Here is a 119,961-nt window from a genome sequence, read left to right on the forward strand (position 1 = left end):
CTACAATATTTTTATTTTATTTTTTATGTGGTGCTGAGAATCGAACCCAGTGCCCTGTGCATGCTAGGTGAGCATTCTACCACTGAGCCACAACCCCAGCCCTAACCTAGTGCATTTCATCTTTATCATTGTACTCACTAAATTGAAATAAGGCAAAATGTTTTATTAACTAGCTCTCTTTCTTCATTTGCTTTTTTTTTGTTTTAGTTATACATGACAGTAGAATGTATTTTGACTTATTAAACTTACTTGGAGTATAAGTTCCCATTCTTGTGGTTGTACATGTTGTGGAGTTACACTGGTCATGTATTCACATATAAACATAAGAAAGTTATGTCTGATTCATTCTACTGTCTTTCCTATTCCCATCCTACCTCCCTTCCCTTCATTTCCCTTTATCTAATCCAGTGAACTTCTATTTTCTCCGTCTATCCCTCACCCTTATTGTGTGTTGGCATCCACATATCAGAGAGAAACATTGGCCTTTGTTTTTTTCAGATTGGCTTCTTTCACTTAGCATAGAACTAGTCTCCAGTTTCATCCATTTACTGGCAATTCATTTGCTTTTTTTTAAAAAAAAATAATTTTTAATTTCTTTTAATTAGTTATACATAACAGTTGAATGCATTTATTCACTTTGGTATATCATACATAAATGTGGTATAATTTCTCATTTTTCTGATTGTACATGTTGTTAGAAGCACATTGGTCATGCAGTCATATCTGTACATAAGGTAATAATGTCTATTTCATTCCACTATTCTTCCTATCCCCAAATCCCCTCCCCTTCCTTCACTCTCTTCTATCTAAAGTTACTCTATTCATCCCTAGCTCCACACCCCCCACCCCTTATTGTGAATTAGCATCCGCATGTCAGAGAAAACATTCAGCCTTTGATTTTGGGGGGATTGGCTTATTTCACTTAGCATGATGTTCTCCACCTCCATCTATTTAACAGCATCATTTGCTTTTTTTAAAAGCATTAAAAATGACAATTTTAATGATGCCAAATATCTATTTACATTTGCATAAAAATCTAGTCATATTTGCTTTAAATCAACAAGAAATATATATCAGATTATTTCTCTGAATGAAAACTGGTTTCAGTTAAATTTATAAATGTATAGTTGATTTCATAGAAAAAGTCCATTATTTTTAATGCTACATGCAATAAAATGAGTATGTTTTCAACTGCATAAGAACCACTGTGTAAAATATGGGTATATATCTCCTTACTATAAAATGTATAAGAGATTTAAAGGCAGCATCAAAATGTTAAAACAGTTTGTCTCTAAAAGATATACTGATCTGTTTTATTCTATTTAATCTTAAAGGAATCAAGAGTTGATAGAATTAATTCACCTTCTTATTAAAGTTTTAAATAGAATGTGAAGTTAATACTGACAGAAAATGCTAAAATCTAACTTTATAGTTGGTCTTAGATGATTCATTAAGAAATCTTGATTTATAGATGAGCAAAAAGTCTCTAAGAGACCTGAACATTTTTAAAGCTTCTCAGTTGTTTAGAGACAAAATAAAGGCTTCAATTTAGCTCTGTGGATTGATTATTATAACCAAACTTTTTCTTAAAAAATATATAGGGTGGAAAATTGAACGCAAATATAAAGAAGAAACAATTTAATTAGTGGTCAATTATTTTGAGTTCTCAAACCATCTTCTGTTTATAGTAAGGGTAATTTTCTGATGTTGCTTTTTTTGCTTTTCTCATCCTGACTAAATTTGATAAGGGAATTACTAGATAGTCAAAGATGTCTACCAGCATTGTCAACAGAAAGGAGCCAGCTACAGAAGAGAAGCTAAATTGTAGCTGAAACCTCTTGAGAAGAGGTTCCTTTCTTTTCAGTGAGGTCTTTGTGCTGGTGCTGGGGCAGACATTATCCAGGGAAATCCTTGCCTCCAGAAATGATCAGCAATAGTACCTTTGTTACTTCATTTGTCTTTCTTGGCCTCATCTGGATGGTCCAATGGGGTTGAAATCCAAATGTAGTTTATATCAGTCTTTAAAAGGCATTTCTCTACTTTATTAATTTAATAGAATTCCTTCTAAACTCCCACTAGATTTATTTTCCATAAGCAAAACATCCAGGCTTTTATGCCTACATTCTGAGAAAGAACAAATGAACCCTATGCATACCCTTTTCATTTTTACTATTGTCATGTCACTTTGTAGAGAGATATCAGACTCAATGTGTAAAACATTTTTACTTTTGTTGACTTTTCATCAGTCTTTGAATCCTGGAGCAAGAATCAGTTATTAGATAAAATGCAACAGCTCAATATAGACTCCTCTGTTCCAGATGATTATGCAAAAGCAGGGACTGAGCTGTGAGAGTGTTCTTGGGTAGATAAGAAAATGTTTACCAGTTCACTAAAATAGGATTATATTCTGGGCATCCTTTTGGATAAACATTTTTTCCCCTCTTATCCACCAAAAAGAAAAGACCTGTGTTCAGATAATATGGATTTATTATCTGGAATCAGGAGTGGCCTTAGAGAACTATTAATCCTATTCTACAATCACTGCCAGAAAAAAAGAAGATGGCTGGGGCTTGGGGCTCAGTGGTAGTGCTTGTCTAGTTTATGTGAGACTCTGGGTTTAACTCTCAGCACCGCATATAAATAAATGAATAAAATAAAAGGTCCATCAATAACCAAAAATAAAAAAAAGAGAAAATGGCTGCAGATCAATTATTCCAAAATCAAGGTCTTTATTTTTGGTAGCTATCTCTCCTGGCTTATAGTTGATAGTTATGTTTTTTTTACTTTCCTCAAACTGAGAGCAACCTAGAATGCTCCTTTCTCTTGCAAAGGATAGAAGATTTAAATCCAGAGAATACCTCTGGGTCAAGATGGCTAAGTGAGCAATCATGTTTACTCCCCCAAATGCCATATTCACCTTCTCTATGCATAAACACAACTGATTAGAATAGGTTCTAGGAATTTGAGAAGTTATTTTCTTTATGAATATGAATAGTAATAAGATATTGTATTATTCTAATACATTGCCTTTTAAAAAAATTTGTTATGCACATATGTGTTTTATGATAACTTTGCTTAAGCAGAATAATCATCACCCCAACCACTCTAGGTAATAGAAGTACTTGGGAAAAAAAATGGAGTGAGAATTTTTGAAGGAAAACAAGCCTATAGGTGTAATATATTACAGAAGAGAAATTTATAGTTAAAGTGGCTCAGTGGTAGAGTGCTCGCCTAGAACACGTAAGGCACTGGGTTCAATCCTCAGCACCACATGAAAATAAAATAAAGGTATTGTTTCCATCTACAACTAAAAAATAAATATTTTTTAAAATCCTATGGAAAGAAGCTTTGAAAAGAAAATAGAATTGCCAATAGAGCTACAAAAACAGTATGTGAGAGACACACATTTTACTATAATATCTGCAACTGTATTTATGACTCCTGAGATAAGGCAATAAGACTTTATAATTTTTGTTTTCTCAATCAGTAAAATTATAATGATGATATTACTGTGTTTATTGGACAAAATACTAGGAAAATAACTATGATGGCTATTTAAGAGTTTCGTTTAAGGCTTATCAATAATAAATACAGGACTGAGGATGTGGCTCAAGCGGTAGCGCACTCGCCTGGCATGCGCGTGCAGGTTCGATCCTCAGCACCACATACAAAGATGTTGTGTCCGCTGAAAACTAAAAAAAAAAAAAAAAAAAAAAAAAAAAATATATATATATATATATATATATATATATATATAAATTCTCTCTCTCTCTCTCTCTCCCTCTTAAAAATAATAATAAATACAATTCAAACTTAAATTCTCATAGATGTATAAGAGGGTATCTTTGGGGTTTTTCTTATTCAAGATGTTGAACACATGGGAGCACTATTAAATCTTTTCCCATCTTCATTTAGAAAGGGAGTGTGAAAAGCTTTGAAAAAGTTTGGCACAAACGAAGATCTGTGTAGAAACCAAACAGCTGGCTTCATAACTACTGAATAAGACTTGTCGTGCTAGCTTAATGAACCTGGTAATTTAAAGTTGTTTTCTCAACTTTCATCTGTGAGATAAAATGGGCTAATTGGTGAATTCAGAGTGCAATAATAAAAAAATTGTTTTGTCTCCTTGCAAGATACCTATTTGAAAAGCTTAATTCTGCAGTTCATTAGGAAGAAGAGGCTTTATCCCAATGTAGTAAGAGTAAAGTCAAGTCTAATTTATGCCTGATCTTCAAATATTGGCACTTAAAAGTAAAAAAAAAATTCAGTGACTAAATCTTCCATCGATTAGTAACAATGCCTGAGGTAATAATTATTTTATTTAGGCATTTTCAATTATATTTAACCATATATTTCTGAGAAGATGTTCTTGGTTGTCTGCTGGGCACATTTTTGCAATCTATTAAATACAAAAAGACATCTATAGCCTAATAAAAATTAATAATAAAACTTACTCTCATTGGGGGTGCAATATTTACCAATTTTAGTTTTAATATTCTTGAATATTTCTAGTCTTGGAGCTATACAAATATGAGTGCCATGAATATTTTTGTCTCTTGGTGCCCATGTGCATGTATTTTTATTAGGCATATAGATTGAGCATTCCTAATCCAAAAATCCAAAGTCCACAATGACCTAAAATACAAACTTTTTGAGCCCTGACATGATACCGTAAGCCCTGAATGATTCCACATTTGTCCTTATGCGGTGGGTCACAATCAAAATGTGGACAAACTAGAAACATAAATTTACTTCTTTAGGTTATAGGTATAAGAACTGAAACCCAGGGAATTTCATACTTAGACTTGGGTCCCTCATTGTGTTTATGAAAGTATTCCAAAATCCAAAAAGATCTGAAGTCTGAAATACTTCTAGTCCCACACATTTTAGATAAGGGATACTCAACCTGAACATCTAGGAATTACAATTTCCAAGTCATACCGTGAGCATATCTTTAGCTCCAGATGATAACATGAACCATTTTCCAAAGTGGTCATTCCAGGTTTTCCTCCCTTACTCCTCATCCTGAAACTTGTGTCAGCTGTTTGGCAATTATGTGTTGTTGTCCTAAGTTGGTCTTAACTGGCACTTCTGATGTGACTAAGAAGTTTGAGCACCTTTTCATGTATTTATTAACTAGTTAGACAGCCTATTTTGTAAAGTGTTTATTAAAGTTTTTTGCCCATTTAAAAATCTGAGTTATCTGTCATTGTAGAAGTTCTTTTCAATTAATACATGAGTTCCTATGTAAGATATTATCATTTTTTCCTAAGATATGGTTTACATTTCTCACTCTTAATGATACAGTTTAATGAAAAAAAGTCCTTTCATACTATATATCAACCTTTTCTTAATTATTTGATCTCTTGATACTCGTTTTCCAAATATGTTCCCTTTTTGTTTTTTTCCAACCTAATAAATAGTAACTTTAACTAATGGCTCGAATCAGAAACTTAGGAGTCATCTTTTGGTTCTTCCCATTTTATAGTTCTGCTTCGTCCACTATACATGGCTCACCAGCTATTACCCGGACACCTCTCCAATCTCATCTCATACAACCAACTCCTCTCATGGAGTCTGTTTAAGAAATACTTGCCTACTCAGGGTCTGAAAAACTAATATGTTGGTAGGTTTTCCCCTTGGTTCTTTGATACGGTTATTTCACTGTCTTTTAGCTTTCATTATTTCTATTGAAGGGCCGATAACAAACCTGTTATTGCTCCATCAAGGGTGATACATCTTTCTCATCTGTCTCTGTTTCTTCAAGATTTTCTATCTATCTTTGTTCTTCCACAGTCTCACCATGATATGCTTATGTGTGATTTTATTTAAATTTTATCTGCTTGGTTTTTATAGTGGCTCTTGAATCTTTCATCAGTTTTAGATAATACTTGGCCATAATCTATTCAAATATTATTTATGGTCTATTTTACCTCTCTCTTTCTGGGATTTTCACTTCATCTATGATCAATATTTTCAGAGTCCTATGTCTCTTACATTTTAAAACTATTTTCCATATTTTAAAAATTTCATGATTTAGTCTGGATATTTTATGGTATATTCTTTCTTTTCTCTATTCCTTTATTAATTGACTCTATTCTGCATTCAATTCAGTTTCATTTTTTTAAAAAAAACAATTTCTATACGATCTTCTATTTTTCAAACATACTGATTTTTATTTTATAACTTGTGTCTGAAACTGTAGTATCTGAATATACTGTATACCTAATCATTTTTTTTACATTTTTCTCAGTCTTTTGTCTTCAGGGGGTATCTGATGATTTTTAATTGAATGCCAGATATTGTGAATTGAAAATTAGAACAATAATTTAAGACATCTCAATAATTTGAGATGCTTTTTCAGCATGAAATTAAAATAATCATAGACTGTCTTAGTCTTTGTGAGAATTGATGTATTTCCTGTATGTTCCTGGCTTATCTGGTTATTCCTAGTCTATTTTTTAATAGTTTTAACTACAAGACAATAGTGTTTTCTTGGGCCCCTACTTTGATGAGTCCTGAACTAATTTCTTTTTTTCTTCCAAACTCTATGAGACAGCTAAAAGCCCGAGTCAGGTTCTCAGCCTTTTGGCTGTCACTTGCAAATTGGCAAAGGCATGAAAATGGATATGCTGCACAAAATAACAAACTCATTTCTCAGCAATTCCATTCTAGTTAGGATCTTGGCTCCTGCAGTCTTGGCTGCCTTGATAGATCTTGGATACCTTCAGTCTGATTTTTTTTGTTGTTTTTTACATTCTATCCAAATTTTTTAGTTATTCTCATTAGGAGAGTTGGTGTAATATAAACTCTATAGACTGCTATAATTGGAAGTGAAAATATCTTGTTATTCATTTGTTCAAGAAGTAATTTTTGTACTTACAGTATATAAGGTACTATTGTTCTAGGCAATGTTAGTATAGTGTTTACATGCTGTAGAAGGTATTCTTTTAATGGCACTCACATTCTAGAACAGGTGAGTAAAACATAAGCAAATAAGGTGATTTCAAGTTGTGATAAAGACTCTGAAGGAAATAAACAGTGGAAGAGCAGGTTATGGGGAGAAGGCTACTTTACACCAAGTAATCAGGAGAGTCTTCTCCAAGGAGGTGACATTTGAACTGAGATATGAAAGATGTGAAAGGCTATGAAAAGAAGACCAAATTAAAAGTATGAAGGCCCTGAGGTGGAAAAGAGGCCACTGTGGCTAGAACTTGGTGAGAGAGAAGGAGTTGGTTGTATGAGATAAGATTGGAGAAGTGTCCAGTAATAGCTGGTGAGCTGTGTGTAGTGGGAGAAGCAGAACAATAAAATGAGAGAAATGACCAAAAAAAATGACTCCTAAGTTTCTGATTTGAGCTATTAGTTACTAATTTATTAGGCTGGAGAAAACCAAAAGAGGAACATATTTGGAGAACAAGTATCAAGAAATTAATTTTTACCTGGGCGGGGTGGCGTAAACCTGTAATCTGAGCTACTTGGGCAACATAGCAAGAACTGGCCTCAGATAAAACCAACAATCTATTTTTGATATGTTAAGTTTGAGATGGCTGTTAGACACCCAAGAAGGGTTAAGGTTGGAGATGTAACATTGGGGTTCACTGGCAGAAAGATCATAACTAAAGCAGTGCAAATGGGTAAGTTCACCTAAAGAACTATTTTTTCCTTTTTCTTTTGGTACTAGAGATTGAACCCACTAAGCCACATCCCAGGCTCCTTTTATTTAAAACTTTTTATTTTGAGACTGGGTCTTGCTAAGTTGCTTAAAGCTTCTGTAAGTTGTTGAGGCTGGCTTTGAACTTGCAATCTTCCTGCCTCAGACTTCCAAGCCGATGGGTTTACAGGTGTGCGGCACACCTAAGGAAATTATATTGAAAAAAAAGAGAGGAGAACATACATCCGGCCCTGGGAGATGGCCGTATTTAGGATTAATATGAGGGTAGGAGCAGCACAGGCAAAGGGAGAAAACCAAAAGATTTCATTGCCATGTAGGCTAAAAGTAGGAAGTGTTTCATGAAGAAGGGGAAAAAGGTAAAATATGGAGTAAGAAATACTCATTGAATTTGACATACAGAAAATAATGGTGACTTTGAAAAAACAGGCATCTTAAAGTGGTGGGTTTAGAAGCCAGAATAGAATATGCCAAAGAGCCAATGGGGACAGTGCTAGCAAGCTAAGAACTGAAATTAATATATATAGATCACTATATATATCGCTATATATCACTTGATAAACACCTAAGCAGGCTAAATTCCAAAACCAAATTTAAATATATAGTGTCCTCATAAGAAGTAACAATTATCAGATTCCCCCCCCCCCAAAAAAAAAAGAGAAAACTGAAAACTAGAATAGTATGCAGAGGGGCTCCTGGGAGCTTAGGTCATAATTGACACACAGGAACAGAGTAGGTGACCTTGGACTATGCAAAGAAGGAAATGGGAGCCAAGATTCATGCATAAAACTCTGGTACTCTTTGATAAGCTGCATCTTTGAGAGAGAAAATTGAAAACTCAAGATATTATCCCAAGGAGAAAGCATAAGAGCTGTCTCTGTTTGTGTTGTTGTGGTTGCTTTGCTTTCTGTTGGAGTAGACCTGGCCTGGGTGTAATCTGATAAACTAAAAGCACAAGTCTGTGCAGTTATTGTTTTCAGAGTCTGATTTATAACACCCGAGTGGCACAGTTATCCTAAACCAATAAATAAGCTTGAGAACCTATCCCAGGTGACTGATAATCCTGAACTGTGTGGCAGAAGCAAATACTCCTGGGGTTTTCTGTTCAGACTTTTGATTTAGAAGGTTTAAGAGGAAGGTCAGATAAAGTCGTATTTAGACTGAGTTTTCTGCTTAGATCTTGACAAAAAGATTAACTCCAAGATGTACTAATAGCAGAAAGAAACTTAAACCTAGAACAAAGGAATATAATGTAAGAAGCACTAGTGAAAAGGAAATTAATAGTAGTAAGTATGAAAAAGAGAAACATGTACAGCAGTTATTTAAAGTGGAAGAGAATAGGGCAGGGTTGTAGTTCATTGGTAACAGTACATGTTCAAAGCCCATGGTTTCATTCCCAGAAACCTGCCAAAATAATTCTAATAATAGTATAATAGAATAAATAAAATAAAACAACAACTCTAATAAATTATAAAACTTAGGGAACATGGGCAATCTTCTAGAAATACACAAATTTCCCAAATTATCTCAAGAAGTATGAAACTTAAATAAGTGAAGAATTTTTTAATCCATCTTTTAAAAAATCTTTTTTTGTGAGGTCTGATAATTTTTTGAAAAATAGATTTTTCCTGTCTTATACAACTTATTCCAGAGACTGAAAAAATGAAGTGTTCACAATTCATTTTATGAAACTGTTATAACATCAATACTAACAGAGAAGAAATATTTTTAAATTATTAACTGATACCACTTATGAACATAATTAAAAATTACCAAGAAAATATACATGCAAACCAAATCTTATAATTTATTAAAAACAATTATAACCAAGTTCGGTTTATCCTAAAGATGAAAAAATGGTCTAGCATTTTAAAATACATTTATATGTATTACATTAGCAGATCAAAGTGGAGAGCAATTTCAATCATCTTAACAGATGGGAGAAGAAGCATTTTAAAAAAAATGAATCACCCATTCATGAAAAAAGTCTTAGAAAATTATGAATAGAAGGGGGCTTCTTTAATCTGATTCTTTTTTTAAACCTCCCAAATCCTAGAGCAAACATTGTTTTAAATAATAAAACATAGAAACATTCCTTTTAAAATCAGCAACAAAAAAGAATGTTCCTATTGCTACTTTAATTCAATTATAGTCAGCAAGAAAAGACAAAAAAAGAATTAAAAATAAAGAAAAATTATTTATTCAGACTGGACATGATTGTCTACATAAGGTAATTCCAAAAAAAAAATTTAGATAAACTGTTAGAATTATTTAATGTTCAGCAAGTTCAGATATCACCTAATACTTGATGCACAGATTTCTGTGTAATCTGCCTCCTACAGCTGAGAGGATAATAAGGGGGCCTGAAGGTAAGGAACTCTCTATAGGAGTATGAGGGCACTCTAATAAGATCAGGGTCTGACTTTCTCAGTTTCAGAGAGAACAGTCTCTCAGATGAAGATCTGAGAGCCTTGACCATTGGAAAAATAGGTGTCAGGCTCCTTATGAGCAGATAATAAGGTTAGATAGTTGCATTTTTTATCCTGCCACATTTCAGGAGAGAGTGTTTAAGGCATTATGAAATGTGACCAACTACACCCTCTGTGAGGTAATATGCATTTGTGCTTGTGGACATGATTAATTGTGACTTCACTGGTAACACTGGTTAGGACTAGTTTGTTTGGGTTAAGATGCAGCATATTAGCTGAATACCCTCAGTAGGACAAATGGTTTTCCAGCAGTAGGACTGTTATCATATGAGGCTCTTCAAAAGGCTTAATGTTGTAAAGTTTCCTTTGAAATAAATCCAGGTTACTGAGGCACTTCTTGTTTGTATTTGAAGATAAGAGCATAAGACAGGAGCTATTCAAAACTATTCACAAAATTAAAAAGTTAGTCTTTGGCTTAGTTCAGACTGATAAAATAAAAATATCATAAGCCAGGTGGCTTAAGTATCAGAAATTTATTTCTCACTGTTTTGGAGGATGGGAAGTCTGAGAGCAGTGTGGGAGCATGGTTGGGTTCTGGTGAGGCCCCTCTTCCTGGTTTGCAGATGGCTGTCTTCTTGCAGTGTCCTCACAAAGTGGGGAGAAAAAGAAGGGAAGAAAGCTCTCTAGTGTCTCTTATAATAGCACTAATCTCATTATGAGGGCCGTACCCCAAGACTTAGTTACCTCTCAAAAGCCCCATCTCCAAATACCATAACATTGGGGATTAGAATTTCAGCATATGAATTTGGGGAAACACAAAACATTCAGGCCATAGCAGTACTGCAAGACTGAATCCCAGTTGTGTCATTTATGAAGATCAGACGTGTAAATTTTTCTCCACCAGTGGTATTCTGCCAAGAGCATTGGAACTGGGTAGAGACAAACTTGGAATATGAACTGTTATCTCTATTTATGCATATATTATTAACTGTTTTCCAGGGTTTCCCCACCTCTGTGGATGATATAACCCATGCAATATTAGTTTCTCATTTCTGTTTCTCCCCACTCTCCATCCCTAGATGGACAATGGAATAGTGATGAATTTTAATTTTGCTCTTAGAAAAGAGAAGGTGACTAATATTAATCATAGAATATCCATGCAAAGCTTTTATTTTGATGAAAGAGAAACCTAATAGTTCATAATCCAATCCAGATGCAGGATAATGCAATTGTGGTAAAGATGTTCTATTGTACCTCACTCAGTTGGACTTCAAGAATCAATCTTAGCTCCTAGAGCAGAGTGGGTAGGAGAAAACAGAGTATGTACATTGAATCCCTTGTACATTAAAACTGGGTGGTCCTAGATCAGATAAAGTAGCAATTTCCCAGGAACTGAAATCCTTTTGGAACAAAGCTCGACACTCTCTTGGGAAAGAATATCAGTTCAAATGCCTGATGGCATTCCCAGTAACCATCTTTAGTAAAAGGCTAATTCTTTAAATTAAGGTTGTTGTTCAGCTTAAAACTGGAAAGTACATGTTGGTTCTTAGGAGAACATCCTGATTTAAACCACCCCATTTTCCTTTGTTTAAAACACAGACTATCCATATTTGCCACTTATATCAATAATTCCCATTGTCTACTGCAAAAGGCAAATAAAATAGAAAAAGATAAAAACAATGAAATGTTTATACACCAAAAGAGGTGGCAGAACTGTGCTAATAGCTAATTCTCACCCAAGGACTCCTTAAAATGATCATGGTACTTTAGAGGTACTCCAAAATTTCTCTATTCAGTCTTTCAAAATGAAAATCATTTAATCAGATTTTTTCTGATTATAAATACAATCAATATTCATTGTAAAAAATTTAACTGCTCTAAAAATATAATTCCTTCTCTTAAATTCATTTCCTCTGACTCAGCCAATATTCTTGCCTTACTTTTCTGAGCAAAATGAGGTGATTCCTTTCTTTTTTTCAGCTCTACTCTATCAATACAGAATTAGTAGGTTTTGTTTTATCTGTTGGTTTGCTATATACAGAAAAACATCCCTATTAACTGAAGCATGTAAACTCAATGGACAGGAAGGCTTCCATCAAGTTCTAAAAGCTTCAGATCTTGGTGCCTGCTGGCAAGAAAAACCACGGATAGGCTAAGTTTATGGAGGGGAAATAAGCTGTTAGGAAAACCAAAACATCTATGAATTCTTTTTCTCTGGCATTGTGGTAAGACAGGACATTATATTTTTTCATCTGTATTTCTGCAGCATGATTGGTTTGTGCCACTAATCACTACCTTCATGCTTAGTACTGCACTATTAATTGTAAATCTCTTCTATTTGAGAAAGAATTTTATTACATCATTATTTCAGTGTGCATCTGTTATTTTTCTTAACATATTGTTTTAGTCAGCTTTTTAACTGCTGTGACTTAAAGACCCGACAAGAACCATTTTAGAGGAGGAAAAGTTTATTTAGAGGGCTCACGATTTCAAAGGTTTCAGTTCATAGGCAGCGGGCTCCTTTCCTCAGGGCTTGAGTTAAGGCTGAACATCATGGCAGAATAATGTGGCAGAGGGAAGCACTGCGCATGATGATCAGGAAGTAGAGAGAGACTTCCACTCTCCAGATACAAAATATATACCCCCAAAGCACACCCGCAATAACCCACCTCCTCCAGCCACACCCTACTTGCCTTCAGTTTCCACTCAGTTCCCACACAGGATTAATTCACTGGTTGGATTAAGGCTCTCATAACCCAATCATTTCTCCTCTAAACCTTCTTGCATTGTCTCACACATGAGCTTTTTTAGTTTGCTATAGAGCTATATTTTAGTCATTTATAACGCTCATAAAATGACTATCTGTGTGGCTGGCTCTTCGTGAGTATTACCTGCATGATTTGAAATAGAAAGTACATGAAATAGATCCTTACTAAAAAATCCAGAAGTGATGGAAAATATTATTGTTTTGAATACTTTCTATATCCCCTTGTTCAAGCCTGGTATTCTACCCCTAGAGCTTCACTAGTTTTGGTAGGAACTCATCTTCTTTCCAAACCTCAATACTTTGGCCATGGATGCTACCCATAAGAGTTGAGGGATTAGGAGTTGAATATAGGAGGATTGCTGCCTAGAATTAGGGCCAGATTTAATAGGCTATGGTGAAGATGGCTATGACTTTGGAACACAAGATGGAATAATAAAAGGAGTGTTGGCTTTAAATTCAGGCCTGGGCTCAAATTCAAGTTCTACACATGTTATCATTGATTTTATCATTTTTATTTTTTCATATTTCAAACAGAAATCGTACATACCTCACAGTGACATTGTGAGTATTAAATAAGAGGGGCTTTTATGGTTTCCAAGGCATAGTAGATGCTCCATAAATGATAATTATCATTATGGCCTCTAAGTTAGAGTAGCATCTGACTCCGTCAAAGGAGGTTAGCAGTTAAGTGAAATATCACAAGCCATAAAATATTCCTACATGGATAACCAGTTTCTTATGTTGAATTAGCTGGAATTTTTTGAGTACCAATTTTTTCAACATTTGGCAGTTAATTTGCTTTCTAAGAAAAACTCTTTAAAAGATTGGGAAATGCCTCCTTAGCCAAAGACAACAGCAATACTGTCCTTGTAGAGGGTACAAGGAAGACTTCAAGATAATGCCTTGCAGTGCTGGGATGTATACAGTCCAAAGGCCAAGTGTTCATGAATTCAACTCCTAAACTTATAGAATCTTGCCTTACATTTCAACTCAACTCCTAAAATTATAGAATCTTGCCTTAAATGTTCTTAGTGATATGGAATTTTACTATTCTTTTTAGAAACCTCCATTATAACATCCCAGAAAGATCATCTGACTTGTGGTTGAAGAAACAGTTTCTTATTTCACAAACCAGACCTTCCTGCTGTAAGGTATAACCACAAGTCAGACCTCTGTTAATTAAATCCAAATCTTCCTGCAGTGTCATCTTTCCTTTGGTTCTAGTACTGCCCACAAGAGCAATGTAGAATGTGACTCTGTGTCAGGTCATCTATTCTAACTTCCCCTAACTTCTCCAGAAAAAAAAATCCTACTGTTTTTAATTATGTAGCTATGCTGCTTTCAAGGTATATTTGTTGAATATTAGCTTGAACTTAAAACTTATGAGCTATTAAACAAATATGTGAAAATTCAGAATCCTAGGAGAAAACTGAACTGTTTCCATCCAATTGGGACAGATTGCTTGTAACAATCAGGGCAGGGAGATAATGGAAAATGAATCATACTGAAAGGCACATATGCCCTATGTAAAAACATTCAATATAATATGACAATTGAAATCATAAATTTTGGAGCAATGATTACTGTAACATTTATCTGGTTCTTAGCAATGTCTTATACACACATTATTCATAAACAACAACTGGTCCCATCTTAATGTCAGGTAATCTGGCAATTTGGTTTTTGATTCTGGAAAAGTATTAAATAAGAAGAGGTCTTTTGCAACAATGTGATTAAGATGGACAGGGTTTTAAAGCCTGTTTGGGCATAGAGGCAACTGAGAGACCAGGGAGGATGCTGGAAAATTTTATAGGGAAAAAAAGGAAAAAAAAATTTATAGGAAAAAAACAGCCTACAGCTGGTTCTGTATCAAGACTCTTAGATGTCTTGGGCTACAGAAAGTGTTAAAGAATCAGTAAACCATTTCTGCTTCTTAAATTTTGAAGTTTTACACCCTAAAACTCTAGTCTAGAGTCTGACACAAAAATGTGTCTGTTGCCTACTCAGAGAAGATATCTGGGTCTCTTAGCCAAATCTAAATACAATCTTAGCACATGTAACATAAGTTCACTATTTTAAAGAGACCATTGTAGCCAAAATACATTTTTTAAAAACACACATAAAACCTGTATCAGTGAGAAACATAGAAGTAGCCTTGTTTTTCAATAACCACTAAGTTTTCCCCTTAACCACTATTATATGAGAAAAGAGATCGCAGAATCTCAAAATGTGTTTTCTCATAGATCATCCTTAATTCTATCAGGGTTTATATCCCAAAATGGTATGTTTTCTGTCTCTTCAATAAGTTTTGTGAGCATTTAAGTTTTCTTCTACCTGCCCAGTTGACTTTGGCCTCTTTTTCATAACCTGAGATGTTTTCTGGGTAGGAGTGGGGGGGGGGGTGGGCAGTAAGAGTCATCTATTCTTTATAAATCTTTTCTGTGATTTTCATATCTCTCATGAACAAACATATATGTTCTAATCTCCAAGTGATTGGAGCTATTCCATCTACCTAACCTGTCCTCATCTCTTCACTTCATTATCAGAAAACAAATTGTGACATTTGACTCTCTGATAGGTAGTAAAAGCACCGTGATGGAGAGGTGAGCCCAGAGTGCAGATCTCTCCTGACAGGGACAGGGTCACAACATTTCACTATTTAGAGTTCTTTTAGTGAAGAGGTTTTTTGCTTCCCCCTGAGGAACAAGCTCTGATTGGTCTTCCTGAAGCAAAAAATGGAAATTAAAGGTGCTCTTGTCTAAGTAGGGATGAGAATGGAAGCAGTCTGCCGCATACCTCTCTGGGATCCATCTGTCTCTGAAGTACAAATGGAAGTTTTATGGGACTAGGGGGTGAAATTGGAGTTCTTTAAGGGAAAAGTGTATGGGGAATCCCTTGATTTGATTCTATTAATTGAAGGCTACTACTTGGCATGCAGTCCAAATCCAGCTCAAAACTTCTTCCTTATTGACAACATATTCAAATATCAGTATTTTGATACTTAAAATTTTTATTTTCCATGGCCTTCTCCCCAAAAGAAAACCCACAAGAAATTTGTTATTCTCCAAGAACTGTCATCTTAACCACACTGATATCAGGCCCTATCTGTGGCTCTTCCTCTTCTCATGTTTTAAAAGGTACCCTCTTTCAAACTTGTACAGTTTCTGTCACCACCAGTTTGAGGAGCTCTGAGTTCTCACCTCCTCTACTATTGTTCAAGCCAGGCTGAGAGGAAGATAGGAGGGCAGGAATGCTAGGCCCTGACTTCCAGTTCCAGACTGGGGTAGCTGTGAGGAAAGTCAATCTTTCCAAATCCCAGCAGCAGGTGGGCACCACATTCTCCCTAAGCACTCCCTTCTGGGGATTACCATGGCACCATCTTCACCAGAAGCACAGCCTGCAGTCCTGAGGAGAGAGACCAAGGTTCTCCCCACCCCCTACTCCCACCCACTACTCAGAATTGGGATTCTGAGCCAGTACAGATAGTGGGAGGTCCTGCAGAGAGGAAAAGGATCTGAAGAAGGGGTGTCATGTACCTAGGGTCCTTTTCTGGTAGAAGCCAGAGACTGATTCTTCACCCACTTTTTCCTTCTACCCTGACAACTGGGAAGCAAAAATTACAAATTACTGTTTATCTTCTTGTCTAGAGCACATCAAGGACTGACACCCATCTCTCAATGTGGAAGCCAGAGGTTGTCTAAGGATGATTTCAGCACTAGGTTGACAGAGTCTTAAAACTAGGGAAGGGAGAAGGCAAGCAAATGACATCAGTAAAGAATTAGGCAAGGTGGAACCTTGCATTTGATCATAATTATCTAGCATGTGTGCCTGAAATTTGTAGAACTAAATGTTTTATCTAAGTATAATCAATTTGTATATATTAAAAATTGATACTTATCAGATGCATCAATATAAGTGTATTGATGCTCTATGATTGTTAGAATGTAGTAATTTCAATTCTGTTAGTCATTTAGCATAATGAAAATTACATTTCTGTAATATATAAGTAACCTTAACTAATTTAGGCATAGTAAAAAAATAAGAATGCTTGGGCTGTGGATGTGGCTCAAACGGTAACGTGCTCGCCTGGCATGCGCAGGGTGCTGGGTTCCATCCTCATAATAAAAATAAAAAAATAACGATGTTGTGTCCACCGAAAACTAAAAAATAAATATTAAAAAACTCACTCTCTCTCTCTCCCTTTAAAAAAAAAGAAGAATGTTTGATTCATTCACAGTCTCCAAGAAGCCAGTCACAGTGGTGTATGCCTGTAATCTCAGTGACTGAGGAGGCTGAGGCAGAAGAATCAAGTGTTCAAGGCCAGCATTAGCAACTTAGTGAGCCTCTCAAAATAAAAAATAAAAAGGGCAGGAGATGTAGCTCAGTGGTAAAGCATCCCTGGGTTCAATAACTAGAGACCCCTCTCCTCTACAAAAAAGTCTCAAAGATTCTGAACAAGGTTTTCTCTGTTTCTCAGTTCCTTTGCTATCTAAGTTTACTCTTTATATGTTGTAGTTTCAAAGAGTTAAATCTCATGTAAGTTTTCAGACTGCAGACTTTAAGCTCCAGTCTTTTCCCAGTTTAGTTTTGCAGCTGGACTCTGGGTCTCAGCATCCTCATCTGTAATGTGAAGTAGTCAAGTGAAATGATCACTAAGGTCCCTTCAGGCATGAATTTTGCATTGACTAATTCATTGTAGAACACGATGAAAATAATGGTTCTTTTGTAGTTCTCTTGGGGCTGTTATTATTGCTGAGAATCATGCTGGACAGATGCAGGCATCACATGGAATGTGCAGAGAAGTGTAACTGAATAGTGGCCGTGTTTTGAGGTAGTGGCGGTTCAGTTCTTCAGAGTGAGAAAATGGCTTTTCGAGACATTTTATTAAGGAGAAACACGCCTGAAAAATGCAAAACGGATGCATCCTGTAAATTTTTAAGTACGTGTGCTCTGCATACTTACAGTGCAAACTAGTTAGGAAGGGCAGTCCTGGCCTAGGCCTATTGCGGGCCTGGGGTCAAAGGAGCCAGAATCTTTGGCTTAGAAAGGAAGGCTGCAGCGAGGCTGCTGGAGCTCACCTGAACAGCGCCATGGCCGAGCACCTGTTCCCCCCAAGGACCACCTGACTTCGAAGGGGCCTTGGGAACAGCGACTGCTCTAAACCAGTGCAGAGAGCAAGTGAAATCATAGCTCAGGTGGCTCCAAAAAGGGAACAAGGTAGTGAAGTGACTTGCTCTCTCAGCTTTCATCATTTCTTGGGCGGTCTAGCTCCTGCTGGGGAAGTGGCAGCAGTACAGATAGTGTATTGAGGGTGGGTGTGAGCGCGGTGGCTGGGACCCTCAGTCCCGCGCGTTCTGACCTAGTGCGTGCGGACTTCCCCACCGCACCCCGCCGCCTCCCGGAACTCGCGTGCCGCCCGCAGAGGGCGTACGGGGGAGCGCGCGCCCCTCGGCTGCCACCTGCGGGGCCGGCCGGGAGCGGGGCGCGAACCGGTGACGAGCGCGCGGCGGGTGCGGCTGCGGCGGCGGCGGCGGCGGCAGTAGCAGGAGGAGGGGCCGGGAGCGCGACCGAAGGACGCCCCGTCCTCCAAACGCTGCCACTTGACTGAGCCCGGCGTTTGTGGGAAGGCGGCGCCACTGCCCGGCCACAGACTGCACTTTGCCCCTGCTCGGCCTCAGCGTCCGCCCGCCCTGACGCCAGCCAGCAAGCCCCCTCCCAAGAGCTGCGCCCTCCCGGGAGCTCGGGCACTGACCCCGGCATGCAGCCCTCCGAGCGCCGGATGCCTCCAGGGCCCCCAGGGCGGTGCACACCTGCGATGGCCGCGCAGCTGCCCTGGTGATGTGTGGTGTAAGTGAACATCTGGGAGGTGGGTCCCCGGGGCGCGCGCGTGTCTGTCGGTCTGTGCTCGTCAGCTGCACCCTATTGCTTTTTCAATGGCAGAAATCCATGAGTTACAGGAGGCTTTAATTAAATCTGATATTTCTCGGCCAACTGTGTTGGATTGAGCCTCACATCTCAGTTCTCGAACTGCGGAGAGTTAGCCCCCACCCCTTCCATCTTGCTCTAAGCCCCCAATTAGAGGTATTTCTTTATGAGCTACAGTTTCACCTTCCTTCCCACCTGAAGAGTGAAGAGTGAAGATTTTCTGGTAAAAGGTTTGTCCGTCAACATTTAATTCGTATGTCAAGCTGTCAGGCTTGTGCTCTGAGTGGCATATGATAAACAAAGTCTTAGCTCTTGTGCTCTTAGGAGCTGTGGGAGGCTGACTCTAGAGAAGAAATAATGCCAATGAGAAAGCAAGCCGGTAAACTGGTTAGATCTTCAGCCATGAGCAAAGGAACTGAGGAGCAAAGCAGAGCAATGGGCGTTGTTTCCCTTGTCTCTGTTCCGACACCCCTCTCCCCATTCTTTATGGAAGTACCTTAACATAAAATTGTAAACTAGTAATACTCATATCAAAGACTCCATCTTTGGGGGATTTGATGTATATAATATTTCTCTTAGGGGGATTGTTAAATAAGAATTCATAGGAATACGGAATCTATTTTGTTATGACAAAGTATAAATCAAACCAAGATGAACAGTTGGATAATCCTTTTTTTCCTTTGGGTGAAATTGCTTTCTATTACCTGATATAGCTATCATATGTAAATGGGAAATTACATTGTTTAGGTATGGCAGAATGGTCTGGAAAAATAGTAACTTGAGTTTTTAACTTTGCCATCAAGCAAAATTACTTAGGCCCACAATCGTACAGCAAAAGAATACTTTAAAATCATACACTATCCTCCAGTCCATTTTAATCTCCCTTTTGCAGCAGTCCTGACAGACCAGCCACACTCCATCCACTTCAGTGCCAGGGAGTTAAATATAATTTGAGGTATCTCTCCTGAAGGTTAGTATTAGCAAGACCTTGTTTACACCCAACAACTGCTTACTTGGACTTGTTTTTCATTAGTCTGACTTTTGCCAATAATCTTCCAACTTTTGAAATTATCTGAAGGCCTTTTTTTTTTTTTTTTTTTTTTTTTTGCAAAGATCCCAAATTTTCACCTAGAGTCTGAAAAGGGTCCACGACCAAAAATAGTTAAGAAATAAAAGGTCTAAACTAAGATTTTTGTCTATTTGACAGCCTTTCAGATCTCTGGGTCTTGGATCTCTTATCTGCTAAATGGGAATGGTAATATACTCCATCTGCTCAGAGGGTGGTTGTGAAGATGAAATTAAAGATCTTCATAAAGTATGTAGATTAGGTGCCAAGAAGTCAGAAAATGTTATCTTTAATAGATGATCATTGTTTCCTTCCTTACCTAAGACCCTTCTTGTGCTAAAGATCCTTAGACCACAATGAAGTAAATAAGTCATTATTCAGAGTATAATGAATTCCCATCTTCAAACAAATACTCCAAAGTTGACTAAAAACAGAATCCCCACACTTGGCTGTTAAGGTAGGCTTTGGTAATTTTTAAACTGTGCAATTGAATATTTCTCAAATCTGAAATTTTTGTTCTGTCGACTTATATTACTTTGAAACTCTCTCCAATCTCCACTCTGTTAGATATTTTTTAGCCATGGTTGTGACATTCATCATATTAATTCTGGACATTGAGTGAGTTTATTCAGCAGACATTCAAGTCACTGATAACATATTGCTATGAAGGTGGCTCATCTAGAAGCCTACAGCATAGTAGAAATGGCCCTGGATTTTTGGAACCTAGTTTTGGAGTTTGTTCCTGAAATCTACTAGATTGATATACTCGAGAAGTTTCTTTTCCATATCAGTAAAACGAAGTTAGTAACATTTGCCTTTCAGAGTGGTTGTGAAAATTCAGCATACTGAAAATGCCAAATATAGTACTGGTTGGAGATATAGTTGCTTCTAAGTAGATATTGTTGAAATTAATGAATCAGCTGAACTCAGCATTTTGACTTATTTTAATAAGTCAGTCAGTTATAGTTCATAAACTGTTCTAGTCCACAGACTGGTCTTGTCCATAAAGATATCATGAGAAAAATTTGAATCAAATGTCTTGCTAACAATAAAGACCTTGGGTATTCCCTAATCTATAACAAAAACTTAATGATGTTAGTTTTAAAATGATTCTTAGTGAACTGCTAATTCTTGGATATCTCTAATCTCCATCCCCCCCCCCCAAAAGTATTGCCTATTTATCATTAAGTCTTGGAGTTTGCCAGAGATTGATGTCAGACTACTGGCATATAATGCTTAGGAATTCTCTTTTCTTCAATTCTGAGTACTTCAAAATAAAAACACTTGGGATGAGAGGTTGTGTGTGTGACTCCAGCCTCTGGAGACCTCCTTCCTTATCCAGGTTAGCTGTATCCTTGTACTCACACCTGCAGGTTCTCTTGCAACCTTGGAAATGAGTCACTAGAAGTCACCTGTTGTCTTTAAAGTGACTGCTTCTGCTTGAACCTTAGTTCTCACTTAATGAGTTTTCTATCTTTTTCAGTTTGAAGCTCATTTGCTTTTAAGGCAGCAAAACAGCTGCTAAACAGTTCTGTTTTCTTTCTCTAATTAACTAATATACCATCTGCCTTTGGATTTGAGAATTCTTTAATGGGGGCCTGTTTTCCATAGCAAGAGTACAATGAACAATATGGACCAAATTGGTGGTAGAGAAAACCACTCAGGGTCTTATGATGTTTAAAGTTTTGATAGTAGTAAATAACTCTAATCATCTAATACGGGAAGAGCCTTGTATTTTAAGAATTAATTTATTCCTTAGGAGTGTTTCACAAGGGGCTGAAGGTAACAAATTAGTGAAGCTGGATTGGTAATGTGCACAAGGGTGCAACAGAGGCCTGTGACTAGAGAGTGAAATGCCCAGCTCAGAGGAATCCTAATTCAGAGCACTTTAAACATTGCACTAGCCACACAAAACACTGGTCCAAACATTATTGCAAGTTTATGGCTTTTCCATGTGAGCCCTCTGGGAAAGGTAGAGCTGTGTGAAGTCGAGTGTTTTATTCCCAGTGTCTCACACACTGCATGCTCATGGATATTTGATAAATGGCCAAACAGTAATAAGTATTCATTAAGTGCCTTAATGTAGAGAACTGTTCTGTGCAAAATAAGAAAAAGCAACTCCTACTTGTGAGGAATATTTAATCTCATTTGGGAAGACAATGTTTATAAAGTAATTGGTCTAGACATCAGTTCAAGAAGAGGATTCTAAGAAAGGCTACTAGAATTCTAGGAAGTTTGCATGGAGGAGATGGGGGTGTCCCTATCTTTGAAGCTTGCTACTTTGGTTTAAGTAGGGAAGAAGGGAAAGGTGCTGGGTGGAGATAAGGGGGAGGTGGTGTTTTAACTTAAGAAAAGGCTAGAAGGAGGAAATGAGCCTGAGTGTGGCAGGATTAGGTTGATTTGAGAGGACATTTCCTTGGATTAATGAGAAATCCAGTGGTAAAAGAATTTTTAAACATGTTTAAATTAACTGTAACTTTCCTCCCCTGAAATACCAAACCATCAGCCATGGGCATAAAAACTGTAATAACTCCCTAGGAAAAAAGTATAGTATTATATACATCATAAAGAAATTATTGAATTTTAAATAGCAAAATTTTCTGAATTCTTGGTTCTTTGACCAAGTGTCTTTGAATACTATGCTCTCGCATGTCTCCACATCAGAGTGGGTTCTTCTTGGTGTTCAAAATTAAACACACTGCTGTCTGAAATTTAATTTAGTACATAGCACTTAATACTCTTCTATTATTTATGTCTCCTACTGTTCTGAAGTATTTGAATTGGTTTCACTACATAACATAAAGACTACAATTTAATTTACAGTGGAGGAAAAAAAAACTTGCTTGGTTGAGTGACTCAGGCCTATGAATCAAACTGATAAAAGCTGGAGAGTATGATTAAAACACAGATTTAATTATGTATATATGCACAGGAGTTCACAAAAGAAATAAGACTCAAGAAGATAGTAAGAATACGGGGCTTATGCACCATCTTAACCATCTTAATGGACAAAATGTGTGCAAAGGTACTAGATCAGATTTCCTTTTCTCTTTTCTTTTTGTAACAAATTGAATTCAGAGCCACATCCCCAGTCCTGTTTTTTTTTTTTTTTTTTATTTTTGAGACAGGGCCTCTCTAAATTGCTAAGGCTGGCTTTGAACTTGTGATCCTCCTGCCTTAGGCTCCAGAGCCACTGGGATTACAGGCATGAGCCACTGTGCCTGGCTTAGATCAGATTTTCCTAACAAGTTGGTCAGGAGCTACTTTTCATTTTCCTGTGAGGATTAATATTACAATACTGTGGGAACTGCTACAGTTTAAGTTCAATATTTGTCATCATAAATAGGAGTGGTCAGGTAAAGCCATATGGTATGCAGAGTAAAGCCCAGAGAGTCTGAGAGAAATGCTGGCTTGGTTCTTTTCTCCACCTGGAGAGCCTGCTAAATGAGACGAAGTATTCACCCCTGATTTAGGACATGTATCACCTGATTCTAATCTCAGAATGACTGTTGGCATTCTTAGATTATATTTCCTTCCTTAATTATAATCTTAAAATATAAACAAAGCACTATAATTTGATGTTAGTAGATTTAGGGGACAATCTTGAGAGACAAGGAGGGCAAACAACATGGAAAACCTTCTCTGTTCCTAGGGAGTTCTAGATACTGTACACATTGGATCTCAATTTTTATGACCATCTGAGGTGGAGCCTAGCTTAAAACATATAAAACCATACACCCAACCTCCACTTAGGTTTATCAGAATCTCAAACATTGTCCTTTCACTTAACCATGTTATTTTTTCTGCCCCTCCTCTTGGGTTCTTTAGCCCAAGTGTGACACATGAAGAGCTATCTCACAGAGACTGCCTGTGGTTGAGCAGCTGCACACAGCATGTGCCCAATAAGCCAGAGGAGTAAACCAGCTACTTGATTTCCAAAGACTTTACTGTGATGTTCTTTTGGTGACCTCCAAATTGATTGAAATCATATGCATATTTTCTAGCTTTTGCATTTTTTGGTGAAAAAGAACATTAAATTTGAGTCCATATCTATTTGACCATGTTGTGAATTTATAGTCCCCAAGCCAGTGATTCTCAATATTCCCAGTACAGAGTCCTCCATTTAATGTCCAATTTTCATGAACCCCTTCAAGAAAGAAAATATACCCTTAGTACCCATTATTAGAGAATAATGACAAACATGCTGTTTGAAACTCAGTTCTGTTTCTTAAGGAACCAAGGTATGTTTTTAATGAATTTAAACAACTGCCTCAGTCACAAGCTAATGGAATTGCTTGTCACAGAAACAAACATATTTACCTATTTCATCTATTAGTTAGAGATGGCAAACATAAATTAGTACACTAAAGTGGTGAAAAACTGAAGAACAGTAGTCTTCTATCCTTTTTGCATTATAGCAAAACTAGCTGAAGGTTGACAATGCATTTTACTATGTAGGTACTATGCCTTATAAACAATCCAGAAATGTGATCCAACTAAAGAATATAGTAATAGGTCAAATCTTACGGACCTTACTAATCTAGTTCTTTGTATGAGATTCTATATTCCTCTTCCCACTCCACCCCACCCCATGCCCACACTCTTTAGCTGCAAGTTCAGGAACAGCACTGTTTAGGATAAAGGACTTTCAAATCCGATTTTCAAATTGGTTTCTCTTTTATTGCCATCATTCTAAACCAAAGCAATAATGTTCCCAAAGAAAGTGAAAAAATCCTTACACTGGTAACTGGAGGCAAGAGTAGACTCCTACCAGAATATCACTGCTGAGTTTTGGGATGGATTTAGGCCAGTGGGACGGAAACAACAGGCCTTGTCTTAGAGGCATATGGCACCATGAGTTGGTCTGTGCTCTGGATTCTGCCCAATCACTTTAAGAACTGAAACTTCAGACAGATTTTAACACTTGGTATGACCAATTCAAGCAAACAGTCTTTTTGAGGTATAAATATATATCAATCCCCTGGATTTGGGTATCCCAGAATGTTCTCAAAAATTGATCCTACATTTTATTAAAATAAAAATTACAATGAAATAACAGATGTCAAGGGTATTATCATTTGGTAAGTTTTAACAAATGTATACACCCATGTAATCAGAACATTTCTATCACCCAGAAAGTTCTTTCATTCCCCCTTTCAGGTAGGCCCTACTACCTCTCACAGCTGTCATTTCTCTTCAAGCAGTTAGTGTCGTCCAATCTTGCAATTCGTAGAAATATAATCAGTCTTTTGTACCAGCTTGATGTGTTTCTGAGACTCATCCATGTTGTGGCATATGTCAATAATTCATTCTCTAGTAACTGTCAAGTAGCATTCCATTTTAAGGATAGCCCCAATTTGTTCATCCATCTACCTACTGAAGCAAATCTGGATCATTTCCAGCTTTGACTATTTGTGTATAAAGATGCCATGAATACTGATATACAGACATATTCCATTTGTCTTAGACAAATACCTAGAAATGAAATGGCTGGTTCACAGGTTAAAGAGCATGGATAATTTTGTTAAGAAACAGCCAAATAGTTATTAAAAGTAGATATAAAATTTTACACTCACCAGCAATAAATGCATTCCACGTTCACTAACATGAAGCACTCTGGGTTTTTCAATCTTAGTGTGAATACTCTTGTGGTTTTGGAAAATACCTTTTAAAATGTATATACAGTAAAAGTAACTTTGGTGAACAAATCTAAGAGTTTTAGTACATGTGTAGATTTGTTATAACCACCATCACAGTTGGGAAAAAGAGCAGTTCCTTTACCCCTCAAAAGCTCCTTCCTGCTGCCTCTATAGTTGCAATCTACCCTAGCCCCTGCTGGGCCCAGATCTGATGTCTGTCCCTAGAGGTGTGTCTTCCCCAGAATGTCCTACACATAGAATCATACAGTAAGTAACCTACCAAGACTGGCCTCTCCAGTTAGCATGACTTTAAGACTTATATTGATGTGTGTCACTGTCTTTATTGCTTCCACCTTTTGGCAATAAAGCCGTGACAGACATTTGTACAAAAGTTTTATGCAAACCCTGATCTTTATCTCTCTAGGATGAATATCTACAAGTGAGATTGCTGGGCCATATGGTAAATGGTTGTTTGAACTTTATAATATGAAACTGGCAAACTGTTTTCAAGAGTGGCCATGCCATTTTGCATTCCTACCAGCAATGTGTGAGTTCCAGTTGTACTGGTACTCAGTATGCTTGGTATTATACATGTTTTACTTTACCTATTCTATTAGGTGGCATCTTATCGTGGCTTTAATTTGCATTTCCCTTATGGCTTAACTATTTGATTATTAGAATCCTGATATTAAGCATCTTTCATGTTACTTGCCATCTGTAGTTGGTCTTGGGTGAAATGTTCATCTACATCTTTTGTTCATTTTCAAAACCTGGTTGTTTTCTTGCTGTTGAGTTTCAGTGTTTATATAGTCTAGATTCAAGTCATTTTTGGAATAGATTTGCAAACTTTTTAAATATTTGCTGGCCTTTTCATTTTCTAAACTGCATTTGTCTTCAGAGCAAGTTTTCAGTTTTTTAAAACATATATATATTTTAGTTGTCAATGGACCTTTATTTTATTTATTTGTAAGTGGTGCTGAGGATCAAACCCAGTGCCTCACACATGCTAGGGAAGTGCTCTACCACTGAGCTACAACCCCAGCCAAAAGTTTTCAGTTTTGACGTAGTCCTGTTTATCAATATTTTCTTTGATGGTTCATACTTTTAGTGTTCTGTCTAGAAACTGTCTAACCCAAGATCACATTTTTTTTTCTCTTAAATCTTACAGTTTTACATTTTACACTTAATTTAATGATCCCTACATTTATTTATTTATTTATTTAGGTACCAGAGATTGAACTCAGGTGCTTAGCCACTGAGCCATATTCCCAGCCCTTTTTTTTATTTTTCAGTGAGTCAGTATCTTGCTAAGTTTCTTAGGGCCTTGCTAAGTTGCCGAGGCTTGGTATCCTCCTGCCTCAGCCTCTTGATCCACTGGGATCACAGGTGTGTGCCACCACTCCCAGTCCTACAGTTAGCCCTACAGTTTCTAGACGGAGCACCAAAAGTATGAACCATGAAAGAAAACATTGATAAACAGGACTACATCAAAACTGAAAATTTGGGGGCTGGAGTTGTGGCTTAGACTATATAGCCTGAACTATATAGTCAGTACTCTGTATCTGCAAGTGTCATGCCCATAGATTTTCAGATATTTGCAAGAAAATTTGCATCTGTGATGAACAAATGCAAGTTTTTTCTTATCATTATTCCCAAAACAATACAGTATTTACATAGCACTTACATTTGTATTAAGTACTATAAGTAACCTAGAGTATGAGAGGATGTATGTAATAAATATTATCATTTTTATATAAGGGGCTTGAGGATTTTGGTATACTCAGGAGGTCCTGGAGCCAGTCTCCTATAGATGCAATGGATGACTGTACAATGGATGAGGTAGACATTTTTTTTGGCAGGGGTTGGGGATATACAAATGTCTAATTATTTCATTTGTTGTGAAGATTATCTTTTGTATTAATTTTACACAATTGTCAAAAATCAATTGACTGTGTAGGTCTGTTTATTTTTGGGGGGTGGGGAGTACAGGGAATTGAACTCATGGCACTTGACCTCTGAGTTAGATCCCCAGCCCAATTCTGAATTTTATTTAGAGACAGGGTCTCACTGAGTTGCTTAGTGCTTCGCTTTTGCTGAGACTGGCTTTGAACTCGTGATCCTCCTGCCTCAGCCTCCCAACCTGCTGGGATTAGAGGCATGTGCCACTGTGTCCGGCCTATTTCTTGACTCTGTTCTATTCCACAGATTTGTGTCTAGCCTTTTATTAGTATAACATTGTCTTGATTTCTGAAGCTTTATAGTCATTCTTAAAAGTAGATAATATGGCTCCTCTAACTTCATTCTTTCTCAAAATTGTCTCAGCTTTTATACTTTTCTTTGTATTTACATGTCTATATGTAGAGCAAAGTTTGCAAGAATTTTGATAGAAATTTGAGAATCAGTCTGTCAATATCCACAAAAAGGTGTGCTGGAATTGCACTGAATATCAATTTGGGGGGAAAACTGACATCTTAACATTATTAAGTTTTCCAGATCACAAACAGTATTTACCTGTTACATTCTTTACTTTTCCATGGTAAAAAAATAATATTTTTCATATCCAATATATACAATGTGCAGTATAGTTTTCTTCATATGCTTTGTTAAATTTATGCCTGTGATCATATTTTTAGACTACTGCAATGGCATTAATTTTATCTTTCAAATACTAAGCAGATAGAAATATAGCTAATTTTTAATATATAAATTTTACATCTTCAGACCTTGATGAAATTACCCATTAATCTTAGTAATTTAAGGGGAATTAATCTGTAAGATATTTTATATATACAATCATGTCCTCTGCAGTTTTCTTTTTGTTCCAGTGCCACTTATGCTAGTTATTTCTTTTCTCCCTCCTTCCTTCTTATATAGGACTTCTTTCTGATAGGACTGCTAGTAGAATTTTAAATAGAAATGAGAATGAACAGCATTACCTTTTTATGATTGGGAAAAAGCATTCAGTCATTCCTTTTGTTTGATGTTCGTTTGAAGACACCCCTCCTATTGCTACTTAGCTGAGAATTTTTATCATGGTTATTTTTGGAGATGTGCTCTGCTTCTGTTGAGAATCTGATCTTTTTGTTAATATGGTGAAAAGTTTGACTTTTCAATATTAGACTGCATTTCTTGACTTGCTGGTATAAATCTCACATTTTGTTAACCATTTCGTATATACTAGATTTAATCTGTCATTTAAAACACCTGGGTCTGTGTTAATGGGAAATATTGGTTCATAAAGTTGAGTTTTCTTGTACTATCTTTGGTTTTGGGTACAAGGTCATCTTGGCCTTATATAGAATGAATTTGGGTAAGATTGATATTGGTTCTTCCTGAATATTTGATAGGATATATATTCAATATATTCTAGTATAGCCATTTGAGAAGGTCTTTTGAGGAAAGATTTAAATTACAAATGCAATTTCTTTAATTGATATTGGGCTATGGAATTTTCTTTTCTTGTGCTAGTTTTGGCAATTTGGTACTAGCATGAAATTGTTCATATTATTTCTTATACTTCTAATGTACACAGGATCTGTAGCAATGTCTTTTTCACTACACAATCTTAGATAACAACTTCTCTTATTTTTATTGAACAGTTTATGAATAGAGATTTGTGTATTTTACTGATATTTTAAAATAAATACTATTGATTCCATTGCTTCACTGACTTCTGCTCTTGTTATTGGGCTATTAGATTTTCTATTATTTTTCTCACCCCAATTCTTTCCTTTCTTATGCTTACTTTGGGTTTAATTTCCTTTTTTTTTTTTTTTAGCTGAAGGTAAAAGCGTAGATAACTGGTTTAAACCTTTTCTATTTCAAGCATTTAAGTCTATACATTTTCATCTGAGTTTTAATGATGCATTTCAAAACTTCATTATATTGTGGCTATTATATAGTTGAAATGATTTTAATTTTCCTTGTGATTTCTTATTTACTCCATTAATTATTTTAAAATGTTTAATTTTTAAATATTTGGGGCCTTTCTGACTATTTTACTATCATTTATTTTTAATTTAATTCTAGGGTGGCTGGGAAATATACTCTAAAATTTCAAATCTTTGAAATCTGTTGAGACCATTATATACTCAGTCTGTCTTGATGAATGCTCCATAAGCACTTGATAGGGATATGTATTAGTTGTTGAGATACTGTTAATATAACTGTTAAGTTAATGTCAGTTAACTCACATTGGATCATAATGTTCAAACCTTTATTCTTTGGATACTCTGTATCATTTGCTGACTGAGCAACGTTTAAATCCAATTATGCTGGGGTTTCTACTTTAATTCTATCAGTTTTTAGTTCTTCATGTATTTTGAAGCTATTAGTTCTGTACATATTTATATTTAAAGTACACCTCTTATAGAGAGCACATGGTTTGTTTTTAAAGTTGACTTTAAAAAAATTTTTGGTAGTTGTAGATAAACAGCATGTCTTTATTTTATTTATTTTTATGTGGTGCTGAGGATCGAACCATGTGCCTCACACATGCTAGGCAAGTGCTCTATCACTGAGCCCTAGCCCCCAAAAGCTGATTTTTTTTTTAAAGAGCAGTTTTAGGCCCTCAGAGAAACTTAACTTTATGTATCCACCAAGTGCACACCATTAGCGTCCCACATCAGAGCGGTACATTTAATTGATGAACCTACATTGACACATCACATTCACCCTAAGTCATACTTTATTAAGGTTCACTTTTGGTTTTGCAGAGTTCATGTATTTTGACAAACATATAACAGCATGTACCCATCATTATAGTATTATGTAGAATAGTTTCTCTGCCCCAGAAATCATCTACACTGAATCTATGCATTCCACCCTCCTCATAACCCATGGTCTCTTTACTGTCTGTAGTTTTGCCTTATTTCTCATATAGTTGGAATCATTATGTAGTTCTTTCAGGGTGGCCTTTTAAACCTTGTAATATGTATTTAAGGTTCCTTCTTTTCATGACTTAATTATTTATCCCTTTTTAAAGCTGAATATTTTTCATTATCTAGATACACCACAGTTTATTCATTCACCAACTGAAGGGTGTCTTGGTTGCTCTTAAATTTTGGAAATTTGAATAAAGAAATCTGCATGTAGATGGAGGACACAAGTTTTCATCTCCTTTGGTAAATACCAAGAAGAGCAATTGCTAGATCATATAGTAAGAGTATGTTTAGTTATGTGGGAAACTGATAAACTATCTTCCCAAGTGACTGTACCATTTTTGCCTTCTTACCAGCAATGAATGTGAGCTCTGTTGTTCCACATCATCACTAGCATTTGGTATGTTGGATTTTCTTCATTCTAACAGGTTGTAGTAGTGTATCTCTACTACAACCTGTTAATTCGCAATTCCCTAGTGGCATATGATGTTGAATGTTTTTTTTCTTGTTTACTTTTCATGTCTTCCTCAGATCTTTTGCCCAATTTAAATTAGGTTGTTCATATTCTTGTTGGGTTATTCTGTATAACAATTCTTTAACAAATATAATTTTACAATGTTTTCTCTGTCTGTGGCTTGTCTTCATATTTTCTTGACAATGTATTATGAAGAGCAGAGGTCATATTCTAGCAAAGTCAAACTTATTATATAACCCAAGGTTATATATAGGTTTTCCCCTATGTTGTTTTCTAGGAGTGTTACAGTTTTACATTTTGTATTTTGGTCTCGGAAACATTTTGAGTTAATTTTTGTGAAGGCTATAATATCTGTCCAGTTTTTTATTTTTTTAATGTGGATGCTCAGTTCTCACATTATTTGATCATAAGACTATGCTTTCTTCAATGTATGGCCTTGGATCTGTTGACCATATCTGAATGGTCTGGATCCTGTTTAACTAATGTGATCACATCTGCTTTTTAATTGGAATTTTTAGTCCATTCCCCTTTCAAACAGTATATTTTTTGTGGAAGTTAGTCACCTTGTTTGTTTTTTAATTGCTCCATTTTCTTCCAATGTTCCCCCCTTTCCTGTCTTCTTCTGGGTTAAACATACTCATTCTCCACTGCTTTAAGGTCATACTTGCATTATCTTTTTAGTGTGTTATCTTTTTTGCTCGGTTCAGTTTTAAAATCCACACCCCCAGTTTTCAGATTATCTATATATGTGTGTATACACATTTATACTTCACTAATCTCTTGCAACATCCAATAGCCCATACAATGAATTTTTCACTTCAGATATTGTATATTTTAGGTTTTGAGTTTCTATTTTCTTTCCTTCATGTCCTTGAATATACTTATATACTTAAGTTTCTAGTAAGTTCTATGAAGCTCTATTAATTATAAAATTCTGGGCCATTTGGGGGTCTGTTTCTAACAGCTTTTTTTATTGTGGGTTACATTTTCCTGCTTTTTTGCATTTAATTATTTACATCGAAAATAATACTTTGTATGGAGTCTGGATTATGTCATCTTTCTATAAATATTTTTATTCTTTGTTAGAGTGAGACTATTTCTGTTGAATTTACTCTGTAATGGCCTATGGTTAGCTATTTTTGCAAATGAAGTTTTATCGCATACCCATTTATATATTTCTGTGGCTGCTTTTGTGCAGTAGTAGAGATAAGTCCTTGTGATATACATTGTCTCGATCTGTTCATGCTGCTATAACAAAATACCATAGACTGGGTGGTTAGAAACAACAAACTTTTTTTCTCATAGTTCTGGAGACTGGGAAGTATACTCAGATTTTGTCTGTTGAAGGCTGGCTTCCTGGTTCACAGATGGTGCCTTTTTTCTTCACAGTGAAGGCAAGGAAGCTCCTGGGGCCTCTTTTATAAGGGCACTGATGCCCTAATATTAATTCCCAGAGACACCACTTCCAAATACCATCACTTTGAGGATTAGGTTTCAGCATATAAATGGGGGAGGATATTCAGATTATAGCACTATAGCTCACAAGCCTGTCATATACTATCTATCTATTTACAAAAACCTTTGCCAACCCCTGTTCCTAGGGTATACCCCTGATTCCTAAGGCATCACATTTCCTGGGCAGTAATTAAAGCCTCAAATGTTCGATGGGGTCTCTGCACTTTGGGTGCTCTGCAACTCCAAGGATTCCCAGTACTGTAGAACATCTGGTATCACTGTTCAACTCTGAAGTCCCAGAGCAGGCAATCTCTTACTAGGCCCTGCAGATCATTATCCTGCATATGCACATCCCAGCCCTTATCCTTGATGAGTCCTTTAACAAATTTCTGCCTTTCCTAGGATTCTTATAAACTCTGTCTTATAAATTTGATGCTTCAGTAACCGGAACCTCTGCTTCCTCAGCTCAGTAGAATTAACACTGTCTGTCTTTGGGCTCAACTTCTCTGTGATAATTCTAAGGAAGATACTCCCAAGTAAAACCCTAGGATATTCAATTATGGGATTAAATGTCTTGTGTCCTCCTTTCCTCAAGAAATCACAGTACTGAGCAGCTTTTCCTTCATTGTCTGAAAATACCTGCTCACGTATTTTGTCCAGGTGAAAGGGCAAATCTGGTACTAGTTACCGTGTATTGGCAAGAAAAAGCTGCTAATACAAAACCAAAGATCCTAGAATATACAGGATAATCTGATGATTCTACGCACAGCCTTTTATTTATGACGCCCATTGAGTTTTCTAAGTAAACTTTTTCATGTTAACCATGTCTGGGTCCCTGAACTGTTCCTCACAGTACAAAATAGATACATGTTGGAGATGAAGAACCAAGACAGTTCTCTTCAAGCAGTTCAGTCCAGTAAACAAAGCAGATATCATACATGTTCTTTCTTCCCCATTGAAATACATCTCTGAAGTTGAGCAGGAAGAAGGGTATAATATAGAACTAAAGGTAATTAAAAGCAGAAGGACCCTTTACCAGTATATCATCCTTATCAGGAACAGATATAATGAGAAAATTGGGTAGAATTCATAGAAAGCCAAAAAAGTATATAGCAATAAACATGGTAAAGGTTATTTTTTATACACTTAGTTAGAAAAGCAAATTAGGCATATGCTAGCTTTTGCCTTTTAGGGATCACTGGTATCAGAAACACTCAACTGAATTGTCTTGAGTCCTAAAATTGAAAAGAACTGGGAACAGTTAACCTCATCCATAGAGACTTTCTTGTGCTCTCACATGTCTGGTTCTCTCTACAGTGAAGCTGTTTAGTGTTGTTTTAGTTTTCATGAAGTTCTAGCTTAAGAGAAGTTATCCAGTGACAGCACCTACTTGGGGAGCACAGAAGCATTGTTACCTACTTACTGTCCAGACATCAGGTAAGGGTAGGATACTTAGGAGAGACCTTTACACCTATTTTAAATAAATATAAGCTTTACATATAATCTCAGAGACATTTAATTCATTAAAAAAAAATTGGCTTTGCTGTGTCTAACCTGTGTTGTTTGATTGGCCCTAGTATAAGGACCACTGAGTTGTGAATATCTGACCAGGGAACAAAGCCTGACTAATAGTGGTCCAAGATATGCAGGTTTGTAAGTTCACAACAAAATCAGACTTTGATATGTTTATTTCCCTTGACAAAGAAAGATCAGAGGTTGGCACACGCTTTCTGTAAAGGGCTAGGTAATAAATATTTTAGGCTTTGCAGGCCACACTCTGTCACAAGTATTCAATCCTGCCATCGTAGCATGAAATCAAGCAGCAATAATACATAAAACAAATGAGCAGGGCTGCATTCTGATAATAGGTGTCTAGAATTTGATCCAGGAGCTATATTGCTCTTATAAATGAGTTTAAATATTTTTGGTTTTATAAAATTTTCAAAAGCTTGAAAAAACGTTTCCCTGTTTTATAAATTGCCATTTTTGTTGATTTCTTTTCCCTTCAGTTGGTAAGATAAAGCTATTTGTTGTTACTTCACATTTCCTCCAAGGGACCAAATTGGTGAAAAGAATTTTTACAGGGTACCAATACGTCAATGAATCTTACATTATTTTGCATTCTATGAATTAAAAATGAAAACTCCCTTCTCTTGGGGCTGGGGCTCAGTGGTAGAGCACTTGCCTAGCATATGTGAGGCACTGGGTTCAATCCTCAGCACTACTATAAATAAATAAATTAAAATCCATCAACAACTGAAAACTCCCTTCTCTTGACAGATAAACACTACGAGTGAAGAGTGGTGAAAGGGAGCACTGATTACCAAGTGGCCTGGCGAGAGAAAGCACTAGTCCACATCTTGTGGTGGAGAGACCTTCACTGTCTTCCCAAAATGCTGCTGAAGTAGTCTTGCTGCTGCTCTCCTTCACTCAGTCATAACACCTCTGCAACATGGGCTGCATGAAATCAAAGCAAACTTTTCCATTTCCTACCACATTTGCACCAGAGAAGCAAGATGAGAATGAAGAAACCTTTATGCCAGAACAGGAATTTCTACCTAGGATGCCTTCTCCAGTTCATGTCAATGAGGAAGTGAAGAAACCCCCAGTGCCCAACATTGTGGTGCTTGAATATGCACACCGTCTATCCCAGGAAATTTTGCATGATGCCCTGCAGCAGTGGGCACGCAATAACATCAAGTACTATGACATCCCATACATTGAGAGTGACAGCGAGGGCCTTGATGCTGTAGGATGACAACTTTGTTGACCTATGGATATAGTTGGTGCTAGTTTAAATACATGAAACAGAAGCAAACGCTGGTGTGCATATAAGTACAAATAACTCCATCTGGATGTAGAAACTTGTCTATGATAATGTCACTGGTGTAGGAAAACCTAAGATGAAATGTGTTTTAAGCAGTTCTGTGTTAACAGTAATTTCTACCTGCTGGTTTTTGGAGTTTGGTTATGGAAGGGCCAAACGAGGTCCTGTGGCACCCAGTAATCATCTGGGGGTCACACCACTTTCTTCCTGAGGCATAATGGCACCACCAAAGAAAATGCTAAAAGTATCCCAGGTTCTAAATGGTTAAAGTCACTTCTTTAAAATAACCATGTCTGTTAATTTATACCAAAAAAAAAAAAAAAAAAAAAGCCCAGATGTGAAAAGGTTTTTCCCCATAATGCCTTGGCAAGGGAGTGGCACTCAGATCATAGTGATTCATTGTGGATGGTTTGCCAAAACCATTTGTCAAGGATCCCCACTTCTCAACACCTATGACCTAAGATTAGAATACAACCTGTGTAGAAAAGTTCCACCTCGAACCCTGTTCTTAATATATTTTTATAGATGAAAAGCATAACTACCACCTTGAACCTCAGGGCCCTAACTACAACTGTTATTGAATGAGTCAGACTATGTGTAAAGCCATCTTTAAAGATATAATTTATAGAAGCCATGACATTAATGTTTATTGCATTGTATTAAGAAGTCCTAGGTTCCTTTTACAAACAACAATCCAGTAAATCTTTAAAATAACAGAAGCCAAGTCAGTAAGGTAGAAAGCAAAACCTGGTATTAATTGTGTGTTAACCTTTGTTTCAGAGATGCAGATGTGGGTACAGGTGGCACTTATTCCCAGACTTTTACTGACCAGTAGAGCAATTCCATTCAGTTTACATGGGACCAAATAATGCATGAGGATTTACAGTTGTGTTACAGAACAAAGTAACACATTCCTCCAAGAAGCAGTACTTGTTTTTTAGTAGTAATATGTGCCCATTGGGCATTTTTAGCCATACACTATGCGATTTTCATAAATTAGGCTTTTTTTCTCTTTTTACTGTTATCACGTACACACTTTAGAGAAAAAAAAATTACATAACTGTTTGAAGATCAATGGTAACATGATTTGGGAGAGGGGGAGGAAGATACTGAGAAGACAAAACTTTTAGGAAAAATGGGACTGAGTCTGTAGAATTATCTCTATTAATATTTGCTACATAGTTTAATTAAATTAGAAAGAAAATCCTTTTATTAAGATACACCAATGTCACTGAAATCTAAAGGAGGTAGAAGAAGGCTTGTGACTTCAATATATATTTGGCTTTGTATGCAGGCAGAAAGCTACACCTCTAACTTAATGCAATACTTTGAAACCAACAATTGAATCAGTGAATTCTCCAAGTTACATGAGCACAGGAAGGGATATAAAGTGATGTCCCAAATTTCAGTGGTTTTGGGATGCCTGATTATTCAACTTGTAATCCTGCAATTTGTATAATGGAAAAGCAACCAATCCTCCTCATAGAAAGACCTGAAGTCGTAGTCCAACAGAAAGTTTTTAAGTACAAAGTACATTTGTAGCTCATGAAAATTTTGAGGTTTTTCGATTTTATACTAATGACACAGACAAAAACCTAGATGAGGATGTTTTCTGTTTTATATATTACTAAGGATGCTTTTGCTGTAAGGTCATTTGCTATTGGAAAGATATAAATTAAACCTATACTATCATACTGTGGTAAGAACACAAAGCCATACAAAGCAGTATGTCACTAAATTTTTCAGTATACATAGGGGACATAGACTAGTGGGGTTTGGGTCTAACTAAATATTTTAACTTCAGGTTCCTTCTTTGCCCTCTGCCCCTGTTTCCCAGAGTGTAATAGGAATCTCTGAAAGATCCATATCTAGCTAGAAGTCTGATCTCTGTTGTCACCCTCTCTCAGCACTATGGTGGTAAAATTTTATCATTGAGCACCACCCCTGCCCTGAATTTTATTTCCATAGAATATGATGTATATATCATCTAAGAGTTATCTAAAAGCTGCTGTATTATATGTCAACCCATGAACAAGGAGCCACAGGCTTACATAATCAGTGAGTTAGTGGATAAACCAGATGGGAAGATAGCTAAGTAAACAATTTATAGTGCATGTGACAATTACTAAGACAGAGTTTGGCCTTGATGACAAGAACAGTTTTGGTAAAATTTTGCCTTCTTCATTCATTCATATTGAAACATGGGCTTTACTTCATTTTTTCATAAAAAAAATAGGGCAACTGAGAAAGAAGGAGACCTATAAAATAGAATACTGAAGAGAATTATTAGCTACTGGAAAAGGACATATTTGGAGCATTAGTGGTGTAAGGGCCCATGCACACTTACCAGCACAACAAAGACCCTCCAGGTGGCAACTGTGGAGGCTGATCATTAGAAAACAAGCACACCAATCCCTTATTTACAGAGTCACACAACCCCACAATGTGCCCCACTGCTGCTTTCCCAATTGTCTCTTACATACCATTAACTTTCATGCCTTTGGACCTAGAATTCTCCACTTTGAGTTGCTTCATCAGTTTGTTGCAAACTGCCTGTGGTTATCAGCACTCAAGGCATATTGAAGGCGACAAAAATTATTATCATCTTAATCCCAAAGGAATAATTTATATCAAGCCACCTTAATACTATAGTATGATAAAAATAGCATGGTACTCATACATCCTACTCAAAAATCATTGGTATTCTGAGATGGTGTGGAAGTGTACATTTGCATTACACATTGCAGAAATCAAAAGTTACAGACGCATTTAAGTAATGTCAAGAAACAGTAAAAATAAAATTTTGCTGGCTGTGGTGTTACACACCTATAATTCCAGTCACATGGAAGACTGAGGCAGGAAGACCTCAAGTTTGAAGCTAGTCTGGGAACCTAGTGAGATTCTGTCTTAAAAGAAAATAAAATGGCTGGGAATGTAGCTCAGTGGTAGAGCAACATGACTCACATGCACAAGCCCCTGAGTTCAACCCTCAGCACCTCCCAAAACAAAGAAAAGTTCTAACAAATACCTGGTTTAATCATAATGCCCTCATCCTGTCTTTACATGAACAAATAAGCCATGTCTTCCTTGGAGCCAGGAGCACTGGTTCAGGAGTACTACCTGCACTTTAATTTACAAAACCCAAGTTTTGTTAACAAATTCTCTTCCCTGTAAGAATTAGTTATAAAGTGGTATATTTTTTTCCAAATACGTTTGTGAATTTTTTTTTTGGTAACTATACAATAAAAGTCCAGTTGCAATCACATAGCTATAAGTTCTTATTTAATTGAAGGAAAATCTTTTCAATGCTGTATACTTTGACATTTTTTAACATAAAAGACAACATTTTCTGTATTGCTAACAAGTGTAAAGTGAATAAAAATCCACTTATACAAATAATTTCTTGAATCATTTGAGTTCAATTTAGAAGCTTTAAAGATATGAATATAAATATCTGATATCATGACATTTTTATTTCAGATCTGTTCCTGAATTTTTTGGAAGAAACCATGTCAAATAGATTAAGAATTGAGCAATACCTTCTGGGCTTCAATCTCATCTATAAGAAGGGTATAATCCATAATCTTTGATGTCTTTCTATGTTTTTGTTCTTACACACCTGAAATTTTTTTAGTTTCTGATGGATGTGGAATTAAGGAAAAACTAGAACAAGTTACCAAATAAATGATAAACTGACCTTTAATTTAAAAATTATTCTTAACTAGAACTTTAAAGCCTTACATACCTTAAAAAACACTTATTTTGTCAATAGTACCAATTATTGAAGATACTTATATTTTAAACTACTTTTAACTATTATCACACAAAAGTTTAAATAATAAAAAGTAGAGCATCTCTGTCTTAGAGACTGGGGGTCCTTATTCTGCCAAATTAGAAAATATCGTAAGTAAAAAATAATGCCTTCATTTTCACCCATGGGAAGATATTCTAATTATTTTAGGGAAGATCAAAGCTGAGTTAACATACTGGAGAGATAACCTCATGAGAACTTTTTCTTTTTGACCAAGATTTCTAATATATACAAAAGGAACTCTTATGCTATAGTAACCCTATGATGCATTACCACAGAATCCTCAAAAAAATATCAGGGTCTTTATTTTTTATAATCCACACCTAAGTTTGTTTAGCCAAATCATAAATCACTACTTACTGAAAGCCAAATTTCCCATTTCAAATAGATATAATAACTTGAGAATCTCAAGAGGTCTTTGAATTGTCCCATCCTCAGAAAAACGGATCAGAGAGTGAATAGTTTAGGCTTTGCAAGCCATACAATCTCTGCTGCAACTACTCACATCAAAGCAGCCATGGATGATACGTGCAGAAGAACACAGTGATATTCCAATCAAACTTTATTTGTAGACACTCATGAACTTCATGTAATTTTCAGAAGTCATGAAATATTAATTTTTTATTTCCTTTCCCAACCCTTCAAAAATTAAGATACCACTTCTAGTTTGTAGACTACATAAAATGAGGCAGCAGGCCAGACTGGGCTTCTGTGTTTAGTTGTCAACCTCTGCTACAAAATAAATTTTAAAAGTAACCGTCACCTCAAAATCTCAAATCATTGCTTCCCAGAGATTTAAAATAATTGTCCAAATCTTCATCAGTAACTTCTTTTAGATTAGCTGGTTTCCATTTTGGACTCTGGTCTTTATCAACTAAAACTGGCAAAAGAAGACATAGATATTAGGTTATTTATTTCTATTTAATTACTTATAGAAGCTGTTTTGTAGTAGGCATATTTTGCTATAGTACATTGTTTCCTTTCAGTATATATTTTTGTACATTTTTCTTCTAAATTAAACCCTCAGAGAATATGGAAGGACAGCAATATACCTTTGATGACTGGTGTGGGTATATTCTCACCTACTAAGCTTCATGTCTGCAGATTTAATAAAGCCACCTGAACTAATTCAGTGATTTAAACATTCATTTTCCTCTTTCAAGAAAATAATTATAAGATAAAACTAGTGTTGGTATGGTTGAAAGGGAAGACAAGGGAGAGCAAATGACTCAGATCTGCCACCTCACCTCCACCACACTTAGTTTTGGGAGGAAAATTACTTAAGGTTGAGAGAAAAGAACTTTATGCATAATTAAATGTGGACATTGCTATTCTGCCAAATCCTCTAGCTCAGATAGCTCTGAATTAAAAAAAAAAAAATCAGACTATCATGAAGCCTTGTTCTTCTCTTGTTTCAGTGTGGTCATCACCTAGTGTAGCCACATAATATCCCCACAGGACTATAAGGATGAGGCAATCTATAACCTCTTCTTAAAAAATAAGAAGAGCCATGCTTACTTCCTGGTTGTGACAACACATTACAGTTATACATGTTTTCGTTTGGGAAACTGGGTAGAGGGCATACAGGATCTCTACATTATTTCTTACAACTAGATGTGAATCTACAAAAAAAAATTTTTTTTTAAATGTTATGGTTGGGGTAGCAAATTTCAACTATGCTTAAAATGTGCATATTTAGGGTTGGGGCTGGGGCTCAGTAGTAGGGCGCTCAACTGGCACTGGGTTCGATCCTCAATACCACATAAAAATAAATATACTGTGCCCATCTACAATTAAAGAAAAAGTATTTCAAAAACATGTTCATAATTCTGGTGAATAATAGAAATATTTAAATATACAAACTCTACAAAGACTGGAAAAAAACTAATTTTTTAAGCTAATGAAAGAAGCAGTCTGGGAACCAAGGAAGAAGCTTCTCTTGGTAGGTGGAGAAAAGGAAGCTTTATATACAATTAAATGTGGACACTGGAAGCCTTGTTAGAATCTTTTGTTTTTGGAGGTTTGTTTTGTTTGTTTTAGGATGGGGTGTGTCTGTGTTGCCCAGGCTGATCTCAAACCAGCCTTCTGAGTAGCTGGGACTACAGACAGGCATGCACCATCACACCCAGTTTGTGCTGGAGGCTGTTAGGTATGGCTGTCTGGGATTCTGCAATCAGATCAGTGGTGATGTTAAACACTGATGTTCTGATGCCTACTTTTGAGTCTTCTGACCAATACTACCTACCCTCCTTGAAGTTCCACTGAAGGACAAAAGAAAAGAGAATACTAATCAAATCTGGGTGTTATTTCAAATTAACAAAAATTTTTGCCTAGGATAGAAAGAAATTCTTGCCATGTAGGCAACTGTTTTTTTCAGAAGGTCTCCTAAGATACTGTTTAAATTCCATTTGGTAGCTACTTAGCTCTACTAAGATAACCCATTTTTATTTCCTTCTATAACTAGACAGAAGTTTATTCTAGATGTAAAGAGAATTTTTGCAACTTTTCTTAATTTGCTAACTCATTTCTTCTAATTTGCTAACACATTTTTGTAGTTAGAAAATTGTAGCAAGAACATGAAATAGTTTTAGCCAGAATAAATATTGCTTTCTGAATAAAGAAGCTGTGCTAAAGAAGAGGCAACACACCTTCTCTCATTTGAAAAGTAGCTTGATAATCACTTGCTTTATGAATCAGAACTCTAGATAACACTGCTTGACTTCCAACTTTTTTCTTAAAATAACTGCAAATATTTATCTAAAAATAATACCTCCCTTTTTGAAGAAGAGCTATCATAATATATCATGACTACTTTAGCATCACAATCCAAGGTAGTACACAGGTCCTCCTAAAATCAGAGATGTAGGCACTAATCGCATGCAGTGAGAACTGGCAAGGAATTAGTGGGAAAAACGCATATTGTACTTGATTTCTATAAAACATAGCCATTTGCTCTGACTCAACTCCATTGTCTTCCAAACAGATTTGTACTTGGTGCTTATTTCTAATAATGTTATATCATGCCAGAAAAGAAGAGAATTCTACAATAGTCACTGGTTTTTACCAAAGCTTTGAGTTCAGAGAACATAACCTTTTATTCAGATAAAAATGTATATCTAGAGTATTATCAAGATGATTAATAAAAACATAAGAAAATTAGATATACAAAATATATGCAGAGAAAAAAATTCATTTTATACAATAAACAAAAACTCCTTAGAAAGATGAGGGCTATTCATAAAAGGAACTGTGGCAAGTTTGTTGGGAAAAAACTATCACTTTACTTGCTTTTTTTCTAAAAATGCTGACTTTAGAGGTGAGAAGTAAAAATGGAAAGTATAATGTCAAATGCTTTTTCTCCAGCAATGTTTAACTGCTCAGGTACAGGCAAGGAAAGTAGATGGTAGGATTCAACCACTGCCCAATTTAACCAGGCCAGTAGCAAAAGAGGAAGAAGGGAAGGAGAATTGAGGGCTTTTGCAAGGAGTCAGCAGCAGGATGAGTCTACAAGCTCATAAGGCAGTCCATGTGACTGTAAAAGCAGGATTACTACTTGTATGTAAATTAGGGAGCAGTAACCAAGTTAGGTGAACTTTAAGAGCAATATTAGTTTCAAGACTGAACTTCCCTTTATATCCAGTATATTTAAAAACACAACTTGCCAATTTTTACAAAAGTTTAATTTTCACTAATAAAAAAACTACCAACTTTAAGTAACATTGTATGCTCACAAATCCTATTTCCCTGATATCTAAGAAGGAAACACAGCTATTTGTTACTTACCAGCTCTAACGCCTTCATGGAAGTCATGACCTCTCTGAAAGAAAATTGAGGTTAATGTAGGAGATTTCTAGGCATCCTTATCCTGGGTTATGTCTCTCTTTCAGCCGCTGCAACCTCCTCTCCCATGACCATAACCTGAACCAATGACATTTAGAGCCTGACAACTCTCTGATCATCAACTCCAAATTTTATTTGTGAAACTTTGTTCACTGCTGTGATGCTCTTGGTCTTCCTCAGGTCCCCTGATTCCATAACTCTTCCCCCTACACTGGCTTCCTATTGCTCTTCGTACAGTCCAGTCCCTCCAGTCCATTCATAGGTCACTTTTCCTGGAAAATGCCTCATCTTCCTCAAATGTCCTCTCTTTTATACAATTCTAGCAAAATCCCTGCACCAGCAGAACCCGACCACTTATCTCTGTCTGCATTTGAGCAGCTTAATCTAGCTGAACAAAAATCATACAACTGTAAGTGGTTTTGTTTAAAATTCATGATCACAACTCTCAGACAGGCATGGAAAACTATCCAATCTCTTCCCAGTTCCCCAAAATAATAATTTAAACTGTTTCTTGCTTTCTCTGCCTCTTCCCCTAGAGAACCCTCTTACAGTATTCTCTAATGATCTAACCTCCTACTTTATTAAAAATAGAGAAGCCCTCATGAATGAACATTCTTATGTCCTCACCACTGAAACATGTATTGCCAACTGCAGCCATCTGAACCTGCCTTCTTTTTCATGACTATGGAGGAAGGGACCATTCTCCTCGCAAGGCCAGTCCTTCCCTACACTCCAGTTCACATCTCCTTCACCTTCTCAAAGAGTCTGCTTGAGAAAGTCATCTACTCCTCTGCCTGTTTGTTTTCATGGAGTAGATTTATAGGCAGTTTTTATTTTCTTATTTATCTTTTTCTGTATTTTACATTGCCAGTGCAACTGCATAACTGAGTGGGTGAGTTTATGCAGTTCAAGTCACTTCCTAGTTCCACTACACAGTGACCATGTAACCTTGCCTAGAAATTTCTCTAAACCCCAGTTTCCTTATATGAAATGGCAATACCAATACATCCATCACAGGATTCTTTTAATCCATATTCCAGTAGGGCCTGACACATACTAAGTATTCATAAGTTATTATTAGTATCATCAATATAACCATTTTTCTCAACTGGATCATTCCCAATTTACAAACAGGTTCTAGTCCGTTCCATGTTACAAAATGAACCTCACAGTCCTAGCTTCTACCTATTTCTATTTCAATTACAAAAAAAAAAAAAAAAAAAAAAGTTGTATACACATATTGTGTCTACTTTCACATCTCATTTGCTCATTTCCTCTCCAACTTTCTGCACTCTAACTTCTTCTTCCACCACTACTCTGAAGATTTGACAAAATCACCCATGGTTTCAGGGTCACCAGATTCAAAGAATACTTACTTCTAAGCTCATCTGCCAGATGTTTTGACAGTGCCACTGCACTCTCTCTACCCCACCTTAAAATGGTGGGGGTTCCCTAGGGCTCAGTTTTGGGATCTCTTGATTTCTAGATGATCTTATCACTCACTGCCTTAATGCATCAGCCTGAGTGATGAGCTCTATTAAAGATCATGGCACTCCTCTGCTTAAAAACCATCTAGTGGCTTCCATTTTAATCAGAACAAAAGTCAAAGATCTTACAGCTTGAAGCCCCTGTATGCTCCACCAGGCCCTTCCCCACAATATTGCCTCTGACCTCATTTTTCACTCACCACTACATTACCCCTCCCTCCCACATGGCCTCCTTGTTCTTCCTAGCACAGGGAGGTACACTCTCCTCAGAGCTTTGTATGTGCAGTTCCCTCTGCCTGGGATGCTCTCCCTCCAGAAATCTACATGGCTCACTACTTTTAGAGTCTTCATTCAAAGAGCAATTCTCTGGTTAACCTATCTATAGTTTAACCCCCACTATGGCTCTGTATTCTGTATCCTATTTTCTGTTTTTTTTTCTCCTTAGTATTTACACTCAATAGATTTTAGCTACCATTGCCTCCTCAAGAAGTAACTTTAAGACATGGTCAAAAAGAGCTTTATTTCTGATTAGATTAACAAATTTGATGTCTTAATAGCTATTTCAAGACATTAAAATCCATTAGGCATGTCTGCTTTCTGTAATTAAACTAAATATTCCCTTGACCATAAGTTTATATTAATCTAAATAATATGATACTTAAGGGCCCTCTGAACGTAAGGGACAATTCTGCCTTTATAAAGTTTATTATATGGACAAAAAATCTGACTGAAATATTTCATGATATTCACATTGCCTTTGATTGCTGTCTATATTTACAATAGTACTTTCAATGTTAATCTACCAACTAAAACATGTCACAAAACTAATATTTTCCATTTATGCATATATCAACTTATAAGTAATAATCCTCATTTTTGCAGAGAAAGAATTCAGGTTTAGAACAGTTATGCTCGTTGCCCAAGGTGACAGAGACCTTGCCTACGAAATGGACAGTGTTCATTTTTAATTCCACATGAGGTCAGAGGCCTTTTTATACACATGCAAATGCAACTGCTATGTCATAAAGGCTTCATGATAATCTGGGTAGCAATACCTCCACAACCCTAAAATTAATTGGCCTGTTTGTTTTCATGGAGTAGATTTATAGGCAGTTTTGATTTTCTTATTTATCTTTTTCTGTATTTTACATGTTCTACATAATGAGCATATATTACTTTCCTAACTAGAAAACCATATTTTTATTTATTTTTTTTAATAGAGAGAGTGAGAGAGGAGAGAGAGAGAGAGAGAGAGAGAATTTTTTTAATATTTATTTTTTAGTTCTCGGCGGACACAACATCTTTGTTGGTATGTGGTGCTGAGGATCGAACCCGGGCCACCGCATGCCAGGCGAGCGCGCTACCGCTTGAGCCACATCCCCAGCCCATCAACTTTTATTTTTTTTTAATTGGTTGTTCAAAACATTACAAAGCTCATGACATATCATCTTTCATACATTTGATTCAAGGGGGTTATGAACTCCCACTTTTACCCCAAATACAAATTGCAGAATCACATCAGTTACACATTCACATTTTTACATAATGCCATATTAGTGAACTTTTGTATTCTGCTGCCTTTCCTATCCCCTACTATCCCCCCTCCCCTCCCCTCCCATCTTCCCTGTCTACCTAATCTGTTGTTGTTCAGTTCTCTCCCTTGTTCCCCCCCCCTTTCCCCTCACAACCTCTTATATGTGATTTCATATAACGTTGAGGGTTTCCTTCCGTTTCCATGCAATTTCCCTTCTCTCTCCCTTTCCCTCCCACCACTCGCCTCTGAGAAAACCATATTTAAAAAACAAATTCTTACCATACATGCTTGACTCATACGATATTCCTCAGTTAATACATCCTTCAAGGTCTGGGAAGACCCCTTTATGAGGTGTCTTAGAGTGATCTTTAGAGATGTTGGAGACATTTGATTAATTACCTTTTGGGGAAAAAAATATTTGTTAGTTGTAGCCAAATAGTTCCTTTATTGTCTATAATAAGCCAGAAGAATTTCCATGCAAGTCATATTAAAATATGCCCATTAATTCATATGTCAAAGACTCACAAAGGGTTATGCCTTAGCCTAATCCTGCCAAAACACCAAAATTTAAAAAAAAAAAAAAAAAAAAAAAGAGTTCTGTTACAAAAAGAGATCATTCCACAAGTGGGGTAAATTCTATACTTACAACTTAATGTACCTTTGGGGTTTGCCTGGCATAAATTATGATCCCAACTAAGCAACCAGTGATTATATTTAAATAAAATTAATGTGCATATTACAAAGTAGTAATATTTTCAGTGGACACTTTCTCTTACAATGTAAAGAAAGTAAAGGAGTTAAGAAAGGCAGTAGCTTTTCCTTCCCACTGACTCTAGAAGTGTCTTATCTGAACTCTTCACCTGTAAATAAACCTACTTACCTTGGAAGAGAGAAGACAGAATGATCCAAGTTACTATGAGGCATTCTTCTATAGTATTTAAATAATAAAATAAGAATTATAGACTGACTTCTTACTACAATGCTATGCCACTTGTTCTGAATTTAGAGATGCTATTACCAGTGTTCCAATGCATGAGCATGATCGTAACTACCTGGCTGATGAAAGAGTCCATTCCTTGTCAGAGACACCCGATGCCTACATTTTCCTTTATAATTGCAATATATAGTTTCCAGCTTATTGTTCAATGATTGCTCAAAGGTTTAAACTTTATTTTGTGAATTCAAAGAATTCCCCACTTCAAGAGCCTATGTTCTCTGTATTATCCTTAAGTCTGGTGAACAGATTCAAAGAACAGGTTGAGTGGCTAGGACAGCATCTTACCTGGCAGTTGGCAGAGCTTAAGTAGATGACTACCATACAGGAAAAGTCTAGGAAAGATCAGGGACCTACATACAACCACAGTGCTGCTGAAGAGAAGACAAGAGAGCTATTACCTAGTTGATACTTCCTGGAAGACAAGAGAATTGAGGAGGGGAGGGGAGAGAAGAGTAGAAGAGAAGAAAAGTGGATAGGACAGAAATAAAAATGTTCTTCAAGGGAACTCACCCTTCTGAGCTAGGTGCTTTGTGGACATCATCCCACTTACTCCTACTGCCTGTTCCTGCCTTTCTAGTCACAGGGCATAAGGATAACACCTCACAGCAGTCTGTATGCTGTGCCAGGAGGCCTCTCCTTTGGTAAGCAGACAATGGGTCCATTTTGTTGACAAATCTACTAGTTTTCTTTAGTAGGAGCAATACCCATATTGTTGTGAGTACCTGGAAGTGAGTACTTGGAAGAACTTTATTCACAATGCTGAAAATTATACTGAAGGGAAAAGCCACCTTCTGGCTTTTTTGTCTACAAGGTCAGTGAAACCACAACTCCTTCATCAACAACATTGTAGTGTGTGATCCCACAATTATTCCTCAGCAAAACTGTAAGAGCTAACTGCTTATGGTTTCCATTTTGATTTTGCAAATTGTAAAAGTCTGTCTTTTGTTATACTTCCTCAGTTGGCTGAGGAAGTATATTCCATAAGAAAGGCACTAAGGGCCCCATTTATTTGTCACCCACACATGAAAAAACGAGGGGAAATGCTTCATCCAAAAAGCTGTTAGACATTTTATGAAATATTGACTATTGAAAAATATTTCTGTAATACTGATACTGCATAAGAAAAAACTGGCATACTGACAACCTAAGGGTTTAACTATTCTTAGTATGCTAGCAATTTAACATTGAGGCTTGGGGTTAGGCTCTAGGACCACAGAGCTCTGAGTTGGAATCCCAGCTCTACCACTTCCTAGATGACTGACCTTAGTCTCCTCATTTGTAAAAATCAGGCTAATACTACCACTTGCCTTGTAAATGGCATGGCAATAAGGGTACTGCAATGCATCAGAAACACAGTAGAATAAGGATGTACTGAGCACATCCCTATAGCTCTTAGGGAAGTTTGTTAATATGTTTCATTACACTTTGGGAAAGGAGATGGGAAAGATGAGGAATGAGGAAACCAAACCCTGATATGAATCTGTCCAAGGTGACATAGAAAGTGAGTTAGGAACCAAACCCAAGGGTACTAACTCCAATTCCTACTATACAAGGCTATAAAAGTAGTCAAGATTGTCAAAAGCTGCAGAGAATTCAAAAAGAAAAAGGATATCACATCAGGTAATGAACAGAAACAACTGAAAACTCATGTAATTTTGATAGTGGAAGACAAAGTAAGGAAGACAATGTCAAAGGAAGGCATTTTAACTTGTTTAAGGGTAGAAAAGCTTTGAAAATAATGGCATAAGAAAATGTGCCAATAATTCAAGATGGTAAACTTGAAGATACTGAAAGGAGGAAATGACTGATACAATTAGTTCCTACACAGGAAGGAAAAGATGGAATGAGCACACAGATGGGGACTTTTCCCTTGGCGGAGAAGTGAGAAATGTATTAGAATCAAAGAAAGATGAAGATTGTCAAAGCAGCCATGGATTTGTTAGTACAGACTATTCTGAAAAATTTGATGAACAATTAGGACTTTCATCTTTGGCTATGCCAGAAATGTGTACTGATGCAATTCTGTACCCACACAACCTAGTGAACATGTTTCTACTCATTGTAAAATACTGGTCAGTGTTCTAATCAATTTCTCTGACCCATTAAAGATTGTCTCCTATACATCAAGAAACCAACTTCTTTTTTCCTTTACTTTTATCAAAATGATTCACATTTTAATTGCAGATCATTAGAGTCTACTCTGAGGAGTAGAAGTGTCTACTTCTGAGGAGACAATAATAAACAGGACATGGTCCTTGCTCTCGAAGAGCATTGTATCACTATAATCACTGCCTGCTGGATAAGAACCCTTCTTTCAAGACTTATCAAAATTCAACAATAGAAAAACTCAAGATGTTGTCTTTCCTCCTCCCCCCGTCTTAGAAAACCCAATAACACATCTTGTGACATGCACTTTCAATAGAAAAATAATATGCAATAGGGCTGATATAAAACTAGAATATTCAGTACATCTATTAACACAATTAAAACATTTTATCAAGTAGGTCTTGGGGTTGACTGAAGAGGTATATAGGTATGCCCCTATTTTTTCTTTCACTATGTGAACTTAGAAAATGTTCAGGTTTTTCCATTAATAAATAAGGATGCCATTTATAACATTCTCTAAAAGTCTAGAGTTAATCCTCAAAGAAAGAATCTGTTATAGTTAATTTTAAATGTCAACTTGACTGTCTCAAGGGATGACCAGATTTTGGATTAAACACAAATTCCTGGGAATGTCTGTGAGAATGTTTCTGGATGAGATGAGCATTTGAATTCGTGGACTGAGCAAAGCAGAAGACCCTTCCTAATATGAGTGGATAAATCCAATCCACTCAGAGACTGAAGAAAAGAAAAAAGGTAGAGGAAGATGGGTTAGGCTTCTCTCTCTGCCTGATTCCTTATGCTGGGATATTAATCTTCTCAGGCTCTTTAAATTTAGACTCTTTTCCTTTCCGGCTTTCAAACTCTAGCACTGGCTCTCCTGGGTGTTCAGTTTGCAGACAACAAAACATGGAACTTCTCATCCTCCATAACTGCTTGAGTCCAATATCTTATAAAACAACTCTTTTATATATTAATTATACGGATTACACACACACACACACACACACACACACACACGTAAACACCTATCTCCTTTTGGTCCTGTTTCTTTGGAAAATCCTAACACAGAATTCTAAACTTTGGAATTCATGTATATTTCGATCATTTTACTTTTTAAAATGCATTTAAAATAGTTCAATCCCCAGCACCATTAAGAAAAAGAATAATTACTTTTAACATACCATATTACAGACAAAATTTTTTAAAATCATCTGATCATCCCAATAGCTGCAAAAAAAGTATTAATGATAAAATCCAACCTTTATTCAAACCAATAATCACCAAAAAACCTTTTAGCTGATTAAGACTAGAAAGATCTTCCTTATATTGACTTAAAGAAAAATTCCATAGAAAACCTATAGTAGTCAACGATTTTAATGTTCTTAAAGATTTTTTTCCAGAGATTGGGAATAAGACAAAGATGACTATCATCTCATCACTTCTACTGAATATTTTGCTAGAGGTGTTGAAGCAGTGTAGGAAGCTGGGGCAATATGTGGGGACAGGCAGTCAGAATAAGGAAAGGAGAGAGTGACAGGAAGAGAAAAAAGAACTAAAGGAGGAGAAAGGGAAAAAAAAGTGAAGAAGGAAAGTATATGTACAAATAATTCAAAGTAATCTGCAAACTATAAATGACTCAATGAGTTTAGACAAGTCACTGGATATAAGGTCAACATACAAAATTTAACTTCAATTTTACGTCTACATATCAACAAAAAGTGAATTTTTAAAATGATACCATTTACATTGAAACCATTTAAATATCTAGGAATAAATTCACTGCATGATGTAAATGCAAGTCCTCTACAAAGAAAGTTACATCTTCACTAAGAGAAATTAATGCACCTGAATACCACACTTTATCTGTGGAATTGAAAACTCAACATTCTGCTTTCCCCTTGGAAGTCTGGAATTTTGGTGTGTGCTCGGCACAGTGCCTACAGGTCTAGTCCCTAGTGAAAGCCTTGTACACCAAGTCTGTAAAGTCCTTCACAAGTCTTGTCTCAACCAGGTGCTAGAGGAATTATGTAAGTCCTGTGTCACTCCAGTGAAAGAGGACTCTTGGAAGCTCGCTCCTGGTTTCTTCCAGATTTCACCCCATGTGCCTTTCCCTTTCCCTTTGCAGATTTTGCTTTGTATATTATCATAACATGAGTACAACTACATGGAAGTCTCCAGAATCCTTCTAGCAGATATCCAAACTTGGGGGTGTTCTTGGGGACCCTTGATATAGAAGACAATGACCTATATTGCCTTTTAGATTCCAATGTTCTTGAGGATCCTTAAGCCTTAGTAACACATCTATTAATATAAAAGCTTACAGAGATGGCCATGATTTCTTAAACAGGAAATAAAAGAAAACCTATAGTAATCAACAATTTTAATGTTCTTAAAGATTTTTTTCTTTAAGAAATGTTCTTAAAGATTTTTATCTTTAAGGATAAGTTGGATTAATACTAAAATTAACAGTTTCTGTTCATCATGTGGCACTATTTAAGAGAGAGAGAGGGTTGGGGTTATAGCTCAGTGGTAGAGCGCTTGCCTTGCATGTGTGAAGCGATGGGTTCGATCCTCAGCACCACATAAAAATAAGTAAAGATATTGTATCCATCTACAGCTAAAAAAATTATAAGAAATAAAAAATAAAAGAGAGAGAGAAAGAGAGAAAAGGCAAGTCACAGAGAATGACTAAATGAAAAAGAAATAATATCATAAGTTGATAAGGCTGTAGAACCAACCAATGCTCAAAAGTAAATGTACAATCATATTAGGAAATTATTTGACAGTAATAAAAATGTATGCATATTTGATGACTTTGCTACCAAAAGACATACAAAAACATTCACAGAAGCTGTTTATATTCTTATCTTTATATAGTGAATTAAAGTCCATTCCCCAGAAATGTATGTTGAAATTATGTTCATTTTATTGACAGTATCTTTTAAAGAGCAAAAGTATTTAATTATATTAAAGATCATCTTACTAGGGGTGGGGATGTAACTCAGTGATAAAGCATTTATCTAGATGAGTAAGGCCTTGAGTTCAATCCCCAGTACAGCAAAAAATAAATTAAGGATCATCTCACCAACTTATTTATTTTTTCTGTTCATTCTTTTTCTGATTTTATATATATATATATCGGCTAAGCCAAATTCACAACAGAATTCATTTCTGCTTTCTTTTTTAAGTGGTGAGCCATAGCATTTACATTCATTTTGAAATATATAATCCATTTTGAAATGCATGTGGTACAAGGTAAGAGTCAAGTTCTTTTTTCCCTTGCATATGGATATCTAATCATTACAGAACCATTTGTTGAAAAGACCATCTTTCCCTCACTGAATTACCTGAGCACTTTACAGTAGCCTTCGTCCTAGTGTTAAATCAGGTGTGAGCCATCTGCCTGATAGGAAAGTGATTTCAACCCAGACCTGAATGAGCATTGTGTCTTATTCAGACCACTGCTTTTCTGTGACTCTTCCCTTGGTCTTGTGGAGTTTTACCTAAAACACATACCGATGAATATTCTGGAAATTCCTCCACAAAGAAAGCCAATAAAACCTTTTTTTCCTTCCCTCAGGGACATAGGTAGTTGTTTCATATATTTTGTCCAGTTTTCTACTTGTTTACAGCAGAAGAAAAGTTCCTTTCACAGTTAATTCTTCATGAATGAAAGCCTACCACTTTATGTTGAAACAGTATATTTTATGAATAATTCTCAAAGTTTATAAAAAGATGAATGAAACCTTCAGGATGAATTTCTCTTTTTAGTATTTTGCTCTTTTTAAAAATCCATGTTTGGGTTATCACTCTTAGTTTTCCTATCCCTTCTCCTTTTTTTGGTGCATAAATCTGTATGTTAACTTCTTTGGGAACGAAATTGTGTATCATTTACTCTTCACAAAATGGGTATTTTTAAACAAATACGTAATCTCACATTGCTAACTAGAAAGAAGAATCACAGTTATCTTGTTTTTAAAATTTGTTCTAATTAGTTACACATGACAGCAGAATGCATTTCGATTCATTGCACACAAATGGAACGTAACTTTTCATTTCTCTTGGTTGTACATGATGTAGATTCACACCATAAGTGAAGTCAAGAAGAACTTATATGCCCTCTCTCTAAGCCTTCACACAATAGGCCATCCCCTATCAACAACAGAGAACACAATTAAATGAGTTAAAGATAACTGGTTTCCTTGGCCATTCACTCAGGACCAACTTCCTGGATATAAACAGAATCTATTGTTCCCTGTTTTTGTTTCTCTGACTCTCTGGCCATGGACTTCATAGAGCCTAGCTTTCCTAAGGATTGGTTGTCCATTTAGATCTCCTTCCTTGGCTTAGTGTTCTTACCAAGGGCTTAAGGGTAGGAAGAAAAACTTCGATTTTCTTCTTTGTGTGCTCCTTTGTTTACACTGCAAATGGATACTTGAAGAACCTTCTTTATTTTGGAGAGCCTGGTAGTCTCATCATCAGAAATGAGAGATTCAAAAAGAAGAGGGAGTTTCGAGCTGGGGATTTAGCTCAGTGGTAGAGTGCTTGGCCAAAAGAGGCGGGAGGGTGGGGCAAGGAGCTCTTTCAATAAGTCAACACAAAAAACTCTGAAAACACAATTTAAAAATTGGCAGAAGACTTGAAATTTATCCAAAGAAAACATATATTTGTATATCAACAAACATATGGAAAGACATTTAAGAACACTAATCATTAGGAAAATTCAAATCAAAACTACAATGAGTGGTCTGGGGTTGTGGCTCAGCAGTAGAGCACTCGCCTAGCATGCGTAAGGCCCTGGGTTTGATCCTCAGCACCACAAATAAATAAATAAAATAAAGGGTATTGTATCCAATTACAACTTAAAAGAAAAAAACTTCAATGAGCTATCATCTTATAAATATTAAGATTGGTAGCCATTGGGATGTCAAAAATAACAAGTGTTGGTGAGGATCTGGAGAAAATGGAGCCCTTATACTGTTGGTAGCAACATAAAATGAAACAGCTATATGGAAAATAGTACAGTTACTCCCTGAAACATTAAAAACAGAATTAACCTATAATCCATATGGGTACATATCCAAAAGATTAAAAACATGGCCTCAAAGAGAGACACCCATGTTCACAAGAGTATTGTTCACAATAGCCAAAAAATGTAAACAAAATGTAATATATCCATGCAATGCAGTGATATTCAGCCTTCAAAACGAAGGAAATTCTGGCACCTGTCACTATATGGATGAAGCTTGAGGACAAAATTCCAAGTGATAAGGAATTCCAAAGGAAAAGTTCTATGTGATTTCAATTACATGAGCACTAAAATTCACAGAAGCTCAAAGTAGAGTGGGATTATTGCCAGCAACCATAGGGAGAGTGAAAGTCAGAGTTGTTGTTTAATTCATCTAATAGAGATTCAGTGGAGGAGTGTCTGACCCCAGCCCCTAAAGACCCAATCGTCTCACCTGACCTTGGGACACTGCCCCCCTTCATTGTATGGGAGGCAGAATTTTTTGTTCCCCAATAAAAGTGTACACCCTAGCGTGTTCTCTCTCTCTTGCTAGCCTCTTTAGTAAACCTCGCTACTTTAATGGGTAGCTAGAGGCTAGCGGTCCTGGAGCTGGTTTAAAGGTAATTAGAGTCTGTCTCTTTAATTCAACCTCCCTTAGGATTTCTCACAAAGCCGAACCTTCACATATAAAGTCTGTGCTGGCTGCTGGCTAAACTCAGTTGTGTACACATTTATATAAAAATAGCTTTTCTTCTATTATCAGTTATTCTATAGAAAAATCAGAGTCCTTAACTCAGAAATACTACTTAAGACTTAGCTATTATAAATAAATGTAATCTCTTACTAGTTTAAATAGGATCATATTTCCATTAAACCTCTTGCTTAAAAAAATACTTCATATTAAACAGAATTCATCAATTAATATCATAATTTCAAAATATCATCAGGTGACTATTCGTCAGTGACCCAAACTTTATGATAAAAATCTTCCTAAAAACTCCCATAGGACAAAGGGGACTTCTTGGAAATGAAACAGGGTTACAAAAATCCCTATCTGTTACATTCAAAGGATATAATCCCAGCTTGACTTTGCCCTCAAGAGCAGGCCAATGTTTACTAGAACTGCTTCCCAGGCCTTAGGTTACAACCACCACAGACCACTGACACCCCTCAGAGAGACTTCCGCACTCTAGGACTTCACCATATCAGAGAAGAAAGAATCCATAGATTACCTTCAGCTGCTCCAGGGCAAAAGGTGAACCATCTTGCTGTAAATTTTCAATAATCTGTTCCACGGTGTTGGCTGAAAAACATCTAAAAAAAGGAAACATGTTTTCACCAATGTGCAAGTGATTTCCCATTTCCAGAATAACCAAGAATATGAAAACAAGCTTCCCCCAGACCCGTTGCAATAATGAAGAATTTCTTAGCCTATTTTATAGGATAATGAAACAGAATTATTACTCCTCTAGGTAAGGGTTTCACAGTCTACCATCATTAGTGCAAAACAAAACCTAAATCTTCTCTTTTCATTTGCTTTCTTACATCCATAGTACTTATATGTAAATAAATATTTCAACTAAAGAAAACCTGAAGCTTGTGAAATGAAGAGATGGATTTATTATTTTCCAATAGTTTTCTTCTTATTTCCTTAGGCCAGTCTGTCAATTTCTCAAATCTTTCAGACAGATTTCTCCTATAAAACCTTTTGCTGGATGCTTTAATAAAACCTTCAGAGAAGATGATTTTACAAAGATAAAAGATAAGTTAGTTCAATTACTATTTTCTAGCCTTTCTTCCCCATTTCTTTAAAAAAAAGGAATTTGAATTAAACTAAATTAGCATGGAAGATTAGTTAATTATAGATGATTATTATTTCCCTCTAAAAGAGATGGGCAAGAAGTTACTTTCAAATTTAAGTGAAAATAAAAGCACACACTATGCTATATGATCATAAAATTAAGTATACTGCCAAATACAACATAATTACAATGTTAGCAAATTCAATTTAATAGTTTTTCCAAAGGAATAAATATAATAAAGATGTCTTTTAAAGTACCTGTTTATTTTGTCCAGGTGGTCCTCAAGAATAAAAGACTTGTCTTGATCAATCTTGGACTGTTTGAAAAGAAATAATTTGAATTCAAAAATTTTTAAAATCCATAAAAATTACATTTTAATGATATACTTTGTGACAAATAATTATGTTCAGTCAAATTATATCTAACAATCTCAAATACCTACCATTAAGTGCTCAAAATGCAGATGATATGATGTACTCTAGTTCTTGCTAGTGTTAAGGCAAAATGTTCTTATATTTTTACTTTTATGCGATACATTTCCATGTAAATGTATCTGTGAGTTTAAGGATTTCAAGGGATCTGAGAGATCATCCTGCCAACTTTCTATCCGATCTGGAAATTCCTACTATATTACTGGTGTCCCTGCAGCTCTGACCTCCAGAAAAAGAAAACAGTACTTATAAATTTGGTATTTTGGGTGGTTCTCACGTATGTTCATTAAATTTCAATAGTTACTATTAAATAGATTCCTCTAAATTCAAAGTATTTTTACATTCATGTACTTTTACCTAACTTATTTTCTTAGTTTCAAATCAATTTGGTCAAAATTCTGTCAACATTCTCACCTAAATCACTGACAAAAGTACTGAATAAATCCAAGATGACTTTCCTACAGACTAATACTTACACATTTAACAGAACTCTTTGGTAAGGCTTTTTCAATCTCCACATACCATAATCCAATTCATGTTTATCCAATTTGATAAAGTGAAAGACTGTTAAGTGCTCTGACCAAAATGGATAGAATCCTCATAAGCTCTATAGTCACATTATTACATCAAGTACTCAGTGACCCTGTCAATCTGCACTTGAGTTCTTTATTTCTCGGTTACTTTTTGTACGGTTTCTCTCAATATTTCATCCTTTGTCTTCTCTGTAATAAATTCCTAATAATTACACATTGGCCTTCCCTTCTCTTCCTTTTCCATCTCATTATCCTTTTCTTCCTCTTATCCTGGAGTTTTCTTCAATGTCAATTTTAATCTATCTGTTGTAGGGTTTTTCCATTTTTGCTATTGTATTTAAATTTCTTACTCTTGCCCTAGCAATACTTGTTTTTCTGTGAAGATCTGAAGTGAGGAAACTATATGTATATGCTGGTTCTCTAAGCCAATTGCAGCTATGGGTCTTCCCATTTAGTTACATTCCACCTCTTAAGAATACAGGGGGATCTCAACCACACCTGTCCTCGGAGTAAGATTCTACTCTGCTGCCATGCTATGTGAAGACAGTTGCTCTGGGTTATACAGAAGGAAGACTTCTAGAGTTCTGCTTTTAAAAACTTACAATTTAGCTGGGCATGGTGGTATATGCCTGTAACTCCAGCTCCTGGTAGTTGAGGCAGGAGAATTGGTAGTTTAAGCCCAGAGCCTGGGCAATATAGTGAAACATTTTATCTCAAAAATGAAAGAACAACAAAAACAAACAAAAAAACTTCTTGTTTTTCTTCCCCACTCCATGCTTTAATCTATTTTCTCTTTTCAGTTCTGGGGATTGAACTCAGGACCTTGAGCATGTTAAGCAAAAACTTTTCCACTGAATCATAGCCCTAGCCCTATAACCCAGTTTTCAGAGGGCCCTGACTCCTTAGAAAGGGTCTATACCAGGAATCAGCTGATTTCTTATTGTCTTTCCCACATTGAAGGATGATTTTAGCATTCTCAGGTATAACTACCTAAGCCTGCTGATTTCAAGCTCCCAGAATGTTGGGCCGGGGATGTAGCTCAGTGGTAGAATATTTGCCTTGCATGTGTATGGCCCTGGTTCAATTCCCACCAACACACACACACACACACACACACACACACACACACACACACACAAATCCTAGAATTCAAGCTCCTAGTACGTTGACACGTCTTCCATCGTCTCCTGTTCCATTTGACTTTGTGGTTTTATGCCTTTTTTATTCTCCAATTATAATTTTAGTGTTTTTTTGGAAGAAGTATGTATTCAATAAGATGTGTAATTAGAGTTGTATAGTGCTTTTATACTTGGCTTTTACAAGAAAAATCAAGTTAGATAACTTAAGAATTAAACCGAACATTATATTATTTAGATAGATATTTAGCAGCTCCATAAAACAGTGTGAACACTGAATCTCCATTACAGAAATGCCACACTGTGTTGTGAAAAGCCCTCGGAAGACATTGTACTGAGGTTCTCTAGCAGTGATGAGAGGAGCTGTGCACAGTAAGAAGTCATCTTATCAGATGACTACTCTAACAACAAAGCACTGGTCCTCTCCCCAAGATTTAAAGTAAAACAATCCCCAGTATATTTATTTACATCTACAAACTATACTATTTACCAACTGATAAGTTTTTAATCACTTCACTTTCCCCATAAATTAAAACCTAGGGTAAAAGCATTGACAAGATCACCTGTGTATGGTAGGTTTCTAAGACATCTGCGACATTTTCCTTTGAAGGAGATTTCAAAGCTACCAAATCTTCCTCTAACATGCTCACCTACGGGGGAAATAAAAAGATAAACATTTGAAACCCATAGAAACAGAAAGGTTTTTTTAAATTAACTTTCATTTTTTTTTAAAAATCTCTCTTTCTTTTGTTAGAATCTTATCTTAAAAATGCTCTCTTAAACTGAGTCATTCCCACAAAGCAAATTGCCTTAGCAGGAACAGATAAGAGATGGAAGATACTAAGGAGCACTTGAAATGTGGCGCAAGTTGAGTATCCCTAATCCAAAATCGAAAACACTTCTAGTCCCAAGCATTTCAGATACAAGATACTCAACCTGTATTGTAATCAAAGATTTGATTTATAAATTTTATTTTAAATTAATTCTAAGTAAAATTACCACACTTAACTAGGCGCTACTGTCATCACTGCCACTTACTTCTCCATCTAGTCATTCACATATCTATTCTACAACTAAATGCGACTTTTCACTATTTCCAAAACATAGCTAATGTTTTCCTGGCCATGAGGTTGATTTATTTTATTTATGTTTATATACTCTATTTGCCTTTTTCTGATGATACTCACGGGAAGGCCATCTAATCCTTTCTTACAGGTATGCTCTTTCTTTCAATCCTTTGAGTACTTTCTTAGCATGTATCCTGTTTTTATACGTGTCATGCTTTACACTGCCAGATGAGACATGTTTATCTACCTTTTGTACCCACTTCTAAACCCATCTTCACTGGGTATTACTCATTTCTATATTTCCTATAGGTCCTAAGAATGGCTGTTTATCTGCTACAGGTATTATTATTGGGCAAGATGACAGAGAAAAGCACTGCACATCAGTTTTCCCTCTTCTATCCTTAGCTAAGTTCTACTATAATCAAGAATATCCTTCCAGAGTGGACAATGGAATGTCCATGGCTCAAGGGAAGGATGAAACAGCTGCTTACTCAATGTGACTGAAGATACCCACAACAGGAAGATCTGCAACTTCAACCAGATGGGATGGAAGGCCCTCATAACAGTGTACAGGAACAACTTCAATTTCTTACACTTCACATACCTCATAGGATCCGTAATGGATCAAGATCAAGGTTTACTAACATAAAAAATGGCACAGCCAATTTATAAAGTTAATAAAGGGAATTCTATTAGCAAGCAAATGATACATTTTTATGCTATCCAACTGGTTTATGTTAATGGCTGGTAAGAGGATGCATGACATTAAAGAATTATATTTTTTAACAGTCCTTAGGCATTTATAAAATAATCCAATGATTAATGCAATCTCTGGTATCAGTGCCCCAAATAGAATGTTATAAAGTAGACACATGGGTACATGTGGGACATCCTGTGTAACACAAGAAATTCTCAGTGAAAATTCTGGTTAACTCTTAAAAAAAAATACACAGAGAAAGTTGTGTTAAAATAATAACAGTTAAAATCTGAATGCTTACTGTATGTCAGTTATACAGCCAAGCATGAAACACAAATTTTCTAATTTAACTTTTATAACATTCCTTCCTCTAACTCCAAACACCTTTTCCTCAGATACTCATTGAAGACCACATGCTTCCTGAGAAGTGGACTTCACTCTCTGGTTCCAAAGATGAAGTGCATTACCCAGAACAGATGGGGCAGTCAGTGTATTCCACCCACCCACATGGTTCAAATATATATAATATAAGTCAGGGTGAACTAAGCAAGGTGAAGTAGAATAAATCACAGGCCTTTTACTGAGAATTCTGGGACAAAATCACCTCAAATTAATTTGTTTAGGTTTGTTACATGTAACACAACGAGTTTTGATTATTATGGAAATATTATCATCTCCCTTTTGCAGACGGAAAACCAAGAAACTAGAGAGGCTAAATTCAGGGTAGGTTTTAAACTCAGTCTATTTGTATACTCTTTGCTATCCTAAGAAAATTGGCCATACTACTAGAAAAAAAAAAATAAGATAAGTAACATGTATTCCTTGCACAAGACAGATATGTTTAAGAAAAGTCAAGACCAAGGGCTGGGGATGTAGCTCAGTGGTAGAGCAGTTGACTAGCATGTGTGAGGCCTTGGATTCAATTCCCAATACATAATAAATAAATAAATAGATAGAAGTCAAGATAATATTTTACAAATGCAATTATTTTAAATGCACTAGGGAAACTTACCATAACAGAATCCTTCAGAAATGTCTTCATAAAAGCCTATCTTTAAATTTAGATATTATATAATTAGATTTTCTTAACATAGGTTTTTTTCTAACATTCTATTTATTCATTAAAAAATATTCACTAAAGATGCCAGGCAAAACAGCCCTGAATCCAAGTATTATCATCTCCATATTGCATGAGGAAACAGAATTGGAAACCTTAAGCACCTTCTCCAAGGCTGATGTTATGGTTTAAATATGAGGTGTCTCCAAAAGCTAAGACAATTCAAGAATGTTCAGAGGTGAAATATTTAGATTATGAGAGTTAATCTTATGGAGTAACTGTAGGGAGTTGGAGTATGGCTGGAAGAGGTAGGTCATTGGAGATGTGCCTTTGGGGTTGTCCCTGGTGAGCAAAGACCTCTCTTTGCTTTCTGGTTGCCATGTCTTGAGCTGGTTTCCTCTGCCATGCCCTTCTGCCGCAATGTTCTGCCACTTCAGGTTCAAAGGAATGGAGTTGGCTGACTATAGATGGAACTCCTGAAACTGTGAGCCAAAATAAACCTTTCATTCTCTAAGTTCTTTTCAGGTCTTTTGGTCACAACAAAAAATCTAACTAAAACAGTTGCACAGCTAAAAGCAATAAATCAAAATTCACACCCATGTCTACCAAAAACCTGTTATTTCAACCATTTATAGTACCTCCACATTCCATGTCAACATCCAATTACCTTTTCAGAATCTACAAAGTGTGTAGCAATTCCTACTCTGTACACATCTCTTCCTTTTAGTCTGAATCCTGTCAATGCCAGAAAGTAACCCAGTTTTCCTTGAAGTCTTGGCAAGAAATAACCTCCACCTACATCAGGGAACAGTCCTGGAATTAAACATAACAAAGAGAAATAACAATGACTCAAATAAGAAGTGAATAAAACCTCCTTCCTTTAAGTCACATAGCCATTTCTCTCTGGAGTATAAATCTATACTACAAATATTATTAAACTAAATACTAAATTTAATCAATGTCACAAAGAACTTAATACAAGTTGTGATGATTGGGGTATTTTCAAAATCTTCATGTCTCATTTCTATAGAAGGCAGAAAGTATCGGATGATACTTGTTTTGTGTACTTGAAGTACTCAATAATTCTACCTAAATTTTCCTGTCATCAATTTACTTTTCTAAGAATCTCTGAAATAGATAAAAATTGGAAAAAATATTCTTTCCAAATGATAAGCATAGGGGAAAAATACATAATCCAAGGGTTATTATGGGAAAATTAATCACCAACATTTAAATCATTTCTGAAATTTAATCAATTATCTAATATTCTAGATATTTAAAGACTAGTACTGCTGAGAGCCATTACCAAGTAGGAATGACGCATCATATCCTTGCCAGAGTACCCCATGTTAAATGGACTTGCCTTGGAAATTTGCTGCGACCTTGCTTGTGTGTTTGAGAAAGGTGACCCTGCTCAATCACCAGGGTGGATCCAGGATTAGGGTGTATTCCTGCAGGAAGTATCCCCGTCCTTGGGTTTAGGGCGTGACAATAGGAGTTTTAGGGAAGTTGGAGGTTGATGATTATTGCTGCTGGGATTAGGGTGTTCCTGCTGCTTGTTCCCGTTGAGTTCTCATGAGAGTCAAATGGGATTTGGAGAAAGCCTTGTGGAGGAGGATTTTGGGGGCGGCGGCATATTGGAGAATTTCCCCTGAGCGTGTGGAGGCTGGTGTGAGATCGGGAATAAAGAATTGCTGTTGGAATCTACAAGGTGTGTGGTGGCTCGTGATTTCAGTGCCAGCTGAGACTCTGGCATAGTACAATACCATTCATTCTATTAAACCATCAGTATGTAACTGATACTAATCACATGCATTTACTCTTTCCTTAGCCATCAGTATTTTTAAAATTCCCTCTCTACTTACAACAATTGGATACCTTACAATTAGTTACCAGTATACTATTTTTTGGTGTTTAAGAACTTCTTTAAACAACAGTGATGCCCTAGCTGTTTAATTCATACAGCTATTTTAAGGTTACTTAATGTAATGAAGTTGAGATAAAAACAAAACCTCAAAAATTCTTTCTAGTTCTACTTGACAAAGATTCCTATAATTAAGAGAATAAGCAGCATGCTACTGTACATAAAAATAAACTGAACTCCCGACCTTCCCCACTCCTGTCATTACCCACCTCAGTAAAGGAAACAACCATCCACCTTGATACCTTCTCTTAGCCAGGGTGATCTTTCTAAAACACGAATTTTGATCAGAGTATTGCACTCCTTAAAACCCTCTCACAGTTTCCTGATTGTCTTGGATAAGAACAATCATCTTTATCAAAATCCTTCAGGGCCCTTGACCACTTTTTGTATTTCTTACTAGCCACTAAACTCCAGCCACTGTGGCCTTCTTACATTTGCCCAACATTCTGCTCTTCTTCTTGCCCAGAGACTCAATGGTATTTTGCCCAAGTGAAAGCACCCTCCCATCCTTAAACACATTCTTCCCTCCAGGACAACACACATACACACACATTCTCCCACTGTCCCCAGTGGCTGCATCTTTCCAGTCTCCTTTGCTGGCTCTACTTCCTCTGCTTGACCTCTAAGTACTGCAAAGCCTGGACCTGAAATTAGGCTACCTCCTCCTTACACAAGAATCCCTCAGAGCTCCAGAGTTCTCTCTGCAACTCTCTCCTCTGTGGTCCTCTCTTCTGGGAATTCTAGATGCCTTGGTCTCCTTGGCCTCTTAGCTTAACTTTCCCAAATGAAGGACCACACCAAGGCTGGAAACTCAAGGTATAAACCTGGAGTTACTGTGAGGTTTCTCTTGCTTGCTTTCCTTTATAAAGTTGTTCATAATATTTCCAACCTTTCTTTGTTATATCTCACACAAGATTCCATTACTTCATTCCTTCAACAACAGTATAAGCTTAAGTGTTTCAAAGGAAGATGATTCTGAAAGTAATCATAAAAAATGATTTTTTTACCTATTGCTGTTTCTGGCATTGAAAAAACAGACTTCTCAGTAGCCACTCGGAATTGTCCATGAACTGAGATACCAACTCCCTAGGGAAATAAGAAAAAATTTTTGGTTAAAAAACACTGTAAAAATTGAAAGCATAAAAACAAATAATACAAAGCAAGTGAATTATATTCATAGGAATTTGTTCCAGAAAATGGGTTGAAGACCCAAACCACACAATTTCAGATGAACTTACCAGACCAAAAAAAAGGGAATCCCTGAAATCTGAAACTAATTTGTTTTAACTTAGATGTTTTCAATCAGTAGTGTTTCATGTTCTCTTCCCCACTTCCCTCTCATTTCAAAACAAATGTGGCAAAGATGTAGTATTAAAGAATACTGACTTTTCTCAGAACCACCAAGTGTTGCTTATTAGTGGCACCATAATCCAAAAAGCACAACCAAGCTATTCTATCAAATTTCAATGATTTTAAAAAGAATATTTAACACATTCTACTTACTTACTTATTTCATCAAATAAAATGAGCAACATCATTTTTCTCAGATAAACATTTAATGAGGACCAATTCAGATCACAGATTTTTCAACCCAGACTCTCAAAGCCAGGAGATCCTGGAACAACATATACCAACCTCTAAAAGATAATGGATGCTACCAAGAATCTTATATCCAGCAAAATTAAGCTTCAAATTTGGCAATGAAATAAAAACCTTCCATGATAAACAAAATTTAAAATAAATTACAGCAAGAAAGCCTGCACTGCAGAAGATTCTTGGCAAAATATTCCACGAGAAGGAAATAAAAAACAATAATGAAAATCTGCAAAGGCAAGAACTACAATAAAAGAAAAGCCAACCAAAGGAGAAACCAACTCAAGCTAAATATCAAAAATAAACAAAATGACTGGTAATATAAATCATATTTCAATAATAACCCTAAATGTTAATGGCTTAAACTCCCCAGTCAAAAGACATAGGCTGGTAGATTGGATTAAAAAAAAAAAAAGGCCCAACAATATGTTGCCTTCAGGAGACTCATCTCATAGGAAAAGACACCCCAGACTAAAGGTAAAAGGTTGGGATAAAATATACCATTCACATGGTCTACGTAAGCAAGCAGGGGTTTCCATCTTCATATAAAATAGACTTCAAGCCAAAGTTAATCAAAAGGGATAAAGATGGTCATTTCATGCTGCTTGAGGGAACCATACATCAACAAGACATAACAGTTATAAATATACATGCCCTAAACAATGGAACACCTATGTTCATCAATCAAACTCTTTTCAAGTTCAAGAGTCAATAGATCACAACACAATAACTCTGGGAGACTTTAACACACCTCTTTCACCAATAGATAGTCTTCCAAACAAAAGCTAAACAAAGAAACTACAAAACTCAACCATATAATCAATAACTTAGACTTAACTGACATACATAGAGCATATTATCCATCAACGAGCAAATACACTTTCTTCTCAGCAGCTATGGATCCTTCTCTAAAACAGACCATATGGTATGCCACAAAGCAAATCTTAGTAAATACAAAAAAGTAGAGATACTACCCTGCATTCTATCAGACAATAATGGAATGAAATTAGAAATCAATGATAAAATAAAAAATAACTACTCCAACACCTGGAGACTAAAGAATATGATATTGAATGAACAATGGGTTACAAAAGATATCAAGGAGAAGATTTTAAAATTTTTAGAGGTAAATGAGAACACTGATACAACATATCGAAATCTCTGGGACACTATGAAAGCAGTTCTAGGAGGAAAGTTCATTGCATAAAGTTCATTCCTTAAAAGCAGAAAAAGTCACCAAATAAATGACCTAACATTACATCTGAAAGCCCTAGAAAGAGAAGAAGAAATCAACCCCAAAAGCAGTAGGAGACAGAAAATAATTAAAATCAGAGCTGAAATCAATGAAATTGAAACAAAAGAAACAATTTTAAAAAATTGACAAAACACAAAAAATAAGTAAAATTGATAAAACATTAGCCATGCTAACAAAGAGAAGGAGAGAGAAAACTCAAATTACTAACATCCATGATGAAAAAAGGAAATTTTACAATGGCCACTACAGAAATAAAGAAGATAATTAGAAATTATTTCGGAAATTTGTACTCCAATAAAATAGAAAATATCGAAGGCATCAACAAATTTCTAGAGGCATATGATATACCCAAACTCCATGATATACACAATTTAAACAGATCAATTTCAAGTAAGGAAATAGAGGATGCCATCAGAAGCCTACTAACCAAAAAAAGCCCAGGACCAGATGGATAAAAAACTGAGTTCTACAAGACCTTTAAAGAAGAACTAATACCAATACTTCTCAAACTATTTCATGAAATAGAAAAAGAGGGAACACTTCCAAACATATTCTATGAGGCCAAAATATCATCCTGATTGCACAACCAGAAAGAGACATCAAAGAAAGAAAACTTCAGACCAATATCTCTAATGAATATAGATGCAAAAATTCTCAATAAAATTCTGGCAAATCGAATACAAAAAAACCCCAAAACCTATTGCATCATGATCAAGTAGGATTCATCCCAGGAATGCAAGGTTGGTTAAACATATAGAAATCAATAAATGCAATTCATCACATCAATAGACTCAAAGATAAGAAATCATATGATCATCTTAATAGACACTGAGAAAGCATTTGATAAAATACAGCATCCCTTCATGTTCAAAACGCTAGAAAAACTAGGGATAACAGGAACATACCTCAACATTGTAAAGGCTATCTATGCTAAGCCCTAGACCAACATCATTCTAAATGGAGAAAAATTGAAAGCATTCCCTCTAAAAACTGGAACAAGTCAGGGATGCCCTCTGTAACCACTTCTATTTAACATAGTTCTTGAAACACTGGCCAGAGTAATTAAACAGATGAAAGAAATTAAAGGAATACGGATAGGAAATGAAGAACTCAAATTATCACTCTTTGTAGTCAATATGATTCTATATCTAGAAGACCAAAACATTCCACCAGAAATCTACTAGAACTAATAAATGAATTCAGCAAAGTAGCTGAATATAAAGTCAACACCCATAAATCAAAGCTATTTCTGTGCATCAGGGACAAATCCACTGAAAATGAAATGAGGAAAACCACCTCAGTTACAATAGCCTCAAAAAAATAAAATAAAATACTTGGAAATAAACTTAACAAAAGAGGTGAAAGACCTCTGCAATGAAAACTACAACACGCTAAAGAAAGAAATTAAAGAAGACTTTAGAAGATGGAAAGATCTATCTTGTTAGGCAGAATTAATAGTCAAAATGGCCATACTACCAAAAGCACTATAGAGATTCAATGTAACCCCAATCAAAATCCCAATGACATTCTTCATAGAACTAGACAGAGCAATCATGAAATTCATCTAGAAAAATAAGAGACCCAGAATAGCCAAAGCAATCCTTAGCCAGAAGAGGGTAGCTGGTGGCATTACTATTCCAGACCTTTATTACAGAGCAATAGTAACAAAAACAGCATGGTATTGGCACCAAAATAGACCTGTAGACCAATGGTACAGAATAGAGGACACAGAGTCTAACCCACCTAACTACAGTTACCTTATATTAGACAAAGGTGCCAAAAACAAACATTGGAGAAAAGATAGCCTCTTCAACAAATGGTGCTGGGGAAATTGGAAATCCACATGTAACAAAATGAAATTAAACCCCTATCTCTCACCATGCACAAAATTCAACTCAAAGTGGATCAAGGACCTAGGAATTAAACCAGAGACCTTGAGCCTAATGGAAGAAAAAGTAGGCCAAAATCTCCATCATGTCAAATTAGGCCCCAACTTTCTTAATAAGACTCCTATACTGCAAGAATTTAAACCAAGAATTGATAAATGGGATGAATTCAAATTAAAAAGCTTCTGCTCAGCAAAAAAAAAAAAAAATCAGTGAGGTGAACAGAGAGCCTACAGAATGGGAGCAAATCTTTACCACAATCACAGCAGATAGAGCACTAATCTCTAGGATATATAAAGAACCCAAAAATCTTAACACCAAAAAAGCAAATAACACAATCAATAACTGGGCCAAGAAATTGAACCAACACTTATCAGAAGAGGATATACAATCAATCAACTAACATGAAAAAATGTTAAACATCCTAGCAATTAGAGAAATGCAAATCAAAACTACTCTAAGATTTTGTCTCACTTCAGTTAGAATGGCAGCTATCAAGAATACAAACAACAATAAGTGTTGGCGAGGATATGGGGGAAAAAGCACACTTATACATTGCTGGTGGGACTGCCAATTGGTGCAGCCAATCTGGAAAGCAGTATGGAGATTCCTTGGAAAACTTGGAATGGAAACACCATTTGATCCAGCTATCCCACTCCTTGGTTTATACCTAAAGGACTTAAAAACTTAAGTACTTGGGCGGGGAATGTGGCTCAAGCAGTAGCGTGCTTGCTGGCATGCACGGGGCGCTGGGTTTGATCCTCAGCACCACATAAAAAATAAAATAAAGATGTTGTGTCCACCGAAAACTAAAAAATAAATATTAAAAAATTCTCTCTCTCTTAAGAAAAAAAAAAAAAAGCATACTAGGGCTGGGGTTTTGGCTCAGTGGTAGTGCGCTTGCCTAGCATGCATGATGCACCGGGTTTCATTCTCAGCACCACATACAAATAAGTAAAATAAGGACCATCAACAACTAAAAAATATTTTTTAAAAAACCCAGCATACTACAGGGAAACAGCCATATGGATGTTTATGGCAGCACAATTCACAATAGCTAAATTATGGAACCAACCTAGATGCCCTTCAATAGATGAATGAATAGGGAAACTTTGGTAAATATACACAATGGAATGGAACATTACTCAGCATTAAAAGAGAATAAAATCATGGCATTTCCAGGTAAATGGATAAAGTTGGAGAATATAATGCTAAGTGAAACAAGCCAATCCCAAAAAACTAAAAGCTGAATGTTTTCTTTGATATGAGGATGCTGACTCATAATGGTGATGGGGGGAGCATGGGAGGAATAGAAGAACTTTAGATAGGGCAAAGGGGAAGGAGGGGAAAGGAGCAGTCAAAGGGTAGGGATGATGGTGGAATGAGTTAGACATCATTACCCTAAGTACATGTATGAAGACACAAATGGTATGAAAATACTTTATGTACAATCAGTTACTTGAAAAATTGTGCTCTATATGTGTAATATGAATTGAACTACATTCTGCCATCATGTATAACAAATTAGAACAATTAAGAAAAACATTTAATGAGGCTAATTACAAAACTCTTAAAAATTTATTACTAAAAGATTCTACTGAAAGTATTTCAAACCTACTGAATGTCATAGAAAAAGGCAATATGACAGATATATTTACCAAGCATATTTGAAACATGAAGTACACATAACAAAGCATCCAAGTTTATATTAGTTCCCATCATGGTAATTTCCTGTGGTACATACACTCTTTTTACATTATTTAGAACTTCTTTTATTGTTATACTTCTCAATTCTTTTTAATCAGTGTATGTTTGAAAATTGAAAGGGACTCATTTCTTTGATTCTTTTAATTTTTCATCAAATTTTTCTTATCTCCTTTGTTTTCAAATTCATTTCAGCCATTTGTAAGTTCTTAAAAACTTTCTTTCATTACAAAATACTTAGAAACGCACACAATTTCTTATAAACTTCATGTACCATATTCCAAGCTTAAAATTGAATAGATCATGTCCGTAAATATGGAAATGAATAAAATTCTTTATTTGCTACCTACAACGACCTTAGCTATAAACATTTCTAGGTTATATCCATAATGTTAGATTATGATTGTGATTATTTATATTATAGGTACTGCATTAGGACATAGTCAACTGACAAGATAAGCCCATATTAGATTGTATATACTTCAAAACTATAATAAAATCTTACGATTCTGGTAAAAAATTAGTTACACTAATAATCTCCTTTACTATTTTAAGGGCCTTTGCCTTATATTCTATTGTCTACTTCTATCATATTATAACTGAAATTTTATACCTATTGAGGAACATGCTGCTAAGAACTTTAAAAAGAGACTGAATTAACAGTTTCAGATTATGTTCTATTGAGCTTCAGGACCCACAAGAGCTTCCTAGAAGGCAGACCTCCAGTTCTCACCTGGCTGACCTTTTTTTAATTAACTTTGAATTTCACACATTACAGTTCTCAGTCCTAGTCTTGCCAGGCTTCTCTGGAGACACACAGCTATTATCAATTTGGTAAGTAACCTTTTAGACTTTTCTCCATGTATCTCGTACATTTGAATAAATGTGATATATTTGAATAAATCAGATATATATTTTACATATAATAATATATATCATATGCAGAAGTGTGTATTACAAACCCTATTCCACAGCCTGCAAGGCTCTACGTAATCTGGCCCAAGCTACCTCTCTGACTTTAGCTTCTACAGTTCTTCCGTGCTCTCATTCCACTAGCCACAGGGGTTCATGCCATTTCTCCACAATTTTAAGCTTTTACAATTTCAATAAATCATATAATTTTAAAGCAACAAAGACATACAAGAGAAGGCCACTGCGTGCTCAACTACTGCCTTTTCTCTATGGAAATTGGCTCTGCCTAGAAACTTTTTTTCCCTTCCCTCAGCATGGGCTATACAGAAGATGAACAATGGATTCAAGGGCAGCCAATGTAGACTTTTTTTAGAATTTAGAGGCCTGGGAAGAAAAGAGAGGGAAGTGAATTAGACAAGGTTCTTACTCTTAGGTATTTAAAAAGAAACACAGTGGGCAGTTGTCAGTTGATGACAGGCAAATATGCTAAAAGGTCTTTTGAAATTTGAGTTACAGAAGATATGAGAGCCAAATAAAAGTTGAAATTATATGGGGTTGGAAACCAAAAATCTGAGAAGGCTGAGGCTGTACAACACAGAAAACAAAGCAAACATATAAAAAGAAGCAGAGATGGTGACTATTTCTGTCACATTTCTATGTATAATCTTTTGTACCGACAAATTTTCAATATAAGACATCTCTACTGTAACATGATGAGTTTCTTAAAACAAATCCCAATGTTCTATAAAACTGCACAGAGACTACAGGAAAAAGAGTTGGGGCAGTCTGTTCAGAACCTAAACAACTTAATAATTTTAGTGCTAATTAAAACTATAAATGGTCCTGGAAATGTGATTTAGACAAATCAGTCAGGCAGTTCCATGGCAACAAGGACTACCACAGCAGACATTTAAAATACACAGAAATAAAGTAGAAATAAGGGCAATACTTCAATCAGAATAGGACTATCAGGTGCTAACACAATGCAGGTAGAAGTGCAGCTATGTGTTAGAGGGTTTGCCAAGACCTGGAGATTTACCTGATGGTGGAAGACGCCCTAGGAACAGGCTTTTGTTTTCTTTTACTTTTTTAAAATACAGACCAAAGAATTCCTGTTCATAGTACAACTGAGCCAAGCACATTTTCCTGCTTAGCTAAAAATTATATATTTATTCCCAACACCCTACCTCTGCATCCCCAGAAAACAAACAAAAAAAAAGCACCAGACTTCTGCATTAAAATCATTTCCCCAGTTAACCAATCACTTATGAGTTAATTTATAGTATGAAGCATCTACTCTAAAGCTCACTATACCTACATGAATCCCAAAGTTAACACTCCTTGCCCAGAAAGCAACCAGATTTCAGATTTATATAATCAACAAAACACTTTTGTTCAAAATAACTACTCCTACTGAATTTCCCACAGGCATCTCTCACTTAACAAACCCCAAATTAAATTCATTTCCCTTCACCATCACCAGCTCACTCCATGGCATTCCTCCTCCCAAATTTTAGTAGACAGTGCCCTCTTTATCTGTCAATACAGTCTATCATCAAATTCCACCAAATTGCCTCTTGAATATCTGTCTTAAATATATCCCATTTTCTGCCCCTTTATTACCTCTATTCCAGCTCAAATCATGATAATGTCTCACCTGGATTTCTGCAATAGCTTCCTAAGTAACTTCTTCATCTTAATCCTACCCCCTTCCAGTTCATTCTTCCCACAAAGAAGTTATCTTTCTAAAATGGAAATCTGTTCTATTCAATGGCTCTGCTAAAAGTCTTAAATGCTTCTCCAAGTTGCTATCAGGATATACTACTTAACATGTCTTATACTAGAGGTCTGATGTGACTCCTTGCTTACCTCTCTAGACTCAGAACTGAATCCCTATCAACTTGACACTTCAAAACTTTTTATTGGTTGTTCAAAACATTACAAAGCTCTTGACATATCATATTTCATACATTAGATTCAAGTGGGTTATGAACTCCCATTTTTACCCCAAATACAGATTACAGAATCACATCGGTTACACACCCACATTCAACATAATGCCATATTAGTAACTGTTGTATTCTGCTACCTTTCCTATCCTCTACTATCCCCCCTCCCCTCCCCTCCCATCTTCTCTCTCTACCCCATCTGCTGTAATTTAATTCTCCCCCGTGTTTTTTTTTCCCTTTCCCCTCACAACCTCTTATATGTAATTCTGTATAACAATGAGGGTCTCCTTCCATTTCCATGCAATTTCCCTTCTCTCCCCCTTTCCCTCCCACTTCATGTCTCTGTTTAATGTTAATCTTTTCCTCATGCTCTTCCTCCATGCTCTGTTCTTAGTTGCTCTCATTATATCAAAGGAAACATTTGGCATTTGTTTATTAGGGCTTGGATAGCTTCACTTAGCATAATCTGCTCTAATGCCATCCATTTCCCTGCAAATTCAATGATTTTGTCATTTTTTAGTGCTGCGTAATACTCCATTGTGTATAAATGCCACATTTTTTTTAATCCATTCATCTATTGAAGGGCATCTGGGTTGGTTCCACAGTCTAGCTATTGTGAATTGTGCTGCTATGAACATCGATGTGGCAGTATCCCTGTAGTACGCTCTTTTAAGGTCTTCAGGGAATAGTCCGAGAAGGGCAATAGCTGGGTCAAATGGTGGTTCCATTCCAGGCTTTCCAAGGAATCTCCATACAGCTTTCCAAATTGGCTGCACCAATTTGCAGTCCCACCGGCAATATACAAGTGTACCCTTTTCCCCACATCCTCGCCAGCATTTGTTGTTGTTTGACTTCATAATGGCTGCCAATCTTACTGGAGTGAGATGGTATCTTAGGGTGGTTTTGATTTGCATTTCTCTGACTGCTAGAGATGGTGAGCATTTTTTCATGTACTTGTTGATTGATTGTATGTCCTCCTCTGAGAAGTGTCTGTTCAGGTCTTTGGCCCATTTGTTGATTGGGTTATTTGTTATCTTATTGTTTAACTTTTTTAGTTCTTTGTATACTCTGGATATTAGGGATCTATCTGAAGTGTGAGGAGTAAAAATTTGTTCCCAGGATGTAGGCTCCCTATTTACCTCTCTTATTGTTTCTCTTGCTGAGAAAAAGCTTTTTAGTTTGAGTAAGTCCCATTTGTTGATTCTAGTTATTAACTCTTGTGCTATGGGCATCCTATTAAGGAATCTGGAGCACGACCCCACAGTATGTAGATCAAAGTCAACTTTTTCTTCTATCAGACGCAGAGTCTCTGATTTGATATCAAGCTCCTTTGATCCATTTTGAGTTAACTTTTGTGCATGGTGAAAGAAAGGGATTCCGTTTCATTTTGTTGCATATGGATTTCCAGTTTTCCCAGCACCATTTGTTGAAGATGCTATCCTTCCTCCATTGCATGCTTTTAGCCCCTTTATCAAATATAAGAAAGTTGTAATTTTGTGGATTGGTCTCTGTGTCTTCTATTCTGTACCATTGGTCCACCTGCCTGTTTTGGTACCAGTACCATGCTGTTTTTGTTACTATTGCTCTGTAGTATAATTTGAAATCTACTATCACTATACCGGCTGATTCACACTTCCTGCTTAGAATTGCTTTTGCTGTTTAGGGTCTTTTGTTTTTCCATATGAATTTCATGATTGCTTTATCTATTTCTTCAAGAAATGCCATTGGGATTTTGATTGGCATTGCATTAAATCTATAGAGAACCTTGGGTAATATCGCCATTTTGATGATGTTAGTTCTTCCTATCCATGAACAGAGTATATTTTTCCATCTACTAAGGTTGTCTTCTATTTCTCTCTTTAGGGTTCTGAAATTTTCATTGTATAAATCTTTCACCTCTTTTGTTAGGTTGATTCCCAAGTTTTTTTTTTTTTTTTTTTTTTTTGAGGATATTGTGAATGGGGTGGTTGTCCTCATTTCCATTTCAGAAGATTTGTCACTGATATACAGGAATGCCTTTGATTTATGCGTGTTGATTTTATATCCTGCCACTTTGCTGAATTCATTTATTAGCTCTAGTAGTTTCTTTGTAGCCCCTTTTGGGTCTGTTAGATATAGTATCATATCAGTCGCAAATAGTGATAATTTAAGTTCTTCTTTTCCTATTTTTATGCCTTTAATTTCTTTTGTCTGTCTAATTGCTCTGGCTAGTATTTCGAGAACTAAATTGAATAGAAGTGGTGAGAGAGGGCATCCATGTCTTGTTCCAGATTTTAGAGGGAATGCCTTCAGTTTTTCTCCATTCAGAATGATGCTAGCCTGAGGCTTAGCATATATAGCTCTTACAATGTTGAGGTAAGTTCCTGTTATCCCTAGTTTTTCTAGTGTTTTGAACATAAAGGGATGCTGTACTTTGTCAAATGCTTTTTCTGCATCTATCGAGATGATCATGTGGTTCTTTAAGTCTATTGATGTGGTGAATAATATTTATTGATTTCCGTATATTGAACCAGCCTTGCATCCCAGGAATGAATCCTACTTGATCGTGGTGCACAATTTTTTTGATATGCTTTTGAATTCAATTTGCCAGGATTTTATTGAGTATTTTTGCATCTAAGTTCATTAGAGATATTGGTCTGTAGTTTTCTTTCTTTGAAGTGTCTTTGTCTGGTTTCGGGATCAGGGTGATGTTGGCTTCATAGAATGAATTTGGAAGAGCTCCTTCTTTTTCTATTTCTTGAAATAACTTGAAAAGTATTGGTATTAATTCTTCTTTGAAGGTTTTGTAAAACTCCACTGTATACCCATCCAGTCTAGGGCTTTTCTTGGTTAGTAGTCTTTTGATGGCTTCTTCTATTTCCTCCTTTGTTATTGGTCTGTTTAAATTGTGTGTATCTTCCTGACTCAATCTGGGCAGATCATATGACTTAAGAAATTTATCGATATCTTCACTATCTTCTATTTTATTGGAATATAGGGTTTCAAAATAATTTCTAATTATCTTCTGTATTTCTGTAGTGTCCGTTGTGATATTGCCTTTTTCATTCAGTATGTTAGTCATTTGAGTTCTCTCTCTTCTTCTCTTCGTTAGCATGGCTAAGGGTCTGTCGATCTTATTTTTTCGAAGAACCAACTTTTAGTTTTATCAATTTTTTCAATCGTTTTTTTGTTGTTGTTGTTTTGTTTCAATTTTGTTGATTTCCGCTCTGATTTTAATTATTTCTTGCCTTCTACTACATTTGCTGTTGTTTTGCTCTTCCTTTTCTAGGGTTTTGAGATGAAGTGTGAGTTCATTTATTTGTTGGTTTTTTCTTTTTTTGAGGAATGAACTCCAGGCAATGAATTTTCCTCTTAACACTGCTTTCATTGTGTCCCATAGATTCCGATATGTTGTGTCTGTATTTTCATTTATCTCTAAGAATTTTTTATTTCCTCCTTTATGTCTTCTGTAACCCATTGATCATTCAGTAACATATTGTTCATTTTCCAGGTGATGCAGGATTTTTCCTTCCTTCTTTTATCATTGATTTCCAGTTTCATTCCATTATGATCAGATAAGATGCATGGTATTATCTCCACACCTTTATATTTACTAAGAGTTGCCCTATGACATAATATATGGTCTATCTTTGAGAAGGATCCATGTGCTGCTGAGAAGAATGTGTATCCACTTGATGATGGTTGATATATTCTATATATGTCGGTTAAGTCTGGGTTATTGATTGTGTTATTGAGTTCTATAGATTCTTTATTCAGCTTTTGTCTGGAGGATCTGTCCAATGGAGAGAGCGGTGTGTTGAAGTCACCCATAATTATTGTGTTGTAGTCTATTTGACTCTTGAACTTGAGGAGAGTTTGTTTTATGAACATTGCAGCACCATTGTTTGGTGCATATATATTGATAATTGTTATGTCTTGTTGGTGGATGGTTCCTTTTAACAGTATATAGTGTCCTTCTTTATCCCTTTTGATTAACTTAGGTTTGAAGTTGATTTTATTCGATATGAGTATGGCCACTCCTGCTTGCTTCCGAGGACCATGTGAGTGGTATGATTTTTCCCAACCTTTCACCTTCAGCCTGTGTATGTCTTTTCCTATCATATGAGTCTCCTTCTATATTGTATCAAACCCTTGCACACTGGCACCAATTATACTCTGTCTTCTACTCTGAACTTCTTCCCAGGCTAATCCCTCCTTCATTAGGTCCCAGCTTAAACATAACTTCCTCCACAATTCTTGCCCTACCTCATGCCCATCACTAAACCACTCACACTGGCATACATGCTAAGGCTGGCACTCTCCTGTATTCCCAGACCATCTGGTATCTATTTAGACAGAAAGCTCCATGATAAAAGAAAACACATCTGCCTTGCCCACTATTTTATCCCCAGGTTAACCAGTACCAAATATATAGTACACACCTAAAAAGTTTTGCTACTTTGGTAAAATATTTGAGAACAATCTCAAATAATGGCTAAAGTCATAATAAGCCCTAGTTAGTTTCAAAATTAATATAATATACCCTTAGAAGAATGAGCTTATTTTATAGGCAAAGGTGCTCTCCTCCCCCTTTCTTTTCGGTGAAATAGTTTGATGCTCCATAAGGAATAGAACTCTCTAGACCAATTCAACATGTTGGATTGAGATTCAGGAAAAGTGAAAATGGCAAAAGAAATGCCAGCCACATGACCTAGAACATAGGGCACTTTCACAACCAAAAACATAATGAACCAAAAACCTGACCAATATGGACAAGTGAAAGAATTCCCTGTCAATTGACAACTTGCAAATATGTGAACATTGTCAAGAATATTTATACTTCTAGAAAGTCAAAGTTCTATTTCCAAGAATTCAATACTTTAAAATGGGGAGTAAAGGCAGTGAAGCCAAGTTCTTGGTATGAAAATGAGAACATGCCCCAATTCTGTACTTAGACTAAAATGGGTTGGGGAGATAGATGAAGGTAGAGAATAAAGAGTTCTATCTAATAAGACAAACAAGTGATGAGATAAAGTTAAACAGATCACCTGAGGCGGCCTGCCAATCAGCATAAGACATGTTAGAGGATGAGAACAGAAAAGGAAAGGCAAGAAAAGATGAAACTAAATGACCTTAAAAATTCACTTTGAGATGGGCTAGGGTTGCAGTTCAGTGGTAGTGTGCTTGCCTAACACATATGAGGTACTGGGTTCAATTCTCAGCATCACATTAAAATAAAATAAAATATAGGTATTGTGTCCATCTATAACTAAAAAAAAAAAAATTAGAAAAATTCACTTTGAGAAATTCTGCAACTAAAGGCAATCCTTCTTCCATAATAAGACAGAAGCAAATTTTAAATAGGAGAATCCTAGTGGGGGATTTCTCTCTGTAAAGAAAAAGAAGATATCCAGCCACAACTTGGAGAAAGTTCAACAGTGAACACAAATTGAATACCTAGAAACACACCCTAAACACTTAGAAATCCAAGGGAAATTTCACTTTTCCCTATCACATCTCCTCCTGTATTACTAACATTTCTTTCTTAAACAAGGCTCTATTCAGATCTTAAAGAGCTTTTAAATGATTTTTTAAAAGACATGAGAGTAAGCAGAAGGAAAGTATACACATAAATTTTTCTAATCCACTAATCCTAGGACAGTCTGCAGGCAGATAAGGACTCTGAAGAATATAATAACAAAGGAACTGGAGAGGGAAAACAATCCTCTTCCCTGATCTCCAATCTTCAGGTGAGATACAAAGCAGAGTGACTTTGGTTCTAAAGTAAAATAATGTTCACATAAAACATCTCAATAAATCCAACTGTGCAGTGAACATGCAACCCACTGCATACATTCCTCCAGCTCGTAGATGCAGTGTAGCGCTCCACTGTATCCCAGCTGCCACCACTGAAGAGTGCAAGAGAAATAAAATATCCAAAACCTTTTCACTGAGTCTTCAAGTTCTTTCTTTGGGATCAGTAAGCAATGTTATTGGGGTATTTATAGCCCTGAGGTTCAATGTTAGTGCATAAAATTTTCTCTTTTCTTTCAGGTTTCATTAAGATCTCAGTTTCCACTAAATTGTGTTAAGAAAAACTCAGCACTTCACAATACTATAAAAAGGTTTCTTAAAATGTCTCCTTTTCAAGTGTCACTAACAGCAGCAAAAACAGAATACCTTTTCAAACTGAAAAAAGTATCTATTGTATCTAACAGATCTTTGTAATATATTAACATAATTTAATTTTTGAGGACTGTTCATTCTTTTCATCACAAGGACATGTCTCAAGTGACATTAATCAGTAGCTAAATATAATCTGATTCAATAGCTCCCATCTGACTGAGCACTAATCAACATTCTATTTGGATGGCCTGTGTCCTAATAAAATCATATGGGTTATGTATGTATCTTATTATTTCCATTCCAATTCCCACTTCCCAGTTAATCAGAACATATCCTTCTAAAATATGCTTAAAACTCATTTTTCCATTACTGATCATGAAGTGGAAGGAAAATAGAAATTTCTCTGGACCCTTCTGAGTTCTTAGCTAAGGCTCCCAAAACAAAGGACAAATCAACAAGAGAATAACAAGTATGTGCACACACAGGGAAACGTTCTCCAAGAAGTGGTCTTAAACTCTAGCTTATACAGGGTCTTCAAAGAAAGAAATATGTAGAGGAGGCAAATGATAGGAAGGTGATTAGAAAAAGCATGGAAAACAAGAATACAGTTTGTTTTAAAGACTTGAGTTGCCTTCTTCACTGATAGGAATCTCTAATGATTTAGTCCTCCTCCTCTTCCTGTTTCAACCAGTAAGACACCCTTACAAATGGATATTTCCACCTCTGTGTAAATTTCCTTACAAATGGGAAATTTGTGTTTTTTCAGGGCTTCACCATGTCTGCTATTCTCAAAATAATACTTCTTATAATAAAGCAGCTTATTTGGGACAGCATACTCTGGTCTCCTACAATCACAAAACCCTTCTGCTAGCAGCATCTTAAAAATACCTTGTGAAACACAAAACAATACTATATTCCACCCACTTTAGTTGGCTTGAAGGAGCCAATGTTGTTTCTACTACAAAATGAATGTGGGGTGAGAAAGAGGAGGAGGAAAGGAAAGGAAGAAACAAACTTAGCCATTCTTCAAATCCACTTCAACTGGGAAGGAAAACAGAAATGCTACTTCATGTATGGAATAAAAATTTAAGGATTCCCCTTTTTTATTAGAGCATTATTGTTCTACATAGTAGTAGAGTTCATCTCCACAAATTTGCATATGTGTGGAATTCTATTTCAGATGATATTCCCTTTTTCTTCCCTTCCTCCTTCCCCCGATTCTTCTTCCTCTACTATACAGATCTTTTTACTCATCTATTTTTTTTTTTTTACTTACACATAAAAGTGAAATTTCCTATGGTATATTTATATGTACAAATAGCACGATATTTAAAAATTCATTCTGAACTTAATCTCCATTCCCATACTTGTTCTTTCCCTCTCTCCTCCTCCTACTCATCTTCCCCTTATTTTTATAATATCCAATCCTCCTCTCCTTCTTTTTCTCTAGCTTCCATGAGAGAAAACATCCAACCCTTGATTTTCTGAGACTTCTTATTTCACTTAGCATAATGTTCTTCATTTCTATCCATTGGCCAACAAATGGCATATTTTTCTTCTTCTTTATGGCTGAAACTCCCACAATTTCCTAATGCATTCAACTATTTACAGGCATCAGCACTGATTTCATAATTTGACTATTATGAATTATGCTTCTATAAACATTGAGGTACTACAGTATGCTGATTTTAGTTCTTTTCGATAGCTACTACGGATTGGGATAGCTGGGTCATATGATGGTTCCATTCCTGGTTTTTTGAGCAATTTCCATGCTTCTTTCCATGTGGTGAGCCGTTTCTGTGTACTGTGGCCGCCATTACAAGATGGCGCTGGCTCCGCCGTAGTCTGTGACAAACAACACCTTATCAGAATGAGTTGGCACGCTGTGACTTGGCACCCTATGAGAAAAGTCCACGTAGCAGTTGTGCATTGGGGCTTTATCTGCTTTATTAAGGCTGGGGCACACAGGAGTAGTAGTAGTGGCAGTAGGAGTAGTGGCAGTAGGAGTAGTAGTAGGAGTAGTAGTAGTAGTAGAGGGAGAAGAAGCTAAAAGACATGTCAAAATAAAGGCCTGAATAAACTGCTGAAAGAAGATTCCTGAGTTGCGTCTTCCTTGCGGGCAAGGGGTCGCGACATTTCCAGAGTGGTTGTACTATTCTGCAGGCCCACCAGCAATACATGAGTGAAACTTACCCCCACATCATCAAAAACATTTATTATTGTTTGTGTTCTTGATAATTTGCCATTCTAACAGGAGTGAGATAAAATCTTAATGTTAATTTTGATTTGCACTTCCCTGATTGTTGGAGATGTCAATTGTTTTTCATCTATTTGTGGGTCATTTCTAATTCTTGTTTTCAGAAATAAATGTTTAGATCTTTTGTCCATCTATCGATTGAGTTATTTGGGTTCTGGGTGTTGATTTTGAGTTCTGTATATATTCTGGATACTAATCCCCCGTTAGAAAAGCAGCTGGCAAAGATTTTCTCTCCTTCTGTAGGCTCTCTTTTCACTTGTTTCCTTTGCTGTGTAGAAACTTTTCAATTTGATAGCATTCCACTTGGTTTTACTTCTTCAACTTTAAAAGTCTTGTTAAAGGTCAGTGGCAACACTGATATAATGGAGTGTTGACACTATCTTGTCTTCTAGCAGTTGCAGAGGTTTCTAATCTAATTCTTAGTCTTTGGTCCATTTTGATTTGACTTTTGTGCAGTGAGAGAGATAGATGTCTAGTTTCATTCTTACAATATGGCTACCCAGTTTTCCCAGCATCATTTATTTAAAAGACGTTTTCTCTAAGTATTTTTGGCACCTTTTGTCAAGTATCACATGGCCTTAAGAATGTAGGTTTGTCCCTATGTCTTCTATTCTGTTCTATTGGTTTTCATGCCTATTTTGTTGATAAAATCATGCTGTTTTGTTACTATAGTTCTGCTGTATAATTTCAGGTCAGGTATTGGGACATCACTCCTACATCACTCCTCTTGCTCAGGATTACTTTGGCTATTCTGGGTCTCTCATTCTTGTAAATAAATTTAAGGATTTTTTTTTTCCAATTCTGTGAAGAATGTCATTGGTATTTTGATGAGGATTACATTAAATCTGTGTACTATTTTTGGTAGTATGGCCATTTGGACAATATTCTGCCTACTCAAGAACATGGGAGGTCTTTCTATCTTCTAAGTTCTTTGATGTTTTTCAGTGTTTTATAAATTTTCTTGTAGAGATCTTTCACTTCCTTGGATAAATTCTCAAGAGTTTTTTTGTTTTGTTTTTTGAGGCTATTGTGGATGGAATGGTTTTCCTAATTTCTTCCTCAGCAGAATCCCTGTTGAGGTATAGGAAAGCTATTGGTATATGGGTTTTGATCTTATATCATGCTACTTTGCTAAATTTACTTATCAACTCTAGAAGGCTTCTGGTGGAGTTTTGGGGGGTCTTCTACATATAGGATCATGTCTTTAGCAAACAGAGATGACTTGATAACTTCCTATGTAGATCCCTTTAATTTCCCTCTCTTGCTCGACTAGTGGTTCTAGAACTATATTGAACAGAAATGGTGACAGTGGACATCCTTGTCTTGTTCCTGATTTTAGAGAAAAAGTATTCAGTTGCTGTCCATTTAATATGATGTTGGCTTTGGGTTTGACATGGACAGCCTTTGTAATGTTGAGGTAATCCTCAGCTTCTCCTAGTACTTTTAGCATGAATGAGTGCAGGATTTTATCCAAGGCCTTTTCTGAATCTATTGAGATAATCATGTGATTCTTGTCCTTAATTCTAATTAAGTGGTAAATTACCTTTACTGATTTACATGTTGAAACAATCTTTATCCCTGGGATGAAATTCACTTGATCATGATGTATTATCTTCTTGATGTGTCTTTAAATGAAGTTTGCTTATATTTTACTAAGGATTTTTGCATCTTTAGTAATCAGGGATACTGGTCAGTAGTTTTCTTTCCTTGATGTGTCTTATTTGGGTATGAGGGTTATACTAGCTTCAGAGAATGTATTTGAGAGTGTTCCTTCCCTTTCGATTTCATGGAATAATTTGAGAAAGACTGGTATTAATTCTTCTTTAAATGTCTGGTAGAATTCAGTAAGAATCCATCTGGTTCTGGGCTTGCTTTGTTGAAGGCTTTTAATTGCTCTTTCAATTTCATTACTTGATATTGGTCTGTTTAGATTTTCTATATCCTCCTGGTTCAATTTGAAAAGGTCATATGTGTCTACAAATTTGTCAATGACTTCTAGAATTTGCATTAATTGACGTATAAATTTTCAAAACAGTTTCTGATCCCCAGTATTTTAGAAGTATCTGTAGTGAGATCTCTTTCTTCATCTCTAATTTTATTGATTTGGATCTTCTCTTCTTTTTGTTAGTTTGGTTAGGGGTTCATCAATCTTATTTTTCTTTTTGAAGAACAAATTCTTCATTGCATTGATCCTGTGTGTTGTATTTTTATTCTCAATTTCACTAATTTTGCCTCTAATCTTTATTATTTTCTGTCTTCTCCTCTGATTTGAAATAGTTTGTCCTTCCTTTTCTAAGACCTTGAAATATAAGCTTATTTGTGATCTTTTCTTTTAATGTAGACACTAAATGCTATAAATTTTCCTTTTAGAACTGCTTTCATACAGTCCCAGAGATTTTGATGTTTTATCTGCTTCCATTTGCTACTAAGAATTTGATTTCTGGGGCTGGGGTTATAATTCAGTGGTAGCGCGCTTGCCTGGCAAGCGTGAGGCGCTGGATTTGATTCTTGGCACCACATACAAATAAATAAAGGTCCATCAACAATTTTAAAATTTTTTTAAAAAAGAATTTGATTTCTTCTTTGATTCATTCTTCATTTAAAGGAATATTATTTAATCTACATGTATTTATGTGGTTTCTATTGTTTTTTGTGTGCTATTGATTTCTAGTTTTATTCTATTATGCTCCCATAGCATGCATGGGATTATATCAATTTTGTATTCACCAAGACTTACAATGCGATCCAAAATATGGTCTATTTTAAAAGGTTCCATAAGCTGGTGAAAAGAATGTAAATTCAGCTGTTTGGGGTGAAATACTCTGTAGATATCTATTAAGTCCATTTGATTTAGAATATTAGATTGGAAATCCTTACTGATCTTATATTTTGACTGTTGAGAGCCACAGCCAAAGGGGCCCCAGCAAACTTCCAGCTGCCAGCAGATGATTGGCTCACAGGGGCCCCAGCAACATCTAGCTGACTGGCTCCTCCACGGTGATGTTCATTGGGCTGTTTCCCTGCCCTTCAGACTGCCAGCTGATGATTGGCTCACAGCGGCCCCAGCAACATCTAGCTGATTGGCTCCTCCACGTAGCTGCTCATTGGGGGACTTCTTTGGCTCCGCCCATGCAACCCAGCCAATCGGCCTCAAGAACAGGAGGATTATGGGAGGTGGAGAGGCATGTGTGGGGGAGAGGCTTGTGGAAGCCGGTGGTGGCAGTTGGGCTCTGAGGGTTTTTTCCTGAGGAGCTGTTTTGTTTCGCTTGTAGTTCTAAAAATAAAGTTAGTTTCTTTTGACAAGTGGCTCCTGAATTGTGCCCAGCCAGACTGCGGCATTTGACGATCTTATGATGATCTTATGCTTTGATTGGTGATAAGGGTGTATTAACACCACCCAGTATTATTATATTGGGGTGTACCTGAGATTTAATGGCAAGCAGTACTTTTTTAATTTTCATTTTTTAGTTATAGACAGACACAATATCTTTATTTTTATGTGGTGCAGAGGATCGAACCCAGTGCCTCACACGTGGAAGGCAACTCTACACACGCTCTACCAACTGAGGTGCAGCCTCAGCCCCAAGGAGTACTTTTTTTTAATATAACTGGGTGTGTTAACATTTGGGGCATATATATTTACTATCATTATATCTTCTTGTAGATTTTTTTTTCTTTTGCCAGGATGTAGTGGCCTTGTCTCTTCTAATTTTGACTTGAAATCTGCTTTGTCAGCTATTACAAAAAGCAAGCTCCTCTGGCTTGTTTTCAGATTCCATTCACATGGAAAAATTTTCTATCCTTTTACCGTCAGCCTGTCTCTTTGCCTATGAGAGGAGTCTCTTGCAAAGAGCATATAGTTGAATCTTGTTTTTTTTTTTAATCCATTCTGCTAACCTATTTCTTTTATCTAGGGAGTTGAGACCATTTACATTCAGTATTAGTATGAATATGTGTTTATGGTTTCCTGTCATTTTAATTTTTTTGCAGTTTATTTTTCAGTAGTCTTTATTGTGCTGGCTTGGTGGTCATGAAGTCTTGTAGTTCATCCTTGTCGTGGATAGTTTTTATTTTCCCATTGAATTTGAAAGAGAGCTTTGCTGGTTATACAGATCTTATTTGGCAATTTTTTTTTTTCCTTTTTTAAGAGTTTGGAATATCTCATTCCAGGGTGTGAATTGAGAAGTTAGAAGTGAGCGTTATTAGTTTGCCTCTAAATGTGATCTGATGATTTTCTATTACATCTTTTAATATTCTTTATTTTCTGTTAGGCATTTTGACTAAGATGTGTCTTCAGGAGCTTCTTGTCTGGTTTGGTCTGTATGCTGTACTGTATACCTCCTACGTGAATGTCTATTTTATTTCTAATATGGGAAGATCTATCTCATTTCTGTGACTACCTCATTGAAAATGTTCTTTATGCCTACAGTTTGTATCACCATGTGTTCTTTAATCCCAATGATTCTCAGGTTTGGTCTTATATATTTTGATCATGTTGTCATTTCCCCCCTTTATTGCATATTCAAGTTAACGTACCCTATCTTCAAGGCCTGAAGCTCTACCTTCAAGGGCTTAAGTTCAATTTTGTATGCAATCTAATCTGCTGATGGTTTCAACTGAATTTTTAATTTGTGCCTTTCATTTCCAAAAATTCTGTCTGGTATCTTTTCAATATATCTATTTCTTTATTGAAATGATTTTTTCATCTCCTGTACTTGTTCTTAATTCATGCCTTAGTTTTTTTTTTTTTTAATTCAACTGAACATTTTAATAATCACTTTTTTAGAATCTTTCTCTGGAATTCTATCCCCTTCCACATCTTTGGAATCCTTAGAGGATTGCGAATTGTGGGGGGGGGGGGGAATATTTGTTTGCCTATTTCCTCATGTTTTCAGAGGTCTTAGACTTGTACATCTATTTAAATGGATTCCCCTTTCTTTTTTCTATGTGTGTCCTCTTGAGTACAGTTATCTTTTTTGTTCTAGGACTTCTCTGATTTTGATATATAAGTAGATGTTAAAGGGTGGGATATGAATTCCACCTCTGATTTTACTCCCTGGAGCCTGGTTTTTGCTACCCCGGTTCTATGAGTTGAAGCTCAAGTGGGGCTAGATCATGTGTGGAATCATGTGTGGATTCATTGTTACTTGGCTGAGTTGTATTTTTCAGCAGCAATATCTCTACCCTGTGCTCTTGATATGTCTTAATCACTCTATAGCCCCTTTTAAAGGGAGGAGAAATCAAAGATGGCACAAATGTCAGCAACAGAATATAGTCTTAGGATGAAGGTCAGGTTGTCTATTTTGACATCTATAATACTACCTGCCACCTATATAGAAATAGATAGATAGATAGATAGATAGATAGAGGTATAGGTATAGGTATAAATAAGGAATCAGCAATTAACATCAGTACCAACAATAAAAATCTGTGAACTAGATCAGACATTTGATAGCAGGTGTCTATGATATTATCCACCATGTTAATAATCACAACATGAACGGGGTAGGAATTAAATAAACTATATAAAATTAGTGAGATTATTGTTTCTTAAGTAAGAGAAAAATTGGGTAGGAAGTTTGAAATAGATTTTTAAAAAAGTGATCAGAAGAGAGGCAGGAAGCAGATGTCAACTGTACAGAAGAAATAAAAAACTGAAAGCAATGAAATACAAGAGAGGATGAGGGAAAAGGGAATTTTGGCTATTAATGGAGGAACAGAGTGAAGAAAGGGAGATAGAAGGGCCAAGAACCAGTGCTGCATCCTGCACAGCCAAACCTGCAGTACCAGCGAGGAGTGATAGGGGAATTAGAAGAGACTCACACATGCAGCTTATGAAGATAAATAGCTGGGATCAGATGGAGGGCTGCTCTCTGATGGCACATCAGATGTTCTCTGATGGAGAAGCAGATCTAAAGAGTTACAATGGCAATCTTTATTTATATATGTCTCATTATCAGGTTAAAGACTATGTAAGCATTATTCTTTGTATTCAGAAAAGTTAAAGAACTAGAAACATCTAAGCAGCTTTTCCACAGTTGCAATGTGCAATGTTAGGAGTTTGTGTAGTGCTCAAGGAGGCCCATTCTTTAAAGTTATTGTTAAACGGGCAGGCTCAGGAGTAGCAGAGCAGGTGAAACATTGTGATTGTCTTGCATGAGAATTCCTCTATACCTGGGATTTAAGTATCTTGAGATCAAGGTCAAAGCTGGTAAGACTCTTGCACAGAGCTTCCTCAGGTGGAGCATTACCATAGCAGCTAAGCATCTGTGCCCTTGCACAGAAACATTCTCAGGGTATGCCACAGCCATGAAGTCAACAGAGACCCCCAATCTCAGCCACTGCTTTCCTATTCTCTGTCACCACTCTACACAAACCAAGGTACAAACAAACTCACAAATATAAGATCAAAACAATTCAAATCTTCATATAATTATATCCCACCAAATTCAAATCAAGGCTAAATAATAGGTGCAGAAGAAAGCTATTAAGGTGAACATGAAATTATATATTTTATCGAATCTATTGGCACAACAAGGACACACACAAAAAAATCATATATAATGGAAAAAAGTAAAAATACACAATATGAAATGATGTTTGAAAGAAGGTTAAAGACTTTTAAATTTTATATAATTATATAAATGGGAATAGGAAAAATAAGAAGAAAAAAAGAAGAGAAAGAAAATTTAATGAAAAATAAAGGGTCTGTTTCCACTACAGTGGTCAAAACTATTGGCAGGAATGAATTTTCACTTTTTATATTTATTTTTGGCTCTGTACCCCTTAGGTCAAGGGTCGTTAAGTCCAATGTCTGTGTTTCTCACCAAGCTGCCAGCCAAGAGTACTAATGCTTAGTTTCTAATCTCCCAGTGACAGCCTGGGTAAGACTGGGGAGTTCTGATGAACTGTGGCATCCTATAGTAGGGATGATACAGAGCTCTAAATAGGAAGTTTCAGTAGTTGCAGTTTTGTCTTGGGTGAATTGTGGAACTCTGTTGGTTGGTATTTGGGGTTTGATCCATGCCTCTTATTGCTGGGGAAAAGCCAATCTCTGCTAGATGGCTGGATTTCTGGGGGCCCTCATAAAATCCATTTTTAGGGAATAGGAACTAACCCTCCACAGGTTTTACCTACAGTGCTATGAATGTGAATTACCAGGTATCGACCCTGGAGTGCAGACACTCCTGGGTGGTAGCTATAGGTATCTTCCTGAAAGCTCTTGTGGGATACCAGCAACAGAGAGATTTCTCTCCTTGGTAGTTGGAGCCTATATGAGCCAGATATAATTTTCTTTGTTGTTATTTCAGTCGCTTCGGATCAGCACACTCTGCAGGTCATAAAATATGAGAATATTTTAAAGACTCCCAAATGGTACTAAAGTGCAGTCAAAGTTGAGAGTCATTGATCTAGATAATTATATTTAAAAGCTAGAGTTCATGAAAAATTTTAGGTTAACTAGTTTGTAAATGAAACATAAAAATTTAGCTTTCAAAACCAAGCTACATAAAAAATTTCCATTACAAAAAAAGCCAGTTCACTCTAATCTGTTCATTTTACTCTTTCAAAAGACTATACAAGACATTATCAGAACAGGATTTTTAATAAACAATGTATTTTTTAATACACGTGCACACATTGGCATGTTCTTATGGGAATACTGCCTTTACAAATCACCTGATATTCCTAGAGAAACAAGCCATATCATAAAATAACAATGAGGTACAAACACCAAATTTTGAATTCAGATGAATATTGGTCTGGGATTGTAGCTCAGCAGTAGAGCACTCGCCTAGCACAGGCGGGACCCAGGTTCAATGGCAGTGTGTTGTGTCCATCTACAAAAAAGATTCTCTTTCTAAAAAAAAAAAAAGAAAAAAAAACACCAAATTTTGAGTTCAAATGAATATACTGACTCAAATGAAGGAAGAAATCACGTCTAATTGTAATAGTTTTTATGACTTGCAAAAAAAAAGAAGAAAAATTAGAACTTAAGTTTTTAAGAATGGGATAGGCAGACCTACTGGGAGAAAAGACACATAAGTTTTTTATTTGTTTGTTTGTTTTAGGGGAGCAGATAAAATGTAATGTAAAACAAAATTTCTCTCCTAAGGGTTCTTCATCTCAACCATGGGTTGTTGTAATGACATGACTATTTTCTCAATCCTCTCAAGGATGGAACAGAGTACCAGTCTAAAAAGCACAGGACAAAAATGGGATAGAAGTTAATTCATTACACACAGTGGCTGCTTTAGGGCGATGATTCTCAATCCCTGGAATCACCTGGAAGGCCTGTTTAAACAGACTGTGGCATCTAAGATCTTGGTTTGACCCTGGTGTGGGATAGAAAAATATGCGTTTCTAATAAGTTCCCAAACACTGCTACTGCTGCTACTGCAGAGATAACACCTGGAAAGCCATGGCCTTCAGATACTAACACTTAATTGGTGTAATTCTAGTTTAAAAAGGCTGCTACAAAAGGAACAACCAGCGTTCAGATAAGGTGTAGTGCAAAGATTCTTCCCAGGTTTCTCTAAAGAGGAGGACATTCTGCCTGTTGATATCACTACAGGACACTTCACCAATCTTTTCATATTAAAATTAGTCCATTCTTTTGGCTCTGCGGATTGAAGCCAGGGCCTCTAGCATGTTAAACACACTCTAAAACGGAGCTATATTCCATCCCTAATCCTCATCATTTTTATCCTTTTTTTTTTTTGAACATTTTTGTTTTGAGAGAATTTCTCAAGTTTGTTCTCCACAGATACAACTTCACTATTTGTAATATTCAATTCTTTCTCACCTATTGCTTTCAAAATGAAATGTCAGTTCTGCTATTGTATTTTAGTTCTTCATCATCCTTCCTTATATTACTTGTTCCCCTTTTCAACTGGAAGCCCTTTCATCTGAGTTTGCTATCTCCTTATGGGGTTATCTCCTGTTTCATTGGGGCCACATTTTCTTCTATGCTATTGGGTATGCCTATTGCTTTTCTTTTCACTTTTTCTTGGTTCTCTATATTCACAGAGTGGCTCTCCCTCAATACATCAGATTATTTGACAAGTTTTTTTATTTTTATTTTTTAAGAGATTTTATTTTCCCCAGGTTAACACTTCCATGACAAAGAAAGTAAACTAAACCATGTCCTATATCACCCAACAAAAAGAGACCATTAGGCTGTCCTTGATTCTGCTTTCTAACCACACAGCTACTAGTGGAACCAACCCCCCAAAAATGATGTACAGGATCTAAGCAATTCCTGATACCCAAGAGGCCTAATTTATGGTGGTTCCACAAGAATAAGGAAGGAGAGGGAAATCTGTATTCCAAATTGGGATTAAACCAGACAAGCATTCTACCACTGGCTACATACCCATATCTTTTTCAATTTTTTAAAAAATTTTTGAGGGTCTCACCAAGTTACGCAGGTTGGCCTCAAACTTGCAATTCTTCTGCCTCAGTCTCCAAAGTCATTGGGATCACAGGCATGGCACTATAATCTACAGCCAGCAGGTAGAATTTTTGAAATTCTACTCTTTAGCCTTAGATAGGCTAAGTTCTATCTGTTATTAGGGTTCAGATCACACGTCCCAAAGGGCCATATTTTCAAGGTCTTTCTGCAACAGCTAGCAATAAAGGAATTCTCTGAGCAACCTCTTCTAAAAGTATATCCTTAGACTGTCAAGTGAAGAGCATCCTGCATTATGGCTAGAGAAAGGAATGCTATCAGGGAGGCCAAGAAGAACCTGAGCAACAGGCCTTGTTAAACAAGTCCCCCAGTCTAGCACCACTGTTTGGTACTCCTTTTCTGCAATCATATTCTCTCCAAACCATCCAGTCTGCATCAAACCCTTATAAAATACAGTCTTCCCTGGTCTTTGGGTTTTTAATATTCCTGCATCTTGGAAAACTTTGATTAAATAAATGTTAAGCTTCTCTCTTGTTAATCTTTTGTTCTAGTGTGTCAGCCATGACCCTTGCAATTGGATAAACAAAAGATATCACTTTTTCTCCCCATACTATCTTTCTAAGCTGAGTTAAATTCACCATCTTTTCCATGAAGCAAGCCCCTTTTCTACCATAAAGATCCATTCTGAACCCTCACTTCTTTAAAGGCTTGTCTTTGTTATAGTCATGACCATATAATTTACTATTTTTGTTCTGTAATTATTTCACATTCATCCCAACTCCAAATCAAGTAATTAAAAGTCAGTTACATTTCAGAATTCTTTATAATAGCAGAGGCAAAATAAATGTGTCAACTGATAAAAATGCAGTTTTAGAGAATTTCCTAAAGATTACAAGCACTTCCACCAAGGTGAAATTATATACAATAGATAAAATTTAGTCAACATTTCCATCACTAATAGTCTAAGGGAAAAACTTTACATTCCTGTTTCTCTTCTGAAGCTGTTGAAAGCAAGAAATTGATTTGTAAGTAGAATAAAAGGCTCTACATATGAACAAAAAAATGCAGTTTTTGTTGCTTGGTGATGCACACATGTAATCTCAGCAACTCAGGAGGCAGGAGGATTTAAAGTTCAAGGCCAGTCTCAGCAACTTAGTGAGATCCTAAGCAACTTAGCAAGACCTTGGGGCTAGTGGTTAAGTACTCCAGGTTCAATATCTGATACAAAAAGAAAGGGGCGGGGAGAGAGGAAGAGGAGGGGGAGAGAGGGGGATAGAGGGAGAAAGAGGGGGAGGGAGGGAGGGGGAGAGCGAGAGAGAGAAAAGAAATTTTGCTAATTAAAAAAAATTAAAATAATATATAACATAATTAAGAACATAAAATAGTCTTGTGGGTTGAGATAAGTCTAAAACTGCTATAAGCAAATTCAAAATCTAATCCACATATGATTTTGTTTCAGAGAGTTCTATTATTTTCATCACCTCACTTCCATTTAATAATTAGTAACTTATTTTAATACAACTCACTCATCAATGGAGAGAGCAAAAAGACTACTTACCCCACCCATTGTAATTCCATCAATAAGTGCAATGTATGGTTTCTGGAGAGAAGCTAAAAGAAACAGACCTATAATTTTAGTTGCAATATTTACAATATATTCACTTTTTCAAAAATCATGTTATATAGACTCTATTATTCCTGGGAAGTTTTTGTAAGAAATATCAAAGAGGACTACTGTAAAGCTTATAAAATATTTTTTAAATGTCAATCTATACACAATCCTGATTAGCTATTCATTAACAACTCAAACTTCAATTTGAAACAAATTATCATGTAACTCAGCTATTAAGAAATATAATATTTATTTTATAAGTCACTGATATTTATATTCACAGTTGTATTTTAAAGAACATATTTGTTTTTCATATAACTAAAGTATCTGGATACATACAACAAAGTACAACATACAAGAAAAAGCATGGACTGAGAATTAGAAGACCCAGATTCTAGCTTCAGCTTTATCATTAATTGGCAATTCAACTAGGTATTAAATGATAAATACATAGATATAAATTATATATAATATATATACATGACAGATAAGAGTATGTGTATGTGTATGTGTATGTATGTATGTATGTATGTGTGTGTGTGTATCCTCATCTAAAAGATGATGAGACTTAACATATGGCCTCAGATGTCCTTTCCCAGTTGAAAATTTTGGTAATCATATGAACTTTTATTGTCATCCATCCATTCCCTCTTTTGTTTTTCCTGTGAGAGGGAAAGTTGGCCAGAATATAACAAAAATATAAATCATTGAGTTTCAACTATAGTTTTTTGCTAAGATTACCTCCTTATCAAATGGAAATATAAAACTTCAATGTTTTGATCCACTTAGCAATTCTGGAAGATGAAAAATCCAACGGTAGTCATGACAAAAGATGTATAGAAAAAAAATTTTGGGAAGAATTTGGAAAAAAAGATATATTAATTCTATGAGCCATCCATTCCACATAATTATTTCTAAAGAAATTTTAACACATGGACATCATAAGGTTATAATCACCTACATTAGTAAAAACTAGAAATAACTTAAGATATCCATAAATGTAGAATAAATAATATGGGCATATAGTCGTAATTATTATATAGTTACACTCATGTTATTAAAAACAACTTATATGAGAACAGCATATAGATTCTCCTTGACTTACAATGAATTTTCATCCAATAAAACTACTATTAAATTGTAACTATTGCAAGTAAAATAACATTTTAAGATATCTAATTTAGCAAACATCACAGTAGCTGTTCACCTTGTGAACTCATGGCTGACTGGGAGCCTTACTGCTCTGCCCAATATCGTGAGAGAGTACTGAACTACATATCACAAGCCCAAGAAAGATCAAAATTCTAAATTTGAATACAGTTTCTACAGAACACGGACTAGAACACGTACTGCTTTCACACCATTGTAAATGTGAATGATTAAAGTAAACCACTCTAAGTCAGGGAACATCTATACACAGTAAGAGTTTTTATGTATATTTTAAAACACTAACAAGTTTATAAGCATTTAGTAAAGTTAAGTTATGGTTGCATCACTACACACAACCAATGGTTGCTTCTGCTTAGATAAAGGAATGACGTGAAGGAAAACCACAAAATGGGCTGAATTATGACTTTAAAAATTGAAATACTTTATTTCTTTTAAATAAAATTTTCAATAGCAAGCAAAAATAATATATTGATATCTGTTATTGCTGGACTGGTGGGTACATAAGTATTTACTGTTATTCCCTATAACTTCACTTTTGAAAACACATGTTTGATAAAAGTAAATACTGCTTTGCTTCCAGTGAAACTAGAACTTTGACTATAAAAAAATTTTCATTTCAGAGTTCCTTGAGAATTAGGAAATGATACATTTTATATAGAAAGCTGAGACCCAAGTTTTTTGTTCAATAAGAAAGCTAACTGTATGATTAGAAATCCATGTTTTCAAATTGATTTCATGAGACAGTAGTGAAGTATAGCCTACAAATATTAAGATATAATTGTTCTGTAATAAGCAGTCCAAATACTTAAATCAACTTTATTTAGGTCCAACACATAGTATATAAAAGTTTCAATAAGTTAGGCAAGGTGGCACATGCCTATAATCCCAGCAACTTGGGAGGCTGAGGCAGTAGGATCATTAAGTTCAAGGTCAGTCTTAGCTCTTAGTGAATCCCAAAACAACTTAGTGAGATCTTGCCTCAAAATAAAAATAAAAAGGGCTGAGGATGTGACTCAGTGATAAAGCACCCCTAGGTTCAATCCCCAGTACCAAAAAAAAAAGTGTCTACTGATGACATCTTAGCAAATCATACTGCCCACCCCATTTCTTGATTCCATTTTCAAAGCTTTCTAGAGCACACACATACCAATGGCATTGTTCAGTATATATTCTTCTTTGAAGAAAATTTCAGCAAGTTTCTGTTTTGCCTTTACAGCATCTGATATTGCTAAGAAAGGAAAAAATTAGAAATTGAAAGAAAAGGAAGAACAATTGGAAATCAAAAAATGTATTTTCTAGTTGACATATTAAAAATACTATGATAATTAAGTACTGGGTGGGGGACTCTAAAATGGCTTGGTAAAATTAAAGCTGATCATACCATAGAAATATTATATTTAGAGATCTACAGTCCAGTATCAAAGTTTCAAGATAAAATTCTTATTTGACTTACTTTGGTATTATGAAATACATATATATTGGTTTTTATCCCCAGTTCCAGGCCCCTTAACTCCCTCTCCAAAACAGACCAGAGAAACTAGAACTTCTCTTTCTCAAAGCTGGTCACATACTCAAACCTTTCCCTATATTTCTATCTTGGAGCTGGTCATGAAGTTGCTCTTTGACCCACTTTGTCTGACAGCAGATCACAGACCCCATTTGAGAAGTCTTAGCTCAGATGTGGGAGGGAGGAATGCTGCACAGGGAGGCCACAAAGCACCAGAACAGATAAGCCCTGCCACTCGGTGTACAAGCATTAGATCACACCCTTTTTAATCCATGGTTCTCTATGCTTCAACAATGCTTTAAAAAAATGAAGTATCCAAGAAAACACAAAAGCAAAGGGTTTGGAGAGCTTCCGGACAGGTAAACATGTAGAGGTTTTTAGGAGTGGTGTGCCCAATAAGGGCATGGAAGTACCACAACTCTGTCCTTGTCCTATGCATCAATCCATATGTATTAATTATAATATTCTCTATAATAAATCAGTAAATGTGTTACTCTGAGTTCCATGAGTTGATGAGTAAATCAACAACTTGAGGAGTGAGTTGTGGGAACCTGATTTATCAAAGTGCAGGTTAGAGTGCAGATAAACCCAGGGCTTACAACTACTATCTAAAGTGGGAGGTTCTATAGACAGCAAAAATAAGAATGGGGTGCTATGGGAATGGGAGCAAGGAGGGATGTGATTAAAAGATGGCTTTCCAGAAGAGGCAAGTCTGAACCAAGTAAGAAAAGACAGGTAGGAAGTTCCTAAGAAATGTCAGGAGGTAAGTTTTAAATGGAGGAAGCAGTACCTGCAAAAGCAGAAAAGCAAGGATGCAAAGGTAAAATCAAGAATAAATTTGTTTTAAAAGATTAAAGGGAAATGATAAAAGGTGAGGCTAGAAAGGTAAATAAGACAGTAACATTCTTATTTGTCAGTAACAACAATGGAAATATAACTTCTCAAAGACATTGCTATAGCATTCTGCTGCCTGACTTAAACAAGCACTCAGTAGATATTTGCTGAGTAATGAACACTATCAAATAGTTTCATTTCAATTGCAATTTTCTCGTATGCAGATATCACATCTCCTGTGCTCCTACTGCAATCAATCTCTATAGTTTTTCTTCTATAAACTGCAAACTCATATGCCTTTCCTGTACTTAAATTCTAAGAATAATCTAAAATATAAATTAAATGTACTTGTATGATATATACATGTTTTTGTTTGTTTTGTTTTGGCTGTGTTGGGGATTGAATTCAGGGCTTCGAACATACTAGGCAAGCCTACCACTGAACTACATCCCCAGCACCATTTTATATGAGATTTGAGCATCTGTGGATTTGGGGATCTTGGGTGAAAGGAATCAATCCTTCAGGAGGCGGATACTGAAGGATGACTATATATCAGAACTCTAGAGGTTGTCTCAAAATCCAATCAATAATTCTTAGATAATACTTTCCCATAAAAGGGGATACATGAACATGCATGGTGGTGCATACCTGTTGTCCCAACTGCTCAGAAGGCTTTAAGAGGATCACAGGTTTGAGATCAGCCTAGGCAATTTAGTGAGATAATATCTCAAAATAAAAAGGGCTAGGGATATAGCTCAGTAGTAGAGAGCTTGCACAGTATACACAAGGCCCTGGGTTTGCTGCCTAGCAACACACACATACACACACATACACACACACACATGATAAAACAAAAGCAAGAGAATCACAGCCTTTGGGACAGAATCTCCTGTGTTTCTACTTGGCTAGCAAAACAATAAACCTTCTTTTCCTTTTTTTCAAAATCATGTCCTCATCAGGGACAAGTACTGAGCTTTCAGCAACAAACTTGGTATCCCAGGTGGGGCCCAAGAGCAGACTCTGCTCCAAGGAAATAAAAGACGCTGTCAAAAGCTTACCAACCAAAAAAAGCCCAGGACCAGATGGATTATCAGCCAAGTTCTACAAGACCTTCAAAGAAGAAGTAATACTAATACTCCTCAAATTATTCCAAGAAATAAAAAGGAGGGAACCCTACTAAACTCATTCTATGAGGCAAGTATCACCCCAATTCTAAAACCAAACACAGTCCCATCAAGGAAAGAAAACTTCCAACCAATATGAACACAGACGCAAAAATTCCCAGTAAAATTCTGGCAAATCACATAGGAAAACATATTAAAAAGACAGTGCACCACAATCAAATGGGGTTCATCCCAGGGATGCAAGGTTGGTTCAACATACAGAAATCAATAAACTTAATTCTTCACATCAATAGACTTAAAACAAGAATCACACGATTACCTCAATAGATGCTGAGAAAGCATTTGACAAAATACACCTCTTCATGTTCAAAACACTAGAAAAACAAGGGATAGTAGGAACATACCTCAACATTGTAAAAGCTATATATGCTAAACCCAAGGCCAACATCATTCTAAATGGAGAAAAATTTTGAAAGCACTCCTCACTTGTATTCAACATAGTTCCTGAAACTCTAGCCAGAACAATCAGACAGATGAAAGAAATTAAAGGGATATGAATAGGAAAAGAAGAACTGAAACTATCACTATTTGCTGATGACAATCATATATCAAAAAAAATTCCAGATAACTTCTAGAACTAATAAATGAATTCAGCAAAGTATCAGAATATAAAATTAATACCCATAAATCAAATGCACTCTATGAATATTCTGCAAGAGAAATTAGAATTACCCTATTCACCATAGCCTCAAAAAAAAAAAAACTTGGGAATCAATCTAACAAAAGAGGTAAAAGACCTCTACAATGAAAACCACAGAACACTACAGAAAGAAATTGAAGAAGACCTCAGAAAATGGAAAGATCTCCCATGCTCTTGGATAGGCAGAATTAATATAATCAAAATGTCATACTACCAAAACTGTTATACAGATTTAAAGCAATTTCTATAAAAATCTCAATGACATTCTTCATAGAAATAGAAAAAGCAATCATGAAATTCATTTGGAAAAAGAAGAGACCCAGAATAGCCAAGGTATCCTTAGCAAGAGTGAAGCAGGAGGCATCACAATACCAGACCTTAAACCATATTATAGAGCAATTGAAACAAAAATGGCATGGTATTGGTACCAAAATAGACATGTAGACCAATGGTACAAAATAGAAGACACACAGACAAACCCACATAAATATGGTTATCTCATACTAGACAAAGGTGCCAAAAAACAGTCATTAGAGGAAAGATAGCCTCTTCAACAAATGTTGCTAGGAAAACTGGAAGTACATATGTAGCAGAATGAAATTTAACCTCTATCTCTCACCCTGCACAAAAATCAACTCAAAGTGGATCAAAGACTTAGACACTAGAACAGAGACCCTGCACCTAGTAGAAGAAAAAGTAGGCCCAATTTTTCATCATGTTGGCTTAGGACCTACCTGACTTCCTGAACAAGACTCCTAAAGTACAAGTAGGAAAAGCAAGAATCAATAAATGGGATGAATTCAAACTCAAAAGCTTCTTCTCAGCAAAGGAAACAACCAACAATGTGAAGAGAGAGCCTACAGAATGGGAAAAAATCTTTACCACACACACCTCAGACAAAGCACTAATCTCCAAGATATACAAAGAACTAAAAAAAACTTAACACTAAAAAAAAAAAATAACTCAATAAATGGGCTAAGGAACTGAACAGACACAGAAGAAGAAACACAATCGATCAACAATTATATGAAAAAATACTCATCTTCTTCAGCAATTAGAGAAATGCAAATCAAAAGTACTCTAAGCTTTCCTAGCATGGGTGAGGCACTGGGTTCAATCCTCAGCACCACATAAAAAATAAATAAATAAAGTATATATATTTTTTATATTTATATATTTATTTATTTTACAAGCAATAATAAGTGTTGACAAAGATGTGGGGGGAAATGGTTTAGGACCTGACTTCCTAACAAGAAGGGATACAAATTGGAAAAGACGAACTAAAAATATCATTATTTGCCGATGACATGATTCTATATGTAGAAGATCCAAAAAAATTCTACCAGAAAACTTTCAGAACTAATAAATTTATACACTGCTGGTGAGACTGGAAAGTGGCACAACCACTATTGAAAGCAGTATGGAGATTCCTCAGAAAACTTGGAACAGAACCACCATTTGACCCAGCTATCCCACTCCTTGGTTTATACCCAAAGGATTTAAAATCAGCATACTGCAATGATGTAGCCACATCAATATTTATAGCAGCTCAATTCACAGTAGTTAAACTATGGAACCAACCTAGATGCCCTTCAATAGATGAATGGATAAAGAAAACGTGGTCTATATACACAATGGAATATTACAAAACCTTAAAGAATGCAATTATGGCATTTGCAGGTAACTGGATGAAACTAGAGAATATCATGCTAATGAAATAAGCCAATTCCCAAAACCATAGGCTCAACATTTTGTCTGGTAAGTTAATGTTGATCCATTGCAGTGGGGCAGTGTAGGGAAGAATAAAGGAACTCCTGATTATGCAGAGGGGAGTGAGGGAAGGCATGGGTCTGGGAAAGGGAAGGGCAGTAGAATGAGACAGACATTATTACCTTAAATATATGTATGATTACACTACTGGTGTGACTCTGCACCAGGTATAGTCAGAAGAATGAGAAATTGTGCTCCATTTGTATATGTCAAAATGCATTCTACTGTCATGTATAATTGATTAGAACAAATTTAAGAAATTTTTTAAAAAATATTCACATGGGGACTGGGAGTGTGGTTCAGAAGCAGAAAACATACATGTATATATGAGGCCCTGGGTTCAATCCCTAGCACCATACATACATACAAAAAAAATTCATGTTGTAGGTAAAACAACAAATTAAAAAACTATTTAATTAACAAATCAGTTTAAGTAATCAAAGTTTATATTAAACATAAATTTTAAAACTCAGTTACTTCAAATCTAATACATACTTAAAATTATATCCTAAATCCAGATTGTTTCTTCCTATTCTTAATGACTTACATTAACTTGTAAATTTGATGAACAAATCAACCCAAATATTATCATCTTATCACAATACGAAAAAAAACAATATGCAAAACAAGAATACTAGGAGAAAATGTCCCTGGATCCTGCCCACTCCATAAGAAAATAAACATAAATTGTAAAAACAGTTTTCTATATGTATATATAATACATGGACAATGAATAGTGGTAACAGTAAGTACATGACTTTGATCCTAAGAAATATTTCTTCTCTCTTAAACAGCTAAACAGGTACAGATTGACCCAAACAATTTGAAAAGTAACTTTTATTTATCTCTGTATGTTTACACACATGTAAATATATAAATACACACAATATATATAAAGTAGAAATAAGCCTGGCACACTGGTACATGTCTATAATCCCAGGATCTTGGGATTTAAGTCTGAATTAAAGTCTTACATTTTTTTAGGAAGGAGGATTTTCAGTTCAAAGCCAGCCTCAACAACTTAGCAAGGCCCTAAGCAATTTAGTCAGACTTTGTCTCTAAATAAAATACAAAAAGGCTGGGGATGTGGCTTAATGGTAAAGTGCCCCTGGATTCAATCCCTGGTACCAAAAAAAGAAAAAAATCCATTAAATATACAGAAAGTGTTTGCTTTAGATCATAAATAGTAGGAAAATGTGAAAGTTATGGGAATATATAACAGTAGGTCATATTCAGAGATTGGGAAGTCACTCAACATGAACAGATTGCCAGATTACATAACAAACAGAAATGCTTAATATCAGCTATTCTAAAATATAAAGAGGATTCACGTACCGCTATGGATACCTTGTTTAGGATAATTTAAGGAGAGATACAATATCCAAGTTTCCAAAGGGCAAATGTGTAGGGAAGAAAAAAAATCTCTATTCTCCTCATTTTCTACTACTACCAGCAAAAGGCAAGTCTCTAAATTTTTCTGCATTTTTAAGATTAACTTGTAACCAAAAAAAAAATTCTAAAAAAGTATATCATATTACAAATTGCCACAAAAACTTGCCAACACTTTATCAGTTCTAGTGGGGAGGAAGCATTTACATGAGGGGTAGGGAGAGTTTTTACCTCTGATATCACCCCCAGCGCAGAAAGCCTTTCCTCCAGCTCCCTTTATAATAATCAGGGAAGTTTCGGGATCTTGCTCCCACTTCTATCCAAATGTAAAAGAAGATGGTATAAGCATGCTGTAATACAAACTCAAAGGTACACATTCATATCTATACATGTACATATATAAATACAACCTTTTATAAAGCATATCCAGAGGAATGGATCTCATTCATTCCATTTCATCATGGAATGAACTTCATTTTCTTTTCTAAGATAAAGTAGAGGCTATTTCAACAAGGATGCTAAATGAATACATTCTGTGATCCAAATTTCATGATAGCATCTGAAATAAAAAACCATAACTTTAAGACCAAGGTGAGTAAATATGGACTTAAAGGTAATATGTTACATAAACTTATAAATCTGGTAAACAAATCAACCCAAAGATTGTTAACAGAGGAATAACTTTTTTTTAGTTGTAGATGGACACAATACCTTTATTTTATTAGTTTATTTTTATGTGGTGCTGGGGATCAAACTCAGTGCCTCACACATGCTAGGCAAGCACTCTACCACAGAGCCACAAGTCCAGCCCAAGGAATAACCTTTCTACTATAGTATAATATGACACTTTCTATTGAAACATTTATAAGTAATAGAGCAAAACCACTTATGATATTAATCAAATGTACAAGTTCTGGGGGTTGGTAAGAACTACTAACAAATAAGCAGGATCTGGGGCTGGGGATGTTGTTCAGTGGTACAGAACTTAGCATATGAGCAAGGACCTAGGTTTCATTCCTACCACCACCTATAAATAGAATAATTGCATCAAGTGCCAATGGAAATTCAAAAGGTTAGAATAGTCTAATGAAAAATTAACAGGAATTCTATAAGCTCTATTTTACAGAATAAAATGATAAGTGCACAAGAAAGAGATATAGCCAGACAGATGACTTTCAAAAGAGCAATGCAATTCTGAACTACAATAATAAAAATATGCTATTCTGACATGGAAGTTTCTACTTTCTTCCACTCTAGTCCAACTCGGACCTGTAATACTTGGATAATTTCTGTGGTAGCAATTTAGGACATACTATGTCTCAAACAGAACACAAGAATGAAAGAGACCATGAAGTGAAGAATAAGAAATTAAAGGCCAGGAGAGAACTAACATTTGTTCAACACCTACATGGCAAGCCATATTAGGTACTTCCACATCCTATTTCATTTAATCTTTGTGATCATTCTATAAAAGATCATCATCCCTATTTCATAGTTGAAAAAAGGGAGAAATAAGGAAATCAGTTTTCCAATGTACACAGTTAACAAGTAGAAATCCAAGTCTGAAACATAAGTAATCTGACTTTAAGTGCTACATTTCTCTATCACCATATGTAATGTACTTAGAAAGGTTTATAGCCTTCTTTAAGAAAAAGCAGGCCTGGCTCTGCTCTCTGCCCTCTTCCTCTCTTCCTCTTCTTTCTTTCCTCTTCCCCTGCTTTCTTCCCTCTTCCTCTCTGCTCTCTTTCTTTCTGCCCTCCTCCTCTCCTTTCTCTGCTCTCTGCCTCTCCTTTTCTTCCCCTTCCGGGAGCCCCCTCAATAAAATCTGTTGGTTTAAAAAAAAAAAAAAGTCAGGTCAGGCAGATAAAAACAGCTGTTTTTTAGCCAAAAGGCTACCATATGCAGACAAAGTAGATTCGTACACTCATGTTCTAAGAGGCAGAGCTGTATCATTGGCTCAAAGATCAGAGAAACAAAGAATGACAGAATACAAAAAGGACTTGTTAAAAATCAGAGCTATATAAAAGTGGAAGGTGGGGCTGGGGCTGTAGCTCATTGGTAGAGCACCCGCTTTGGGCGGTTGACACGCTGGGTTCAATCCTCAGCACCACATAAAAATAAATAAGGATATTACATTCAACTACAACTAGAAAAATATTTTTTTTAAAAAGTGGAAGGGGGGACTGGGCTTGTGGCTCAGCAATAGAGTGCTCACCTAGCACATGTGAGGTGCTGGGTTCAATCCTCAGCACCACATAAAATAAATAAATAAATAAAATAAACAACTTGCTAAGCCATAAGTCCAACTACAACTAAAAAAATATTAAAAAAAAAAAAGTGGAAGGGGCTGTCCTGTAATGGAGTAGACTTCTTATCACCAAGGTCCCAGAGACAACCACACAGGAAAGCACCAAGGACTCAAGAATCATTGGGGCTTGGGTACATAATCAAAAGAGTCCTATGACTAAATGGGATAGAATCTTTACAACCAAACTGTAAAAGATTCTGTGGGATAAAATATTTTATTATGATACATTTTTAAAATGATCCATATAAATGCTTTCAGAAATTACAAACCTTTAACTGTGAGTAAATCTTCTGAGCCATATTAAGATTCAGTGCATTGAGTAACTTCGGTCTATTAAGTGTAATCACTCCTGCGCAACCTTTTTTTTCCAGAAGTACATCCTCTGCAGCTTCTGTGTGCTTGGACATTCTCTGTGTAGGCAAAGAAAAACTTCATGATAAAATTCACTTTTTGTTGCAAGTCCACATCAAAACACACACAAAAACCTTTCATGTTAACAATTACCAAAGGAATGAATCAATAGGTATATCTGGCAAATATTTCTAAAGTTATTTAGTCTGTATAGATGGACAAATTCCAAAGCAAACTACACATATCTCCTGAATTTTTTTCTGAATCAACTGATTTATAATAAAGCCTAATACTAGAATTTCCTGGACCATAAAATACTCTTAAATCTCTTAACTTACTATTTTTCAAGCTCTATGTTAGGGCAATGAGAAAGTAAAACTAAAATAGAAAAAAGAAGCAAATAAAAAAATTCTGACTACATTACCTTATAGATAGCGTTTTTTGTTTTGTTTTGTTTTTTAAAGGTAATATCTGGCCTGGGCTATTTTAATGTATATTGAGAAAAAGGGAGTACGAATTCCAGCTAGAAGGAACAGCACTTGCTAAGCCATAAGCAATGAAAATTTGGAAATATGAAGATGTAAAAATGAGTGGAACAGAGCCAGGTATGGGGGCTAATGCCTGTAATTCCAGCTATTTGGAAGGCTGAAACAAGAGAGTCATAAGTTTAGGCCAGCCCCAGCAGCTCAGCAAGACCTATCTCAAAATAAAATTAAAAAAACAAAAAACAAAAAACACAACAGCACCAGGAGGCTAAGGCAGGAGATCGAAAGTTCAAGACCAGCCTCAGCAACTTAGGCCCTAAGCAAGTTAGCAAGGTCCTGCCTCAAAATAAAAAATAAAAAGGATTCAGGATGTGGCTCAGTAGTTAAGTGCCCCTAGGCTCAATCCCTACTAGCAAAATAAAATTAAATTAAACAACTTGGGCTATAAATCAATGATAGAGCACTTGCCTAGTATATGTAAAGCCCTGGATTCAACAATCCCCAGTATTAAAAAAAAAAAAAAAAGGACCAATTAAAGGAATGATTGATGGCAGGCAGAAAAAGAAATCTGAGGCAAGATTATAAAATTACAGACTTACATGTTATATGTTTGGAAAAAAGTTGCCTATAAGTTATCACCAAATCTCCATTTTTAAAGAACACGGGTTTAACTAAACAGCAATTTTCCAGAATTGTGTCACACATAAATATCGGGGCTCATGGCACCACCATTCTTAACACTTTTTATCCAAGGACAATTACTTAAACCTTAAATGGGAACAATGTGCAACATAAAATTAAAAGTCAGTTCGAACTAAAAAAATTAACTGAAGTATGCCATTTAAAGCTAAACAGCACACTTACTAAGATCTAATAAAATTCAGAAGTCCATATTTTGAAAGCATATACAACGTTTACAGAATGCTTAAGTTCTCCTTTATAAAATCATGCTACATATTTAAGATTGAAACTAATTATTAAAATTCATTATCATATTAAATATAATTTATATGCATTTAAAAAGTTTTAGGAAAGGCTATTAAACAACAGGAAAGAGTGTATCTTTTCAATTTAAATTTCTCACTAGAGAAATTCAAACTTACTTAACACTATAAATTGTAGTAAAATATGGGTCCAATCCCTAGCACAAGTAGCTTAATGGTAGAGTACTTGCCTAGCATGTGCAGGCACTGTGTTGGATCCCCAGCTCCACCCCACCCCACCCCCCAAAAAAAAGGAAAAGAAAGAGAGAAAGAGAGAAAGTGACTGTGTGGGCTCACATGAAAGACTAAAATGTTCATCAGTGAGAAAATATACTTAAACAAAATATGGTCATTCTTATGAGCACATGCTAGGGACTCTTTAAAAAGAATCCCTGATGAACATTGTTGTAAAAATTCTCAGTAAAATTCAGGCAAATCACATACAAAAACATATTAAAAAGATAGCATACCACGATCAAGTGGGGTTCATCCCAGGGATGCAAGTTTGGTTCAACAAACAGAAATCAATAAACTTAATTCTTCACATCAATAGACTTAAAGACAAGAATCATATGATCATCTCAATAGATGCAGAAAAAGCGTTTGACAGAAAACATCACCCTTTCATGTTCAAAACATTTAAAAACCTAGAGATAATAGGAACATACCTGAACATTGAAAAAGCTATCTCTGCTATACCCAAGGCCAACATCATTCTAAATGGAGAAAAATTGAAAGCATTCCCTCTAAAAACTGGAACAAGACAGAGATACCCTCTGTAACCACTTCTATTCAACATAATCCCAGAAACTGTAGCCACAGCAATTAGACAAAAGAAATTAAAGGGATACAAATAGGATAAGAAGAACTGAAAGTATCACTGTTTGCTGATTCTATATTTAGAAGATCCAAAAAAATTCCACCAGAAAACTTCTAGGATTAATAAATGAATTCAGCAAAGTAGCAAGATATAAAATCAATACCCATAAATCAAATGTGTTCCTATACATCAATAATGAATCAACTAAAGAGAAATTAGAATTACATCAATCACCCTAGCCTAAAAAAAAAAAGCTGAGAATCAAATCTAACAAAAGAAATGAAAGACCTCTACAATGAAAACTACAGAACACTAAAGAAAGAAATTGAAGAAGACCTTAGAAGATGGAAAGATCTCCCATGCTCTTGGAGAGGCAGAATTAACATTGTCAAAATGGCCATACTACCAAAAGCATTACCCAGATTTAATGCAATTCCTATTAAAATACCAAGCATTCTTCATAGAACTAGAAAATATTTACTTCCAGGAAGGAAAACTGGCATCAGAAGGAGCAGGACAGCCCTTTGAACCCTCAATTTTGTACCATCTGTATCCATAAACTACCTATTCAAAACAAAATTTTAATTACCTTTTTAAAAGAATGATAGATTAGACTTAGAAACTACTAAATTAAGAGACTTAGAAAACTGTTTTAGCTGGGCATGACTGTGTGGGCTCACACACCTTTGTAATCCCAGCTACTTGGGAGTCTGAGGTAGGAGGATCACAAGTTGGAGACCAACCTAGACAATTTAGAGAGATCTTGTCTCAAAATGAAAAATAAAAAGTGCTGGTTCTTTTAGAAGAGTCACAGAAAAACTGCTTGAAATACATTCTGTCTTTGCTTGAAGTACATGTCAAAGCAAACACCAGGGCCCAGAAATACTCAGCCCTCAATCCCTGAGGACACTCCAGTTTATCTTCCTTCCATCATAATAAATGATAAAGTCCTTTGTCTCTAACCCAAGAGTTTTATGTTTTCTGCCACCATCCATAAATTCATAACAAGCTATTAGTTTGTATTCTAGACTGGACATTTGTGTCCCTCCAACATTCATACATTGAAATTCCAATCTCCAAGATTCTATATTAGGAAGGTAAGATTGATTAAGTCAATGGACACAGCCTTGATGAGTGGTACCAGTGCCCTTATAAAAGAACCTTTAGAAAGCTCCCCACCCAACACCCACCACGTGAAGATGCAGCAAAAAGAAAGCCAACATGGCCAATTAATGTACTCTGAGGCAGGCCCTTGTCAGACACTAAATCTGTTGGTGCCTTGATCTTGGACTCTCCAGCCTCCCTCTCCAGAACTGAGAGAAATGTTTGCTTTTAGGTCACGCAGTCTATGGTAATTTGCTAGAGCATCCTGGATGTACTGACCCTTGTATTTGGGGTAAAAATCAAATCTTAGAATCAATGCTTTTTAGACAGAACCAAAGTCCTTCACCAGTCACAGCTGTCCCACCCCAATCACAGCTGCTCCCTCTCCAGAAAAGTAAAACTCTCCTAGGTAACTATTTATTTATATGTGGTTGAGGATCGAACCCAGGATCTTGCACGTGTGAGGCGAGTGCTCTATCGCTGAGCCATAACCCCAACCCCTCTCCTAGGTTTTATAATAAATGTCAAGCATGTATCCAGATAGTTGGTTCATTTTTAAAAATGAGCAAACTATCTTTCAAGTATTTTAATCTACAGGCTCTCCTCCATTCCTTTCTTTTCCTTTCATTTGTTGAAGAAACCAGACCACTTAACCAATGTTTGTGACAAATTCTCAATATGGATTTTGCAGACTACATACTCAGTCCATCTACTTATTTTTATCAGGTGTGTAAAATGTTATTACATATCAATACCTATTGATAGGTACTGGATAATTTTCAATTTTTGCTATTATAATGATGCAAGAACATCTTAAGTATGGATTTTGACACACTTAGGCTAAGTATTTGTACAGGACATTTACAAAGATCAGGTCTTGAACAAAAACTATCTCAGAATCTTCTCACATCAATGCCATTAGGATGATGTAATTGAATTAACAAATGAAAGGATATTTCTTCCTACCTGAAAAACAAGGCACTCTCAAAACCCGAAAACAACTATTGGTTCATGAATCAAAATCATTCATGCAAAAGGGGAGAAGGGGAAAAACATGGGCTTTCCAGTGTTAGACTCATCTACATATGTTTTCATTAATTCTAAAGGAAAAAAAACCACTCTTTTCTACAAAAATGACACCAACAATTTTTAACTAAAACCTAAAAAAGGTTTCTATAAAAAGTAACTTATGTCAGGAAAGATTAAACACTAGAATCAGAAACAAAATTCTCATACAATCCAAAGTGTATATGAGGAAAGGATGTTGTGGGGAAAGGGTAAGAATAATAAAGAAAGGGAAGAAGAAATGTTTCTAGCCAGCACCATTACATTCTAAAGGAGGACAGGGGATTCAAAGTTAGTTAAGGTTTCCTTAAATCTTCACTGCACATTAAAGAAAAATAATAGGCTCACATTTGGGGCTGAGGTTTTGGCTCAGTGGTAGAATGCTTGCCTAGCATGTGTGAGGCACTGGGATTGATTCTGAACACCACATGTAAATTAATAAAATAAAGGTCCATTAACAACTAAAAAACATTTTTAAAAATAAAAGTAATAGGTTCATATTTATTTCTATTTTCAAATATTTTCTTAAGCAATTAGATAAAATTGCTTATTATTTTAACTCCCTATTCTTAATGCTTTCCATGGGCACATATGAAACTTTTCACTTAATTCTCAAAATTATCAAGGATTCAGGGATTGGGGGGACCAGCTCAGCGCAGGGTGTGTGTGTGTGTGTGTGTGTGTGTGTGTGTTGCGCAGTGGGGGAGGGAGGTAAGGGAGGGGGCCTGGAATGTTACACTATTATCATGAATTATTAGTCCTGTTTCATAACCCTGCCTGCAATACTGCCATCAGTGATATCCTTCCATCACTCAAAGAAATAAAAAGAAAGCATGAATCCAGTTGGGCACATCGGTAATCCTAGCCAATTCAGGAGGCTGAGGCAGGAAGATTGCAAATCCAAGGCCAGCCCCAGCAACTTTTTTTTTTTTTTTTTTTTTTTTTGTGAAACCCTGTCTCAAAATGTAAAAAGTGCTAAGTATGTAACTCAGAAGTAAAACACAAACACCCTTGGGTTCAATCCCTGGTACTCTCATGCCCTCATACCCCCCTCCCCCAAAAAAGAAAAACTGACTCTATTGGTTCTCTTAGAAGGGTCACAGAAGGACTGCTTGGGATTCTCTCTATCCCTGGATCATGTCAAAGCTAACACTGGGACCCAAAAGCACTCAGTCTTCAGGCTCTGATGACAGTCCAGTTTACCTTCCCTACCTCAAAGTGGGAAGTTTATGCCCCATGTCACCACAGTACCCATGTGATCTGGCTGTCGTGTCTTTCCCCCTCTGTACACGTGTCTAAATTTGTGAATTACTACACTGATAAGTTCTTTTTCAAGGAAACTCCTCAGTCCCAATGTATGTCAACTGACTAAAATAAGAGTAGAAAGGGATAACATAATCTTCACATTTCCATCTTCACCTTAGCAATAACTGAGGTACACTTTGCAATAGCTACTGAGTGCCCACTTTTCTCAGAAGCTATACAGTACAGTAGGCAAGTCAATGAAGCCAGTCTTCTGGATTCATATCACACCTCATATTTACTAGCTGTGTGACACTGTGTATGTTACTTAGTCTCCTTGTCTCTCAGTTTCATAAAATAGGATAAGGCCACAATCCTTTAATTCAAGAAAATGTTCTTTTTTTAGATAAGTAATATAGTACATATCATATACTATGTAAACCACTCCAAATGAAGCCTGGGTCAGAACATTATGATCAAATCCTTCTGTATTTCTGCACCAAACCATGAATAGTCACACTAGTTAGGACAAATATAAAAAGAGCTTCAAATATGTTTAGATCGGGGCTGGAATTGTGGCTCAGTGGTAGAGCACCTGCCTAGCATGTGTGAGGCACTGAGTTCGATCCCCAACACCACATAAACAAAATAAAGATATTAATATATATATTTTCAGGTACAATTTTGCCACTAAATGCATTTATGACAAACTAACAAAATATTTTAGTTTAGAGGTTTTAAAACTGCAGTATACCCCACAGGACTATAAGAATTAATTCAGCTAATAAATATCAAGTACTTAGAACAGCACCAGGAGTACAGTTAGTGCTATAGTACTTATTTTTTTAAAATATTTTTTAGGTGTAGTTGGACACAATGCCTTTATTTTATTCATTTATTTTTGTGTGGTGCTGAGGACAAACCCAGGGCTTCTCACATGCTAGGCAAGCGCTCTACCGCTGAGCCACAACCCCAACCCCTATAGTACTTATTTTTATAACCTGTTATTTCTTATGTGCAAGGTACTTGTCAGTCTACATAAGACATATAAAAGGGAAAAACAGAATTTCTTCCTTACAAACTGATAAACTAAGGCCATTTAGGTTTGCAAAGTATCAGTACAAAATAATTACTAACTTATAAATTGACTACATGCCATGTACTATGCTAGATTTTTAAATTTATTATCTTATTTATAATTTATAAACACTCTTTAAATAATATTATCTTGATTTTATTTATTCATATATAAATATATGTATGTGTCAGATATATTATATATATTTTATATATGAAATGCATATTGAACATATATAGTTAAGTAATCTGCCTAAGATGAAGAAGTAGACCCATTATTTAAACTCAAACACTCATGCTTCTCCATGCTTTTTATCATAACCTTATGTCACCTATCATAACCTTATGATAGGAGGTGACATAAGATTATGAGGACTCATTGTTCTCAATGAGTCCCAGCACTCATTGAGAACAATGGTATACCAAGGTCAAGGAAACCTGCCATGCCAGTATTTTTCTACTTGTCTAAAAATGACATTTTAAGTTACATATCACAAAACAATAAGGCCAGCTAAACAAAGGCCAAACTTACCAAATGTTGCAAAATGATATTGGTTCTTCTGAATGAGTTAAACCTGAAACAAATGTAGAATACAATGAGCATAGTAATGTGGACAGTCATATCTCAATCTACAAATACTATATTGCCTTTTGCTTAAGCCTCTTCTAGAAATTATTAGAACAAAAAGTTAAAGAAAAAAGATTTAACTTATTCACTGCTGATAAGTTTAGCAATCAAACAGTAGAGCCCTTTTGAAAAAGTTTGGCAATTTCTTACAAAACTGAAAAACTAAATGTATTCTTACCATATGATCTAGCAATCCCACTCCTTGACTCCTTTTTTTTCCCTTCTCCAATACTGGGGATAGAACCCATGGGCATTTTACTCCTGAGTTACATCCCCAACCCTTTTTATTTGAGACAGAGTCTCACTAAGTTGCTGAGGCTGGTCTTGAACTTGTGATCCTCTCTGCCTCAGTCTCCTGAGTCGCTGGGATTATAGGTGTGTGCCACTGTGCTCAGCTTCCACTCCTTGTGTCTTACCAAATAAGTTGAAAACTTATATGTCTATAATAAAATCTGCACATGAATGTTATGTTAGCTTCATTTATAATTGCTCAAAATGTGGAAGTAACCAAAATGTCCTTTAATGAGCAAAGTACAACCCAACTTTGGAACATCTATAAAATAGACTATTATTCAGCAATAATAAAGAGAGATTATTATATCACACACCCAAAGGGGGGGGGGGAGAGTGTGTACTTCTGTGTGAAAGTCATCAACTTGAAAAGACTAATACTGCATGATTTCAAGTGTATGATATTCTGAAAAAGGCAAAACTATGGAATAGGAAGATCATTAGTTGCCAGAGGTCTGGGAGCAGAAGGGAAAGATGAATAGGTGGAGACAGGAAACATTTAGGGCAGTGAAAATGATCATGTTATACTGTTACAATAGGTACAAGGCATTATACATTTATCAAAATTTTCTGCTCAATTTTTCTACAAACCTAAAATGCTCTAAAAAATAAAGTGTATTAATTTTTCAAGTTTGGTATGGAAGCAATAAAATAGGCATTCTCAGACACTGCTGAGAGAAATATAAATTGGTACTGCTCTTCTAGTAGGAGTTATGTAAATATAGATCCACAATCTTTAAAAAGATTATCTGGGCATGCTGGCACTTGCGAATGGTCCCAGCACACAAGAGGTTGAGGCAGAAGGATCACTTGAGCCCAAGAATTCATGGCCAGCTTGGAAAACATACAGAGACCCTGAAATATTAATAAGGAAAAAAAAACATTCTGAGGGGCTGGAGATGTGACTCATGGTAGAGTGTTTGCCTAGCATGTATAAAGCACTGGGTTTGATCCTCAGCACCACATAAAAATCAATAAATAAAGGCACTGTGTCCATCTATTACTGAAAATATTTTTAAAAAAATCTCTTCCACCTAGTAATTCCACCAACATTTGCAAGGTTTGATTTATAAAGATGTTCACAACAATTATTTACAAAAATGAAAAACTAGAAGCAATGTAAAAAGTAAATAGAGTAATTTTTTTTAATTGTGTCATTTATATACAACAATTACATGAACACTAAAAATACTTATTTAAAAATATTTAAATAATATAACATGGAAAGTATGACAGAAATTACATAAAGGAAGCAAGCTACAAAACAATAACAAGACATTCTAATTTTTTAATTCTAAAAATATTAGTATAGGAATACAAAGTTAATATACACCTTGGAAAAGGTGATCAATAACAAATTTCAGAATGGCAGAAGGTGGGGGAAGCTGGAAAGGTGCACGAAGAAACATGTAATGTTGAAAACTATATCCAGAGGATGATTAGAGAACAACCTACACACATAAAAGTTCACCAAGCTATAAACTTCAGAATGGTGCATTTAAGCACCTTATTTAAATCATGATTAAGAAAATATAAAGCAACATGGGGGGGAGGTAGTGACTAGAAGGGCCATGAGACAGGCTTCCAGGATGATGTTGTTAGCTTGTCTCCTGATCCCCAGTGATTTTTAGAAATGTTTAGTTTGTGAAGATCTCATCAAACTGTATCTTTATCCTTTGGGCCCTTTAAAAAAGTTTCCCCCAAATCACATCTCTTGCCCTTGAAAAACTCACAATGTAGTGACAGTACATATAAAAATACTGAAGTTAGAATGTATTGAGATACATGCTTCTTGTTTAATAAGTCAAATTTAAGATATATGGAGCGAAGTCAAAGCTGGAATCAGCCACAGCAGACTAAGAAGGGCATACGTGCAGATACATACACTATCTAGTGGAACTAATAATTTTCCAGTTTAATTTTGCAAGGATACTTCGAGATTATAGGAGGAGCAATAGCAATAGCCTGAGACTTAAAAAAAAAAAAGATAATATGATAATTGTTTCCACCTATAACCACATCTGAAGATGCCTGAATTTATAAAAAAATATTTATAATCCAAATGACTATTCAAAATTTATATTTACTGTCCCTTTATATTATATTCAATTCAATCAAACCAAAAGAGGGGAAACTGCCTATTTGTTCAAATCAGTTACACTTCATACTCCTGGAGTAGCATATTTTGAATTTGCCTTATTACAAATATTCTTATCCTAGTCCAGTGACTCCAGTCTGCTTTCACATTAGAATTTACCCAAAGACTCTTATTCAAAAAAAAAAAAAAAAAAAAGTCACACCAAAAACCACTTAATGAAACTTGAGAGGTGGGTTATAGGTATATATATGACAACATGCAGACAAATTATCATTAAAATGAACACTTGAGAAAAATTAAACTGAAGTGACAGATCCTAGCTTATTTTTTAAATAGGGTTTTCATACAGACTTAAAATCTGAACCACACTTAGACTAACATAAGCTTTTTTAAACTTGAATCAATTTTATCTTTTTGGAAGTTTTAAATACTAAAAAGTTTAAGAGCTGAATATACCTAAGAATGCTCAAGGCCTTAGGTTCAATTCCCAGAATCAAAGGAAAATGAAGAGCTATTTTTTTTTTCAATGCAGAATGACCTTGAATTCCTTACCCAAAGTCAGCTGAAAGTTAAAGAAGGAGTTTCCATAGCAAATCTAAGTAACAGTTTAAATATTACCTGTGACAAAAGAAGAAATAGGTAAACACAGGTCCTTCTTCAAGTCTCAGTTTTATTTGAGATAGAATCTTATTTCACTCATAGAAAAGTTAATCTAAACCTACCAAATCCAAATGCAAAAGCACTCTGTACAGCATTTATGGGTCACAAAAATCCCTGGACCAATTATTACAGGAAATCAACAAAAAACTAAGTATTACTAAATTCCATGCCAGATTATTTTTAATCATATTGCTTCCATCTAGTCCAATTTATATTCAAAATACTTAAGATCTGGCTTTGGGACTGGGGATGCAGTTCAGTGCACCTGCCTAGATGAGTGAGACCTTGGGTTCAATCCCCAGCGCTGTAAAAACATAAAATAAAATTTGGTATTAGCTTTTATACCTCAAAGTAAGTACTTGAAAAGTTAGAGTCTCCAAGTAATTCTGAATTTATGGTTTTCTCTTTTCCTTTTATTGGTTCCCAAACTGCCATCTGGTGGACAGGAAGAGGCCATGCACATCTCAGAGACTGCTAATTTAATTCTATGAACAGGTGTATTTCAGTTCTTTCAGGTGATGTCAAATTGTGTCACTCTACACTGGTAATTTATTAGAAATGCAAAGTATCTGTCCCAATACAGACCTATTGAATAAGAAATTGTGGGAGTGGGACCCAGAAATCTACTTAATAAACTCTCCAGGTGATTATGTTGCATGCTGAAGTATAAAAACGATTGTCTTAAAAGTATGGGAACTTAATCATTCACATGATTAAGCCAATGAATCAAAAATAGGCTTACAAAATTAAACAACACCACATGAAACTTTCCAAGCAAGAAGATAATATCATCATATAAGTAATTACACCAGAATTAAGGTTATTACACCAGAAGTAGGCAAGATGTAAATAGGGCAGAAAGTCAGGTCCAGAAGACCAAGTAATTCAAGCAGGAGCTGATGAAGGAGAGCAGCTGTAGAAATAGAAAGGAATGATTTATTGAGTTATGAAGTAAAAACACAGTGAAAAATAAAAGACTTATTTCAGAAATGACTCCAAGATTTCAAATAAAGATAGTTAGAAGAATATACTGAAAAGATTGGAAAGGAAAACAACTGGTTTGTAGGATAAAATGTGAATTTGATTTTTTTATTTCAATTTGTACTGATAATAAGGAGAAACATTCAAAAACAAATGGAGAAAAGAGACTGGAGCCTCAAAGAAAAGTTAAGACTAGAGGCAGGAACTCACATATACAGACAATTGTGGAGGCATCAAGTTTTGGTAAGAAATAAAAAGAAAGCTGCAATTGGAAATTAGTGGCCAGAAGTTGCTATCTAGGTCTGAAAATGTGCTTCTTGGTCATTATCATTGTTGTTGTTTTTTCATTCAGCAGTGTTTCAAAATTATACATATTTAAAAACCAAAAGATTTCACATAAACATGCCGTTTCCAGCTTTTCCAGAAAAACCAAAAGTAGATATAGAAACACTGTATCTAAATTCTGGAATGACAACAATGTTGGGGGCTAAGGAACTGCCTCCTTTAGACAGAGCATTCTCCCTAGCTTACCAGCACCCAACTGCCATCATCTAGAATCACTAAACACATATTTTCAGCCTCTGCACTTGGACATGTGCCTCCTAGAACACTGGGGTGGGGAGAGATGGAACACATAATTGAGCTTCTGGACACCTAAGTAGAAGGAAAAAAGAAAAGCAGCAGCCAAAGAGCAAGAACCCAAACAATTTAGTTAAGCAGAACAGATGAAAAAAAAAAACAATGAGTTCTATTAACAACTTAAAGATCAATCCATTTAGGAGATTGACTTTGACTTCCTCTATCTAAATCTGGCTCTCCCATATCTGAGCCTTTCCTTTAAGATGCTTATCAGATTTGGTAACTAAATACCACTTTTGTCCAATTATCTGTCTCATATATGCTATTCTTACAGACTTTAAGGGACTTGGAAAAGGAACAGTAAGAATACCAAGTAGTCCAGATAGCTATAGGATAATAGAATTGCCTAGAACAGTATCTTCTGCAGCTGGAATGACTGTAAAATGTTGTATTCATGAAGTAAATTGAAGCCAAATCCTTGCAATCCAGGCCAGAAAATTTTATTCAAGTCCATGAACACAAGAGTACCTCTGAGAGCTTTTGAGCAGAAGAATGGCAGGCACTAAAGTAAAATTTAGTAAGATGAATCTAACAGTCTTGTATGAATCTACTCAAACTGGGATGAGGGTAAATTCATCAATCAACTCTTTGCAAAATTAGCAAGTGATAATTAAATTTGAGTCAGCAGGAAGAAGTAAGGTTTGGAAGTATGGGAGAACTTACATAATTTTAGATATCTAGAAGACTGATAGTGCCAAGAAAAAAAAAATGAGTTGTAAAGGTTGCAATTATGAGCAAACTTATATTCGAAGGGCAATCAAAACATTCAGATAGTTGTAACTAGCACAAGAGCTCAGGATAAATCAGGTTAAACAAATGTAAGTTATCATTAAAGATGATTTGGGGACGAAAAAATGTACAAGGACTGAACTGACACTGAATCAAGACAAGTAGTGGAAGAATGGTAGCAGGAACATAAGACAATGCTAGAGAAGCCAAAGGAGGCCATAATTCAAGAAGGATTGCCCAACAATATCAACCATGGCACACAGGCCTTTTTACCTCTCAAAAACACTCTGGGGCATCCTATTCCCTTATACATTTGTGGATTAGGCAAACAGACTGGATGACCCAGCCTCAGGTCCTGTTTTGTTAGTATAATACCCACTTCAGAGCTGGATCTGGAAAATGCATATCTAAACAAAATCTCCAAACTAGTCCTGGCTTCACCTAATCCAGTCTGCATCTTGAAATGTGGGGGGAATAAACCCAAGATTGTTAAGGTCTGTAAACAAGTCAAAATAACACCTGGTATTTTGCCAGGGGAATGTTAGAGCTAGTAAACAAGTCTGGATGGTGCCTGGCAAAATGCCAGAGGGAGTGGTTTGTGAAGTAACAAAAGCGAGCCATTAAGTGTGGAGATTCCTTATTGGTTGACTGATGTATCTAGTTTATGCTAATTAAGATAAGCTGTGCAAAATGTATAAATACCTCTGTTGTCCTACAATACCTGGCTCCTACTCCTGCTGTATCAATGTACACAAGTTATTCGTCACACCCCCCCCCCCCTTATTTTGCTGCAGCCTGGACTCCGGCTCAAGATGAACAGTGGGAACATATTCTTACCCAACTAAGTTAAGGTCAATAAACGTGTCTTGTTTATCAAATAATTTGGTATTTGCTTACATCAAAAAAGCAGAGGCAATGAAATATGTACTGATATTCTTAGTATTTACTAAGTTTCTCCATGAGGTGATGAGAAGTACAGGGAGGAATTTTAAGATACCAAGAAAACAAAATGTGACTCTTCAAAGCCTAACAAACATTTGAGAATCAGGTCAATGGATACAATGTCAGACCAAAAGACACTTTTTACTGAAACAATAACTATTCTTCAAAGAAACGCTATGAATCCCTTTGCAGAAACTCCCTAAAGCAAATTCTTAAGCAGAAATAACTTGTGGAGGAAATAATAAATCCCCCTTCAAGGAGGCACAGCTGCTACGTGGTATTATTTAAGGGCAGGCAGTAGGCCTTAAAACTGATGCAGCCTAATTTCCTATCATTAAAATGATTGCTTCCACAGTTGCTGTGCTGAGCCCAACCTGCAGTGAAGAGCACTTTTAAAAAGTTAACGTCTTCACACATTCCCCACTAAGTCACGTCAAATATCCTCAACACTATTCCCTAAGTTCCAGACCCCTATAACAACGCTGGAATTATCTAATAAAGCCAACCAAGGCACACACCACCAGCACAGGTGTAACAACTAGCAAAGCACCTCTGTTAGCTGCATAAAACGTGACACATGTTAATTTACTCTAACTTAAACCCCTACATGACCCAAAACTGTACCCCACCTTTAATAAATGAAAGAAATAGAGGCCAAAAGAAAAAAACGCCGTGGCTTATGATTTAGGAGCCAGTGACAGAAAATGGAGGTAATGCTGCAAAGATGTTGCTGAAGGAAGAGAAGCGGAAAGCTGGGCAGAGGGCGTGGGGGCATCAGAGCATGCAAGCCGGGTTTGAAGGCTGTGCCTACAAGTGGGACTCGAAACTTGGAAGCCAAACAGTCGGCCACCCATGACCCTTTTCTCACCTGGGCGAGAGTAGGTAATGAGCCTGCCCTTGGCACTTACCTCGACATTAGCCTCCACACGTTCTGCTGTCGCATCGCCAAAAAAATCCGGAGCTAAAGCAGCTAGAAAGATGCACAGGATTTGCGCCTCACGACAGACCTGAACAGTCCCACGCCGCGCGACACAGAGGACAAGTCCTCCAAGATGCCAGAGCGGCCCACGGCGTCTCTTCCTCTACGCTATGCTGAGGGGCGGGGCAAGAGCAACCACAGGAGGAAATGGATTGAGCGACGGGCTGGGGCGGGGCCAGGGCCGTGGGCGGGGCCAAAGCGAAAGCAGAGAGAAAGAGCTGAGGAGCGCTGTGGGAGAGAGGCTAGAGTTGACTCTGTCGGATTGGCAGGAAAGAAGATTGCCCTCCAGAGGCGGTCTTGGGAAAAGCCCAAACAGTCTTGGCCAGCTGGGATTGATGTCAATGACTTTTCTGAAATTTTAATGATTTTAAATTAAAAATGTTATTTAATATTCTTTGAGAATAAAGCAGATGAAATATCGATGTAGCTTATTTGTAACCCAATATAGTTGAAATCCTTTCATGCTAGAATTGGAACATTTGCAATTTTCTTGGGATAAATTATACATCCCCCCATCTTTCTCAATGACAGACAAGAAAATCTGATTCAGAGGTGATAGGTCAGGAGCGGTGGCACGCCCCTGTAACCCCAGTGGCTGGGAAGGCTGAGTCTGGAGGATAAAGAGTTCAAAGCCAGACTCAGCAACTTAATGAGGCCCTAAGCAACTTTGAAAGGCAAGGGATGCTATGGATGTGTCTCGGTGGTTAAGAGCCTCTGGGTTCAATCCCTGGTACAAAAAAAAAAAAAAAGGATATTTATGATGTCCTCATTAACTAAACTAAAAATATTACTTTATCAGCGAAAGATTAATTATATTCAAAAAGTAACTTAAAACAAGATTTAACTAAACCACTAGAATACACTGTAGAGTTGCTCTCAGATCCACCCAAAAGTCTAGCAGCCAACATTTCATCACCAATCAAGTATTTGTATTTATGAGAAATAAAAAATTCAGTGAAGAGTTTAAGAGGGGAAATTAAAGGAGTTTTGTTTCTTCAGTGCTGGGGATTGAAGCCTCGGCAAACTCTACTACTCCCACGTTCTCCACAAACTCTACGATTCAGACACTTCCAAGATTAGGTTATAAAAGACACTGTGGCTTCTGCATTGGTGGTCCTCTCTCTAGGATCCCTAGCCCTGGAGGAAGCCAGTAGTTAAACTGTAAGCAGTTCTCTGGAAAGGCCCAGGTGGCAAGGACTTGAGGCTTGCCAGTGTCATGAGTTTGGAAGTGGTCCCTCCCCTCCCAGGTGAATATTTAGATAACTGCAATCCCAGCTACCAGTTTGCAGCCTCATGAGAAGCTGAGCCAGAACACCTGGCTAAGCCTCTCCCTGGCTTACACAACCTGTGGAAATAATGTTTATTGATTTATAAATTTGGAGGTAATGTGTTACAGTAATTGACGATTGCATATCAAACAATAATAAAAAGAAAATCAAACCTAAAAATAGGCAATAAAATTGAATAGGTACTTTTACAAAAGAAAGTAGTAAACATGAAAAAGTGCTCAACATCTTAGACACTAGGAAAATGAAATGAAAACCACAACTTGACAACACTCTACATATACTAGCACGACTAAAATTAAAAAGATTTCAAAGGGGCTGGGGTTGTGGCTCAGTGGTAGAGCACTTGCCTGGCATGTGTGAGGCACTGGGTTTGATCCTCAGTACCATATAAAAATAAACAAAATAAAGGTATTCTTTCCATCTACAACTAAAAAAAAATCACAAAATGATGATGAGTATATGGAGAAACCTGAATTATTTTTTTAAAGGCAGATATAATTAACATACCATATAATTCATCCATTTAAAGTATACTATTAAGTGTAATCAGTCCCATCACTAGCACACTTTCTCAAATGGTAAAACAGTTTCCATCTGGCCCAACAATGCCACTCATAGGCATATGCCTAAGAGAAAGGAAAACAGAGCCCACATAAAAACTTGTACATGGTTAATCACAGCATCACTATTTTTAATAGCCAGAAAGTGGAAACAATCTTGTCCACGCACTGACAAAGAGATATTTTTAAAAAAGTTGTACATCCATACAATGAAGTATTATTGAACAAGAAAAAGAAATGAAGTACTGATACGTGTTACCACATGAATGAGTTATGCTGAGTGGAAGAAGCTGGTTACAAAGACCACATGTTATATAATTCCATTTATGAGTGTCTATATAAGCAAATATGTAGACAGAAAGCACACCAGGGGTTACCCAGGAAATGGAGGACTAGGGGTACAGCTAAAATTACAGACTTTCTTTGTGGAATAATAAAAATATTTTGAAATTCATAGTGATGCTAGAGCCAGGACTGATTACATAATTTGCTGGCCTAGTGCAAAATGAAAATGAAAATGTGGGGTCCTTTATTAAAAAATTAACAGTAGAACATTAAACCAAGCAAGGGACCTTGTGAGACACAGGTAGCATTGTGAGACACAGAAGCTAGAGGGACAAGAAAACTTTGAATCTCAGGTCATAAAACAGGAAATCCATGTCTTGCTAGTATACTATGCTGGATAAGATGACCCATTCATTTTTGTGACCAAGTAAGGAAGCAAGATGATGGTGATTGCCTGTAGCTAGAGACTGTCGTGCCATAACTACTGCTTATTTCATTAAAAAAATCACCCCTGGGTTAGCATGGAAGGGAATGAATACCAGGAGGCAAAGATCTTTAAGGATTGTTTGAAGCTGGCTATCAACTTGATTTCTTTTTAATTGCCAAATAGTCATCAAAGCATATCTATTTTTTCTTTGACATATTTCTCAGATTTGCCCTATTCTTTCAACTCCTCACTGCTACCATTCTAGTACCCATGTTGA

At 36.0% G+C, this 119,961-nt stretch overlaps 2 protein-coding genes across 3 annotated transcripts; one reads left to right on the forward strand and one right to left on the reverse strand.

The window, feature by feature from the left end:
* Nucleotides 1-34,760: 34,760 nt before the first annotated feature.
* Nucleotides 34,761-35,199, forward strand: Akap19 (A-kinase anchoring protein 19). Its single transcript, XM_026389023.2, has one exon. It carries the CDS (start codon nt 34,761-34,763, stop codon nt 35,064-35,066), a length of 306 nt encoding a protein of 101 aa, XP_026244808.1. The 3' UTR covers nt 35,067-35,199.
* A 4,294-nt stretch (nt 35,200-39,493) lies between these two features.
* Nucleotides 39,494-117,247, reverse strand: Hibch (3-hydroxyisobutyryl-CoA hydrolase). 2 transcript variants are annotated; one of them, XM_026389056.2, is made up of 14 exons: nt 117,053-117,247; nt 109,709-109,751; nt 102,319-102,459; nt 99,973-100,057; nt 93,565-93,645; nt 91,194-91,246; nt 63,573-63,651; nt 61,309-61,454; nt 58,384-58,470; nt 55,978-56,036; nt 55,151-55,232; nt 46,087-46,206; nt 42,730-42,763; nt 39,494-39,826 (listed from the first exon to the last, which is right to left on the reverse strand). In XM_026389056.2, exons 1-14 carry the CDS (start codon nt 117,085-117,087, stop codon nt 39,711-39,713), a joined length of 1,161 nt encoding a protein of 386 aa, XP_026244841.2. In that variant the 5' UTR covers nt 117,088-117,247; the 3' UTR covers nt 39,494-39,710. The 2 variants fall into 2 exon arrangements, with proteins under 2 accessions (XP_026244841.2, XP_077655215.1); XM_077799089.1 differs by lacking the exons at nt 39,494-39,826; nt 42,730-42,763; nt 46,087-46,206 and adding an exon at nt 51,397-51,527.
* Between the last annotated feature and the right edge of the window lie 2,714 nt (nt 117,248-119,961).

Source organism: Urocitellus parryii, chromosome 1 (assembly GCF_045843805.1).
Source record: "Urocitellus parryii isolate mUroPar1 chromosome 1, mUroPar1.hap1, whole genome shotgun sequence".
Classification (NCBI taxonomy): Eukaryota; Metazoa; Chordata; class Mammalia; order Rodentia; family Sciuridae; genus Urocitellus; species Urocitellus parryii.

Coding starts and splice junctions, on each gene's coding strand:
- Hibch (XM_026389056.2), bottom strand. CDS start 117,087: ATGCGACAGCAGAACGTGTGGAGGCTAATGTCGAG. Junction 61,455..63,572: donor AATGCCAGAAACAGCAATAG/GTAAAAAAATCA, acceptor GTTTAATTCCAG/GACTGTTCCCTGATGTAGGT. Junction 55,233..55,977: donor CACCTGGACAAAATAAACAG/GTACTTTAAAAG, acceptor TCCTTTTTTTAG/ATGTTTTTCAGCCAACACCG.
- Akap19 (XM_026389023.2), top strand. CDS start 34,761: ATGGGCTGCATGAAATCAAAGCAAACTTTTCCATTTCCTACCACATTT.